The sequence below is a fragment of the Chenopodium album genome, chromosome 6, assembly GCF_948465745.1.
Source record: "Chenopodium album chromosome 6, dcCheAlbu1.1, whole genome shotgun sequence".
Lineage (NCBI taxonomy): Eukaryota > Viridiplantae > Streptophyta > Magnoliopsida > Caryophyllales > Amaranthaceae > Chenopodium > Chenopodium album.
The window spans coordinates 30095848-30240026 of record NC_137839.1 but is presented as its reverse complement, the minus strand read 5'-3'; the positions used below and the strand labels follow the sequence as shown (position 1 = coordinate 30240026).

General features: G+C 37.6%; 2 protein-coding genes, 4 long non-coding RNA genes and 2 other non-coding genes across 9 annotated transcripts; 3 read left to right on the top strand and 5 right to left on the bottom strand.

Moving 5' to 3' along the window:
• Nucleotides 1–5531: 5531 nt before the first annotated feature.
• LOC145636850 (uncharacterized) lies at nucleotides 5532–6826 on the bottom strand. Its single transcript, XM_081688391.1, has 3 exons — nucleotides 6657–6826; nucleotides 6505–6563; nucleotides 5532–6385 (listed from the first exon to the last, which is right to left on the bottom strand). The coding sequence occupies exons 1-3, from the start codon at nucleotides 6824–6826 to the stop codon at nucleotides 5532–5534; spliced, it is 1083 nt and encodes a 360-aa protein (XP_081544517.1).
• A 49555-nt stretch (nucleotides 6827–56381) lies between these two features.
• Nucleotides 56382–56488, bottom strand: LOC145637392 (small nucleolar RNA R71). The gene has a single exon (XR_014114183.1). It is a non-coding gene; the product is annotated as a small nucleolar RNA R71 (small nucleolar RNA).
• Nucleotides 56489–64955: 8467 nt separating this feature from the next.
• On the bottom strand, nucleotides 64956–65062 carry LOC145637391 (small nucleolar RNA R71). The gene has a single exon (XR_014114182.1). It is a non-coding gene; the product is annotated as a small nucleolar RNA R71 (small nucleolar RNA).
• A 24797-nt stretch (nucleotides 65063–89859) lies between these two features.
• LOC145634799 (uncharacterized) lies at nucleotides 89860–92178 on the top strand. 2 transcript variants are annotated; one of them, XR_014113571.1, is made up of 4 exons: nucleotides 89860–89975; nucleotides 90323–90396; nucleotides 91082–91338; nucleotides 91426–92178. It is a non-coding gene; the product is annotated as an uncharacterized LOC145634799 (long non-coding RNA). The 2 variants fall into 2 exon arrangements; XR_014113570.1 differs by having other exon boundaries at nucleotides 89936–90188; nucleotides 91426–92177.
• A 731-nt stretch (nucleotides 92179–92909) lies between these two features.
• LOC145634798 (uncharacterized) lies at nucleotides 92910–97269 on the bottom strand. The gene is made up of 2 exons (XR_014113569.1): nucleotides 97122–97269; nucleotides 92910–95088 (listed from the first exon to the last, which is right to left on the bottom strand). It is a non-coding gene; the product is annotated as an uncharacterized LOC145634798 (long non-coding RNA).
• Nucleotides 97270–98595: 1326 nt separating this feature from the next.
• On the top strand, nucleotides 98596–101192 carry LOC145635996 (uncharacterized). Its single transcript, XR_014113982.1, has 4 exons — nucleotides 98596–98795; nucleotides 99195–99307; nucleotides 99414–99499; nucleotides 100966–101192. It is a non-coding gene; the product is annotated as an uncharacterized LOC145635996 (long non-coding RNA).
• A 6041-nt stretch (nucleotides 101193–107233) lies between these two features.
• LOC145634797 (uncharacterized) lies at nucleotides 107234–110023 on the bottom strand. Its single transcript, XR_014113568.1, has 4 exons — nucleotides 109481–110023; nucleotides 109185–109291; nucleotides 107554–107663; nucleotides 107234–107445 (listed from the first exon to the last, which is right to left on the bottom strand). It is a non-coding gene; the product is annotated as an uncharacterized LOC145634797 (long non-coding RNA).
• LOC145636011 (remorin-like) lies at nucleotides 108145–108658 on the top strand. The gene is made up of 2 exons (XM_081687448.1): nucleotides 108145–108398; nucleotides 108488–108658. Exons 1-2 carry the CDS (start codon nucleotides 108273–108275, stop codon nucleotides 108656–108658), a joined length of 297 nt encoding a protein of 98 aa, XP_081543574.1. The 5' UTR covers nucleotides 108145–108272.
• Nucleotides 110024–144179: the final 34156 nt, after the last annotated feature.

The window sequence follows — 144179 nt, the reverse complement described above, 5'->3', positions numbered from 1 at the left end:
TGTGATGAGACTGAAGTCGGTAGGAGTGACCATCATCTCACCCTAAGGAAAGTGGAAAGTGTTGGTGGTGTCCCAAAAGAACTCCACCAGAGCATGAACTACATGGTGACCCTCGCTGGAGGCAACCATTGCCTCGGAGGTCTCGTACAGCGCAGCAAGACCGCAGGACTCCCATAGGAGTCTCGTCTCGACATCTCTGGCGATGTACATCTTGTACAAATCGCCCAAACCGTCACAGCCGGAGCCATGACAGCGCATCCTCCCAACGGTGATACCCCGTCTCACCCTCTCAAAAATGTGGTGGATGGGGGAAAAGAACAAGGTCCGCTCATCCCACTCAGGGAGTCGACCAAGCGAAGTGGACGACTCGGCATCGTCCTCCAAGGGCTCGTACTCCCGTCGAATGTCTCGGGACCGTGAACCAGAACCTCGTTGTCTAGCCATGCTACATTGTGCAGAATTATCATAAATTAAGGTTCTATAGTATCTAAGGTTCGCCTAACCGCATGATACTATGTTCGCAAAAAACAGAGTACGTAGTACTAAAACAGAGCACAAATTCAAATTGAGCGTAACGACATTTTTCAAGCAATCAAACAATTTCTTGCAATACTATAGTAATTATTGTGACAAATTGGACAAGAATTGCTGGCAAAAACATCAAGAACGGGCCACATTGTATTCCCGACCTCAAGAGGTCCAACAATGACAATTCGTTCATTTCTTCACCAAATTGAGTCAAACAAGTCTCAAATTACTCCCAAGGCAATATATAAATATAATCAAGCAATTTCATGTCATAAAATTTGACAAACAAAGAGAATTGAGCATTCTAAGTTTTGAATTTTCGTGAAATTCGAAAATAAACACATGCAAAATTCATAAAAACCGGTGTGAGTTCGAAGAAAACTTACATAGATCGGGAAAGTGGATGAAATAATCTTTGCTTTGCAACAAATTTGAGCGAATTTGGTTGAGAAACGAGCAAGAACGAAGCAAATGAATTTCTGGAAGTTTTCGAGCAAAAACGCGACGAGCAGCAGCGAAAATGAAGAAGAAAGGGGTATTTAAGGAATACCCTATTCTGGCGCCAAGCGCTAGACCTTGGCGTCAACAGATAGGTTTGGCGCCTAGCGCTAATCCCAGCGTCTAGCGCTACGGCCAGTTGTGTGGCGCTGACGTTATTTCAGCGGTGCCAGAATATTCAGCCACTCAATGAGGTTGTTCTATTTTTTTGCAATATATTTTGGGTTCCTTGGTACGCCAGTTAGCCCCTCTAAGCAATTTGACACGATTTTTAATCGGCTTGATTGCATAAAGTGATCGACCTGATGAAAGATCGTCTCACTTAACTTAAAGCGCCTAAGCATTGGCTCATTAACAAAAGGCACCGACATGCTGGTTCATTCGCAAAAGGCACCAACATACAGGTTCAAAAGCAACAAAAGCGCCGACGTACAGGCATAGTGGAAGCAAAGTTCAAGCGAGCTTTTAAAGATCGACAAACGGAGATCTTCGGTAATTTCTTTGGAAAATTATCGCAACAAATGAGGATAGCTTCAAGCGAGGATATCTTCGACGACATTCCCTAGATTGTGGAGAGTTTTCACAAACAACTAAAGGTGATTTCAAGTGAAGTCGTCTTCGATAGTATTCCCTAGGACGTGGAATATTATCAAAGTAGAAGAGGATTGTTTCAAGCGAAGCAATCTTTGATAGTATTCCCTTGGACGTGGAATATTATCAAAGCGGGAGAGGATCGTTTCAAGCAAAGCAATCTTCTATATTGGAAGCAGTTACAAGCGTAGCGGTTTTCAAGCGGGATGGCATTCTCTTGATAGGAGGTCATCAAAACAACAGCAATGCGGCAACGAATCGGTTACCTTCAGAGACGTGTGCTCAACGGTGCAAGATACGCGTCTCTTAACTCTTTTATCTATTTAACTAACGCTAGTTTTGCAGGTATCGGCGTTACAAGAGTGGTTTAGAATCGCAGAACGTTCTGAATCATTCTCCGTCCCTATCGATACTTTGACTTTTGTTTTCGAAACTTGCGTTTCTCCAAACTCAGTCAAAGTGGGGGCTTCTGTAGACACCCATTTGTGTCTCCCCAAAACCAAACCCAGTGATGAGTACCTTTCGCGTCAAATCATAATCGAATGAAGTGAAAGTGTGGAAAGTTTAGTGTTGCGGATAGTTTTAATTTCTTTTCTCTTCTCTCTGTTTTTGAAAAATTATTTTAAGAAAACATTCAATCCAGTTTGGTTGGTTTATTATATGGGTCCAATAGTAGTGTAGTTGGATGGGGCTTGACAAGAGCTTTCCAACGATATATTATAAGCCCAATTCCGATGAATATTGAGGAAGTTATGGCCAATTTACTGAACTGGGCCCAGTTTGAGCCTTATATGCGGCCCAATGATCTAGGGGAGGGCCTAATATAGATTTATCATTCCTAATGCAATTAGGAATGGTTTTAGTCTTCTAGATTCTTCTAGAAGGTTCTTTTCATTTCTAATTCAATTAGCATTGATAAATTGACTTTTGTTGACTTTTCAGAGTTTTAATTAAAATCAAAGAACATATTTTGAGAAAGATACAATTTTATCCTCCTGTACGGAAATTTCTATCTGATTTTAAGAAAACGCGTGAATTTCTAAATCAGCGCCAAACGCTAGCTGTAGCGCCTAGCGCTACGTTTGGCGCCTGGCGCTAGCATTGGCGCCTGGCGCTAATGGCGTCTGACGCCAATAGCCAGCGTTGGCGCTAATCAGATTTTATTTGCGTCAGAACTCTGTTTTGATATTTTTTCTTTTTGGCTGATTTTTCTTTATAAATAACGTCGTAAAACTCCGTTTTCATTCATCAAAATCATCAATTCTCTCTCATTCTCTTCAATAATCATACACCAACTCTCATCAAGATTCTCTTGATTACTCTCTCTCTCTCTCTCTTTTATAAACTAGCCTTCTCTCAAATACAAAATTCCGCATTCATTAGATCTAGAAACACCTAGCTATATTCGAAGTTGCCTTCGCCCTAGACGTGAAAGGTTTAATTTCTGAGGGTTTGGTCCCAAATCTCTCTTTCCATTATTTAATTTTATTGTTTTGCTTATTATTTTCCTTGAAGTTACTAACGTGTGTATTTTGTTGTTTTTTTTTTTTTTTGGCAAATAAAGATTTTATTACCAAAGAAAGAGAGTTACAACTTACAAAAGCTAAGTTATAACTACCAAAACAACACCACAAGCCCAAACAGGACAAAAACACACCCCAAACACCAGTTCTAGGACCCACCCTAGCCACCTTCTAGGAAGGGTTCTAGGGAGGACCTAAAACAAACTGGACTCAAGCTTCCAGGTACCTTCTATGAAGGGCTCTGGAAACAAGGACCAGACAACAAAAAAAGTCAACCACTATGTAAAAACAGCAGCTAGCAGACTAGCCTACCAACTGAACCACCAAACAGCAAAGCCTAAACATACAAATATTTTCTATCAGCATCAATGCATCTACAAGAAACAGAAAAAATAACATCCCTAAAAGCAATATCTGCAGGCTTGTAGTCTCCAGTGAACATCAAAGTATTTCTCTGTATCCAGATGCAATGAATAGTCTCTGCAAAACACATAAGCAGCAACCTTCCTTTATCAGTAGCTCTTCTACCTTATTGCAGCGCCCAAAGGACTTCAGAGTCAAATCTCTGCCCAATTCTACAGAACCCAAGAAGTTGCAAAATTCTGTTCCAAATACTAGCAGAATATGAACATTCAAAAAACAAATGAGAAACATTTTCTGCAGTACTAGCACAAAAGAAGCACAAAGGATCACGGGTTATATTCCAAGTAGTAAGTCTATCTTTAGTGACTAATCTGTTCCAAATAGCCAACCAAGTGATAAACACACTCTTAGCAGAAGCTGTGTTATTGTAGATTATTCTCTTCCAAGTCACTTTCTCAACTTGTGGTCTGATCTGAAAGTAGAGCTGTCTAATGCTCATTTTACCATTAACTGTAATGCCAGGCCATCCACCCACATTATCAACCAAAATTCTGCAATTCATGATCTTCCTTAAGACCCAAGAACATTTGTTAGGAACAGGAGAAGACCAGAAATCTTTGTTGCTGAAATAATATGTATGAATCCATTTTACCCATAGATTATCAGATTTATGAGCAATGTCCCAAAGAACTTTGGTGATTGCTGCTTTATTCCAATCTTAAGAGAGGTAAGGTTCCACCCTCCACAAGTCTTAGGCAAGCATAAAAACTTCCAAGAGACCAGAGCTTTCTTACTAGGATTAGATTTCCCAGTCCAAAGAAAACATCTAAATCTTGACTCCATTTCTCTCAAAATCTTTTTTGGTAAAATAAAAATCTGAGACCAATAAGCTTGGATACCAAAAAGAACACTCTTTATCAGCTGAATCCTACCAGCATAAGACAAATGCCTAGCTGCCCACCCTTCAATCCTAGCAGTTACTCTCTCAACTAAAGGCTTGCACTGAGAAATAGTAAGCTTTTTAGAAGAAAGAGGAACACCCAGGTACCTAAAAGGCAAGGAACCTCTAGCAACCCCCAAAACAGACTGAAGCTCAACTTGATCTTGCTCACTTATCCCTCCAAAATAAACATCACTCTTATCCAGATTAGCAACCAAACCAGAAGCACCAGAGAATTTCTGAAAAGCTTGAAAAATCAACCGAATAGAGACAAGGTCAGCCTTGGAGAAAAGAAGTAAATCATCTGCAAACATCAAATGAGTAATCCCCAACTTTGCACATCTTGGGTGAAAATTGAAATCAGGGTTCACAGTCATCACTTTTAAGCACCTTGAAAGATATTCCATACAAACAGCAAAGAGAAAAGGGGACATAGGATCTCCTTGCCTCAAACCCTTTTTAGCAGAAAAGGGAAGAGAAGAGTATCCATTGATCAAAATAGAATAAGAGACAGTTGTAACACACCCCATAATCCAAGAGATGAATTTGTTAGGAAAACCCAACTAAGCAAGAATAGTTCTAAAAAAACTCCATTCAACATAATCATAAGCTTTCCTAAGATCAACCTTAAGTAAACATCTAGGAGTGATGAACTTATGAGAATAACCCTTGATAAGCTCAGTAGCAAGAAGGATATGATCACCAATATGCTTACCAGGAATGAAGCCAGCCTGAGCATCATTAATGACATCTCTAATAACCTGTGAAAGCCTGGCTGTAATAATTTTAGAAATAAGCTTATAGACTAAAGTACAGCAAGCAATAGGTCTATACTCCTTTACATAAGAGGGATTAGAAACTTTAGGAACAAGAGTAATGGTAGTGCAATTCCATTGTCTAGCCATTTGACCATTAGAAAAGAAATCCAGAACAGCAGCATACACATCAGCTTTAACAATATCCCAAGACTTTTTGAAAAAGACAGCATTGAAGCCATCAATTCCAGGAGCTTTATCATTATCAATACCCTTAAGAGCAAGATCAATCTCACTGAAAGTAACTTCAGCCATAAGAAAATTCTTAGCATTTTAATCAAGCTGAGGGCCAGTTCTCATAATAGCTAAATCAACCCCAGGGAGAGAAGAAGCAGCAGAACCTAAAAGATTCTTATAGAAGTCCAAGATTTCCACAGCAATGAGATCAGGATCCCTGAGCAAAACCCCTTCATTATTATAGATAGAATCAATTCTGTTCCTATTTTGCCTCTGCTTCATTACAGAGAAAAAGAAATGAGAGTTAGCATCTCCAAGCTTAATCCATTCAATTCTAGATTTTTGCCTGTAGATACTACTTTGAATATGCATCCAATGTTTCACTTTATCAATAGCAATATTCTCAAGAGCCTGAAACTGGATATTGGTCCAATCATCAGCCAACTTCATTTGGATATCACTAAGATCCTTGTGAGCTTGCTCCAAATTTTCAGTGACATTAGCAAAATGTTTAACATTCAGAGCCTTCAATCCAAGTTTAACGACCTTTAGTTTATTCCAGACAGACAGCATTGGGGAATCATGCTGCCCACAGGACTCCCAAGAATCCTTAACAATCTGCTGGAAATCTTTATGATCAGAAAGACAATTAAGAAATCTGAAAGGTCTACCCTTCCCTAGACCAGCAGTGCTAATATCAAACAAAAGAGGACAGTGATCAGAGAGAGAAGGAGGGAGATAAATGACTTCAGTTTGACCATAATCATTACTCCAAGCTTCATTGACAATGCCCCTATCAATTCTAGTAACAATTCTACTAGCACCTTCACCCTTGTTAGACCAAGAATAAAAAGAGCCTTTACTCTTAATCTCAGTGAAGTCCATTGATTCCATACAATCCTTAAAATCTCTAACTTCAGCATCAGTCACAGGATTGCCATTAAACCTATCTTCAGAGCAAAGGACAGAATTAAAGTCTCCCAAACAAATCCAAGGGACATGAGAACTCCCAAGTGACTACAATCCAAGCCACAAAGGTTTTCTATCATGAATTGAATGAAGACCATACACAAAAGTACACAGAAAAAGATGTTGTGAATCTTTAGAGCTAATCTGAGTATGAACAAACTGTTCATGATCAGATAAACATCAACAATTACTTTATCAGTTTTCCAACCAACCTAAATTCTTCCTTTAAAAGCATGATTATAGTTACAGTACCAGGACCATAATCTACCAAACTTCTTCTGAATAGAATTTTGATTATGAATTTTGACTTTAGTTTCAAGAATAGCAATCACATCCACACTATGATCTTTTAGAAGCTGCTTAACAGCAGCTACCTTATCAGGGTCATTAAGACCTCTGATATTCCAAGAGACTACAATCATTTAACCAAAGAGGGATTACCATCACCCTCGATAGGATTTGCTTCAGCAATTTCATCTTCTAGCAAAGCAGAATAAGCATTTTTAGTTCTAGGAATATTCTGATTAACCCCAACAGTATGAGATCTAGCCCTTTTGCTTACCACCCTCCAATCAGCATCAGAATAAGTAGCAAAAGAAGCATCAGCAGGGGTAATCAAGGGTTGCAAATCAGAACTTTGATCCTTCCCCTGGTCTTGTTCAGAAACAACAGCTACAGGATCTAAAATAGGCTTTATCTGAACCCAAACTTTCTTTGGATTTGTGTGGGGATTAACTTGCTTATCCTTTGGCTTAGGAGCATTACAATCATGCCCTACTCTATCACACTTCTTGCAAAAGGGAGGAGACCATTCAAATATGATTCTTAATTCAATCATGTCTCCCATAGGACTCTCAACAAGCACAGTAGTAGGAAGGGGCCTAGTTATATCAACTTCAATAAGTAGCCTAGCAAAGGAGACTCTCAGTTGTCTAGTTGTACATTCATCAGCAAATAGAGGCACCCCAATTATGCTACCAACTCTACTTAAGGTATCTGAGCTCCAGCAATTCAAAGGCAAATTTGGTATTCTTACCCACAGAGGAACAATTCTAAGAATTTCAGCTTGAAAATTAAACTTATCACTCCATGGTTTAACAATAGCAGGCTTATTATTGAACATATGAGGTCCAGAACTTAAAACAGTATCCTTCTCAACAGATGAATTCAAATTAATTATGAAATAACCATCATCATGCCAAAAAATCTTAGGTTTAGCAAAGTTACTCCAAGTTTGAGCAATGTATTTGTGAACAGCTGAAATTGTAGGGTAAAAACCAACAACATAAAAGATAATCGCATTACACCATTTAGAGTTACCTGCCTCAATATCTTTTGCCTGAATCTGAGCAACAGGTTTCCCATCCTTGAGCACAGGAGCCACAAAAGAAAGAGCAGCACCTTTAGCAGTCAATTTGCCTCGAAATAGATTAACCCACTTCTCAGAATTTGGTGCCTGTTTCAATGATTCAACTGGTTCAGGAAGATCCTCAGCCCCCGAAACAACCGGAACAGAAGCATTTGGGTCACTATCCAACGCTTTATCAAATGGAACAGTAACCGGAGAAACCCTAGTTACTGTTTCATTGATTTTCTGTATCTGAGAGGCAGCAAACGATTCCTCTAAGATCTTTAACTCGGCTCTAGTAATCCTACCTCCTGAAGGGTGAACAAGGTGAGCTGGAGGAGACACTAGCTCAGTCTCATCTTCAACCTCTGGAATATTCATATTCAAATTCTTCAATCGACTGAGATCAGTAGGAGTGAGAGATCCAAAAGCAGGGGAACGAGGAAGTGGAGTAGCTTGTTTCTTATTCTTAGCCATGACGGTCAGATGTGAGTGAGAAAAACCAGCATCACCTCAAACCACCATGAAAATCACAGAAAACCAGAGCTTCTCTCTCTAACTTTCTCTCACTAACCAAAATAATAATGATCACCTCTTGTATTTTGTTGTTAGAAAGAGGTACGAGGCATCAAAGTAAGTATTTTAATGATTTTTATTAATGTTATGATGTAGAAATCATGTTTAGGTTGTTATTTTGATTACTAGTATCATGTCTAGGGTAACTTTAATACTAAGTATGATCTTCATGATGCCTTTTATGTTCTTTCCTAATATTCATGTTAGTATCATGTTAGGATTAAAGCTTTGATTTTTATTTCTTAGTGACATGCTAGGGTTTGTTATTAATCCTGTTAGTATTATGCCTAGGATCTTGCTATTTTTATGCTTTAACATGATTATTTTAATTTTTATTATTATGATTATAATTTTATGATTTATGATTATTATTATTATTATTATTGATTATTATTATGTTGCTTGTTATTCATTGTTATTGCTTGATCACACCTTTTTATGCATGTTTAAAGGGAATTGGTACTTGTAATCACGCTTAATAAGATAATTAATAATCTTGTTTAGGGTTAATTTGATTATAATTCAAGTGATCGCCAATAATAGTTTTATTTATGCATTATATTCAACCAACATAGATAAACAGGCTTAGGGTTAATCCTATTGATTGCATGTTAGTCCGAAAGCGCACATGAATACGATCAGAATAAAGTAGAGGCCTATTATTAGGGCAGGTTCAATCTCTTTTAGGTTGGATTTGTACCTTCATCCCTGAACCCTATTTGGTTCAAGACCTTATGGAGTTGACGATCTCTTGGATCGTTAAGGGGTGTAACCTTCACCTCGTGAACGGTTTACAAGTTCCTAAAAAAAACTTGTTGGCGACTCTTTTGCTCTATCTTCTTTCCCTTTGGACGCCACCGTACTTTAGTGTATAATCACAGTGGGGTTCAAGCTAGGGGATTAACGCTTAAAATATTCCCTATAACAATCAATCAACACATTCCCCAAATTAAGCATATTCAATCAATCATACAAGTTTCACCCTATCCCTAGCAAAACAACTACTCTAACATCATGATCTAATCAACAAACAACTAAATAAATCAAGAATCAACAATCTATGAAGAATAATTACTCTAATCAAGCATCAAAGATCAAAATCAAATCAAATCAAACAAACATGAATCAACTAATCAAAACAATAAATGAGATAGAGTTAGAAATTCCCATTGATAATAGAGAAGATCTCCAACACAATTTTCACCCTTGCATCTTCAATCTCTCAATCACCATTGAAATTCCTCACTTTCTCTCTCTAAAATCTACTCCTAAACTAACCCTAAAACTAGAGAGAGAAACTCTCAACTAAGCTAAAATTATGATCAAAAACTAAAATGAAGCTTGCTTACAAAAATTGGGTTCAAAAAGGTATTTATAGAGGCGCAAAACGAAGAAGAGAAAAGCCGGAAACCCGGAGAAGAGCACCCGCGCTCTTCTGGGTTTCTTCGGATATTCTCGCGGCTTCGTGCGTTTTCTAAGGTCTTCGAGTGGGCGCACAATATGATGATGATGAACACTAATAGTGGCAGCTTCTAAGGCACTTGACAGTGGGTTCAACACCACTTCTTCATGATAGCATGGCTTGAGAGTGGAAGAGCTAGGACTTGGAAAATCCACTTCCTTGCATCTTGAGCTTTCCTATTGCCATGAGCTTGATCCAAAAGCTTCCTCCACCTTATTAAATCACCAATATCAAGACCCAAACCTCATACAATACCTACAACCACGAAAATAGAGCAAATAAAGGAGAAAAGACTAGAAGAACCAACGAAATGCACAAAAGCTACAAAATAAGAGAGGAAAGGTAAAACTAAGTCCAAATGCATAAAACTAAGCATTTATTAAGCATGAAAGCCATAAAAAGAAGGAGAAAACAACCTAAATACTCAAAAAAATGGGTGCCATTTATGACACCCATCAAATACCCCCAAGCTTATCTTTTGCTCGTCCTCGAGCAAAACATAACCAAGGGATGGAAAATGATGAGCTTATTCAAACAAACAAAAGAAGATAGGAGACAAGAATATACACTAACTCACTTTCGTAGGAATCACGGTCGATTTTAGCAACTAAAGACAAGCCATTTAAACCCCTATATCGCCCTAGAGGACGAGTGATGCTCTCGTAAAGGTTTCTTAAGAGCTTAACCCAAAACTCTCATAATAATAAAAACAAGGCAAAGCATGAAAAAGAAACCAAAAGAAAAGCAAAACAAACAAATGTTCGTGGAAGGACTTTTCCAAATGTAAAAGCACAAGTGAATGCAAATCTTTCTAAACAAGTAAGGGAGTGCACGTTCTAAGATATCCGAGGCTGATTGAAACATAAATATGCTAAGCATAGGAAATAGTTTTCGCAATCCACTTTAATCCCAAAAGATCTTACCACGTTCTCCCTGCTAGTCTCATATCTTCCCCTAGTGAGAATCTCAAAAGTTCCACGAAGGAACCGGAAAAAGATATTATTTTGGGCTACATGACGTCTCGACTATGAATCCCCTCTCCTTAGGCTATAGCTAAGTCCAAATGCATAAAACTAAGCATTTATTAAGCATGAAGCCATAAAAAGAAGGAGAAAACAACCTAAATACTCAACAAATGGGTGCCATTTATGACACCCATCAAAATATTTAAAAAGGAACAGTACCCGACAACCCTCAATAACTCCGACATCGGCTGCTTCCGAAGCCCCCAACCACCACCGCTGACCCTTCCTCACGCCGGTGCTGGCTCCCAGGCAATCTCTCCCTCACGCAGGTGTTGGCGCCTCCCTCCTCCTTCCCCCTAAATCAAGTAACCTTCACCGCAAAGAAAATAGAAAAAAAAAACGAAACCCTTTTAAAAAAAAAAAAAAACCAGCCCACTGCACAAACCCCCAAATCGATGTTTGTGGAGCGGGCTAGTATTTTTTTAAAATGGTTTTGGGGGTTTTTTTTACGGTGGTTTAACAAAGGGGGTTTAAGGGAAAGAGCATCGGGAAAGGCTGGGCCGCGGTTGGGGAGGGAGGCTGGGCTGTCGGTAAGGGGGGGGGGGGGGGGGCTGGGCTCGGCCGGTGTGAGGAAGGACACCGAAGTGCTGAACGTGGGTGGTGATGGGGTTTTCATGGGTTGGGTCTGGGTGTTTTTTTAGTTATTTTTTAATTTATTTTCAACCATTCATGTGGTGACACGACTCACTTAAGCCTAAAAAAAATATTTACCTCTTTAAGGTAACCGGTCATATGGGATTATACTGAGTGAATAACCCTAAAGTTTGGATTATTTAAAAATAATCCAAAGTTGAGATTTATTTTTAGCGAACCAACAAAAGTTGGGATTATTTTTACCAATTTTTCCTTTCTCCTAAACTTCATGCATGGAGAAATGTGGAAATATTTAAAAACGAAGGGAGTATATAGTATTGTTTATTAATTTTATTAATAAAATTCGTTCATTGATAGAGTTGATCACTATCTTCTCATAGAAGTGAAGAACTATATGACTGTGCGCATAAGATATTTCACCTAAATGTAAAAAGAAAATTGAATCTTGATATGCAAGTCTGTTGGAATTCTAGTATAAAATGCTTGACACTTTGCTTTACTTCAAAGATGTTTTCTTCACTTGTGATCTAGCCATGCTTCATTTCAATCATATATTCGATCCTTTTGAAGTAGTGGGAAAAATAAGTAAGCGTGATTCACAATTTTTTGAGTTGTTTTATGAGGTTAATTGTATGTTTTCAGTGGTGAATTATCCTACTTTTAATGTGTATTTCAAGGGTGCATCGCCATTTGTTTGAGACGGATAAAGTTCCTTATGATTAATTAAATGAAATGGTGCAACCAATGGTTGTAAAATTTGACAAGTATTGGTCGGGTTACAATTTGTAGTAGTTATGTGCCGACATTCTTGCTCTGAGGTATAAGGTAAAAATTTTGAAATATTTTTTTAGTAAGTTATATGTAACTGTAGATGCTTCGAGAAGAATTAATTTGGTGTTGGCAACTATATATTTTCTTGTTCTACTTAAAATGGAATATTTTATCTCCCATTTTCATTCACTGTGTACATATATAATATATAAAAGGAAAATTTAACATAAATAATCAAACCTTTCGCCACTTCTACCAAAATAATCCAACCTTTGGATTAACACTGAATAATCCCACCTTTGATATATAAATTCTCCCATATTGAGCTTAAGTGACTGGTTACCTGAGATAAGATAATTTTTTTCCCTTTGTTTTAAAAGACCGCCAGTTTCTCTCTCTTCCTCCATGACAACCTCTCTTCCCCCTCCATGAATCGCATTCTTCCTCCTTCCTCCATAAACAAACCTTCATCCTAACCTCCAATCTTCCATGACCACATCCTTCATCCTTCCTCCATCACCACGAACCATAATAACCACCACAAAATCGGAGGGTTTGTGGGTTGGTTTATGGTGGTGCAGAGGTGGGTCAGTGGGGTAGAGTTTGTGGGTTGGTTGATGGCGGTGCTGAGGTGGGTTGGTTGATGGTGGTGCGGAGGTGAAATGGTGGGGTGTTGCCATGAATTTTGGTGATGGTGGAGGGAAGCGGGTGGGATTTTTATTTTATTTTTTTTTCGTTATTTGGGATTTTTGTTTTTTATTTTTGGGATTTTTTTTTTTAGAAATATTAATTTTAAAATTTCTCATATATAAATGTATATCGAATTTTTGGGTGATGTTTAAGATGAATACGAAGACTTAATTTCATTAAAGTTGTATGGCACAAAAATGACGTACAAGATCTTTTTTTTTTTTTTTATTTTTTTTATGTATGATGTATCTTGTTTATTTTTGTGATTATTGGTGAGAAAATTTTAAGCATGTTTTGTAAAATGTTTTAAACTGTTTATCTATTAAATCTTATTATATTGTCATAAAATTATAAATTTTGCTTAAAAATATCAAAGATCTAAATGAAATGAAATAAATAAATTTCAATATCTTCGAAAAAGTAAAAAAAATTTATTTATGGATTGGATTCGGTTTCAGTATTGAAAATTCAGTTCGGTTTGGATTTAAATTGAATAAACTTAAACAAAATTATTTCGCTTTGGTTTCAGATTGGGACATAATCCAAAACAAAAATCAAACTTTTACTCTTAATTTGTATTATAAGGCCTTAAGTGGGAAAGTCACAACTCGAGATGTACGTAGATGGTAATGCTTTAGATCTCAATTCACAATTAGATATTTTGAAATTGTGAACTCAAAGTTGTATGAGGTATCCTATGGTATCCAAGATGACTGAAATTTGTTAACTATTCCCGTGAGTTCCCGTAAATACCGCGACATTAGAGATCGCTTTTAATTTTAAAGAATAAACTGTTACAATTTCACATAGTTAATTAAAGTCAAAAACATTTCGAGATTTAGTATGTTTAATTTGCAAGATTTTTTCTTAAATAATATTTAAATTATTCAATTATATATGTATTTACAAATTACATTAAATTTTTTATAAATTAAAAAATTATTTCTAATTACGTGTATGATATATTATACACAATTAACATATAGAATTATATGTGTTGATTGAGTACTCAATAATTGCATATTAAAATTTTCATATTAAATAATTCAATGTTGAAGGATGAGATGAGATTTTTTTAAAAGTTAATAAAGTTAAGAAAAAAATAAATGGATGATAAGGCTCTTCAAAAAGAATAGTTATCTATGAGTTTTCTAATAAAGTTATTACGAGCCCGGTTACATCTAGCATAGTGTTGTAGTAGTTTAACACGTCAAATGGGTAGGGTGTTAATTTCAAATCCGTTTCAACTTCTCCAAATCCCTCCCTTTCCCGCTTGAAGTTCATCGTTCCTCCTTGTATTCGTCGCTGAAAAGCTTCTGCTGTCAGTCCACCATCCCATTCAGTTGAAGTGGAGCTTTGTTCATATGAAGTGAAGAGGTTAGTTTACTTGTAAATGTACTCCGGCAATCGTAAGTAATTGGGTTCTACGTTTTTAGTGAAAGTGATAATGAATGCCAGAAGGAGTTGTTAAAGTTTAGGTTTTATACTATGGATTACCCTTAGGCGCGCTTTAGCAGATGTTGTGTGTGACAATTTAGGGTTAATAGCTTAGTTAGGGAAATTGAATTTGGGGGTGTTGCGTTTTACTTAATTGGATTTTAGGCTTAATGATTGTTGATAATTTTTTTTAATGCATGTACTGAAATTACATTGAACATGATCTATTGTGTAGTTATCAATTATCGTATGGATTACTTGTAGTAGTAGTCGTGTTGAATTAGAATTTTGGTGCTGCGTTTTGTGCATGAAATGTTACTGAATTTGCATTTCAATTCTTGTTTTCTGTTGAATTTATGTGGTTGAGTATTGTGATTTTAATGTCTTTATGATTAATGGAATAGAATACTGTTCATCAACTGTCTTCACATGCTATATAGAATAATTTCGGGCTACTTTGATATTTCGGACATTCTAGTTATGATTAATGGCTAGTTAATTATTTTGTGGACTGTTTTTTATGGCTAGTTAAGTGCCTAGTTAAGTATTCAGTGGTATTTGACATTATGATATGCCCTTATCTATCCTTTAAGTGCCTAGTTAAGTATTTTGTGGTAAGTGACATTAGGATATGCCCTTTTTACTAAAATATGTCGTCAACTTTAACTTTTGCTCAATGTTGGATGGTTTGGCTATATAAAGCAGTATGTTTGCTCTAATCCAAAGTCTAAAATCGGTTATAGGTATTAAAATTCATAATGATTCTTGTAGTTGAAACGTGTTTTCTTTTATTATTATAGGTTTAATTCTTGTTGAATTAAATTGATTGTTTGATTATTGTAGGTTATAGTCATTTGGGACTTATAATTGTTTTCATGGACTAAGAGTTGCGGCAGGGATAAAGCGAAGAAGAATAAGGCAAAATCACATGTTCCAACTGAGAGTAGCTATGAGTCAAGATCAATGTCTGAAATTCAATGTCTGAATCAGATTTTGATTATTCAATGTCTGGATCATATTTTGATTATTCAATGTCTGAATCAAATTTTGATTATTCAATGTCTGAATCAGATTTTGATTATGTACCTGAATTCGAATGTGAAGTGAAGTGTACACTATAATGAATAGTGAGGAAGTTAGTGTTCATTACGACGCTAATGAGGTAATGATTTGTGAACATTTGCCAGTGCACCCAAGCTTTGTTTACTTTTAGACAAGATATTTGTTGCAGTTGGAATAAATTTTTGTTGTTAGAGGTTGTACAGAAGGAGCTTCGGAAACGGAGGAAACAAAAAGTTGATCCAAAGGTGTATGTGGTCAGTAGTATGGTAGTTGTAGGGAATAAATTCAAGCCTTAAAAATCCCACTAGCCTGAACCCCACTGTGATCATACACTACAGTACGGTGGCATCCAAAAGGGAAAAAGATAGAGCAAAAGAGTCGCCAACAAATTTTTAAGGAACTTGTAAACCGTTCATAGGATGAAGGTTACACCCCTTAACGATCCAAGAGATCGTCAACTGCATAAGGTCTAGAACCAAATAGAGTTTGGGGATGAAGGTACAAATCCAACCTAAAAGAGATTGAACCTGCCCTAATAATAGACCTCTACTTTATTCTGATCGTATTCATGTGCGCTTTTCAACTAACATACAATCAATAGGATTACCCTAAACCTGTTTATCTATGTTGGTTGAATATTAATGCACAAATAAACTATTATTGGCGATCACTTGAAATTATAATCACATTAACCCTAACAAGATTATTAATTATCTTATTAAGCGTGATTGCAAGTACAAATTCCCTTTAAGCATGCATAAAGGTGATCAAGCAATAACAAATAAAAAATGTATCAAGCAACATAATAAATAATCAATATCATGAATAATAGTTATAATAATCATAATAATAATAATATTCATGTTAAAGCATAAAAGCAAGATCCTAGGCATGATACTAACAAGATTAATAACAAACCCTAGCATGTCACTAAGCAATAAAAATCAAATCTTTAGCCCTAACATGATACTAGCAATCATAAATATTAGGAAGAACATAAGAAGCATCGCAACAATCATATTTAATATTAAAAATACCCTAGACATGATACTAGGAATATCACAATAACAATATAAACATAATATCTACATCATAATATCAATTAAAACCATTAAAGTACTTACTTTGATGCTTCGTACCTCTTTCTAATAACAAAATACACACGTTAGTAACTTCAAGGAAAATAATAATCAAAACAATTAAATTAAATAATTGAAAGAGAGATTTGGGACCAAACCCTCAGAAATTAAACCTTTCACGTCTAGGGCGAAAGCAACTTCGAATATGGCTAGGTGTATCTAGATCTTGTGAATGCGGAATTTTGTATGAAAAACAAGGTGAGAAAGAGATGAATGAAAGAATGCTAAAGAATTAATGATTGTTGATGAAAGCTAATTAAAACTAATTGTTGATGAGAATTCGTCCCTGAAAACGGAGTTTTTGATACGATATTTATAGAGAAAATCAGCCAAAAAAGATAATTTAACAAAACAGAGTCTGACGCTCAAGAAACAAGGTTGGCGCCAACCCTGGCTAGCTGGCGCCAGGCACCAGTGGCTAGCGCCTGGCGCCAAGCCTGGTTCCAGGCGCCAAGGCCTGGGGTTGGACACTAGTCTTGATTTTAACGCGTTTTCGAAAATACGATAAGTTTACCGTACTGGAGGATAAAATAATATAATTTCTCTGAAAATGCTATTTGATTTCGATTAAAACTCTAAAAAGTCAACAAAGTCAACTTATCAATGCTAATTGAATTAGGAATGAAAAGAACCTTCTAGAAGAATCTAGAAGACTAAAACCATTCCTAATTGCATTAGGAATGATAAATCATATTAGGCCCTCCCCTAGATCATTGGGCCGCACATAAAGCTCAAAACGGGCCCAGTTTAGTAAATTGGCCATAACTTCCTCAATATTCATCGGAATTGGGCTTATAATATATCGTTGGAAAGGTCTTTGCAAGCCCCATCCAACTACACTATTATTGGACCCATATCATGGACCAACCAAACTGGATTGACTGTTTTCTTAAAATAAAGTTTTCCAAAACAGAGAGAAGAGAAAAGAAATAAAAACTTTCCGCAACACTAGACCTTTCCACACTTTCGTTTCATTCGATTATGATTCGACGTGAAAGGCACTCATCACTGGGTTTGGTTTTGGGGAGACACAAATGGGTGTCTACAGTAGCCCCCACTTTGACTGAGTTTGGAGAAACGCGAGTTTCGAAAACAAAGTCAAAGTATCGATAGGGACGGAGAATGATTCAGAACGTTCTGCGATCCTAAATCAATCTTATAACGCCGATACCTGCAAAACTAGCATTAGTTAAACAGATAAAAGAGTTAAGGAACGCGTATCTTGCACCGTCTAGCACACGTCTGTGAAAGTAACCGATTTGCTGCTGCTTTGTTGTTTTGATGACCTTCTGCAAGCTAGAGAATGCCATCCCGTTTGAAAACCGCTATGCCTGTAACTGCTTCCAAATTAGAAGATTGCTTCGCCTGAAACGATCCTCCTCCGCTATGATGATATTCCGCGTCCAAGGGAACATTATCGAAGATTATTTCTCTTGAAACAATCCTCATCCGCATTGATAATATTCCACATCCTAGGGAATATTATCGAAGATTATTTCTCTTGAAATAAACCTCAGTTGCTCGTGACAACTTTCCGCAAGCCAGGGAACGTTGTCGAAGATATCTTCTCTTGAAGTCATCCTCATTTTATGCGATAATTTTCCAAAGGAAATTACCGAAGATCCACGCCTGTCGATCTTTAAAAGTTCGCCTGAACTTTGTCTCCGCTATGCCTGTACGTCGGCGCTCTTTTGCTTTGAACCTGTATGTCGGTGCCTTTTGCTCTTGAACCTATATGTCAGTGCCCTTTTGCTCTTGAACCTATATGTCGGTGCCCTTTGCTAATGAGCCAATGCTTAGGCGCTTTAAGCTAAGTGAAACGATCTCTTATCAGGTCGATCACTTTATGTAATCAAGCCGATTACTTAATCATGTCAAATTTTTTAGAGGGGCTAACTGGCGTACCAAGGAACCCAAAACATGTTGCATTAGGCTAGCACAACATCAGCAGGTGGCTGAGTACTTTGGCGTCGCTGAAAAACCATCAGCGCCAGAAATTTTGCGTTAGCGCCAGGCGCTGATGTTGGCGCCAGACGCCAATGCCTAGGGACTGGCGCCAACACGGGATTTTCTTTTAAATGCCCGTTTCTTCTTCATTTGCTGCTCTGTTCGTCGCGAAATTGCTCGAAAGAAGTCCAAAACTTCAATTGCTCATTGCTTGCTCGTTTCTCAACCGAATTCGCTCAAATTTGTTGCAAATCAAAGCTCTTCTCATCTATTTCCCGATCTATGTAAGTTCTCTTCAAACTCACATCAGTTTTTATGAATTCTTAGCATGAATATTCACGAATTTCATGAAAATTCGAATTCTATGATGCTCAATTTGCTTTGTTTGTCAAGTTTTATGCCATGAAATTGCTTGTTTATGTTTATATATTGCTTTGGGAGTAATTTGAGACTTGTTTGACTCAATTCAGTGAAGAAATGAGCAATCTTCCATTGTTGGACCTCTCAAGGTCGTGAAGAACAATGTGGCTTGTTCTTGACATTTTTGCTAGCAATTCTTGTTCAATTTGTCACAATAATCACTATAGTGTTGCAAGAAACTGTTTGATTGCTTGAAAAAATGTTGTCATGCACAATTTGAATTCTACTCTGTTTTAGTACTACGCACTCTGTTTTTGCGAACATAGTATCATGCGGCTAGGCAAACCTTAGATACTATAGAATCTTAATTTAGGATGATTATGCACAATGTAGCATGGCTAGACAACGAGGCTCGGGTTCACGGTCCCGAAACACTAGACGGGAGCATGAGCCCGTGGAGGACGACGCCACGCCGTCCACTTCGCTTGGTCGGCTTCCGAAGTGGGACGAGTAGACTCTGTTCTTTGCCCCTGTCCACCACATTTCTGAGAGGGTGAGACGGGGAACCGAGCCCGGGAGGACACGGCATCACGGCTCTGGCTGTGACGGTCTAGGCGATTTGTACAGGATGCACATCGCTAGGGACCTCGAGACGAGACTCCTATGGGAGTCCTGCGGGCTAGTTACTCTGTTTGAGACCTCCGAGGCCATGGTCGCCTCCAGCGGGGGTCATCACGTAGTGCGCGCTTTGGTGGAGTTCTTCTGGGACACCACCAACACCTTCCATTTTCCCTGGGGCGAGATGATGGTCACCTCTACAGACTTCAGTCTCATCACAGGACTGGAGTTCACTACTGTGCCACTGCCGTTCGACGGCGGGATCGACGTCTTTTCTTCAGAGGTCGAGGAGTTGTTGGGGCCGATTGCTACTCGAGCCCGAGCTGAGGTCGAGACGACTCAGTTTAGTGCTAGAGGGATTCGCCGCTCGACGTTGGCAGCGACTCTTGATGACGATGCAACCACCCGAGAGCACCGGGTGCGCATCTTTGTACTGATGTTGTTGTCAGGGACCTTCTCCCCTGACAAGGGTAGTAGGGCATTGCTTTACTACCTCCCTGCTGTCCGTGATCTTCAACGGATCGGGACTTATGACTGGGCCAGCTTGGCCTATGCAGATTTCGTTCGTGCTCTGAGGGACTCGTGTCGTCATCGGTCCTTTAGGACGAACGTTGCTTTATCTGCTTTTTGGAAGGTCGTAGAGGTAAACATTATTCCCTATAAAGTTTAGCCCTACATATTAGTTAGCATTTATTCACACTTCTTACTCTTTGTAGATCTGGTTCTACGAGCACTTTCCTTCAGTTGCGCCGGCGAGACCATCGCCGAGGGGATTTTCGGTGAGCGCCTCTTGGGGCGGCCAACACGTGGACATGTCTACTGCACGTGTCCGGAGCTGGATCATCTCGGTATGACTTTTAATGTTTATCATGCTCTTCCACGGTGCTTTAGATATATTCTTGCCTAATTGGTGCTTTTTATAGGGACCTGAGGTGGTATACCGACCGTGGGGCGGTTGGACAGTCCCTGGATTACCCGGACAGTACTCTGCTGAGCGTCACTATTTTCTGGGGACCTATGGAGCGGTCGCGTACTTAGGAGAGAGGGTCGCTAGACAGCACTCTTCTAATGTCTTTGTCGTTCCTGCTCCCCCGTCACGTCACATGTTCAACGAGGCACGGTTATCGAGCATGGCTGAGGGAGCTGGTTCCCTCTGGCGGTCCCATGTGATCCTCGGGCGGTGTTACGCTGAGGAGCTACTGCCTTTATTAGCTCCAGCCCCTGTACCGGCTGAGGATGTGAGGGTAAGATTCTTAGCTTTTTATTTTTCGCTAAGTAGCCCCCAAATAATACTTTAATTTTTTTTATATATAATGATGGTCCTGCTGAGTTTGTACCGCCCCGTATGTCCATTCACTACCAGGGGATATACGGGCCTATCGAGGAGATTATTTCTCCGGCTCCCGAGGGCGAGCGCTTCGTGGAGCGGTCGATTCCTCGCCACCAGACTAGTGTAAGCCTAGTTTAAATTCAGAACTTTTTTGTGTTTGTTTATCATGTATTTGCACTGACTTATTTTTCTAACAGTTTTCATGCGAGGTGGTTTCGGTTATGGCACGATGCATAGATGCCTTCCGGAGCCAGATCGTCCGGATGAGGAACGCGGCCACCTGTCGTCGGGATGGCGTTGTCCGAGAGGTAACCTTTCTTCACTCATTATTTCTGCATTATGGCTTCAATTTTACCTTGTTTCTGATTTAATTCTTTTTGCAGGGCCAGCCTATCGCTTCTCACACCCGTACGAGACCTAAGGGGCGGAGAGATCCGGCGAGGTCTAGCTCAAGACGTCGTCGTACTTCGTCAGGGGGTAGAGGCGGTCGTTCTGAGGCTGCTCGAGCCGATGTTGCTTAGGGCTCGGGATCTTCCTCTGAGGGTGCTCTTGCTGCACCGGTAGGAGAGGCTACCTCGGCTTTCAGAGGTGGTGGGATGTACGAGGTCGGCTCGTCATCGCAGCAGCCTCCGCGACCTCATCCTCAGGTTGATCCTGGCTGGAGTGGTCCCATCTTGAGTCTTCTTCCTCCTACGGAGACTGGAGCTGGTGTTGAGGCTGGAGCTGGTGGAGAGGTGACTCCTCGTACGGCGCAGTTTTATGGCATGATGGGCCTACGTCCTCTAGCGTCGTAGTCTGTTTCTGTATATATATATATTTTATTTTGACTTTTTATAGAACTTTGCCTTTGACTCATTATTTAGACGCATTTTGTATTTTTATGTTATCGTAAATTTATTTGATTGCTTATTATTATGTTAGTGTATGTTAGTGTGTGCAAAAGAAGTGTGATAACAATTTTTTGCACAGAAATTCCGTCATTTTTATTATTGATGGAGGATATTATCCGACTCTCTCCCCCAAAAAGAAAAAATAAAAAGGAAAAGAAAACGGAAAATGCCGGTTTTTTGAAAATTAAAATAAAATTCAAAAAAAGAATGAGATAAATTAAAAATAATTGCTATATTTAATTAACTTAAGAAAAAGAAAAAGATAGAAAAGATATTTAAGAAAATTAAACGGGGTCATAAAGTCATTAACCGACTCAAGTTTAATATCAAAAACGCAAACTGAGCACGCGCGGCTGTCATGGTGACTTAGCGCCAACTGGCGCCACATTATGGCGCGTAGCGCCAGGCGCTACACTTAGCGTGGGGCGCCAAGCTCTGGCGGTTGGCGCCAATCACGGGTGTTTGACGCCAATTGACGCTGACTCCGTATTTCATTCAGATTAAAATTCCTTGCAATTTGTGCATAAATAGCCCCCTGCTCAGCCGATTCTTCTCATAATTCCAGCGAAAAAATTTATTCTCTTCTTTAGAAAAAATAATAATCATGTCTTTAGCCACTAAAACCTTCACCCAATACACTCATGAATGGTGTCGATCCCTTAATGCTAGAGACAAAAAAGAATTAGATTTATTTCACTTGGGGGGAATTTATGGCATCAAAGGGGTAGATCTAGACCTAGATTTCATACATACCGCTATAGAATTTTGGAATATTGATACGCATTGTTTCAGAATAGGGTATGATGAAATTATCCCTTTGCCAGAGGAATTTGGTGCTATCTTAGGCTTCCCTGCAATAGACCTGGTAGTAATCCCTAGAGTAGATGCATATTTTTTTTTTTTTTTTTGGAAAATAAGATTTTATTACCAAAGAGAGAAAGTTACAACTTACAAAAGCTAAGTTATAACTACCACCAGAACACCACAAGACCTGAAAAAACAGGCCAACCCCAAAACCGGTTCTAGATCCAAACCTAGCCACCTTCTAGGAAGGGTTCTAGGAAGGGCCTAGAACAGCTGGACTCAGATTTCCAGCCACCTTCTAGGAAGGGTTCTGGAAACCAAGACCAGACAACAACACAAGCAATAAACAACAAAGCCATACACCCAAAAATCACCAAAAACAACAATCAGAAGCAGACATGCCTGCAAACTGACCAGTAAAACCAACAAAAACAAAAACGAGCAGCATCAAAAGCACCAGGGTGAGGCCAACAACAACCAGCAGCAGACCAAACCCTTGTCTGCTAAACAGCAGCACAAAACAGCAACTTAGCACCATCAGAACAGCAGTGCAGCAAACCCCAACAGCAAGCAGTAGATAGCAGTGCATACAGCAGTGCAGACACACAGCCAGCATGCAGACCAGCAGGGCAGAAAGGCAGCAATGCAGACAGCAACAAGCAGCAGACAGCAGAGCTAAAGCAGGCAGACAGTCAGCAGACAAACAGTCAGCAGCACAGCAGTGCACAGTAACAGTGCATAACAGTCAGCATACAGCAGTGCAGTAAGCAACAGACAGCAATGCACAGCAGTGCACAGTAACACAGACAGCAGAGCAAACAGACAGCAGTGCACAACAAAACAGACAGCAGTGCACATCAAGTAGACAGCAGTATGCAGCAAACAGCAGGGCAGATAGCAGGCAGGCAGAAACAGCAAGGACAGCAGAAGCAACTGGGATTCATAACAGCAAGAAAAAAAACCCCAAGAAAAGAAACCAGAACGCAAACACTAGAAGCCAGAAACAAGCTCCTAAACGATCAAATATTTGCTTCCCGCCGGGATTCTACAAACTGAATGAAAGACAATATCCCTAACTAGAGCATCAACAGATTTGCAACAACCAGTAAAGAGAACTGCATTCCTTTGTATCCAAATACCATAAACTGTTTCACTGAAGGCCACCTGGATCACTTTGTTTTTCAACCTGGAACTTCTGCAGATTTTCTTCATCCAATCAACCTCATCACTAAACTGCTGAACAGGCTTGGAAACCCGTAAGATACCCAACACCTTGCTCCAAACCTTCCTAGAGAAATCACAATCAAAAAATAAATGCTGAACACTTTCATTGCTATTCAGACACAAGAAACACTTTGGATCACAAGAAATGTGCCATTGAAGCAACCTATCCTTAGTGACAAGCCTATCCCACAAAGCTAGCCACAAGATGAACACACTCTTAGGAGTTGCTAAGTTTTGGCAAATAACTCTCTTCCAAGGAACTTTAGGCACTTGAGGCCTAATAGCAGCATAAAGCTTCTTGATTTTCAACTTGTTGCCTTGTATGAAACCATCCCATCCCCCTTGATCATTCACAACATCTTTACAACTCAAAATCTTCTTCAAGAACCAAGAGCATCTAGCAGGGGTAGGGGTGGTCCAACAATCTTTATGCTTGAAGTAGTAGATATGGACCCACTTAACCCAAAGATTATCAGCCTTGTGAGCAATATCCCAAAGTAACTTAGTGACAGCTGCTTTATTCCACTCAGAAAGAGAAAGCAAGTTCCAGCCACCACAGACTTTAGGAAGACAGACATTATTCCAAGAAACCAAAGATTTCTTAGCAGGGGCAGAGGATCCAGTCCAAAGAAAACACCTGAACCTAGCCTCAATCTCTTTCAGAATTTTCTTCGGTAGAATAAAAATTTGAGCCCAATAAGTCTGAATACCAAACAACACACTCTTTATCAATTGAAGCCTCCCAGCATAGGACAAGTGTTTAGCCATCCACCCTTGGATTCTAGCAGTGACCTTCTCCACCAAAGGCCTACATTGAGCAATAGTAAGCTTCTTGGAAGAGAGAGGGACCCCAAGATACCTAAAAGGAATGGTACCTTGAGAAACACCAAGAAGCTCCCTCAACTCTTTCTGAATATCAGCAGAGACCCCTCCAAAATAAACCTCACTTTTATCAAGATTGGCAGAAAGCCCAGAAGCACCCGAAAATTTCGAGAAGGCTTGGAAGAGAAGCTTAACAGAAACACTATCAGCTCTAGAAAACATCAGTAAGTCATCAGCAAACATCATGTGAGTTAGGTTTAACTTTTCACATCTAGGGTGAAAGTTAAAATCAGGAGTTAACCTAAGCTCATCAAGGCATCTGGAGAGGTATTCCATACCAATAGCAAAGAGAAAGGGAGACATAGGGTCACCTTGTCTTAACCCTTTCTTAGCTTCAAAGGGAGGGGCAAGAACACCATTAATAAGAATAGAGTAAGAGACAGAAGTAAGACAGGTCCAGATCCAACCAACAAATCTCTGAGGGAAACCAAGCTCCTGCATGACGGTGATCAAGAATCCCCATTCAACTGAATCATAAGCTTTCTTCAAATCCACCTTAACCATACACCTAGGAGAGATAAATTTGTGATCATAGCCTTTGATCAGTTCAGTTGCAAGAAGGATATTGTCACCAATGTGCTTGCCTGGAATGAACCCTGCCTGAGCATCATCAATCACCTCACCAATGACAGCAGCAAGCCTAGCAGTTATGACCTTAGAAATGAGCTTATAGACCACAGTACAACAGGCTATAGGTCTAAAATCCTTAACATGAGAAGCAGAAAGGATTTTAGGAACCAGAGTGATAGTTGTACAATTCCACTGCTTAGGCAAAGTCCCTTTATTGAAAAACTCAATAACACTAGCATAAATATCATCTTTCATAATATGCCAAGCTCTCTTAAAGAAAAAGGAGTTAAAGCCATCAATACCAGGAGCTTTAGTGTTATCAATTCCCTTAAGGGCAACATCAATTTCAGCATGAGAAATAGGCCTAATGAGGTAGCTCTGAGCAGCAAAGCTGAGCTGCTTACCCCTCCTCATAGTGACAAGATCAATAGCAGGGAGCCAAGGAGCCTGAGTCCCTAGAAGAGACTTATAGAAAGAGATAATTTCATGAGAAATAACATCTGGATCCTTAAGCAACACCTGATTAGAATCAAAGATGGAGTCAATTCTATTCCTTGCCTGTCTAGTCTTCATCACAGAGAAGAAATAGTGAGAATTGCCATCTCCAAGCTTAACCCAATTGATTCTAGATTTTTGCTTGAAGATGCTTTCCTGGATATCATTCCAATGTTTGACAACCTTAATAGCATCAGATTCTTTAGTACATAAATCCAAATCATCAGGATTCTGTGCCATTAAGGTTTGAATTCTAGAAAGCTCAACATTAGCCTAATCAATCTTTTCCTCAATGTTACCAAACTGCTTGCTATTAAGGGACTTAATACTAGACTTCACAGAATTAAGCTTCTGCCAAATAGAATTACCAGAACCCCAAGCCTGCGAAACAGTATCAAGGAAATCAGGGTGATCAGCAATACAGTTTAGAAATCTGAAAGGTCTACCTTTCCCCGCAAGGGCAGAACAAATATCCAAAAGAACAGGACTATGATCAGATAAAGAAGGAGGGAGATAGACAGTCTCCACATGCCCATGAGAGGCTAACCAAGCTCGGTTACCAAAAACTCTGTCAATTCTAGAGAGAGTTCTAGGGCCAGTATGAGCCTTATTAGACCAAGAGTAGAAGGCCCCTTTGCTTTTGATCTCAGTGAGGTCCAAATCATCAACCAGGCTTTGAAAGTCTCTAGTCTCATAATCAGTAACGTCAGTACCATGAAGCCTATCTGAGGTATGAAGAACAGAGTTATAGTCACCAACACAAATCCAAGGAGAATCCTGAATAGAGATGCTTCTAAGTCCCTCCCATAAAGGAAGCCTATCATGAATGGAGTGAAGCCCATAAACAACAGTGAGATGAATCTGAGTAGAGAGGTCCTTAGAAGAAACACTACAATGAATGAACTGTTCATGAACCTTCAAGACATTAACAGTTACTCTATCTGCATTCCAACCAAGCCAAATCCTCCCTTTGGGAGAATAGTCATAATTACACAACCAGAGCCAAGAAGAGCCAAACTTCCTCTGATAAGTGAGGACATTTTTCAATTTGATTTTTGTTTCAAGCAAACCAACAACATCAACTGAATGAGAATGAAGCAACCTCTTTACAGAGGCAACTTTGCCAGGGTCATTCAGGCCCCTGACATTCCAGACAGAGTAAATCATGACACCAGAGGGGGATTAACCTCACCCCCACTTGGATTTATAGTGAAACCACCTGCACCATCCATTTCATTTGCAAATAAAGCAACAAAAGCATTAGAGGTAGAAGCAGGCTGATGAACTCTAGATTGCTGGCTTTTTGTCTTCCTTCCTACTATTCTCCACCCCTCATATGAACTCTGAGAAGTATGAACCTGTGGAGTAATAATATATTGTCCATGAACAGAAACACCAACATCAATAGCAGTAGTAGAAGCAGGGGCATGGTTAGGCTTAGGAACCCAAACCTGCTTTTGCTTAGGAGGAACAGGAGTCGGTTGCTTAGGAGCCTGCCTAGGCATAGGAGGCTTAACAGAGCAATCATGACCAACCCTGTTACACTTAGAACAAAAAGGAGGGGCCCACTCATACACTACCTTGAGCTCTAAAAGTTCCTTCGAAGGACTTTCAACCCATACAGAATTAGGCATAGGCTTTGTAACATCAATTTCAATCAGAACTCTAGCAAAAGACACTCTAAGTTGCCTAGTAGTACATTCATCAGCACAAATTGGCACTCCAAGCAAGCTACCAAGGCGGCTAAGAGTGTCAGATCCCCAACAATTAAGTGGGAGATTAGGGAACTTAACCCAAAGAGGAACAGTTCTAAGAATTTCAGCATTAAAATCAAAATTAGGACACCAAGGCTTCACTATTGCAGGCTTTCCAAGGAACATATGAGGACCAGAACAAAGTATAGTATCTTTATCATCACTAGAACATAGATTAACAATAAAGTACCCATCATCATGCCAATAAACATCTGGTTTTTGCATATCATTCCATTGTTGAGCAATAAAACGAAGAACAGCAGCAATAGTGGGGTAAAAGCCAACTACATAGAAGACTAAAGCATTAGCCTATTTTTTATTACCTGCCTCAATTTCAGCTGCCTGTAGCTCAGCAATGAGTTTCCCTTCTTGCACTTTCGGAGCAACAAAGGATAATGCAGCCCCCTTTGCAGCCAACTTTCCAGTAAAAGGAGCAGCTCGACCTTCACTCACATTCTGCTCCAGAACAGGGGAAGAGGCAGCTCGATCCTCATTACAGTTACGCAAGTTCAGTTCCAGAACAGAGGAAGGAGTAACTCGATCCTCACTATTCTTGTGCACATTCTGCTCCAGAGGGAATAGCTCCACAAGCTGGGTGCACTAACGCCGGCGTCGGAGTAACCAATTCATCCACCTCTTGAATCGGACTAGGAATGAAAGAAGTACCTGAGTTTCTCAAATTCTGCAAAATCGAATCAAAGGCTTCATGAGTAGTCTGTTGTCGCGCTACTTGAGGTGTAGAAACAGTCTTCTTCTTCTTAGCCATTGATATCTAGATTTGATGAAGAAAACCAGTCAAAAATGAAGAACCATGGAGAAGAGAGAGAAGAGAGAAAGTCAACGAAAGTCAAACCTCAAAAAATTGTCATTAGAAGTTCGCATCACTATAAGGATTTCGAACGCTTCTTTAATTTAAAGGAAAGGGATTTATCAAAAATAGTAGATGGCAATATAGTGAATTTGAAAGAATTCGCACGCTATTATTTTGATAAACCTCTTTCTGAATCCTTTCATATATATAGAAGAAGGGCGTTTTTATTTTGCATGCTCAATCAATTTTTTCTTAGTAGTGGTAAAAATAATGAGGGTCAATCAATTATCACCACTGTACTAGAACAAATTGAATCAGGGAGGAATCCAATGCCATTAATAGTTGGAGAGACCATGATTAGTCTCGATGAATTGAAAAGGGACCCAAAAGCGCCTTTTCGCGGTTCTCCAATTTTACTACAGGTAGAAAAATAATATTTTTAATTACAGAAATCAAAAAAATATATTTTTGTATTGTAATAATAATTTTGTTTGCATTGCAATTTTTTACAGATGTGGCTAATGGAGAGGCTAGGATTAATTAGCCCTCCAGATGACATTGAAAAATATACTCCCAATTGATTCGTGAGAAGAAAGAAGCGCATCCCTAAGATTGGGCGCCATGGGTGGAGAAAAGTATTTGAATCACGTGATTTTGCTATCAAGTAGGTCATCCCATGGTGGAAAATAGAAATGATGATTGGTGTCAACAAGCAACCTTTCTGTCGTCTTCCAAGCTTATCTCGCGTAACATATTATTATCCCTGTAGGGTAAAGAGACAATTCGGCTTACTTCAAAATATTCCTTCCGGGGATCTTCGTCCTCCCTATGAGTACTCTGTATCTCAAGAAGTAGATAGATTCGACGCTTACTGGAGCGCTAGACCGTTATGGGAAGTGATTACCCAAAAGGTTCCCCCTTCTTTACCTAATGATGTAAAGAAATGGTTGCTGAAGAAATCTTCGATTGATCAGGGTAGAACCGATGTGAAGAATCGTCTAGGTGACAGGGTGACACCTGCCAAAGAACGCTTAGGTGCAAGAATTGAATTCAAAACACCAACAATGCCTAGGAAGAAAAATACTACTAGAGACAAAGGAAAAAGGAAAGCTAACACCACAGACAAAAGGGCTTGGGTGGAAAAGAAGCATGGAGTGCTAGCTGAAAGGGAGACAATCTATTCCAAAATTGAATGTAGGTCCTCTAAAGGATGCCTACTAGCTAAAGTAATGGATGAAGAGGAGGAAGCAGAAAAAAATTGGAAAAGAGTTAAAAAGGAAAAGAAAGATTAAAAGCATTGCTTAGCTTTAGATTTATTAGATTTAGATTGTTATTTAAAGTTAATTTTTTTCAGCCTTATTTAAATTCCATCAATAATGTAATTTTATTTTATTAATGAAATTTCAGCTTTCAATTAAATTGTTCACTTTAAATTTATTTTTATTAAAGCAATGAAAATCGAAAAAAAAAATTAATTTTCCAGAAGTTCTTCGAGTACGGAAGTCGAAATTTTTTCGAAAAACACCGAAATTTGCCCAGATTTTATTTCCAAATTGGCGCCAGTAATTGGGGTTTGGCGCCAGGCGCCAATACCATCGGCTGGCGCTGATGACTTCTGGCTGGCGCCAGGCTCTGTTCTGCGACGCCAATAATTTGCCGATTTTCTGTTGAATTTTTAATTCATTCTGGAATGCGGAGATGTCGAAAAATAAAGTGGCCGCACCCGTAAAGGGTTGCCTACGTATCCTTTCCTAAGGAATCAGGCCGAACGTAGCTCTCTTGAGTATCCTACTCAAGTAATTATGGGTAGTATTTCTTAAGTTGGTCAAGATTGGTCATGTTTGAGAATTCATTGCCATCCATATCAGTTAGTTTTGCTGCACCACCTGACAAGATTGCTTTGACAATGTAGGGGCCAGACCAGTTAGGTCTAAATTTTCCCCTTGGATCTAAAACATTTTTCCTTAGTGCTTTTAATACCAAATCCCCTACTTTGATATTTCTTGTCTTGACCTTCTTATTAAAATGTCTAGCCATACGAGTTTGATAGCACTGGGTGTGATGTAGAGCTTCTAGTCGTTTTTCGTCGAGTAGAATCAATTCTTCATATCTTGCCCTAGTCCATTCAACTTCATCGAGTTTACTCTCTAGCGCAATGCGTAGAGATGGTATTTCTAGTTCGACAGGTTGTACGACATCCATTCCATATACCAGGGAAAATGGTGTATTTCCTATTGATGTACGAATTGACGTGCGATAACCCCACAATGCGAAGTGGAGCTTGTCAGGCCAATCCTTATAATTTTCTGTCATTTTCTCGATGATAGTCTTTAGATTCTTATTAGCTTCCTCGACTGCTCCGTTTGCTTGAGGTCTATAAGGGGACGAATGATGATGTTGGATGCCATGTTTTTGTAGCAATTCTTCACATTCGGCCTGAAAGTGAGTTCCATTGTCACTTATCATTTCATGTGGGACTCCATATCGACAAATAATATTTCTCTCGATAAAGAGTGCTACATGTTTTGCAGTGAGTTTAGCGTATGATTGCGCTTCGACCCACTTTGTAAAGTAATCGATTGCTACTAGAATAAATTTGTGGCCTCCTGTTCCTGGGGGAGTGATTTTGCCAATGATGTCAATTCCCCATGTAGAGAATGGCCACGGCGATGTGTAGGTGTAGAGCAAAGATGGAGGGACATGTTGTAAATTGGCATAAATTTGGCACTTAGGGCATCTTTTTACGTATTGATGGCAATCCTTATTTATTGTAGTCCAATAATATCCTTCTCGCATTATTTTCTGGACTAACATCTTGCCATTTACATGAGTGCCACAGATTCCTTCGTGAACTATTCTCATTACTCTTTGTGCATCCACCTTTCCTACACATAGGAGAGCTCGACCTTTAGGTACCCTTTTATGTAGCTCGTTGTCTATGAGTACATATTGAGAAGCCAAAAGTCTCAACGCTCGCTTCGCTCTTTTGTCAACATGAGGAGGGTATTCTCCATTGGTGACATAGTTGAGTATGTCTGTGTACCATGGTTCTTCTTCTTGTTCTTCTTCTTTGTCTTGGACTAAGTCGTCGTCTTCTATAGCCTGGATATACGCTGGTTTATGCCTTTTTTCGATAGTTAGAGGCATTTGCTCGATTTCCGTGGGAATCCTAACCATTGAGGCTAATCTCGCCAAGGCATCAGCAAATTGGTTTTCTTCTCTAGGTAGATATGTGTATTCTACCTTCTCTAACTGATCGGTAATAGTTTCCAGATAGGTTTGGTAAGGGGCTAGGCTTTCACTCCTTACTTTCCACCTTTTAGATATCTGATTGATGATCAAAGAAGAGTCTCCAAATATCCTTAACTTCTTTACTCCCAATGCCAAGGCTGTTTCAAGGCCTACCACGCATGCTTCATATTCAACAGAGTTGTTGGTAACGTCGAAATCAAGCTTTATTGAGATTGGAACGTGTTCTTCTTTAGGTGATACTAGTAGCACTCCGACGCCACATCCTTTTTGGTTTGAGGCTCCGTCGAAATACAAGGTCCAAGTATCATCTTTGGTAACCATCAAATCTTCATCTGGAAATTCATTGTCCTGTATTGGTGTCGAGTCTTCTATTGGAAAGTCTGCCAGAAAGTCTGAAACCACGGATCCTTTAATAGCTTTTTGTGGCATAAACTGTACATCAAACTAGGCTAGATTGACTATCCATCTTGAAATACGTCCATTGAGTGTTGATTTCTCGAACAGATACTTGAGTGGATCCAATCGGGAGACTACGAAAATGGTATGTACCAACATGTAATGTCTCAACTTAGTTGTGGCCCATACCAAAGCGAGGCACAATTTCTCGAGCGGTGTATAGCGTGTTTCGTATTCGAGCATCTTTTTACTTAGGTAATAGATTGCGTTCTCTTTACCTTCTACCTCTTGTGCTAGCATGGCTCCCATTGTCTCTTTGGTAACTGTCAAGTATAACCTAAAAGGTATTCCGGGAAGTGCTGGCGCTAATACGGGAGGATTTGCGAGATAGGATTTGATCTTGTCAAAGGATTTTTGACACTCGTCATCCCATATTACTGGTACATTCTTCTTGAGCTTCTTGAAGATTGGTTCACATATCGTTGTCAGTTTTGACATGAACCTACTTATGTATTGCAACCGGCCAATAAATCCTCGAATCTGTTTCTCGGTCTTGGGCGGTGGCATCGACATGATTGCTTTAATCTTGGTTGGATCCACCTCTATTCCTCTAGAGCTTATGACGTATCCCAAGAGCTTGCCTGAGGTGACTCCAAAAGCACATTTTGATGGATTCAACCTCATGTTATATTTTCTTAGCCTTTCGAAAAATTTCCTCAAGGCTACTTGATTGCCTGGACGGTCCTTTGATTTCACAATCATGTCGTCGACATATACTTCGACTTCTTTATGCATCATGTCATGGAGTAAGGCAGTTGCTGCACGTTGGTAAGTAGCACCCGCGTTTTTCAACCCAAATGGCATTACTGTTTAGCAGTAAGTGCCCCATGGTGTGATGAAGGTCGTTTTCTCCATGTCTTCTTCTGCCATGAGAATCTGATTGTACCCTGCGTATCCATCCATGAATGAGAGAAGCGCGTGATTTTCCGTGTTGTCTACCAGAATATCAATGTGTGGCAAAGGGAAGTCGTCCTTTGGACTTGCCTTATTTAGATCTCGATAGTCGACACACATCCTTACCCTTCTGTCTTTCTTTTGAACTGGGACGACGTTGGCGACCCATTCGGGGTATTTGGATACCTTGATGAAACCTGCAGTTATTTGTTTTTGAACTTCTTCTTTTATTTTAAGTGCTACGTCGGGTTTCATTCGACGCAACTTTTGTTTTACAGGTTTCATTCCTGGGATTAGTGGTATAGTGTGTTGAGCTATTTCTCTATTAATGCCTGGCATATCTTCATATGACCAAGAAAATACATCGATAAATTCCTTAAGCAAGTTAATTAAATCGGTTCTTTCTTGTTTATTCAATGTTAGTCCGATTTTAACTTCTCTTTTATGAGTTGAATCATTCGAGATGTCAACTGTTTCAGTTTCTTCAATTACTGGTGTTTTCTTTTCGAGTGTTTCCATTGCTTTAATAATTTCTTTGTCTTTTTCATCGTTAGCTAAGCAATGCTCGTCATCTTGAGTTAGGGAAGAACACAAGAGGTAAGGAGAATGAGAAATATTATTATACTCTGAGATCATTACATCAAAGAGTGATATGTCCTCAGGGACTGGATCACTAACTATCCTAGGAGAAGAAATAGGAAGGGGAGGTGTTATTGTTAAAGATTTAGAAGACTCTAAAGGGAACGACTCTGACTCAGACTCTGACTCAGACGACTCTTCGAACATCGGCCCTTGCCCTGTCGTGATTGATATCTTCCTTCCACTTGGAGTAGTCACTTTGATAGTCTTGCGCCACCCTTGTAGTGATCCTTCGGCTGGAGTAATTAGCTTCGAGGGGTCGAAGTTTTCGCTTTGTAGGACTGTTTGAATGAGCGAGGAGTTATCTTCTTCATAAGCTGGCTCATTCTTTTCTCGCCCAAACAGTAATCCCATGACGTTAAAGTCAAAGCATGGGGGTGCTTTCTCCTTATGGACGGGAGTTGGGATTTCGTCAGTGAAGTAGCAATCCAAGAAAATCTCGAATCCTGGTTGTCGTATGCCATTTACAACAAATGGCTCGGGAAATTCGTGACATGGATAATCCTTTCCTTCTTTTATGAACTGACCATTAAGCGTAAGAGGGTACTGATCCATTGGAATTGCTTTCTTTTGAATGCGAGCGTCCCTACATGCTTTCAACTTGTCCTGGGCTTGCTTGAGATCTTTCCGAGTCGGTTCGAAACCAAGTCCGAAAGTATCTAACTTAGGGAGGCCAGGTGACTCCAGCGATTTTGCTATCCCCTTCTTCTTTCCTAGGGTCATCCCAGGGAAGTGTCCTTGTTTCTTCAGCATGGTGTTGACAATCATGTTGGAGTGGGGGTCATGGCAAAGAGATGTCCTTTCATCCTCCTGGATTAAGGAGACTTCTTCGTTAAAGCCCCATAGGTCTTCATCATCTTCGTCGTGCTCCACATTGATGATTGGATTTTCTATGGATTTGATCCTCATCGGCGAAGCATCAATAATGATTGGAATTCCTCCAACTATGGCTTTCACTTGTTGGTGGAGAGATGAAGGGACGGCTTTTAGATCATGAAGCCAAGGGCGTCCCAACAACAAATTGAATGAGGCTTTGATGTCTACTACTTGAAAAGTAGTGGCATGTTCTATTGCTCCTGCCGTCACATTTAGGGTTATTTTGCCAAGAGCTTGACGACGAGTATTATCGTAAGCTCTTATTCCTTGTGTGGACGGAGTTAAATCCTCGTCCCTTATGCCGAGCATCCTCGCAGTTCTAAGTGGACAGACATTGATAGCTGATCCATTGTCTACAAGAGTCATGGGAACATTCATCCTTTTGCAGACTACTGTGAGGTTTAATGCTTTGTAGTGTTTGTCACCTTCCGGGGGTAAATATTTGTCAGAGAAGGTGATTAGATTAATCGGACTAGGAAGGTCACTTATGAGGAAGTTAGCTAGTCCCTCAGGAGTAGTGTCAGAATCTATCCCGATTTTATCCAAGGCATTCATTACAGCCAACCTATGTTCTCGAGATGTTGCTAGGAGCTTCCACACATTCATCTCAACTTTTGTCTTCTTAAACTGTTTAACAATGTCATTGTCTTCGATGATAGGTATGGGAACTTGTTGTACGGTAAGCATAGGTTATGTTGAAACGGGAGGTTGCATCCTCCCGGATCTCGTGAGGACGTCTATTGATGAATCTTCTTCAGCCCAAATGTCGTCTGTGGTGTATGATACAGAAGGTGAAGGTCCTACTATGTCCTTTAGGTAGACATCTTCTTCATCACTGTCCCACACTCCATTAACGGTTATATTCTCTTCTTGTTGAACTTGGACTAATTTCTTTTCATCAATCATTTTCTGTACCAAATCCTTGAATTTGAAACAGTTTTCTATGGTGTGCCCCCCTGATTGATGGTACTGACAGTAATATCTATCTTTCCTTTTTAATGACTCAAATGGTCTCGGTTCGAGAGGTTTGACCTCGCCACTCTCGGAGAGCATTTCGAACATTTGTGCGTATGGGATCCCAATTGGAGTGTAAATTTTATTGCTCTTCTTGGATTTTTCAGTGACTTGTAAGGGAAAATATTTTGCCTCATAAGTCGTCCTCACTGGTTTGAATTCTCTTTTAGGTTCTTCTTTCGGAAGTGGAAGCTCATCATATTTCCTGTGGGGTTCGTTCATAACCTTAAGAGCTTCACGTAGTAGTTGCGATGCCTCCTTCATAGACAATGTGAGCAATTGTATGTCTTCCTTATTTGCCGGTTCTGGAAGGTTATCTCTGACATCGAAAAAGATCTCCTCTTCTTTTTCTATGACATTGATTTCTTCGATAGGCTTAATGAGAGATGAGGGGTCAACCTCGTTTTCCTCATCGGAGATGGCCAAAGTATGAGCTAGAGGTGCATTGTCAATGCTTGGCTTCTTACTGGCAGGGGGCAACGACAGTTTGTTATTGTCGATTAGGTCTTGGATAGCTTCCTTAAGCTTCCAACAGCTTTCAGTAGAATGGCCCCTACCTTGGTGATACTTGCAATGCGCGTTGGGGTTCCAGTTAACCGACCTCTTCTCAACTGGTGGGTCTCCAAATGGTCCAATGGGAGTTATAAGACCTTTTGCATTTAATTGATCAAATGCGGTGTCATAACTCATGCCAATAGGAGTGAAGTTCCTCCTAAATGGTTTCCTTTGTCCTTGGTTGTTCATGGCGAGGACTTCTCCTAGATTAAAGGTGCTAACGTTATTTGAGTGGGTGGTTTTGGAAGAAGAAGGATTTTCGTTCTTCTTTCCTTTCGAGCCACTGTTGGAGTTATTGTTGGCAGCTTTTGACTTAGCCAAGTCATCTTCAATATTGATCCCAATATCATAAACAGCCTTAAAGGTATGGAGGTTATTTTGATATTTAAGATGTTTGGAATATTTTTCTTGGAGATTCTTGATAAACAGTCTCACATACTCTTTTTCACTTGGTACCTCGATCATTTTAGCTGAGGTTTCTCTCCACTTGTTAAAGAAAGAAGTGAAGCCTTCGTTCTCTTTCTGTTTGAGGATTTCAAGTTCTCTATGGTCAATCTCGACTTGAATGTTGCATTTGTACCTATCAACGAAATCATTTGCTATAGATTCCCAGGTAGAGGTCTTTTCTTTCTCGAGAGAAAAGAACCATTGTTGGCAAACGATCTCGAGAGATAGTGAGAACAGAGAAGGGAAAACCTTCTTATCAATACCCTTGATACTCATTATTGTTTCAAATGCTCTTAAGTGGAAGTAAGGGTTGTCAATTGCTCTGAATTTTGGGATGTCGTTGGCGTTGAACTTCTGCGGAAGAAGATCTTTATCCACCGAGACCCCTTGGGATGTGAGTTCTTGAAACTTGTAGTCGCTGGACAACTTGCTTAGGCTCTCTTGCATGAGGTCCATTTGTTGTTGTTTCACGGGATCATCGATCCTAACTGCGAGAAGCTTCAGTGTCTCGGTCACAGTAGCCAGTTGGTTCTTAAGATCATTGACTTCTTCTTGAGTTTCCATTATAACTCTTGCTTTCCTTTTGCGGGCTATAGGTTTGTCGAAAAGTTGGACTTGTACGAAGAGGTTATATTTGATTAATCGTCCTTCCTTTCTTGACCAGGCGCTGTAAACTAAACCATTTTGCGTTTTAATTACTTGACTCGAGTCAACTTGACTTTATGGTTTATTTAAAAAAAAAAAAGGGTGCATATTTTTGGCAACAATTTTGGCAACAATGATGTACATATTTTTAGAGAATTAAGTATTATTATTTATATTGGAGGATTAATATCCGACTTACCCCCCTAAAAAAAATGACGGAAAAAAAAAACGCGCACACAAGACTCTCTTAATCATGGTCAAAGCATGTGTATTAGTGTGTGCATTGAGTGTAAGTGACATGCTTGGACTCTTGTGTAAGACCATGGGACTTAGTGCCTAAACTCGATTATTGATTCAATTAAGCATTATTGACAGCAAAATTAACCGAATTAAACAGAAGACTGATTAATTAGACTTTAGGTGACGACTCGACAAATAATCCGAACTGTCGGCCAAGCGACAGGACTGGCGTCTCAATATGGTGGTTGGCGCCAGACAATTTAGCTGTCGTCTGGCGCTACACACCATAGTGTGGCGCTACAGCTCAGACTTTGGCGCCAATAGTGGAGCTTCGGTCTAGGACTGTTTTCGGTATTATTAGTCAACTGGGGTATGCCTAAAGTCGTACTAGGTCAATTCCGATTAAAAAAAAAAATAGACTTTATTGACTCAAATTAATTAATTAATTAGGCAAAGTTCTTTAAGTCATTAATTTATTTATTCTCAACACAAATCAACAAACTGTTAAGAGAAACACAGAATATATATGCACAACAAATAATGCACAATTAGTCAAGTAGGCACGATATGATGCAATGAGTTTGCAACCTAACCATGGCTCTAGTTCTCTAAAGTTCGGGATATGGTTTAGTCAAAGAGGGTCCATGGTTAATTGTCCGAATGCACCGCGCGGAAGCCTAACCGTGAAGGGTTGGCGCGAGTGGATGGGACACCGCGAGTTTTAAGAAAACTCGCTTCCATGGTTTGGTGAATTCAACATCTCGGATGTACCCTTTGTTGCACGGAGCGTTCAATCGGGTAGATGGAGCATGAATTCCCAGAGGGTTATGTCCATATGTAGAACACATATGGGTTTCAGAAAAAGTGAGAAAAAATTCAATCAGGAAGTAGGATCGAGCAAACAATACGAAAAACCGGTCGAAATTAGAACGCATATTTCTGGCTCGGTATTGGGGGAAATTGGCGCCAGCAATCAGAGACTGGCGCCAGATTTTAGCTGTAGCGCCTGGCGCCAATACTGGCGTCTGGCGCTACGACTAAAATGCTGGCGCCAAGCTCTGGCTCCTGACGCTACTTCCCACATGCCTCAACAGCTTTCTGTGCTCGATAAAATCTTCCAGTTTCGCGCGGTGTTATTTCAATCCTAATTGTGAAATACATTCCTCAAATTTCCTACATGTAAAATCCTATGTTTTTGACTCATTACGAATGGTCTTTCCAATGAGATCTGATCTTTTTTATGCATATGACAATAAGGTTAATCAAAATTACGCACATGAAATACTTAGAACTTTTCGAGTCTCATCCACTCATTCTAAATCATTGCCAAAATAAATTCAGGAATTAAAATAGAAATCCTCCCCAGTGGAGTCGCCAAAAACTGTAGGGAATAAATTCAAGCCTTAAAAATCCCACTAGCCTGAACCCCACTGTGATCATACACTAAAGTACGGTGGCGTCCAAAAGGGAAGAAGATAGAGCAAAAGAGTAGCCAACAAGTTTTTAAGGAACTTGTAAACCGTTCATAGGATGAAGGTTACACCCCTTAACGATCCAAGAGATCGTCAACTCCATAAGGTCTAGAACCAAATAAGGGTTTGGGGATGAAGGTACAAATCCAACCTAAAAGAGATTGAACCTGCCCTAATAATAGGCCTCTACTTTATTCTGATCGTATTCATGTTTGCTTTTTGACTAACATACAATCAATAGGATTACCCTAAACCTGTTTATCTATGTTGGTTGAATATTAATGCACAAATAAACTATTATTGGCGATCACTTGAAATTATAATCACATTAACCCTAACAAGATTATTAATTATCTTATTAAGCGTGATTGCAAGTACAAATTCCCTTTAAGCATGCATAAAGGTTATCAAGCAATAACAAATAAAAAATGTATCAAGCAACATAATAAATAATCAATATCATGAATAATAGTTATAATAATCATAATAATAATAATAATAATAATAATAATATTCATGTTAAAGCATAAAAGCAAGATCCTAGGCATGATACTAACAAGATTAATAACAAACCCTAGCATGTCACTAAGCAATAAAAATCAAATCTTTAGCCCTAACATGATACTAGCAATCATAAATATTAGGAAGAACATAAGAAGCATCGCAACAATCATATTTAATATTAAAAATACCCTAGACATGATACTAGGAATATCACAATAACAATATAAACATAATATCTACATCATAATATCAATTAAAACCATTAAAGTACTTACTTTGATGCTTCGTACCTCTTTCTAATAACAAAATACACACGTTAGTAACTTCAAGGAAAATAATAATCAAAACAATTAAATTAAATAATTGAAAGAGAGATTTGGGACCAAACCCTCAGAAATTAAACCTTTCACGTCTAGGGCGAAGGCAACTTCGAATATGGCTAGGTGTATCTAGATCTTGTGAATGCGGAATTTTGTATGAAAAACAAGGTGAGAAAGAGATGAATGAAAGAATGCTAAAGAATTAATGATTGTTGATGAAAGCTAATTAAAACTAATTGTTGATGAGAATTCGTCCCTGAAAACGGAGTTTTTGATACGATATTTATAGATAAAATCAGCCAAAAAAGATAATTTAACAAAACAGAGTCTGACGCTCAAGAAACAAGGTTGGCGCCAACCCTGGCTAGCTGGCGCCAGGCACCAGTGGCTAGCGCCTGGCGCCAAGCCTGTTTCCAGGCGCCAAGGCCTGGGGTTGGACGCCAGTCTTGATTTTAACGCATTTTCGAAAATACGATAAGTTTACCGTACTGGAGGATAAAATAATATAATTTCTTCGAAAATGCTATTTGATTTCGATTAAAACTCTGAAAAGTCAACAAAGTCAACTTATCAATGCTAATTGAATTAGGAATGAAAAGAACCTTCTAGAAGAATCTAGAAGACTAAAACCATTCCTAATTGCATTAGGAATGATAAATCATATTAGGCCCTCCCCTAGATTATTGGGCCGCACATAAAGCTCAAACCGGGCCCAGTTTAGTAAATTGGCCATAACTTCCTCAATATTCATCGGAATTGGGCTTATAATATATCGTTGGAAAGGTCTTTGCAAGCCCCATCCAACTACACTATTATTGGACCCATATCATGGACCAACCAAACTGGATTGGCTGTTTTCTTAAAATAAAGTTTTCCAAAACAGAGAGAAGAGAAAAGAAATAAAAACTTTCCGCAACACTAGACCTTTCCACACTTTCGTTTCATTCGATTATGATTCGACGTGAAAGGCACTTATCACTGGGTTTGGTTTTGGGGAGACACAAATGGGTGTCTACAGTAGTGTTTATCAGTAGGTGTTTGTTTTTGTTATTATTTCATGTGGTGACTTAAATTTGCTGTTGTAGGATAATTCGCAAATTAGTGGTGATGGGAAAGTGAAATATAAAGGAAAAGTTTTAGCATCATTCAAGGGGAAGAAGAAGGTACAAAACTTTGGTAATTACATGGTTTAATAATTATGTTAATGAAGATTTTGGTAGGCTTATAGTTAACTTTGCTCTCATGTTTGTGAAATTTTCATAATATGAATGTCCAATGCCCTGTTGAGACATTTGGTAGGGTTATAGGTAACTTTGATGAAAAAAAAAGTAGTGGGTTGTTAGAGAAATGGGGTTTGGTGCCTTGTTTAATGTTGTTGGTAAGGGCCTACCACAAACATTAGTATTTTGATTGGTTATGTACGAGAGTCGATGTGTCTCAAAAATGTTTGTTGAGTGTATTGTTGACGGCAAAGTGTTTCCCATAGACTCTGTTCAGGAGCATTAGGTGTTGGATCGGGGTTGGTACATGAACCTAGGGTTGTTCTAATTAAGACTATGGATAAGAAATTAGAGGATAGATTGTGGGAAACCTTTAGCACATTAACAAATAGTGGGACAGTACAAAAGGCATAACTAGGAAGACCATTATGGAATATTTGGAGTCTCCATGTATTGTCGTGTTGATGAGAGTGAGTTTAGAAAGTTGTTCTTGTTGTTTAATTATATGCCATCGTTTCAAGAAGAAATTCCTGCCTAGTGTTACAGTAGCGGAGTATGCAGCATAGTATAATTAGTGTCAATTTAGTGGTGGATGTACATTGTTTTTGGCGGTAAGTGTGATTTAAATGTGGTTGAAGTACATTCATGTAAAATGATGTAAATTGATTCATATTAATCTGTTAGGTGATTACCTATTTACATGTAGCTAATATATTTGGATTGTCTTAATCGGGTTCCGGTGTAGTGGGGTGAGTTTCCTAGGTTTAAAGTTTGGTATCGAGAAGAGATGAACAAGGTTGTATGTGAGGATCGAGTCGTGTCGAGTGATTTTGGAGCCCTTGGGGTAAGTTGTATTTATATGGTTATAAGTGTATATGCATGGCTCTACATGTTGTTACTGATATTGATTGTTTTTTTTCATTTATGTTAGCGTTTGGACGTTTTATATGGCCACTTGCACCTTTTGAGAGCTCAGGACACCTTTCCTAGTCGGATAAAACATGCAACTAGTTCTGTAGGTGATGTGAGTGTGCATAAACTTTGTGTAATGAATTTTCTATTTTACAAATCAAGTTGTTTTGTAGTACATTGAGTTTACGTACGAATGGTTCAAGTGTTGAATGCGTTAAAGGATGTGTTGATGAGGGAAGGGGTAGATGAGGAAGATGGTTTGGATGTTAATGATGCTAATTTGGCCAGGATGACCCAAAATGTTTAACAAAGAAGAAAACAAACTTGAGAGCGAGCTTTAATTTTTAGTCGAAGGTTATAGAAGGGAGATTGTATTTATATTTCTATTTTGAGATGCATAAATATTAGTGGTTGTGTTAAGTAAATGCTAGTGTGTTTGATTTTTCTTGGTATGATTTTAGCATGCACAAAGTTAAATGGGGCTGTTTGTTTTTGTATAGGCAGTAACAAGTCTCAACAGGCTGAAGGAATTCATGAAGTTGTGGTGGATGATCTGGATGAACAAGTAACACAGCCTGAGGAACCTAAAGAAGAGGTTTACTCAAATTATTGTGCTAATCTTGATCATGTGGTAAGGAATGTTAATGGGTTTATTTGTAATGGTCCGCATGTTGTATTGGATACACTGTTGAATGTGAACGTAAATGGTAGTAATTATCGGTGGAGTAAGTACGCTTTGGGTAACGACAGTTTAGTTGTAACAGTGAAAAGCCTAAAGGTAAAATTGTGTTTAGTTCTAAAGTTATTGATTTATATGCGGCTCATGCACTGTTATCTTCCCTAAAAGGAGATAAACCAGCAAAAGTAGGACAGAATTAGCCAAGTGCAAGTCCTTTATCTCAATTCTGCGAGGAAACTGCGGGTAACTTTGCAAATGCAAATGGTGGTGACTTTGCATATGTGAATGAATCTGCAATTGCATCTAGTGGTCAGATTAATAACACTATGGACAATTTTGGTCAACCAAATGATGGTTTGCCAAATGTTGGTTTTGAAAATGATGATGCCCCTGAACCTATTAGGCCAATTGATGTCGCAAATCCTACTACCCCTTTTCAGGAAAATCCTGTTGGGTGTGTTATGTCTCGTGGTGAGCAAAATGTTGAGGCAGATAGTGTTGACCCATCTGTTGACATAAATCTTGTCGGTTGTCAGGCTAATGCAAATGTTGAGGCAAATGCAAATGCTGAAAATGGGGCAAACAGTGAGGCTAAAGATGTTCACCCAAATAGTAGGGGTGAAATAAATTATGGTGAGGCAAAAGGGGCTGAAAATGGGCCAGCAAATGGTGTGGTAAATGGGAATGAAATTGGGGCTGAAAATGTTGAGGCAAAAGCAAATGCTGAGCCTTCAAAAATCCCATTTTTTCTCGAATCGGAGCGGATCCAATTCATTGGCTTCGTCTTTTTTTTTCTCTCTGTAACCACCTTGCCCGATGCTCTAAAGGAAAAAAAAAGTGCTCATGTACTTTGAAGTCAAGAAGTACGTAAGCGATGAGGACATCCAATGAGTGCAGACTTTAATGTTATGTATATTGGCCTCACATGTTTACCAATTTAAATTTTATGTCTGATGGCTGTTGTTTGTGCAGGATTGAACATACCCATTTTAGGTATGGTGGATATTATGAGAAGTTGAGTCTATGTGGTTCGATTGTAAGTGCTAAAGGGAATGTTTCTGACCAGGTAATGCACACATTAGATATATTTTTGTTTAGAATGTTTGAAAATATCAAGAAGTAAATTGATGATTTAATGTTATGTTCATTTATGTGTTCATGAAGTGTACCGGGGTTACTTGTAGAATATATGAAAATGTTTGGGAGACACAATTGGCAAACAAGAGTAGACGTTTCATCCTAGAGTTGACATTTGGGGTAACTGTCCTTTCCACTTGGTTATTTCCCTTTATAGACTAATCATCACCTTTGTGACACTAAGTACAACTTCTATTGTAGATTAAAATAATGTGTGCAAATGGTTGCTTAGAGGAGTTGAAAAAGGTTGTGAAGGTGTATCCCAAGCAACTAACGACGACACTTAACCGATTGAATGTGGTGCAATTGGTATAGTAATTTGATGAATTCTGTTTCTAATTCAATGTGAAGCTCTTATCTTAACCCTCATTTGTGAATTTAGGTGTATGTACCAATTGTTAACAATGGGCAATGGTAGTGTTATGCGTTCTCAATCAACAGGGAAGAGGTCCTTGTTATTGATTCCCTTGAAACAAAAAACGCAGCTGATTGTATGTGTGTTGAGGTCACTCAACTTGTAATAAGTCATTAAGATATGTTTAATAAAATATTGTGTCTCTTGTTCAAGAATGAAAATTCATTAACCTGTCCTACATAGTCCAGTGGAAAATATAAGCATGCAATGTTGTTAATATTGGTATACAACTTTGGACTGAGCCCATTTAAGACAAACCAATTTTGAAAGGTAACCAGCCTAGTTACTTTTAAGATGCTTGCCACCAACCCTACTATTATCTACTTGCATTTTTATACACAAAATCTCTTGCTCTCTAGACAGCTGTCTTTGTGTATAAATATTAGTATAAAGATTTGGACTATGGTTCATAATGTGTACATGCAGGCTACATCAATGGATATTTTTGCAGTCCGGAATATGGTCTTTTCATGGCCAACTGAAATTGTAACTAAATGACCTCGAGTATCCCTTCAGATGGCGCGACAAGGGATATGTTAGTTGCACTCTTAACTCTTTATTGTAGTATTCTAATTACCCATTCTCATACGCATAGTACATTGACTCCAGCTTTTTTATGCAATATGAACAATGTAATGACCTACATGTATGTCTTTTCACCAACACTTTTAAATTTAATTTGTATTTGATGTTGAGTTAGTGGAATTAATCGTTCATTGCTTGTTTACCTGATTGAAGTAGGAGATTTTTTGTGTAATTCATTTTTAGAATCGCAATTGGGTGACAATTGTGATACTGAGATCTGTAAATGAGTGTTGTGCTTGTTTTGTAAATAAATGTTGTTATCCTTGCTAGCCTTGATCCCTTGTAAATTGTAGCATGTAGACACCCATTTGTGTCTCCCCAAAACCAAACCCTCAGAAATTAAAACCTTTCACGTCTAGGGCGAAGGCAACTTCGAATATGGCTAGGTGTATCTAAGTCTTGCGAATGCGGAATTTTGTATTTGAGAAAAGGCTAGTTTAGAAAAGAGAGAGAGAGAGAGTAATCAAGAATTTCTTGATGAGAGTTGGTGAATGAAAACGGAGTTTTTAGAAAGCTATTTATAGAGAAAATCAGCCAAAAAGATAGAAAATCGAAACAGAGTTCTGACGCGCAAAACCAGGTTAACGCCAAACGCTGACGTTAGCGCCATGCGCCAAGCGTAGCGCCATGCGCCAAGCGTAGCGTCAGGCGCTACTGCTGGCGTTTGGCACTGACTAAGTTTTTGACGCGTTTTCTTAAAATCAGATAGAGATTGCCGTACAGGAGGATAAAATCGTATTTTCCTCAAAAACGTTCTTTTATTCTGATTAAAACTCTAAAAAAGTCAACAAAAGTCAATTTATCAATGCTAATTAAATTAGGAATGAAAAGAATCTTCTAGAAGAATCTAGAAGACTAAAACCATTCCTAATTGCATTAGGAATGATAAATCTATATTAGGCCCTCCTCTAGATCATTGGGCCACATATAAGGCTCAAACCGGGACCAGATTAGTAATTTGGCCATAACTTCCTCAATATTCATCGGAATTGAGCTTATAATATATCGTTGGAAAGATCTTTTCAAACCCTATCCAACTACACTACTATTGGACCCATATCATGGACCAAGCAAACTGGATTGGCTGTTTTCTTAAAAATAGGTTTTAAAAAAAAAAAGAGAAGAGAAAAGAGAGAGAGAGAATAATAAAGAAAATCTTGATGAGAGTTGGTGATTGAAAAAGGGGATATATGACCTCTATTTATAGGAAAAAAGAGGGTCGAAGAATTAAGAAAAGAATCAAAATTCGAATCGAAATAAAACTCGTAGACAGCAGTTTTTGTGGATTTTGTTTTTATCATATCTTTTGATCCAGGAATCGGAATAAGATGAATAAGATGTCGTTGGAAAGATCTTGAAGTCTACTTTCTAACCCAATTGAAATCGGATTAAAATATGTTGTATAAAAAAAGATATGTACGAAATAGTGAGACGGTGTCAGTTTTGGATAGAGTTTGATATCTTATTCATATCTTTTCCGTTATAGCTCGGAATTATTATTATAATATATCATTGGAAAGATAATTTCAAGATCTATCCAACCATATAAAATTTGGATAAAAATATGAGGCACGAAAATAATATCTGACTGTCTTTGAACATGTTTAAATCCGAATAGAATTAGGACTTTAAAAAAGGAAAGTTTTATAAAAAAGGAAAGTTTATATTTAAATCAAATTCCTTAATCTTATCTTTTCAAAAAAGGATAATTAAGATATTTTAGAAACTTATAGAAGATTATAATCAATCCTAATTAGTTTAGGAATAGGATTAAACCTTTGGACCCTCCTCATGATCATTGGGTCGTAGGTAAAATCCGGTTTGGGCCTAGTTTAGTATTTTGGCCATAACTTCCTCATTATCCATCGGAATTGGGCTTATAATATATCATTGGAAAGGTATTTTCAAGCCCCATCCAACTACACCATTATTGGACCCTTATCATGGACCAAAATAAACTGGAATGCCCGTTTTCATAAAATAGAGTGGGTTTTCGAAAACAGAAAGAAAGAATTTTAACAAAAACTAAACGCAACACTAGACTTTTCACACTTTCACATCATTCGATTATGGTTTGACGTGAAAGGTATTCATCACTGGGTTTGGTTTTGGGGAGACACAAATGGGTGTCTACAGAAGCCCCCACTTTGACTGAGTTTGGAGAAACGCGAGTTTCGAAAACGAAAGTCAAAGTATCGATAGGGACGGAGAATGATTCAGAACGTTCTGCGATCCTAAATCACTCTTGTAACGCCGATACCTGCAAACTAGCGTTAGTTAAACAGATAAGAGAGTTAAGAAACGCGTATCTTGCACCGTCGAGCACACGTCTCTGAAAGTAACCGATTTGTTTTGATGACCTCCTGCAAGCTAGAGAATGCCATCCCGCTTGAAAACTGCTACGCCTGTAACTGCTTCCAAATTAGAAGATTGTTTCGCCTGAAACTATCCTCTCCGTAATGATAATATTCCACATCCTAGGGAACATCGTCGAAGATTATTTCTTTTGAAACAATCCTCATCCGCATTGATAACATTCCACATCCAAGGGAATACTATCGAAGATTGCTTCTCTTGAAACAATCCTCAGTTGTTTGTGACAACTCTCCATAATTCAGGGAACGCCACCTTGCTGTTTCGATGTTCACTCGACTGTGAACAAAGAGCTTCTTTTTGATATGTTCACGCGTCTCTGAACAAAGAGCTTCTTTTTAATATGTTCACGCGTCTCTGAACAAAGAGCTTGATAATAGGATGCCCACGCGTCTCTGAGCAAAAGAGCTTGTAGGAAATGTCCACGCGTCTCTGGAGCAAAAGAGCTTTTGAATGATATGCCCACGCGTCTCTGGAGCAAAAGAGCTTGATGGTAATGTTCACGCGTCTCTGAACAATAGAGCTTCAGTACTTGAACGTTTGTTGCGATAATGTCTTGAAGAAAAAAAATTCTGAAGACCAACGTTTGTCGATCTCTAAAGCACGCCTGAACTTTATTCCGCTAAAACCAGTATGTCGGTGTCTCCGTGATTAGGCGCTTTAAGCTAAGTGAGACGATCTTTCATCAGGTCGATCACTTATTGTAATTGTAATCAAACTGACTACTTAATCATGTCAAATTGCTTATAGGGGCTAACTGGCGTACCAAGGAACCCGAAATTGCTATATGAAGTCAAAATCACCTTTCTGAGAGGCTTCGAGCTCTGTCGTTGCTGAAATATTTCTGGCGCCAGGCGCTAGAGTAGGGTCTTCCCTGTTCTGCTGCACTTGTATTTATTTTTTACTATAGAGCTTTGCCAATTTCTTTAATTATCTTAGGGTTGACCTAAGGCTTAATGTTGCTTGACTCATCGACTTGACACGACTCAAGGTATAAACTTGACTCGATATGTTTGACTGACTCGAGGTTGACTCAACTCGAACTGTTTGACACATGTGTTAGACTCAAATCAAGGTGATGTGACACGACATGACTCAATGTGTACATGACTTGTGTGTGCGTTGTAATGTGATCGTGCGACTCGAAAAATGCAAAAAAGCAAAAAATTTCCGTCAATTTTGTGGAGGGTACCGACTTTCTCCCGAAAAAGAAAGACGTGAAAAAGAAAATCAAAAGTTTGAAGATGCATGTTGAATGAGCTTAGTCAAATGTTGTTTGATACTATCTCTCAAGGTTCAAGGATTAATTCATCCTAGGCTATCTCAACTGTTGACTCCATGATGAAAGTATTTGGGTAACTTAGGCACGGAGGCTAAGCACTTCATACTTCGTGATGCAATGACAATTATGAGTGATTTTGACGAAGCATGCTTCAGCGTTAAGATTTCATGACAAAGGGTTCCTAAGGGAAATATATTTGGTCATGTATGCGTGATGTGTGTGATAGTGACACTAAAGTTAGGCCGCAAGAGCTAAGTGTGTGAAAAGATATTATTTATTAAAAGAGTCAAATGGTGGTGACTCCTAAGCTAGATAAGCTAATGATGTAGGGATCAAGCCCCCAAGTCTAGCTCTAAATGAATAGGGATGAGCATTGGAGATCCCTTGATATGATCATGGTGTAAGTGTGTGAATGTGAATATGAATGCATGTTTATTACGGCCGCACCTCGATGTGAGGTTGCCTATGTATCCGTTAGGAATCAGGCCGAACGTAGCTCTAGCCGAACCTCGCACAAGTGTGTATACCTCAAAAAAGGTGTTTTTAAGGGTTGTAATGTGGTTAGGCTAAAGGTTTGAAGAAAAAGGGGATAAAGGCTCAAGACCCTAGATAAGCCCCCAAGGTGTGCAACCTCGCTTTTGAATCTTTGTATTTTCATGTTTGAATTTCTATTCTTTTTTAGCTCTTTTTGCTTTAGCATTTTTTTTTTTTTTTATAAGTGTGGGCAATAATCCCGATCATGCAGTCTATCACTCAATTGGCATTCATGTTTCTCAGGCACGGTACCGAGCACTCGATAAGAGACGCAATCTGAGACATGTTCTTATTGAAGATACTTTCATATCAAAGACATTGGAACACTTACCCTTTTGTACACTTGTTTTCGTTTTTTATTATTGCTTATTTTTTGCTATTGCTTTCTTTTGAAATTGCTCAAGCTTTCTTTAGAATTGCATAAGTTGCACGCCATCCCATCCCAAGGTTAGGTAGATGTAGGTTGAAAAAAGAAGGGTCTATCGTTAGACGAGGCTCAAAGTGGTTTATGAAGAAAGGATTGTATAATTGAAGGGCGAAAGGAGATATGATGTGGCTACAAGGGGTGCCTCAAATCATTAGTATACCTTGTGCTTAATTCGACATGGTTTTTTTTTTTTTTTTTTTTTTTTTTTTTTAATGCAATGTAATGAAATGATCATATGCAAGGAAATAAATGCTCATTTTATTAAAAAGGAAAAATCTACAAAATTAATCTAAAAGAAAATAAAAGGTGTCTATGCTAGACTTATTGGGGAAGGGGTAAAATGAAAAAGAAATAGAAAAAGAGGTCATAAAATCTTGTCGTTGAAGCTCGTCTCTTGTCTTGTGTTGCTTCCCTTATCATTACTCGCTCTTCTTGTTAACTGGAGGTATGGGAAGCTTGTTGTTATCAATCAAATGTTGGATGGCCTCCTTTAGCTTCCAACAGCTCTCAGTAGTATGACCCCTACCTTGGTGGTACTTGCAGTGTTCGTCTGGATTCCAACTAGGCAATCTTTTCCTAAGTGGGGGATCTTTAATAGGTCCTATGGGAGTAATGATTCCCTTGGCATGGAGTCGATTGAAAGCATCATCGTAGCTAGTTCCAATAGGGGTAAATTCCCTTTTCGGTTGCTTTCGATTACCCATGGCTAGGATCTCACTAAGGTCGAAAGTACCAACACTATTACTAGAGTAGGTGTTTTCGGAAGAAGAAGGATAATCGTTCTTCTTCCCTTTACAGCCACTGTTACCATTGTTACTATGAAGGAGATTTGAATCAATGAAGTCTTGAACACGATCCTTGAGGGCGAGACACTTTTCAGTAGTGTGACCGCGACCTTTATGGTATCGACAATAGTAATTTGGATCCCAATTGGGAAAACGTTTTTCAGATGGAGGGTCTTGACTGGGACCAATGGAGTGAATGAGACCTTGATCGTGAAGACAGTCAAAAGCTTCATTGTAAGTCATTCCTATTGGTGTGTATTCTACAATGGTCCGTTTTTCCTGTGGCTTAGGAGTATTGAGTTCTTCATTAAACTCTTGGCGAGAATTTTGTTCGATGGCCATCACCCGATTTGCTAATCCTTCTACCACATTCAAGAGCATGGCAATGAAATCTTGCAGTTTTCGAATTTCCTCTTTTAGACTTGACGAGTCTTCCTTGGTATTATCTAAGAAAAGACTTTCATCCTCCTCAATTATGGCCACTTCATCGAGAGAGGTCATATAAGTTGTCTCGATCATAGGCTCTCCTACAGGTGTGATAAGAAGTGATGGATCAAAGGATGCTTGGTCATCTTCGATGACTAGAATCTCGGAAGTTTCATTGTCATCGATCAGATCTTGAATGGCTTCTTTGAGTTTCCAACACTCCTCGGTGTCGTGACCCTTTCCTTGGTGATATTTCCAATGCTTATTAGGATCCCACTTAGGTGGCCTGGCTTCTGGAACCGGATCTTTGATGGGCCCTATGGGCATGACTAGTCCTTTGTGATGTAGCTTCTCGAAAGCCGTTTCATAACTTATACCAAGTGGAGTGAACACCCTTTTTGATCTTTGGATTCGTGGTTTAGAGGTGTTTGTAGCATGTACCTCATTAGAGGAAGAAGAAGGATGGTCGCTCTTCTTTCCTCTCGCACTATTATCTTTCAAAAGGTCATCTTCAATGTCAATGCCTATATTATAGACAGCTTTGAAAGTATTCAAGTTGTGTTGGTACTTTAAGTGCTTTAAATACTTCCCTTGGAGATTCTTGATAAACATCCTCACAGATTCTTTTTCGGTAGGAGCCTTGACCATATTAGCAGAAGTTTCCCTCCATTTATTGAAGAAAGAAGTGAACCCTTCGTTTTCCTTTTGTTTTAACATCTCAAGTTGTCTGTGGTCTGTCTCGTCTTGGATGTTGCACTTATATCTATCTATGAAAGCATTTGTTATCGACTCCCAAGAAGAGGTTTTTTCTTTCTCGAGAGAAAAGAACCATTGTTGACAAACGGTTTCGAGAGATAGTGGGAACAGAGAGGGGAAAACCTTCTTATCGATACCCTTAATGCTCATTATAGTTTCAAAAGCTCTTAGATGGAAGTAAGGGTTATCTGTTGCCTTGAATTTAGGGATGTCAGTGGCGTTGAACTTATGCGGAAGAAGTTCTTTATCCAGCGAGACCCCTTGCGAACTCATGCCCTGAAATTTATAGTCACTAGATAGCTTGCTTAGACTCTCTTGCATGAGGTTCATCTGTTGTTGCTTCACGGGGTCATCGACCCTAAGTGCGAGAAGTTTCAGTGTCTCAGTCACAGTAGCCAGTTGGTTCTTAAGATCATTGACTTCTTCTTGAGTTGCCATTATCTTCTTAGCCTTCCTCTTTTGACGAATCGGTTTATCAAAAAGCTAGACCTGAATAAAGAGGTTGTCCTTGATTAATCGCCCTTCTCTCCTCGACCAAGTACTATGGAAAAGAAAATTAAGGATATTTATTGTTAATTATTTGACTCAAAAATTATTCAACATGCAATGGACGGAGGAAGTGAATAAAAATTGGAATAGAATGTGAAAGAAGATTTAGATGGAGGGATATGAAGAATTAGGAATAGAATGTACCCCCAACTCAAATGACGGAAAAGACCGACTCATGCATGAACCTAAGACATGGCCATGGTGATTTATACTCAAAGTGTGTGCTAAGACTAGTGAGTGTAGGTGACATGTTAAGACTCATGTCATGACTATGTGGCTAGACTATGTGACTAGACTCAAGCAAAGACTAAGTTAAGACTTCACGTATATGCATTAAACTGGACAGACTGTGGTATTTTAGTCATAACTTTTTATCTGCGACTCTGATTGGGATGAAACCAACTCCGAATTAAAGATAAAACTCGGGGCTACAGATCCATAGGTTGTAAGACTCGTACTTCTTTCTAGAACTCCAGCTATGACCAAAACAAGTTGACGTTTGTGCAGTATACGGGAATAAAAATCCGGGTTGACTTAAAGGAACTATGACTCGATTTTATGTTTATTTATTAGCTCAAATTAATTAATTAATTAATTAAACAAAGTCCTTTAGTCATTAATCAGTTTATTAAGCTTTGACACAAGTCAAACAAACGGTTAGGAAAAAACCACATAGAGTATGCACAACAAATAATGCACAATTAGTCAAGTAGGCACAATATGATGCAATGAGTTTGCAACCTAACCATGGCTCTAGTTCTCTAAAGTTCGGAATATGGGTTAGTCAATAGAGGGTCCATGGTTAATTGTCCGGATGCACCGCGCGGAAGCCTAACCGTGAAGGGTTGGCGCGAGAGGATGGGACACCGCGAGTTTTAGAAAAAACTCGCTTCCATGGTTTGGTGAATTCAACATCTCGGATGTACCCTTTGTTGCACGGAGCGTTCAATCGGGTAGACGGAGCATGAATTCCTAGAGGGTTATGTCCATATGTAGAACACATATGGGTTTCAGAAAAGTGAGAAAAAATTCAATCAGGAAGTAGGATCGAGCAAACAATACGAAAAGCTGGTCGAAATTAGAACGCATATTTCTGGCTCGGTATTAGGGGAAATTGGCGCCAGCAAACAGAGACTGGCGCCAACTTTTAACTGTAGCGCCTGGCGCCAATACTGGCGTCTGGCGCTACGGCTAAAAGCGTGGCGCCAAGCTCTGGCCTCTGACGCTACTTCCCACATGCCTCAGTAGCTTTCTGTGCTCGATAAAATCTTCCAGTTTTGCGTGGTGTTATTTCAGTCCTAGTTGTGAAAGACATTTCTCAAATTTCCTACGTGTAAAATCCTATATTTTTTACTCATTACGGATGGTCTTTCCAATGAGAACCTTTTTATGCATATGACAATAATGTTAATCAAAATTACGCACATGAAATACTTAGAACTTTTCGAGTCTCATCCACTCATTCTAGATCATTGCCGAAACAAATTCAGGAATTAAAATAGAAATCCTCCCTAGTGGAGTCGCCAAAAACTGTAGGGAATAATTTCAAGCCTTTAAAATCCCACTAGCTTGAACCCCACTGTGATCATACACTAAAGTACGGTGGCGTCCAAAAGGGAAGAAGATAGAGCAAAAGAGTCGCCAACAAGTTTTTAACTTATAAACCGTTCACGAGGTGAAGGTTACACCCCTTAACGATCCAAGAGATCGTCAACTCCATAAGGTCATGAACCAAATAAGGGTTCGGGGATGAAGGTACAAATCCAACCTAAAAGAGATTGAACCTGCCCTAATAATAGGCCTCTACTTTATTCTGCTCGTATTCATGTGCGCTTTCTGACTAACATACCATCAATAGGATTAACCCTAAACCTGTTTAATCTATGTTGGTTGAATTTAATGCACAAATAAACTATTATTGGTGACCACTTGAATTATAATCATATTAACCCTAACAAGATTATTAATTATCTTATTAAGCGTGATTACAAGTACAAAATTCCCTTTAAACATGCATAAAAGGTGATCAAGCAATAAATAATAAATAATGTACCAAGCAACATAATAATAATTAATCAATCATTAGAATAAACATAAATTATAATAATTATAATAATCATCATGAAAATAATAATAATAATATTAATAATAATAATAATAATAATAATAATAATAATAATCATCATAAATCATAATCATAATCATAATAAAAATCATGCTCATATTAATATTAAAGCACAATGAACATAGCAAGATCCTAGGCATGATACTAACAAGATTAATAACAAACCCTAGCATGTCACTAAGCAATAAAAATCAAACCTTTAACCCTAACATGATACTAACATGAATAAATATTAGGAAGAGAATAAAAGGCATCATAGCAATCATATTTGATATTAAAATTAACCTAGACATGATACTAGGAATATCATAATAACAATATAAACATGATTTCTACATCATAATATCAATAAATCAATTAAAGCACTTACTTTGATGCCTCGTACCTCTTTCTAATAACAAAATACACACGTTAGTAACTTCAAGGAAAATAATAATCAAAACAATTAAGTTAAATAATTGAAAGAGGGATTTGGGACCAAACCCTCAGAAATTAAACCTTTCACGTCTAGGGCGAAGGCAACTTCGAATATGGCTAGGTGTTTCTAGATCTTGTGAATGCGGAATTATTTATTTGAGAAGAGGCTAGTTTAGAAAAGAGAGAGAGAGAGAGAGAATAATCAAGAAAATCTTGATGAGAGTTGGTGATTGAAAAAGGGGAGATATGACCTCTATTTATAGGAAAAAAGAGGGTCGAAGAATTAAGAAAAGAATCCAAATTCGAATCGAAATAAAACTCGTAGACAGCAGTTTTTGCGGATTTTGTTTTTATCATATCTTTTTATCGAATCCGGTTTGGGCCCAGTTTAGTATTTTGGCCTTAACTTCCTCATTATCCATCGGAATTGGGCTTATAATATATCGTTGGAAAGGTATTTTCAAGCCCCATCCAACTACACCATTATTGGACCCTTATCATGGACCAAACTAAACTGGAATGGACGTTTTCATAAAATAGAGTGGGTTTTCGAAAACAGAAAGAAAGAATTTTAACAAAAACTAACCGCAACACTAGACTTTTCACACTTTCACCTCATTCGATTATGGTTCGACGTGAAAGGTATTCATCACTGGGTTTGGTTTTGGGGAGACACAAATGGGTGTCTACATTTAGTCATGATGATTTGTGAGTAGTTTAATTTCTAGGGTTTATGGGGATCCATAAATAATATGAAGGGGTAAATTATTGTTGTTGATTATCAATGTTAGATTAATTTCCTATTGATTGGTTTAATGCTATGTGACTAGATTAGGCCTATCTTTTATGCATGAGTTTGACAATATTGATTCAAGATTCGAGATATGAGAATTGATGTTTAGGTCTAGTTTCAATAGGAAGGGTAATTTATAAATGGTTAAGTCGAGATTCGAGAGATGAGATTTAATACCGGTAAATTAATTGTGTGATTGTAATACGTAGCGAAAGCCCTTTACAATCTGGTTAATTGATGCATTGATGATTGACTATTATTGATTATTGGTATTGCATGATAATTTCTTATTGAATTGTTTTAACGTTTTACAATTACGGCTTGTAAAAGTATAGCAATATTGAATTGATGAATCGAGCAGATGTTAATTTGATATTAAAGGCTATTTTCAATAAGAACTTAGATCTAGTAAATTGCGAGAGCCTGTTAGATCTATGTTGATTAATAAATTGCGAGAGCCTGTTAATCATGTTATTTAAGCAATGTCAATGATTAATTACTATGTTTTACCCTGGAGTATTATTTATTGGTGAACCTATGCCCTAGATCCTTTTATATATTGTTTTCTCCCTATTCCTATTCTTTGTAGTTTGGTTTCATACTCAAATATAAATATTGGTTACTTAGATAATTTAGATTATAATAATTAATTAGGAGTAAAAAGACTTGTTTCCCTGTAGAGATCGACCCTACTTCCCTATCTACTTTAGTTAGAGGACTTAGGAATTATTTTTTATTAGGGGATACGACTTTACCCTGGCAAAATTTGGCGCCGTTGCGGGGGAAACAGTTTTATTTTTATTTCTGATTGTTTTTGTAGTCTAGATTATTTCCCTTTTTGTCTCAGAGAGCGTTAGTTCTCTGAGACAAATCTCATATTTGCTTCTAGTTTTCGTTTATGCCCAGGTGTTCCAGATCAGGTTACATCCTATTCGATCCTGAGATCGAACGTTGCTTCCATAGACAGAAAAATCTCTACAAGCAAATCCTGGAGGATTCTGGTGATAATAACAATAATCATCGCGATCCTCCAACTGATTCTAGCGATTCAGAGACATCATCAGACGCAGAATCAGAGATGACGGCTCCAAAGAAGCTTAGTGATTATTCACAACCAAAGCTTACGGATTTTCCACATCTCACCCCTACTCCGGCTCTTGATGGGGTTCAATTTGAAGTTAAACCTCAATTTATAACGATGATAGAGAGGAAGCAATTCAGTGGAGCCAAGGGTGAAGACCCGAATCTTCACATTGCCGACTATTGTTAATATTGCAACACCATCAGGCAAGCCGGGGTCACTCAAGACCAAATCAGGGAGATTCTCTTTCCCTTCTCTTTAACTGGAAAAGCTAAATTGTTGTTTAATGGCTTAAATAGAACTACACTTGGTATAACTGACTGGGAAACTCTTGTTTTGAATTTCTATCACAAGTATTATCCTACAGAGAGAACAGCAGTACTACGGAGTGCGATTCAGAACTTTGCCCAAGAAGCTGATGAGTCTTTATATGAGGCTTGGGAGAGGTTCAAGGACTTACAAAGAGAATGCCCTCACCATAATTTAGCGCAATGGCAGTTAATCCAAGCCTTTTATAACGGCATTGGAAATTCCTCTAGAATAATTTTAGACTCTGCAGCTAGTGGGAGATTTATGAATCTTAATGTTGATGATGCAAGTCAGGTTATTGAAGATATGGCGATACACAATTCCCAATATGGGAATCCCAGAGGATTTGCTAACAAGGGGAAGCATAGTGTCGACTCTGTATCCTTTTTGCAAGCTCAACTAACCTCTATTTTCCAAAAAATAGATAACCTGAGCACTGCTAATGTAGCTAATGTTTCTGCGATTAATAATAATTCTAATGAGGCTTTTTGTGAAAATTGTGGTATTGTAGGTCATTGGGAGCAGGATTGCAGGGGTTCCGTGGAGCAAGTTAATGCCTTCCAAGCTTATAGGCAGAATAACCCATATTCCAACACTTACAATCCTGGGTATCGGAATCATCCATACCTTTCCTACCGGAGCACTAACGTTCAAAACCCACCACCACAAGAACCACAGGCGCCACAGCAACAGCAGCAGAAATATTATCATCCCAATGCTAGCCAGAAGAACCAGCCACAACAACCCTCCTCATCTTCTAACCCTTCTCTGGTGGAAATTAGATCAATGTTGGTTAATATGCAAAAGCACATGAAGAGTAGAGATGCGACAATTGATCAAATTCTAGCGCATAATAAAATTGTAGATAATCAAATTGCGTAACTCTCCGCTACTGTACAAGCCCGCCAACAGGGAGCTCTGCCGGCACAGCCGACTAGGCCTATGGATCAAGCATTTGCAATTACTCTAAGGAGTGGTTCAAACTATGAAGGGCCCTCTATGCCCAAAGTTGATGAACCTGTTTCATCAAATAATGCTAATCTTGATTCCGTTAAACCAAACAATGTAATTGATAGCCCTGCACGGCTAAAGGATAATACTAACATATCGAATTCTACATTGTAGGGTAAAACTCCAGAGAAGGTGGCTACTCCAGACAAGAATAAGAATGCTCCAAACCAAATTATCAAACTTCCTTTCCTCAATCGTTAATTGAAGACAAACTTATATAAGCAGTTTGGTAAGTTCCTGGAGGTGGTAAAATATTTGAAGGTAACAGTTCCCTTTACTGAATTGATAACACAAATCCCCTCTTATGCAAAATTTATGAAAGAAATATTGACGAGAAAAAGGTCTATTAGTGAGGTAGAGACAATAGCTTTCACTGCAGAGTGTAGTGTCGTACTTCAAAATAAGTCTCCACCTAAATTAAAAGATCCGGGTAGTTTTTCTATCCCTTGTCACATTGGCAATCTCTTGATTGATAATGCATTATGTGATTTGGGTGCTAGTGTTAGCGTCATGCCATTATCTGTGTGTTCTAAGTTGAATATGGGTAAATTAAAAGCCACCAATATAACTTTACAAATGGCCGACCGTTCTTTCAAATACCCCTTAGGTGTTTTAGAGGATGTCCCCGTTAGAGTAGGTAAATTTTATATACCTGTAGACTTTGTTGTTCTTGACATGGCTGAGGATATGCAAACCCCAATTATTATGGGTAGACCATTCCTTAACACTGCAGGAGCAGTCATAGATGTACGAAGTGGTAAGTTAACACTATCAGTAGGGGATGATAAAGTTGTTTTTAATCTGAATAATGCCCCTAAAAGCTCCATGACTGAGGAGAAATGTTTCAGTGTTAATGTGGTTGTAAATTATTCTAACAAGCCCCAAGCTCTTGAAAAAGATCCCTTGGAGGCGGTATCTTGTGTTGCATCCTTTTCAGGTGAGATAGACAAATGGCAGAAGGAAGTCGATGCAATAGAAAGAGCACTCTACAATGTTGGTCTTGGTTTCGAGGATGAACAAGTGGAACCGATCGAGCAAGTTGTGCAAATCAAGCCTACGGTAAGTGTTCCGTCAGATCGAGTTTCAAGTGTTGCATGCAAGGAAAATTTGAAGCAATCTTCGATCAAAGAAGGATCTTTAGTGCGTAGCAGTGAAAATCCCCCATTCCAAGTCAAGGAGGATCCACCAGATAAGGAGATTTGGCGTCCCACAGGGTACGTCAGGAAGCCGAATCGCAGCCTAAACACCGCTAGACCGGGTGAGAAACCACCCGATCAAGCGTTAGACCAAGGGTCCTAGAAATTGTACTTGGTAAGAAGGTCGTGCGGGACCTATATAAACCAGCGCTTTGCGGGAGGCAACCCGTATTTTTAATGCTTTTTTTAGACTAGTTTTTCTTTTCTTTTTCTTATGAGAGGAGAGATGAGGGAATTTAATGAGTTTTATGAGTGTTTGTACAGGTTTGAAGGAAAAGATTTAGCCAATTTTTGGAGAAAAGAAGAAAATTAATATTTCGCCGATTTAGTCTCGGGCCCGACCGGGCGACTGGCGCCCGATCGGGCGCGAGAGCAAGGATTTAAAAATAAGAAATTTTGCCCGATCGGGCGCAAAACTTGACGTTTACGGACTTAATTGTCCGCCCGATCGGGCAAGCCTCGCCCGACCGGGCGCGAGAAGGGCAAAAATTTTGACTTAAAAATCGCCCGACCGGGCGCGAGAGCTAGAAGGAAACAGAGCTAAAGATCGCCCGACCGGGCGCGAATATAAGGCAAATCAGATCGCCCGACCGGGCGACCCACCGGACGACCCACTGCCCGACCGGGCGCGAGCGTATCCGCCCCCTTTTTCTTCCTTCTTTTCTTCTTTCTTTCTCCATTTCTTCTTTCCCCCATTACTTTCTCTCTCTAAAACTCAAATTCTCTCTACCTTCTCTCTAAGATTTCTCCTCCATTTCTTACCCAAATTCAAAACTCTTTACATATTTTTGATCCTCTCTTCATCCTCTTCACTTTCATATAAAAATTCTTCAGTTTTAATTCAATAAATTTTCAAACCCATTTCTTGAACATGGCATCAAAGAGGGCTAGGTCCATTTTTGGTAGGAGCTCCAGTTCGAGGGAGGAATACGTCCCGGACTTGTAACTCCCGTATTGGCCGACGATCCGGATTGTGAGCCGAGAACAAAAGGAACGGCTAGAGCATTTGGTCGGTCGTGAGGTAATTCCTTCTCGGTGGTTACACCGTCCTACCTTAGAATCATTTGGTTTGTACGATTTTGTTAAACGATTTTTGAATGACATTGGCATGAGAAAATTTGTTGACATGCACTATCCTACATACCGAGAACTTACCTGTGAATTCCTGTCCACTTTTCATGTTCTTAGTAGTAGGAATGGGCCAAATTTATTTTTCAGGTTAAATAATAGAAATATTAGTTTAACTTTTGTTGAATTTTGTAAAATTTTTGAATTAAATTCTGAATTATCTCACCAGTGGCATGCAGACTATAAAATGGGTGACTTATATTATGCTTTGACTGGTTTACCTGCCCCCGACCCCCAACATGCTAGTACCAAACCTATTCACCACCCTATCCCAAAAATCTGGCAAAGATTTGCGGGTTTGTGTTTTTTAGGTAGGGCCGAGCCTCATAACGCTCAAACTAACGAACTAGCTGTCATAGGACACTATGTATACGGGTACGGGAAATTGAACATAGGTAGGTTTATAGTTCACCATTTGAGTAGGCATGCCACAGCCAGCACCACTTCCAAGTCCCCTATCCGTTTAGGTGGCCTTATCACTCGAATAGCGGTGAAAAAGGCCGGTTTTGTAGTAGACGGACCCCATCAGCTGACCAACTGTGGACCAGATACCTACATGACTGCTAGGTATTTTGAGGATGTGGGGTGGGTTAGACCGGATAGCGAGCAGACACCCTTTTGGAGTATTCGGACTGGGAACGAGCAACCTTTGCCCATTTTTCCCCTACCTAGTCCAGACTTGACCGCCTTTCCCCCAGGGCAACTTTCTTACACTTACGATGCTTTAGTTGCCAACGCTAGGGGGCAGGCACCACCACCACCAGTTCCACCACCCCAGCCTCAGCCCGAGGTGGCTTTCTCTCCACCTCGTATGTCCCATTCCGTCCCTCATGTTGACTCTGACCCAGTTTGGGATCTTCAGAGTATAGGTCAGGCCCTAGGACGTATCGAGCATTCACATACTGGCCTTAGAAGGATGGTAGGCTCCATAGACCAGAGATTAGGGTACCTAGAGAGGAACCAGGGTAGAGCTCTCTACCCTATGTACGATGATTATGCTCGTCGGGGCAACATTCCCGATGACGCTATTCACCCTGACTGGTTTCAGCCTCCACCCCAGGGATACGATAGGGATCCCACTGCCCGTGGTATTTACACTGACTATTCTTCTTTTTTCGGGTACGGGCAGGACATTCCTTTCGGGGGACCGGCGGGGGGGAGTTTTCACGCTGATTATTTTGGTGGTAGCTCTTCTGGTGCAGGTGGTGCAGGTGGCAGTGGAGGTGCGGGTTTCGGCTCGATGGATGAGGATGATGAGGACTAGCTATGCTGGGCTAGTTTCCGAGCCAATGAGGAAATTGTCTGATTCTGGCTTGGGGGAGATTTTGGTTTGGTATTTTTCTTTTTCTCTTCTCTTTTATTTCTGGTGTGTTTTCTTAGGTTAGTTTTCTTGCTTTCTAGGTTAGTTTTCTTGCTTTCTAGGTTAGTTTTATTGCTTTCTTATATATAAAAATACAAAAAAAATCGAAAAATAAAAAAATCCAAAAATACGTTCCAATGAATTATAAATTATGCTTCCCTGTGCCTCTTACTTGAGAAATTGTTTTGATTCCTGGTATTTGATGATAAATATTGTGGATTAGTTGATCATGATTTAATGTTTGATTGCCCTGAAACTTTAACATGCGTCAATTTTGCCCAACTACTTGTGAATATAGTGCTTGACTAGTTGATTTGGTAAGGAATGTGTGATAGTTCCATAGTTCCTGGTATGTCAATGAATTTGAGTATTGGTTTGCAACTATTAGTAATATTTATATGATTCATTATTATGCACATTGTGGAGGACGAAGGCATTTGTTCTTTTAGGTAGCCTCCAGATGATTGTAGATACATTTGTTCCCTTCTTGCTACCTATGTTGTTGCCTTGACTTTTTTGGTTGTTTATTAGCCACATTACAAGCCTATTTTTCCTCATTGGTTACTAGTCCCAAGCTTGGCTTGGGGGAGCTATTAGTGACTGAGGTGAGGAAGTTTGCAGTGTGCTTATTATTTGCACAATTTGGATGGGATTTTGAGAAGTTGTTTGGTTTTTTATCATGTTTATTTTTGATGAGTTTGAGTGTTATATTTTCTTGGAAAATTAAAGCATGATGTTATGAAAAAAAAGAGAAGTTCAAGGAAAAGAATGTGAAAAAAATATAAGTGAATTTCAATAGAATAAAAAAGAAATTTTCAAATGATCTAGTAGGAGGTTGATCAAAAGAAAAAAATTTGAGCCTCAATGGAAAAAAATTCAAGTTTGAAAATAAGTTTGTTATTTCACTCTACTTCTTCATTATTATATCTTATGAGTGAAATTGTAAGTGTTGGGTTTATTTATTATGATTGGAGTTTATTTGGTTGATGTTAGAGTTGGTTATGTAGGAGATGTATGATCATTAGTTATTTTTTATCATGGGTTTTATTAGGATATGGCTCCTTTAAGCATAGCTTTTCTCTCACTTATTCCCAAATTTATCCTACCCTTTACCCTAGCCTTACATTACAAGCTTTAAAGACCTTCTGACCTTTGTGCATAGAATTGTATGAATGTGAAAGTGTTGTTTATCAATGCAAGTTATGATTTGGCATATTTCGAGTCGACTAGTAGGATTGAGCGTTCATTGTTTTATACACACGAGAGTGTGAGTTGGGAGGGAATTGTTCACATAAAGGGGTTGGATGGAGAGCGATCAAGTACGTCTTTTACTTGCCACATAAATGAGAGTTGAGTGTGTGAGCACTAGTCTTGAAGTCTATATGCTCTTGTGGTTTGCTCTATTTGACAATTGTTAGGGAAGAAAGGTAATTGGATGGATTTAATTGGTTGACTCTGAAGCGTGTTTATTTGATTTACCCTGGATCGTTTGTGCTTGATTTTTACTTTTGGGGTGAAGCATATTTATTGATTCATTGATGAGATCTTTTCTTAGGGACAAGCAAAGGTTTGGCTTGGGGGAGTTTGATGTGTCCATTTTATATAGTATTTTACCCCCGTCCCTTGGTCATAATTAGTAATGTTTTTAGCTCTTTAAAGCCACTTTTATTACTAATTGGTGTTTTCTAGTGTTTTCGTAGATTTGGTTGACTTTTGCAGGGATTTATGCTTTTGGAGTATTTTCCCGAAATATTTTGGAGCAATCACGAGCATTGGAGAAACACGACCAGATTTTATAGCCCAGGGCCGGTTAGAGCCATCGAACCGGTGATTAAGGGCTCGGTATAGGTGATACCGGGGCAATTGGACCGAATATTCAAGACCGGAAGAGGAAACCCAGATTGGCCCGAAGAATTGGAGCCCAATCGAAGTCCAAATAGTGGCCCAAATGAGCCGCCCGGCCAAAGAGGCTGGCGCCCGGAGGCGCGCCCGGCCGGGCGAGAGAAGCTTAGGCTGGCGCCCGGTGACGCGCCCGGCCGGGCGCGAGATTTGTACTATGAGCAAAAAGGCGCGCCCGATCGGACAGTGCCTCGCCCGATCGGGCGCGTGTATTTCTTAGTAGACGATTAACGTCGTTTTAATTTGTTTTAGTTTAGGATTTTGTACGGAGTATAAATACTCCTCCGTAATACGATTTTAGGATCTCTTCTTCTCCATTTTACTCTTTCTTTTACTCTCTTAATTATTCTCTTAGAATCCTTTCTCTCAACTTTTGTTCTTAATCCTTCCATTAATTCCAGATTACTTTTTGGTAACAATTTCTTCCCCTTTAATTTCAGTTATTTTATTTACTCCCTTGATTATGCTTTTATTTATTTATTTGATTAGTTTATCATGATGATTTGTGAGTAGTTTAATTTCTAGGGTTTATGGGGATCCATAAATAATATGAAAGGGTAAATTATTGTTGTTGATTATCAATGCTAGATTAATTTCCTATTGATTGGTTTAATGCTCTATGACTAGATTAGGCCTATCTTTTATGCATGATTTTGACAATATTGATTCAAGATTCGAGAGATGAGAATTGATGTTTAGGTCTAGTTTCAATAGGAAGGGTAATTTATAAATGGTTAAGTCGAGATTCGAGAGATGAGATTTAATACCGGTAAATTAATTGTGTGATTGTAATACGTAGCGAAAGCCCTTTACAATCTGGTTAATTGATGCATTGATGATTGACTATTATTGATTATTGGTATTGCATGATAATTTCTTATTGAATTGTTTTAACGTTTTACAATTACGGCTTGTAAAAGTATAGCAATATTGAATTGATGAATCGAGCAGATGTTAATTTGATATTAAAGGCTATTTTCAATAAGAACTTAGATCTAGTAAATTGCGAGAGCCTGTTAGATCTATGTTGATTAATAAATTGCGAGAGCCTGTTAATCATGTTATTTAAGCAATGTCAATGATTAATTACTATGTTTTACCCTGGAGTATTATTTATTGGTGAACCTATGCCCTAGATCCTTTTATATATTGTTTTCTCCCTATTCCTATTCTTTGTAGTTTGGTTTCATACTCAAATATAAATATTGGTTACTTAGATAATTTAGATTATAATAATTAATTAGGAGTAAAAAGACTTGTTTCCCTGTAGAGATCGACCCTACTTCCCTATCTACTTTAGTTAGAGGACTTAGGAATTATTTTTTATTAGGGGATACGACTTTACCCTGGCAAAATTTGGCGCCGTTGCGGGGGAAACAGTTTTATTTTTATTTCTGATTGTTTTTGTAGTCTAGATTATTTCCCTTTTTGTCTCAGAGAGCGTTAGTTCTCTGAGACAAATCTCATATTTGCTTCTAGTTTTCGTTTATGCCCAGGTGTTCCAGATCAGGTTACATCCTATTCGATCCTGAGATCGAACGTTGCTTCCATAGACAGAAAAATCTCTACAAGCAAATCCTGGAGGATTCTGGTGATAATAACAATAATCATCGCGATCCTCCAACTGATTCTAGCGATTCAGAGACATCATCAGACGCAGAATCAGAGATGACGGCTCCAAAGAAGCTTAGTGATTATTCACAACCAAAGCTTACGGATTTTCCACATCTCACCCCTACTCCGGCTCTTGATGGGGTTCAATTTGAAGTTAAACCTCAATTTATAACGATGATAGAGAGGAAGCAATTCAGTGGAGCCAAGGGTGAAGACCCGAATCTTCACATTGCCGACTATTGTTAATATTGCAACACCATCAGGCAAGCCGGGGTCACTCAAGACCAAATCAGGGAGATTCTCTTTCCCTTCTCTTTAACTGGAAAAGCTAAATTGTTGTTTAATGGCTTAAATAGAACTACACTTGGTATAACTGACTGGGAAACTCTTGTTTTGAATTTCTATCACAAGTATTATCCTACAGAGAGAACAGCAGTACTACGGAGTGCGATTCAGAACTTTGCCCAAGAAGCTGATGAGTCTTTATATGAGGCTTGGGAGAGGTTCAAGGACTTACAAAGAGAATGCCCTCACCATAATTTAGCGCAATGGCAGTTAATCCAAGCCTTTTATAACGGCATTGGAAATTCCTCTAGAATAATTTTAGACTCTGCAGCTAGTGGGAGATTTATGAATCTTAATGTTGATGATGCAAGTCAGGTTATTGAAGATATGGCGATACACAATTCCCAATATGGGAATCCCAGAGGATTTGCTAACAAGGGGAAGCATAGTGTCGACTCTGTATCCTTTTTGCAAGCTCAACTAACCTCTATTTTCCAAAAAATAGATAACCTGAGCACTGCTAATGTAGCTAATGTTTCTGCGATTAATAATAATTCTAATGAGGCTTTTTGTGAAAATTGTGGTATTGTAGGTCATTGGGAGCAGGATTGCAGGGGTTCCGTGGAGCAAGTTAATGCCTTCCAAGCTTATAGGCAGAATAACCCATATTCCAACACTTACAATCCTGGGTATCGGAATCATCCATACCTTTCCTACCGGAGCACTAACGTTCAAAACCCACCACCACAAGAACCACAGGCGCCACAGCAACAGCAGCAGAAATATTATCATCCCAATGCTAGCCAGAAGAACCAGCCACAACAACCCTCCTCATCTTCTAACCCTTCTCTGGTGGAAATTAGATCAATGTTGGTTAATATGCAAAAGCACATGAAGAGTAGAGATGCGACAATTGATCAAATTCTAGCGCATAATAAAATTGTAGATAATCAAATTGCGTAACTCTCCGCTACTGTACAAGCCCGCCAACAGGGAGCTCTGCCGGCACAGCCGACTAGGCCTATGGATCAAGCATTTGCAATTACTCTAAGGAGTGGTTCAAACTATGAAGGGCCCTCTATGCCCAAAGTTGATGAACCTGTTTCATCAAATAATGCTAATCTTGATTCCGTTAAACCAAACAATGTAATTGATAGCCCTGCACGGCTAAAGGATAATACTAACATATCGAATTCTACATTGTAGGGTAAAACTCCAGAGAAGGTGGCTACTCCAGACAAGAATAAGAATGCTCCAAACCAAATTATCAAACTTCCTTTCCTCAATCGTTAATTGAAGACAAACTTATATAAGCAGTTTGGTAAGTTCCTGGAGGTGGTAAAATATTTGAAGGTAACAGTTCCCTTTACTGAATTGATAACACAAATCCCCTCTTATGCAAAATTTATGAAAGAAATATTGACGAGAAAAAGGTCTATTAGTGAGGTAGAGACAATAGCTTTCACTGCAGAGTGTAGTGTCGTACTTCAAAATAAGTCTCCACCTAAATTAAAAGATCCGGGTAGTTTTTCTATCCCTTGTCACATTGGCAATCTCTTGATTGATAATGCATTATGTGATTTGGGTGCTAGTGTTAGCGTCATGCCATTATCTGTGTGTTCTAAGTTGAATATGGGTAAATTAAAAGCCACCAATATAACTTTACAAATGGCCGACCGTTCTTTCAAATACCCCTTAGGTGTTTTAGAGGATGTCCCCGTTAGAGTAGGTAAATTTTATATACCTGTAGACTTTGTTGTTCTTGACATGGCTGAGGATATGCAAACCCCAATTATTATGGGTAGACCATTCCTTAACACTGCAGGAGCAGTCATAGATGTACGAAGTGGTAAGTTAACACTATCAGTAGGGGATGATAAAGTTGTTTTTAATCTGAATAATGCCCCTAAAAGCTCCATGACTGAGGAGAAATGTTTCAGTGTTAATGTGGTTGTAAATTATTCTAACAAGCCCCAAGCTCTTGAAAAAGATCCCTTGGAGGCGGTATCTTGAAAATAATATGAAAGGGTAAATTATTGTTGTTTATTATCAATGCTAGATTAATTTCCTATTGATTGGTTTAATGCTCTATGACTAGATTAGGCCTATCTTTTATGCATGATTTTGACAATATTGATTCAAGATTCGAGAGATGAGAATTGATGTTTAGGTCTAGTTTCAATAGGAAGGGTAATTTATAAATGGTTAAGTCGAGATTCGAGAGATGAGATTTAATACCGGTAAATTAATTGTGTGATTGTAATACGTAGCGAAATCCCTTTACAATCTGGTTAATTGATGCATTGATGATTGACTATTATTGATTATTAGTATTGCATGATAATTTCTTATTGAATTGTTTTAACGTTTTACAATTACGGCTTGTAAAAGTATAGCAATATTGAATTGATGAATCGAGCAGATGTTAATTTGATATTAAAGGCTATTTTCAATAAGAACTTAGATCTAGTAAATTGTGAGAGCCTGTTAGATCTATGTTGATTAATAAATTGCGAGAGCCTGTTAATCATGTTATTTAAGCAATGTCAATGATTGATTACTATGTTTTACCCTGGAGTATTATTTATTGGTGAACCTATGCCCTAGATCCTTTTATATATTGTTTTCTCCCTATTCCTATTCTTTGTAGTTTGGTTTCATACTCAAATATAAATATTGGTTACTTAGATAATTTAGATTATAATAATTAATTAGGAGTAAAAAGACTTGTTTCCCTATGGAGATCGACCCTACTTCCCTATCTACTTTAGTTAGAGGACTTAGGAATTATTTTTGATTAGGGGATACGACTTTACCCTGTCACTCGGCATAAGGGACGAAGATTTAACTCCGTCCACACAAGGAATAAGAGCCTACGATAATACTTGCAGTCAAGCTCTTGGAAAAATAACCCTAAATGTGACGGCAGGAGCTATAGAACATGCTACTACTTTTCAACTAGTAGACATCAAAGCCTCATTCAACTTGTTGTTGGGACGCCCTTGGCTTCATGATCTAATGGTTGTCCCTTCATCTCTCCACCAACAAGTAAAAGCCATAGTTGGAGGAATTCCAATCACTATTGATGCTTCGCCTATGAGAATCAAATTCATAGAGAATACAATCATCAATGTGGAGCACGACGAAGATGATGAAGACCTATGGGGATTTAACGAAGAAGTCTCCTTAATCAAGGAGGATGAAAGGACATCTCTTTGCCATGACCCCCATTCCAACATGATCGTCAACACCATGCTAAAGAAACAAGGACACTTCCCTGGGATGACCCTAGGAAAGAAGAAAGGGATTGCAAAATCGCTGGAGTCACCTGGCCTCCCTAAGCTAGATACTTTCGGACTTGGTTTCGAACCAACTCAGAAAGATCTCAAGCGAGCCCAGGACAAGTTGAAAGCACGTAGGGACGCTCGCATTCAAAAGAAAGCAATTCCAATGGATCAGTACCCTCTTACGCTTAATGGTCAGTTCATAAAAGAAGGAGAGGACTATCCATGCCACGAATTTCCCGAGCCATTTGTTGTAAACGGCATACGACAACCAGGATTTGAGATTTTCTTGGATTGCTACTTCACTGATGAAATTCCAACTCCCGTCCACAAGGAGAAATCACCCCCATGCTTTGACTTTAACGTCATGGGATTACTGTTCGGGCGAGAAAAGAATGAGCCAACTTATAAAGAGGATAACTCTTCGTTCATTCAAACAGTCCTACAGAGCGAAAACTTCGACCTCTCGAAGCTAATTACTCCAGCCAAAGGATCACTACAAGGGTGGCGCAAGACTATCAAAGTGACTACTCCAAGTGGAAGGAAGATATCAATCACGACATGGCAAGGGCCGATGTTCGAAGAGCCGTCTGAGTTAGAGTCCGAGTCAGAGTCTTTCCCTTTAGAGTCTTCTAAGTCTTTAGCAGTAACACCTCCCCTTCCTATTTCTTCTCCTAGGATAGTTAGTAATCCAGTCCCTGAGGACATATCACTCTTTGATGTAATGATCTCAGAGTATAATAATATTTCTCATTCTCCTTACTTCTTGTGTTCTTCCCTAACCCAAGATGACGAGCATTGCTTAGATAACGATGAAAAAGACAAAGAAATTATTAAAGCAATGGAAACACTCAAAAAGAAAACACCGGTAATCGAAGAAACTGAAACAGTTGACATCTCGAATGATTCAACTCATAAAAGAGAAGTTAAAATCGGACTAACATTGAATAAACAAGAAAGAACCGATTTAATTAACTTACTTAAAGAATTTATCGATGTATTTGCTTGGTCATATGAAGATATGCCAGGCATTAACAGAGAAATAGCTCAACACACTATACCACTAATCCCAGGAATGAAACCTGTAAAACAAAAGTTGCGTCGAATGAAACCCGACGTAGCACTTAAAATAAAAGAAGAAGTTCAAAAACAAATAACTGCAGGTTTCATCAAGGTATCCAAATACTCCGAATGGGTCGCCAACGTCGTCCCAGTTCCAAAGAAAGACGGAAGGGTAAGGATGTGTGTCGACTATCGAGATCTAAATAAGGCAAGTCCAAAAGACGACTTCCCTTTGCCACACATCGATATTCTGGTAGACAACACGGCAAATCACGCGCTTCTCTCATTCATGGATGGATACGCAGGGTACAATCAGATTCTCATGGCAGAAGAAGACATGGAGAAAACGACCTTTATCACACCATGGGGCACTTACTGCTACACGGTAATGCCATTTGGGTTGAAAAACGCGGGTGCTACTTACCAACGTGCAGCAACTGCCTTACTCCATGACATGATGCATAAAGAAGCCGAAGTATATGTCGATGACATGATTGTGAAATCAAAGGACCGTCCAGGCCATCAAGTAGCCTTTAGGAAATTTTTCGAAAGGCTAAGAAAATATAATATGAGGTTGAATCCGTCAAAATGTGCTTTTGGAGTCACCTCGGGCAAGCTCTTGGGATAAGTCATAAGCTCTAGAGGAATAGAGGTAGATCCAACCAAGATTAAAGCAATCATGTCGATGCCACCGCCCAATATTGAGAAGCAAATTCGAGGATTTATTGGCCGGTTGCAATACATAAGTAGGTTCATATCAAAACTAACAACGATATGTGAACACATCTTCAAGAAGCTCAAGAAGAATGTACCAGTAATATGGGATGACGAGTGTCAAAAAGCCTTTGACAAGATCAAAGCCTATCTCGCAAATCCTCCCGTATTAGCGCCAGCACTCCCCGGAATACCTCTTAGGTTATACTTGACGGTTACCAAAGAAACAATGGGATCCATGCTAGCGCAAGAGGTAGAAGGCAAAGAGAACGCAATCTATTACCTAAGTAAAAAGATGCTCGAATACGAAACACGCTATACACCGCTCGAGAAATTGTGCCTCGCCTTGGTATGGGCCACAACAAAGTTGAGACATTACATGTTGGTGCATACCGTTTTCGTAGTCTCCCGATTGGATCCACTCAAGTATCTGTTCGAGAAATCTACACTCAATGGACGTATTTCAAGATGGATAGTCAATCTAGCCCAGTTTGATGTACAGTTTATGCCACAAAAAGCTATTAAAGGATCCGTGGTGTCAGACTTTCTGGCAGACTTTCCAATAGAAGACTCGACACCAATACAGGACAATGAATTTCCAGATGAAGATTTAATGGTCACTGAAGATGATACTTGGACCTTATATTTTGACGGAGCCTCAAACCAAAAGGGATGTGGCGTCGGGGTGCTACTAGTATCACCTAAAGAAGAGCACGTTCCAATCTCAATAAAGCTTGATTTTGACGTTACCAACAACGCTGCTGAATATGAAGCATGCGTGGTAGGCCTTGAAACAGCCTTGGCATTGGGAGTAAAGAAGTTAAGGATATTCGGAGACTCTTCTTTGATCATCAATCAGATATCTAAAAGGTGGAAAGTAAGGAGCGAAAGTCTAGCCCCTTACCAAACCTATCTGGAAACTCTTACCGATCAGTTAGAGAAGGTAGAATACACATATCTACCTAGAGAAGAAAACCAATTTGCTGATGCCTTGGCAAGATTAGCCTCAATGGTTAGGATTCCCACAGAAATCGAGCAAATGCCTCTAACTATCGAAAAAAAGGCACAAACCAACATATATCCAGGCTATAGAAGACGACGATTTAGTCCAAGGCGAAGAAGAAGAAGAAGAAGAAGAACCGTGGTACACAGACATACTCAACTATGTCACCAATGTAGAATACCCTCCTCATGCTGAAAAAAGAGCAAAGCGAGCATTAAGACTTTTGGCTTCTCAATATGTACTCATAGACAACTATGTCACCAATGGAGAATACCCTCCTCATGCTGAAAAAAGAGCAAAGCGAGCATTAAGACTTTTGGCTTCTCAATATGTACTCATAGACAATGAGCTACATAAAAGGGTACCTAAAGGTCGAGCTCTTCTATGTGTAGGAAAGGTGGATGCACAAAGAGTAATGAGAATATTTCACGAAGGAATCTGTGGCACTCATGTAAATGGCAAAATGTTAGTCCAGAAAATAATGCGAGAAGGATACTATTGGACTACAATGAATAGGGATTGCCATCAATATGTAAAAAGATGCCCTAAGTGTCAAATTTATGCCAATTTACAACATGTCCCTCCCTCTTTGCTCTACGCCTACACATCGCCATGGCCATTCTCTACATGGGGAATTGACATAATTGGCAAAATCACTCCCCCAGGATCAGGAGGCCACGAATTTATCCTAGTAGCAATCGATTACTTTACGAAGTGGGTCGAAGCGCAATCATACGCTAAACTCACTGCAAAACATGTAGCACTCTTTATCGAGAGAAATATCATTTGTCGATATGGAGTCCCACATGAAATGATAAGTGACAATGGAACTCACTTTCAAGCCGAATGTGAAGAATTGCTACAAAAATATGGCATCCAGCATCATCATTCTTCCCCTTATAGACCTCAAGCAAACAGAGCGGTCGAGGCAGCTAATAAAAATCTAAAGACTATCATCGAGAAAATGACAGAAAATTATAAGGATTGGCCTGACAAGCTTCACTTCGCATTGTGGGGTTATCGCACGTCAATCCGTACATCAACGGGAAATACGCCATTTTCCTTGGTATATGGAATGGATGTCGTACAACCTGTCGAACTAGAAATACCATCTCTACGCATTGCGCTAGAGAGTAAATTCGATGAAGTTGAGTGGACTAGGGCAAGATATGAAGAATTGATTCTACTCAACGAAAAACGACTAGAAGCTCTACATCACACTCAATGTTATCAAACTCGTATAGCTAGACATTTTAATAAGAAGGTCAAGATAAGAAATATCAAAGTAGGGGATTTGGTATTAAAAGCACTAAGAAAAAAATGTTTTAGATCCAAGGGGAAAATTTAGACCTAACTGGTCTGGCCCCTACATTGTCAAAACAATCCTGTCAGGAGGTGCAGCAAAACTAACTGATATGGATGGCAATGAATTCTCAAACATGACCAATCTTGACCAACTTAAGAAATACTACCCATAATTACTTGAGTAGGATACTCAAGAGAGCTACGTTCGGTCTGATTCCTTAGAAAAGGATACGTAGGCAACCCTTTACGGGTGCGACCACTTTATTTTTCGACATCTCTGCATTCCAGAATCAATTAAAAAGTCAATAGAAAATCGGCAAATTATTGGCGTCGCAGAACAGAGCCTGGCGCCAGCCAGAAGTCATCAGCGTCAGCCGATGGAATTGGCGCCTGGCGCCAGACCTCAATAGCTGGCGCCAAACCCCAATTACTGGCGCCAATTTGGGAATAAAATCTGGGCAAATTTCGGTGTTTTTCGGAAAATTTTTTACTTTCGTACTCGAAGAACTTCTGGAAAATTAATTTTTTTTCGATTTTCATTGCTTTAATAAAATAAATTTCAAGTAAACAATTTAATTGAAAGCTGAAATTTCATTAATAAAATAAAATTACAATATTGATGGAATTTAAATAAGGCTGAAATAAATTAACTTTAAATGAAAGCAACAATCTATGTCTAATAAATCTAAAGCTAAGCAATGCTTTTAATCTTTCTTTTCCTTTTTAGCTCTTTTCTGCTTCCTCCTCTTCATCCATTACTTTAGCTAGTAGGCATCCTTTAGAGGACCTACATTCAATTTTGGAATAGATTGTCTCCCCTTCAACTAGCACTCCATGCTTGTTTTCCACCCAAGCCTTGCCTTTTTGTCTGTGGTGTTAGCTTTCCTTTTTCCTTTGTCTCTAGTAGTATTTTTCTTCCTAGGCATTGTAGGTGTTTTGAATTCAATTCTTGCTCCTAAGCGTTCTTTGGCATGTGTCACCCTGTCACCTAGACGATTCTTCACATCGGTTCTACCCTGATCAATCGAAGATTTCTTCAGCAACCACTTCTTTACATCATTAGGTAAAGAAGGGGGAACCTTTTGGGTAATCACTTCCCATAAAGGTCTAGCGCTCCAGTAAGCGTCGAATCTATCTACTTCTTGAGATACAGGGTACTCATAGGGAGGACGAAGATCCCCGGAAGGAATATTTTGAAGTAAGTCGTATTGTCTCTTTACCCTGCAGGGATAATGATATGTTACACGAGACAAGCTTGGAAGACGGCAGAAAAGTTGCTTGTTAACACCAACCATCCTTTCTATTTTCCACCATGGGATGACCCACTTGATAGCAAAATCACGTGATTCAAATACTTTTCTCCACCCATGGCGCCCAATTTTAGGGATGCGCTTCTTTCTTCTCACGAAGCAATTGGGAGTATATTTTTCAATGTCATCCGGAGGGCTAATTAATCCTAGCCTCTCCATTAGCCAAATCTGTAAAAAAAAATTGCAATGCAAATAAATGTATTATTACAATACAAAAATATATTTTTAATTTCTGTAATTAAAAATATTATTTTTCTACCTGTAATAAAATTGGAGAACCGCGAAAAGGCACTTTTGGGTCCCTTTTCAATTCATCGAGACTAATCATGGTCTCTCCAACTATTAATGGCATTGGATTCCTCCCTGATTCAATTTGTTCTAGTACAGTGGTGATAATTGATTGACCCTCATTATTTTTACCACTACTAAGAAAAAATTGATTGAGCATGCAAAATAAAAATGCCCTTCTTCTATATATATGAAAGGATTCAGAAAGAGGTTTATCAAAATAATAGCGTGCGAATTCTTTCAAATTAACTATATTGCCATCTACTATTTTTGATAAATCCCTTTCCTTTAAATTAAAGAAGCGCTCGAAATCCTTATAGTAGTATGCATCTACTCTAGGGATTACTACCAGGTCTATTGCAGGGAAGCCTAAGATAGCACCAAATTCCTCTGGCAAAGGGCTAATCTCATCATACCCTATTCTGAAACAATGCGTATCAACGTTCCAAAATTCTAAAGCGGTATGTATGAAGTCTAGGTCTAGATCTACCCCTTTGATGCCATAAATTCCCCCCAAGTGAAATAAATCTAATTCCTTTTTATCTCTAGCATTAAGAGATCGACACCATTCATGAGTGTATTGGGTGAAGGTTTTAGTGGCTAAAGACATGATTATTATTTTTTTCTAAAGGAGAGAATAATTTTATTCGCTGGAATTATGAGAAGAATCGGCTGGGCAGGAGGCTATTTATACACAAATTACGAAGAATTTTAATCAGAATGAAATACGGAGTCAGCGTCAATTGGCGTCAAACCCCCGTGATTGGCGCCAACCGCCAGAGCTTGGCGCCACACGCTAAGTGTAGCGCCTGGCGCCACGCGCCATACTGTGGCGCCAGCTGGCGCCAAGTCACCAAGACAGCCGCGCGTGCTCAGTTTGCGTTTTTAATATTAAACTCGAGTCGGTTAAAGACTTTATGGCTCCGTTTAATTTTCCTAAACACCTTTTTTATCTTTTTTCTTAATTAATTAAATATAGCTATTATTTTTAATCTATATTATTCTTTTTTGGACTTTATTTTAAATTCCAAAACCCGAAATTTTTATTCGTTTCTTTTCCTTTTTTTATTTTTTCTTTTTGGGGGAGAGAGTCGAATAATATCCTCCATCAATAACAAAAATGATGGAATTTTTGCGCAAAATTGTTGTCACACTTTTCTTGCACACACAAACATACACATAAATCAAATAAACTCATAATAAATTCATAATAGCATAAAATTACAAAATGTGTCTAAATAATGAGTCAAAGGCAAAGTTCTATAAAAAGTCAAAATAAAATATATATACAGGAACAAACTACGGCGCCGGAGGACGTAGGCCCATCATGCTATAAAACTGCGTCGTACGAGGAGTCACCTCTCCACCAGCTCCAGCTTCAGCACCAGCTCCAGTCTCCGTGGGAGGAGGAAGACTCAAGATAGAACCACTCCAGCCAAGATCAACCTGAGGCTGAGGCCGCAGAGGCTGCTGCGATGACGAGCCGACCTCGTACATCCCACCACCTCTGAAAGCCGAGGTAGCCTCTCCTACCGGTGCTGCAGGAGCACCCTTAGAGGAAGATCTCGAGCCCTCAGCAACATTGGCTCGAGCAGCCTCAGAACGACCGCCTCTACCCCCTGACGAAGTGCGACGACGTCTCGAGCTAGACCTCGCCGGATCTCTCCGCCCCTCAGGTCTCGTACGGGTGTGAGAAGCGATAGGCTGGCCCTGCAAAAAGAATTAAATCAGAAACAAGGTAAAACTGAAGCAATAATGCAGAAATAATGAGTAAAGAAAGGTTACCTCTCGGACAACGTCATCCCGACGACAGGTGGTCGCGTTCCCCATCCGGACGAGCTGGCTCCAGAAGGCATCTATGCATCGTGCCATAGCCGAAACCACCTCGCGTGAAAACTGTCAGAAAAATGAGTCAGTAAAAATGCATGATAAATGAACACAAAAAAAAAATCTGAATTAAAACTAGGCTTACACTAGTCTGGTGGCGAGGAATCGACCGCTCTACGAAGCGCTCGCCCTCGGGAGCCGGAGAAATCATCTCCTCGATCGGCCGTTATATCCCCTGGTAATGAATGGAAATACGGGGCGGCACGAATTCAGCAGAACCGTCCTGATAAAACGAAAAAAAATCAGTAAAGTATTACTTGGGGGCTACTTAGCGAAAAATAAAAAGCTAAAAATCTTACCCTCACATCCTCAGCCGGTACAGGGGCTGGAGCTAACAAAGGTAGTAGATCCTCAGCATAACACCGCCCGAGGATCGCATGGGACCGCCAAAGGGTACCAGCTCCCTCAGACATGCTCGACAACCTCGTCTCGTCGAACATATGACGTGGTGGAGCGGCAGGAACGACGAAGACAGCTGAAGAGTGCTGTCTAGCGACTCTCTCTCCTAAGTACGCGACCGCTCCATAGGTCCCCAGAAAATAGCGATGCTCAGCAGAGTACTGTGCGGCTAATCCAGGGACTGTCCAACCGCCCCACGGTCGGTATACCACCTCAGGTCCCTATAAAAAGCATCAATCAGGCAAGAATATGTCTAGAGCACCGCGGAAAATCAGGATAAACACTAAAAGTCATAACGAGATGATCCAGCTCCGGACATGTGCAGTAGACCTGTCCACATGGTGGCCGCCCCAAGAGGCGCTCACCGGAAATCCCCTCGGCGATGGTCTCGCCGGCGCAACGGAAGGAAAGTACTCGTAGAACCAGATCTACAAGGACTTAAAAGTGAGAATAAATGCTAACTAATATGTAGGGCTAAACTTTATAGGGAATAATGTTTACCTCTACGACCTTCCAAAAAGCGGACAAAGCGACGTTCGTCCTAAAGGACCGGTGACGACACGAGTCCCTCAGCGCACGAACGAAGTCAGCATAGGCCAAGATGGCCAAATCATAAGTCCCGATCCGCTGAAGATCACGGACGGCAGGGAGGTAGTAAAGCAATGCCCTACTACCCTTGTCAGGGGAGAATGTCCCTGACAACAACATCAGCACAAAGATGCGCACCCGCTGCTCTCGGGTGGTCGCATCGTCATCAAGAGCCACTGCCAGCGTCGAGCGGCGAATCCCTCTAGCACTGAACTGAGTCGTCTCGACCTCAACTCGGGCCTAAATAGCAATCGGCCCCAACAACTCCTCGACCTCTGAGGAAAAGACGTCGATCCCACCGTCGAACGGTAGTGGCACAGAAGTGAACTCCAGTCCTGTGATGAGACTGAAGTCTGTAAGGGTGACCATCATCTCGCCCCAGGGAAAATGGAAGGTGTTGGTGGTGTCCCAGAAGAACTCCACCAAAGCGCGCACTACATGATGAACCCCGCTGGAGGCGACCATAGCCTCGGAGGTCTCAAACAGAGTAACTAGCCCGCAAGACTCCCATAGGAGTCTCGTCTCAAGGTCCCTGGCGATGTGCATCCTGTGCAAGTCGCCTAAACCGTCACAGCCAGAGCCGTGATGCCGTGTCCTCCCGGGCTCGGTGCCCCGTCTCACCCTCTTAAAAATGTGGTGGACAGGGGCAAAGAACAGAGTCTGCTCATCCCACTCCAAGAAGCCGACCAAGCGAAGTGACGGCGTGGCGTCGTCATCCACGGGCTCATGCTCCTGTAGACACCCAAATGTGTCTCCCCAAAACCAAACCCAGTGATGAGTGCCTTTCATGTCGAATCATAATCGAATGAAACGAAAGTGTGGAAAGGTCTAGTGTTGCGGGAAGTTTTATTTCTTTTCTTTTCTCTTCTCCCTGTTTTTGAAAACTTTATTTTAAGAAAACAGCCAATCCAGTTTGGTTGGTCCATAATATGGGTCCAATAGTGGTGTAGTTGGATGGGGTTTGCAAAGACCTTTCCAACGATATATTATAAACCCAATTCCGATGAATATTGAGGAAATTATGGCCAATTTACTAAACTGGGCCTGGTTTAAGTTTTAAGTACGGCCCAATGATCTAGGGGAGGGCCTAATATGATTTATCATTCCTAATGTAATTAGGAATGGTTTTGGTCTTCTAGAACATTCTAGAAGGTTTTATCATTCTTAATTCAATTAGGATTCTTCAGAGTTTTAATTAGATCAAATAGCATTTTTGACTGAAATTATATTATTTTATCTTCCAGTACGGGAAATTTATCAGATTTTCGAAAACGCGTTGAAAGCCGGTTTGGCGTCCAACCCCAGGCCTTGGCGCCTGGAATCAAGATTGGCGCCTGGCGCTAGCCACTGGTCCTGGCGCCAATGAGCCAGGGCTAGCGCCAAGGTGTTTTTGTGGTCTTCAGACTCTGTTTTGATAAATTATCTTTTTTGGATGATTTTCTCTATAAATATCGTATCAAAAACTCCGTTTTCAATCATCAAGGGTCACCAATTCTCTTTATTCTTAAGTTTTGATCAACTATCTTCGTCATCGATCATCAACTCTCTTCAATTCTTTTCAATAACATTCATTCATTCATGCATTCTTTCTTCTTTGCTTTTTAATACAAAATTCCGCATTCACAAGATCTAGAAACACCTAGCCATATTCGAAGTTGCCTTCGCCCTAGACGTGAAAGGTTTTAATTTCTGAGGGTTTGGTCCCAAATCTCTCTTTCAATTATTTAATTTAATTGCTTTGATTATTGTTTTCCTTGAAGTTACTAACGTGTGTATTTTGTAATTAGAAAGAGGTACGAGGCATCCAAGTAAGTACTTTATTGATTAATTGATTTATGATGTAGATATCATGTTTAGATTGTTATTATGATTCCTAGTATCATGTCTAGGGTAATATTAATATTAAGTATGATTAAAAGTACGATGCTTCCTATATTCTTCCTAATATTTAATCTTGTTAGTATCATGCCTAGGATCTTGCTATGCTTTAACATGATTATGATTATTTCAATTATAATTTATTTTTATGATGATATTATCATTATTATAATTATTATTCATGATATTGATTATTTATTATGTTGCTTAATACATATTATATTATTTATTTATTGCTTGATCACCTTTATTGCATGTTTAAAGGGAATTGGTACTTGCAACCACGCTTAATAAGATAATTAATAATCTTGTTTAGGGTTAATTGTGATTATAATTCAAGTGATCGCCAATAATAGATTTATTTGTGCATTAATATTCAACCAACATAGGTTAAACAGGTTTAGGGTTAATCCTATTGATTGTATGTTAATCAGAAAGCGCACATGAATACGAGCAGAATAAAGTAGAGGCTTATTATTAGGGCAGGTTCAATCTCTTTTAGGTTGGATTTGTACCATCATCCCCGAACCCTTATTTGGTTCATGACCTTATGGAGTTGACGATCTCTTGGATCGTTAAGGGGTGTAACCTTCACCTCGTGAACGGTTTACAAGTTCCTTAAAAACTTGTTGGCGACTCTTTTGCTCTATCTTCTTCCCTTTTGGACGCCACCGTACTTTAGTGTATGATCACAGTGGGGTTCAAGCTAGTGGGATTTTAAAGGCTTGAAACTATTCCCTACAGCTCCCGTCTAGTGTTTCGGGACCGTGAACCCGAGCCTCGTTGTCTAGCCATGCTACATTGTGTAGAATCATCATAAATTAAGGTTCTATAGTATCTAAGGTTCGCCTAGCCGCATGATACTATGTTCGCAAAAACAGAGTACGTAGTACTAAAACAGAGCAAAATTCAAAGTGAGCATGATAGCATTTTTTCAAGTAATCAAACAATTTCTTGCAACACTATAGTGATTATTGTTACAAATTGAACAAGAATTGCTAGCAAAAATGTCAAGAACGAGCCACATTGTTCTTCAAGACCTTAAGAGGTCCAACAATGGCAAATTGCTCATTTCTTCACCAAATTGAGTCAAACGAGTCTCAAATTACTCCCAAGGCAATATATAAATATAAACAAGCAATTTCATGGCATAAAACTTGACAAACAAAGCAAATTGAGCATCATGAAATTTGAATTTTCAAAAAATTTGTGAATAAACATGCCAAGAATTCATAGAAACTGATGTGAGTTTGAGGAAAACTTACATAGATCGGGAAAATAGATGAGAAGAGCTTTGATTTGCAACAAATTTGAGCGAATTCGGTTGAAAAACGAGCAAGCAATGAGCAATTGAAGATTTCGGTTTCCTCGAGCAGTTTTCGCAACGAACAGAGCAGCGAAATGAAGAGAAAACGGGCATTTAAAGAGAACCCCGTGCTGGCGCCAATCCCTAGGCATTGGCGTCACAAGTTGGGCTTGGCGCCTAGCGCTAACACTAAATAGCTGGCGTTACAAGAGTGGTTTAGGATCGCAGATTGTTATGAATCATTCTCCGTCCCTATCGATACTTTGACTTTTGTTTTCGAAACTTGCGTTTCTCCAAACTCAGTCAAAGTGGGGGATTCTGTAGACACCCATTTGTGTCTCCCCAAAACCAAACCCAGTGATGAGTACCTTTCACGTCGAATCATAATCGAATGAAACGAAAGTGTGGAAAAGTCTAGTGTTGCGGAAAGTTTTTATTTTCTTTTCTCTTCTTTCTGTTTTTGAAAACTTTATTTTAAGAAAACAGCCAATCCAGTTTGGTTGTTCCATGATATGGGTCCAATAATGGTGTAGTTGGATGGGGCTTGCAAAGACCTTTCCGATGATATATTATAAACCCAATTCCGATGAATATTGAGGAAGTTATGGCCAATTTAATAAACTGGGCCCGGTTTGAGCTTTATATGCGGCCCAATGATCTAGGGGAGGGCCTAATATGATTTATCATTCCTAATGCAATTAGGAATGGTTTTAGTCTTCTAGATTCTTCTAGAAGGTTCTTTTCATTCCTAATTCAATTAGCATTGATAAGTTGACTTTGTTGACTTTTCAGAGTTTTAATTAAAATCAAATAGCATTTTCAAAGAAATTATACGGTAAATTTATCAGATTTTCGAAAACGCGTCAAAATCAAGCTTGGCGTCCAACCCTAGGCCTTGGCGCCTGGAACCAGGCTTGGCGCCTGGCGCTAGCCATTGGTGCCTGGCGCCAGCTAGCCAGGGTGGGCGCCAGCTCTGTTTCCTGAGCGTCAGACTTTGTTTTGTTAAATTATCTTTTTTGGCTGATTTTCTCTATAAATATCGTATTAAAAACTCCGTTTTCATTCACCAATTCTCTTCATTCACAAGTTAAGCATCAACAATCAGTTTTCATTCGCAAGTTAAATCATTCATGCATTAGCTTTCTTTTGCATTCTCTTAATCGTTCATCTCTTTCATCTTTCCCAAAACTTTGTTTTCAAATACAAAATTCCGCATTCACAAGATTTAGAAACACCTAGCCATATTCGAAGTTGCCTTCGCCCTAGGCGTGAAAGGTTTAATTTCTAAGGGTTTGGTCCCAAATCTCTCTTTCAATTATTTAATTTGATTGTTTTGATTATTATTTTCCTTGAAGTTACTAACGTGTGTATTTTGTTATTAGAAAGAGGTACGAGGCATCAAAGTAAGTACTTTAATTGATTAATTGATGTTATGATGTAGAAATCATGTTTATGTTGTTATTATGATATTCCTAGTATCATGTCTAGGTTAATTTTAATATTAAATATGATTGCTATGATGCCTTTTATTCTCTTCCTAATATTTAATCTTGTTATTATCATGCCTAGGATCTTGCTATTATTATTATGCTTTAATATTAACATGAACATGATTATTATTATAATTGTTATAATTTATGATGATTATTTTATTTATGATGATATTATTATTATTCATGTTTATTATTATTATCATCATTATTATTTGGTATGTTGCTTGATGATATTTATTTTTATTGCTTGATCACACCTTTTATGAAAGCTTAAAGGGAATTTAATTTGTACTTGTAATCACGCTTAATAAGATATTAATAATCTTGTTTAGGGTTAATTATGATTATAATTCAAGTGATCGCCAATAATAGTTTATTTGTGCATTCAATTCAACCAACATAGATAAACAGGTTTAGGGTAAACCTAATGATTGCATGTTAATCGGAAAGCGCACATGAATACGATCAGAATAAAGTAGAGGCCTATTATTAGGGCAGGTTCAATCTCTTTTAGGTTGGATTTGTACCTTCATCCCCGAACCCTTATTTGGTTCATGACCTTATGGAGTTGACGATCTCTTGGATCGTTAAGGGGTGTAACCTTCACCTCGTGAACGGTTTACAAGTTCCTTAAAAACTTTTTGGCGACTCTTTTGCTCTATCTTCTTCCCTTTTGGACGCCACCGTACTTTAGTGTATGATCACAGTGGGGTTCAAGCTAGTGAGATTTAAAGGCATGAATTTATTCCCTACACAAGCCAACCCCAACCCCAGCCACGCGGCACCGGCGAGCTACGCGGCTCCGGCTAGCCACGCGGCTCTGGCCAGCGACGCTGCTCCGGTCAACCACGCGACTCTAGCCATCCACAAAAACCCAGCTCTGACGTTACCCCTTCCCCGCAACCACCCCAACCCTCTCCCTCACTCCTTCCCCCGCGAAAACCCAGGTGAGCCACCGAACTCGGCGTTCCCCGATTCCACCCCGTCGACCACCCCAACCACCATAGCCGGCTATGCCGACCTCTATAGTACCTCAAATCGGACGCGCTGACCTCCCTTGTCTCCCTGCCAGCCTCGCTAACCACCCCTGCCCTCGATTTCAGACGCCCTGACCTCCCCCATATATCCTCCGCCCCCAATTTCAGCCGCGCCGATATCTTCCGTCCTCCCCTTGGTTTTGTGGTTTTCGAATAGTCTTGGGTTAATGGGGTATTTTCGAAGGGGGTTTTTATCGAGGGTTGGTTGGCTGGCGTGGGATGGCGGTAGGCGTGGTTAGGTGGCGGCGGTTTCGGGTTTGGGTGGGATGGTGGTTATAGGTTTTGGATTTGGGTTTGGTTGGTGGTGGTGGTGGTGGTGGTGGTGGGGATGGTGGTGTGGCTGAAGTGGTGGAGCTTGTTGTTTTTTTTTAATTAATTTTCTTTTTTTAATTTTTTTTTAACAATCAAGAGGCAACAAGTGTAAATTAATTTTCCCCTAAAAAAAATTGTAAATTAATTTTTTTTTAAAAAAAAAAAACAACAACAAAAAACTTATTCAACTGGTTACAAGTCACCTGGGACCATTTAAAGACGACTGGCATTAAATGTCGGATTATTAAAAAATAATCCAAAGGTGGGATTATGTTTAGCGGACGGCCCAAAGGTGGGATTATTCCGGGCAATTTTTCCTAATAATAATCATAATAATAATTATAATCAATAATCATCATCATGTTAAAGCATAATAGCAATCCTAGACATGATACTAACAAGATTAATAACAAACCCTAGCATGTCACTAAACAATAAAAATCAAAGCTTTAATCCTAACATGATACTAATATGAATATTAGGAAAGAATATAGGAAGCATCGCAGGAATCATAATAAGTATATTTGATATTATAACCTTTTCCCTAAACATAATAATACTAGGAATCATTGTTGTTGTTCAAAACATCAAGCATCCTAACGTGATACTAGGAATCATAATAACAACCTAGACATGATTTCTATATCATAATATCAATAAAATCAATTAAAGCACTTACTTGGATGCCTTGTATCTCTTTCTAATAACATAATACACGCGTTAATAACTTCAAGAAAAATAATAAAACAACAATTAAATTAAATAATTGAAAGTGAGATTTGGGACCAAACCCTCAAAAATATTAAACCTTTCACGTTTAGGGAGAAGGAAACTTCGAACATTGCTAGGTGTGTCTAGTGCTAATGTATGAGGAATTTTGTTTGTAAAAAGCTAGGCTTAGAAAGAGAGAGAGAATCAAGAAATACTTGATGAGAGTTGGTGATAATTGATGAAAATTGATGATGAAAATTGATTATTGTTGAGAATTGATGATAATTGATGATTTCAAAAAGGGGAGATATGACCTCTATTTATAGAGAAAAAAGAGGGTCAAAGAATAAGAAGAGAATCCGAATTCGAATCAAAATAGAACTCGATGGACATCAGTTTTTGCGGATTTTGTTTTTATCATATCTTTTGATCCAGAAGTCCAAATAAGGCATATGATATGTCGTTAGAAAGCTCTTAAAGTCTACTTTATAACCCAATTAGAATCAGATTAAAATCTTTTGTAGATAAAATATATTACCAAAATAGTGGGACGGTGTCAGTTTTGGATAGAGTTTCATATCTCATTCATATCTTTTTCATTATAGCTCGGAATTAATATTATAATATATCATTGGAATGATAATTTCAAGATCTATCCAACCATATAAAATTTGTATAAAGATTATGAGTCACAAAAATAATATCTAACTGTCTTTGAACATCTTTAAATTCGAATAGAATTAGGATTTAAGAAAAGGAATGTTTTAAAAAAGGAAAGTTTTTATTTAACTCAAATTCTTTAATCTTATCTTTTCAAAAAGGATAATTAAGATCTTTTAGAAACTTATGGAAGGTTCTAATAAATCCTAATTAGTTTAGGAATAGGATTAAACCTTTGGACCCTCCACATGATCATTGGGTCGTAGGTAAAATCCGGTTTGGGCCCAATTTAGTATTTTGGCCATAACTTCCTCATTATTCATCGGAATTGGGCTTATAATATATCGTTGGAAAGATCTTTTTAAGCCCCATCCAACTACACTATTATTGGACCCATATCATGGACCAAAATAAACTGGAATGCACGTTTTTCATAAATAAGGTAAGAAAAAAGAAATATTTTCAAAAACAGAAAGAAGATATATTTTAATAAAAACATCCTCATCACTAGACTTTTCACACTTTCGTCTTGTTCGATAATAAAATGACATGAAAGGTATTCATCACTGGGTTTGGTTTTGGGGAGACACATTTGGGTGTCTACACACATCATATCACATTTCACCCTTCAAATATGCAATCCTTTGTTGGTAAACCACTTTGAGCCTTGTCTAACGATAGACCCTTCATTTTCAACCCATATCTACCTAACTTTGGGATGGGATTGTGTGCAACTTATGCAATTTTCAATTTCATAAAAGCTTGAGTGACTTCAAAAGATTAAAATAGCAAATAATAATAATAATAATAATAATAATAATAATAATAATAATAATAATAATAATAATAATAATAATAATAATAATAATAATAATAATAATAATAATAATAATAATAATAAAGTACAAAAGGGCAAGTGTTCCAATGTCTTTGATATGAAAATATCTTCGATAAGAACACGTCACGGATTGCGTTTCTTATCTAGTGCTCGGTACCGTGCCTGAGAAACATGAATGTCAAGTGAGTGATAGACCGCATGATCGGGATTTTCCACACTTATAAAAACACAATAAATAAAGCCAAAAAAAAAAAAAAACAAAAAGAGCTGAAAAAGAGTGAGAAACCTCAAGCATGAAAATACAAATATTCAAAAGCAAAGTTGCACACCTTGGGGGCTTATCTAGGGTCTTGAGCTTTTATCCCTTTCTTCTTCAAACATGTAGCCTAACCATGTTACAACCCTTAAAAAGACCCTTTTGAGGTATACACACATTTGTGCGAGGTTCAACTAGAGCTACGTTTGGCCTAATTCCTAACGGATACGTAGGCAACCTCACACCGAGGTACGGTGCGGCCGTAATAAAAATGCATTCATATTCACATTCACATTCACACAGCATGGTCACATCAAGGGATCTCCTATGCTCATCCCTATCTACTTAGAGCTAGACTTGGGGACTTGATCCCTACATCATTAGCTTACCTAGTCTAAGAGTCACCATCATTTGACTCTTTTCAATATATATATTTTCCACACACTTAGCCCTTGCGGCCTAACTTCAATGTCACTTTCACACACATCACAGATACATGACCAAATATAGTCCTTCCCTTAGGAACCTTTTGTCATGAAATCTTAACACAACGCTGAAGCATACCTTGTCACGTCACTCATTACCAATCATCATTGCATCACAAAGTATGAAGTACTTAGCCTCCGCGCCTAAGTTACCTAAATACTTTCATTATCAAGTCAACTAGGATAGTCTAAGATGATATAATCCTTGTACTATGAGAGACTACATTAACATATTAAGCTCATTTAACATGCACCCTCAAACACTTTGATTCTTTTTCGCATCAATCTATTTCGGGAGAGAGTCGGTACCCTCCACAAAAATGACGGAAAATTTTTGCTTTTTTGCATTTTCCGAGTCGCACGATCACATTACAATGCACACACTAGTCATGTACACATTGAGTCAACACTATGCACACACGAGTCACACGAAGCGAGTCATCATATAGTCAAACTTATACCTTGAGTCATGTCAAGTCAATGTGTCAAGCAACACTAAGTCTTAGGTCACCCTAAAGAAAGATAAGCAAAGTCCTATAGTCCAAAATATAAATGCAAATGCATCCCAGCAAGTAAGAACATTCTCGGATTTTTTTAAAAAAAACCGCGAATACGCCGCATGAGACTCTTCCAAGATGAAAGGAGTTTGAGCAAAATTACATAGATCAGTAAATTAGAGATGAAGAGCTTTAATTTACAAAAGATTTGAGTGGATTTAGTTGAAAGGAAACGACCAAGTTCAAAGTTCAAAGCGAAACCGAGCAACGAACAACAGCAGCAAGGGCAAAATAGGGAAGACCCGACCCCAGCGCCAGATGACAAGGCTGTCGCTTGGCGGCAACATCTGTCGCTTGGCGACAGAAGCAAAGTGCGGCGCCAGAGTCTTCCAGCAGGCGCTGGTGCGGCGACACAATGCGCGGTCCCCATATTGGATTATGCGGACCTCTTACAGCAATTTTGGGTTCCTTGGTACGCCAGTTAGACCCTATAAGCAACTCGACATGATTTAGTAATCAGCTCGGTTACAATCGCATTAAGTGATCGACCTGATAAAAGATCGTCTCACTTAGCTTAAAGCGCCTAAACATTGGCTCAATTCAAAAGCACCGACATAATGGTTCACAAAGATTTCCTAGGATGGAAGATTTTCACAAATCAAGTTGAAGCCTTTAAGAATCGCAGATATGGTTCTTGAAAAAGATTTTCCAAATATGGAAGGGTTGATTTGAAGATTTAAGATGACGAAGCTTTCAACAGGGGGGCTTTAAGTCTCTCGCTTGGATTTGAGAAGGACGATTTAAGATGAAGCGACCTTCGAAAGCTTTCACTATGATTGAGGAGGTTATTATTTGATTTGAGAAAAGAACAATTCAAGATGAAGCAATCTTTGATAGCTTCCGCTATGATTGTGGAAGTTATCACTCGATTTGAGAAGATAGCACGAGATGGGCGGTCTTCGACAACGTTCCCTAAGATTGTGGAAGTTGACACCAAAGATTTGAGAAGATAGCAAGAGATGGGCGGTCTTTGACAGCATTCGCTAAGATTGAGGAGGTTGTCACCAAGATTTGAGAAGATAGCACGAGATGGGCGGTCTTCGACAGCATTCGCTAAGATTGTGGAGGTTGTCACCAAGATTTGAGAAGATAACATGAGATGGGCGGTCTTCGACGGCATTCGCTAAGATTGTGGAGGTTGTCATCGAGATTTGAGAAGAGCGGTTCGTGATGAGGCGGTCTTCGACGACTTTTGCTATGATTGGGAAGGTTGTCACTATGATTTAAGAAAAAGGCTCGAGATGTAGCAGCATTGATCGACAGCGTTCTCTAGATTGCGGAAGGATCGACAAAACAAATAGCGGGATGGAGTTCCCTAGCTTGTGGAAGGTTGTCAACAACAGCAAATGCAGCAACAAATCGGTTACCTCCAGAGACGTATGCTCGACGGTGCAAGATACACGTTTCTTAACTCTCTTATCTGTTTAAATTAACGTTAGTTTGCAGGTATCATCGTTACAAGAATGATTTAGGATCGCATAACGTTCTGAATCATTCTCCGTCCCTTGATACTTTGACTTTTGTTTTCAAAACTTAAGTTTCTCCAAGCTCAATCAAAGTGGGGGCTTCTGTAGACTCCCAAATGTGTCTCCCCAAAACCGAACCTAGTGATGAATACCTTTCATGTCATTTGATTATCGAACAAAGTGAAAGTGTGGAAAGTCTAGTGATGAGGATGTTTTTATTAAAATATCTATTCTTTCTGTTTTTAAAAATATTTATTTTCTTACCCTATTTATGAAAAAAGTGCATTCTAATTTAGTTTGGTCCATGATAAGGGTCCAATAATGGTGGAGTTGGATGGGGCTTGATCCAACGATATATTATAAACCCAATTCCGATGAATATTGAGGAAGTTATGGCCAAAATACTAAACTGGGACCAAACCGATTTTTGTCTACGGTCCAATGATCATGTGGAGGGTCCAAAGGTCTAATCCTATTCCTAAACTAATTAGGATTAATTAGAAGTTTCTATAAGTTTCTAAAATATTTTAATTATCCTTTTGAAAAGATAAGATTAAAGAATTTTAGTTAAATAAAAACTTTCCTTTTATAAGAACTTTTTTTTTTTTAATCCTAATTCTATTCGAATTTAAAGATGTTCAAAGACAGTCAGATATTATTTTTGTCCCCCATAATCTTTATCCAAATCTTAGATTAATGTATAGATCTTGAAATTATATTTCCAATGATATATTATACTATTAAATCAAAGCTATAACGAAAAAGATATGAATAAATATAAACTCTATCCAAAACTGACATCATCCTACTATTTCGGCAATATATTTTTATCAACAAAAAATTTTAATCTGATTCTAATTGGGTTGGAAATATGACTTCAAGAGCTTTCCAACGACATATTATATGTCTTATTTGGACTTCTGGATCAAAAGATATGATAAAAACCAAATCCGCAAAAACTGCTGTCCATCGAGTTTTATTTCGATTCGTATTCGGATTCTTTTTTTATTCGTCGACCCTCTTTTTTTCTCTATAAATAGAGGACATATATCCCCCTTTTCAATCACCCATTCTCATCAAGAATTCCTTGATTGCTCTATCTCTTACTCTCTGTCTTTTCTAAACTAGCTTTTCTCAAACAAAATTCCGCATTCACAATATCTAGATACACCTAGCATAATTCGAAGTTGTCTTCGCCCTAGACGTGAAAGGTTTGTTTTCTGAGGGTTTGGTCTCAAATCTAGTCTAAACTTTCTTAATTCTCTATTTCAATTATTTAATTTAATTGTTTGTTTTATTATTTTCCTTGAAGTTACTAACGCGTGTATATTTTGTTATTAGAAAGAGATACGAGACATCCAAGTAAGTGCTTTAATTGATTTATTGATATTATGATTTAGAAATCGTATTTAGATTGTTATTATGATTCCTAGTATCATGTTAGGATGTTTTATTCGCTTCCTAGTATCATGTTTAGGGTAACAACTATAATTTCTAATATCAAATATATCAATTATGATTTTTCTGATGCTTCCTATTTCTTTCCTAATATATCATGTTAGGGCTAAAGCTTTGAGTTTTATTGTTTAGTGACATGCTAGGGTTTGTTATTAATCTTGTTAGTATCATGCCTAAGATCTTGCTATTATTATGTTTTAGTGTTGATATGATTATGATTATGATTATGATTATGATTATGATTATTTTTATTTTTATAATTGTTATAAATTATGATTATTATTATGTTGCTTGATTATATTTATTGTTATTGCTTGACCACACCTTTTATGCATGTTTAAAAGGAATTGGTATTTGTAATCATGCTTAATAAGATAATTAATAATCTTGTTTAGGGTTAATTTGATTATAATTCAAGTGATCGCCAATAATAGTTTATTTGTGCATTAATATTCAACCAACATAGGTAAACAGGTTTAGGGTAAACCTAATGATTGCATGTTAGTCGGAAAGCGCACATGAATACGATCAGAATAAAGTAGAGGTCTATTATTAGGGCAGATTCATTCTCTTTTAGGTTGGATTTGTACCTTCATCCCCGAACTTCCAGTCATGGTTCTAGACCTATTGGAGTTAACGATCTCCTGGATCGCTAAGGGGTGTAACCTTAACCTCGTGAGCGGCAAGTTCATATATATATATATATATATATATATATATATATATATATAGGATCATGTTATAATGAGAACCAATCCTATAATAGGTACTAAGAACTCATTTCAACCATCAAATTAACCTCAAATTGCCGCTTTGATGAAGACTGTGATTATTTCAAACAAACTAAGATGAATTTAACCAAAAAGAACAAGCGTACTTTTCTCTCTCTTCAACCTTACTGACCATTTCCAATCTCATAAAGCATTTCTTTCTTCTCACACCAATTTTGCTAAAAATCGCCATTGATTCTTATAAAAAATTGTCATAAATTTCTTTCTTGCATGTTAATTTCTTCTGTTGACGAAATTATTCATTGATTTTCACTCGATTTGAATGAAATTACTTGTTTAAAGGTTAAAAAACTAGGTATAATTTCAAAATTTTAATTTATGCAAAATTTATACAGTTGTGATAACCTTAGAAGATTATTGATTTTGAACTTATTTTTATTTGATTAATCGCAAAATTATAATTGCCGAAGTTTAATTTTATTTTGTCAGCTATAATTTTGGAGTTCATCCGGTTTCTCAAGTCAATTTCTTCAGCGACAATAATATATCAAACTCAAATCCAGGTATTTTTTGCATTTTATAATTTTTATATTAATTTTAGCAAAATAATTGAAGTAATTAACAATTATTTGAGAATTAATTTTGTATCATTATTTAATTATTATTGTTATTGATTTTTGTGTAAATTTTATGAATTATGAGGAGTATTTGTAAGATTTTCATGCCTGAATTTGTCGGTTTTTTTTTTTTTTTTTTTTTTTTGCTACATTTTTTTTTATTAATGAATTTTGGGTATTGATTATGTACTTTTTAGAGAGATGATTATCTATCTATGTACAATAGAGGGGTATAGCCTTATAAGAGTAGATACAAAATAAATCAAATATTTGTAAAGTAAATAGAATTGAAAATCTCCTTTTCTACTTCTGAAATCAAGAACCAAAATGTTACAACTTGATTCATCATTTAGTTCCTATTTGGTGGGAGGTGGGAGTGATACCTTTATACATTTAATTCCTACTTGATTCATCATAATGAGTCAAGGGCCACATAAGTCATCCATTCTATTAAGGTAGACTTGATTGACATCAAATTGTTGATTAAAAAAACTATGAATGAAGTTAATAAAAATATTAATTTAAAAAAGTGTCATGTTAATTATTGTGTAACCTTAGCACTATACTGAATTTTATATAATTAGGAGTTAGCTTGTTTGATATGGAACTTTCATTTGATGTCATATCATAGGTGGGGATAGAGGTGAGCCGAAAACTGGTAATGGAACAAGAAGTTGAGCGCTAGTAGAAGCTTTGCCAATAGAATTGTCAGCTGTGCCACTGGATGAATTAAAAAAATCTACCAACAACTTCAGTCAGAAAACACTGGTTGGAGAAGGTTCTTATGGAAGGGTTTTCCATGGAATGTTAAACAACGGCCTAGAGATTACAATAAAGAAATTAGACACGAGTTCTACACATGATTCAGATTCCGACTTTGCAGCTCAGGTATCTTACATTTTTCTACATACATAGTATGGTTTTATATTTTAGGAATTTTGTTCCTATTTTCTTATAAGTGGTGGCTCATTGCAGTTTTTGATTGTTTCAAGACTAAAGCATGAGCATTTTAGGGAGCTTATAGGTTATTGTTTGAAACAATTTAACAGAATATTGGTCTATCAGTATGCAACAATGGGCTCTAAACATGATGTTTTACATGGTATTCCATCTCTTAATCCAATCATCTTACTCGTCTTTTAAATTGGCAGCAGAATAGTTTGCAATTTTTGTAATCAAATCATCTTTGATGCCCTGTACAAGAAGGAAAGGAGTACAAGGTGCAGCACCAGGGCCTGCTCTAATATCGACACAAAAAGTAAAAATTGCATTTGGAGCTGCAAAAGGTCTAGAGTACCTGCATGAGAAGGTGCAGCCTTCTAATTTTCATCGAGATGTTAGATGTACAATGTCCTGTTGTAATGTTGTTCGATGACTTCTTTTCAAAAATAGCTGACTTCTACCTAACAAGTGCTTCTTCAGAGATAGCAGCTCGTTTGCACTCAACTAGAGTCCTGGGAACATTTAGTTACCATGCCCCTGAGTATGCCCCCCTTTCCCTTTCCATCATGAAAAATCAGTATATATCATGGCTTATTCCTATCATTTTACTCATCTCTTAATTGGTAGTAGTATAGTGCTTACTTTTTGGCGCAATGAAGATCACTAGGACTGGACTCCTTTCCAGGGAACTAGGATAAGCTATGTCAAAGACGATAGAGAAACTAGGATTGTGTTTAATATTAGACAGTTTTCCTTATGATGATAACTACTATATAATTAATTGGATCAATATTGACAGACAAAGCCTTAATGACATATTTTAACTCACTGGTGCTTTGAGGAATTGAACCTTTCTTGTTTGTTTCAATAAACAGGTTTGCAATGATGGGGAAAATAACTATACGGGATATAAATTGTTAAGTATGCAAGGAATCATGTCTCATATTTTATGTTTCAGATTATTGCACTAAGTATACTAAAACCTATTAGCTCAAAATGGTAGAGCATTGTGCAAATGCATAGGAGATGTAGGTTCGATTCCTACATAGGTTGTCTCTAATAATAACTAAAAACACCTCAATAGTAAACCAAATCATCTTTAAAGTAAATCATTGTAGCTCAAAAGTAATAAGTACAAAAGAGTGAATATATCAGGCTAGGAACAAAGTGATGAATTTTTGTAGAGTTAGGGATCAAACACTCTAAAGTTATACAAAATACCTCAAAAGTAAACCAAAATAACCAAAAGGTAAATCAAATTAGCTTGATGTGTACGGACAATTGATTGGCTTTTTATGAGTAATGACACTATGAAAACTTGGAAATAGCACAATATTTCTGAGTTGTTGATTTAAATATCCTCACAAAATGAATCAAGTTATGAGAAAGAAGTACATGAAGCTCAATGTAAAAGTTTAATCAAAAGTAGAGCAAAATATGTCACAAGTAAATCATAATTAATCTAAAGTAAATACTAAAAAGTTAATCAAAATATTGAAGTAAAAAAACAAGAAATGTAAATTAATATATCTCAAAAGTAAATCAAAATAACTATTAAAAGAAATCGAGCAAAATATGTCAAAACTAAATCATAATTACACTAAAATAAATAAACAATTCTAAAAAGTAAATCAAAATATCATTGAAGTTAATCAAATTAGCTCTAAAGTATACGAATAATAAACTATCTTGAAATGATAAATGACTAAGGAAACTTTGGAAAAATTTTGAGATTGATTTTGAGAAATCAGGATATTGCTATGAATGCACTAACGTAATGTGGAAACCTAATGGCTGCTCAGGGAGCTGGCTCTGCTCATGCTTCTGCTGCTCCTCACATGCTTCCATGGTGCAAAAGCTGCACCCATGCTCATAACAACTTCCCATTTTGCTAAACTTCAAGAACTCCCGACCAACATTTACAGTAGCAGCGGTAGAGCAGAAGTAGGAGGTAGAGCAGAGGTAGTATAGCAGCAGCAAGTGCATGTTAATAATCACCGCGGGGCCCTTATGCTCCAAGTGCTCAGCTTCGCTCTCCGAAGTGGAACTAACTGGAAGGTCAGTATAGGAAGCCTCTACAGCTACCTTGTAACAGGAGTGAAGAGCCATGGAAGGGCAGTAGTTACAACAGCAGCCTTGGCAAGGCAGAAGTAGGAGCTGCAGTAACAAGCCATGGCAAGGCAACAACTATGTGGAATTCAAAAGTAAATAAAATAAATTACTCAAAAGTAAATAAAATCCTACATCAAAAGTTACATGAATAAGCAATTTATAAAATGACTCCGCCTTTTTTTTACCATAATTTAGAAAATGGTACTTTAAAGTCTTCAATTGATACAAAATAGTAGATTAATACATCTCAAGAGTAAAAAGAAAAACTCGAAAGTAAAATAAAATGTATCAAAAGTAAATTAAATTATCTCAAAAGTAAATCAAAATATTTCTTTTGAGATTGTACTTTGAAAGAGTGTAAGTAATTTGTTACACATGCCTCCAATATATAAGTCGATGCAAAATACTATAAAGTAAATCAAAATAATTCAAAAGTAAATCAAAATAATTCAAACTTGGAATATCTTGTAGTGGCGGACCTAGAAATTTTACAATAATGGGGGGACAATTTCGATAATTCAACTAACATCAACCTATTTAATAAAAAAAAAAGCGGGTACACAATACAAGTAATTCGGGTTTAGTTGGAAAATAGGAATAAGGGAGTAGTCGAGTAGTTTGGTTGAAATAAAACACCCAAAAACAAAAAAGGAATGATGTTACAAGGGGATTTGAATGCCATATTATCTTATGATGTTAATTTCTTAGCAAATATTAGCCGAAAATGCTCACTGCAATCCGTGACTCGTGGCCGCGTGGGTGGTGGTTCGTGACTCGTGGTTGGGAAATATGAATAAGGGAGTATTCAAGTGGTTTGGTTAAAATAAAACACTAAAAAAAATGATGTACAAGGGGGAATCAAACCCTGATCTAAGTAAACCTGAAATTTGGCCCCTTGACATATTGATTCTAGCCCACTACCAACTTAGCTAAGACAAACTTCTTGTTTATTTCTTACACTCAATTTTATATAACTATTTTTCCAGTTTTTTTTTCCCTTAATTTTTTTTCTCTGTATTCTTTTTTTCGGAAGTGGGGGGGACAATGGTCCCCCTTTGTTCCTTCGTAGGTCCGCCCATGATCTCTTGAATAAATCAGAATAGCTCGACAAAAAATCAAAACTAGATCAAAATATCCCAGAAGTAAATAACAAACACTAAAAAGTAATTATTAAAATAATAAAAGTTAGTGTTTGTATAATCAAATGACACAAAGCAAGGAATTGTCGATCTTCATGGGTACCCTACATCATTGACCTTGAACTCTCTATAAAATGAGTCAAAACTCTACAAACATGAAGAGTGATCAGATATAAAAGAAGAATGAGGTCATAATAAAGGTTTTCATATTTAAAGTAAATAAAACGATAACAAAAGTAACTGAAAATTTAGAAATCAGATTTTCAAACATAATTTTTTTTTACGCTAAAGGAAAATAGATTATATATTACATCAAGGTGACAACATCCAACCTATACAAAATATTGTTCAATGAGATTAAAAGTACCAGCATCCTACTACTTAGGGAAGACATAAAATAAACTAAGCAACAAAAAATTAAAGCCATTATAATGCCAACAAAGACCTGCAAAGAAAGACAAGATGAGCAAAAGGTGTTGAGCAGCCGTCATCATCAGGATTAAGCCATAGGGATTGTTGGTATTTCAGCTAGTTTGTGAGTAACAAAGTTAATTGTTCTGCTAGCATGCAAAACAGTCACTAACCAGTTTCTCTGCAATAACTCAACCACACATACCTCATAATGTTCCTAGATTATGGTCTCTAAAGGAGTTAGGACAGCTCAGCATTTTCCCTATAGCCTCTGCATCTATTTTTAATTCCAAGAACTTAATTTCTCTGTCTCAGAAAGTAAAGAGACCCATCCTTATAGTAAGAAGATCAGCTAGAGCTGTAGACATAGCATTAAAATTCATAGCATAACTTATTTTCCAAATACCCTTACCACACCTTAAAATGCCACCACCTACAACTTTGAATAGATTGAGTTTAATAGCCACATTACACAAATGAACCTATGTGGGATTTGAACCCACATCTTTGTGCATTTGCATAATGCTCTACCCGTTGGCAAGTAGGATAGTGTATCTATCAAAGCAAAGAAAAATCACTCTAAGGTAAATAAAAAAAAATATATATATATATATAACAAAAGTATATATATATATACACATATATATATACACATATATATATACACACATATATATATATATATATATATATATATATATATATATATATATATAGCACAGGTGATTGGTCCTACAGTAGCAAATATTCATGTAAAGTTCTATTAATGTGGGTTCTTGTCGAATAATAATACAAGTACCCTCAAATTAGACAAAATTAAACAAAAGGAACCACAAAACTAAAGCCACCTTCTTAGCTTTTATGGACATTAGGCTTTCATTGAGTTGCTTTTCTAGCAGCTGCTATTCTTTCATGCTGATAAATATTTACACAAATAGTATAGCATAGGGTTGAATCGATGACAAGTTCAGGGAAATATACATTTGTTTCACTTGGAGCCTTGATATCTCATCTTTCATATTATTAATCTCCTTTAAATCTTTGATATGCTAATAGAAGAAAAGATAGATATCTTGTCTTATACTATGGTATGTATTAATCTTATTGGGTGCTACTCATATATTATTGCTACTATATTTGGTGAAATTTGCTAAATTGATGTATGTAACTTGTTTGAATAGTTGTTATACCATCAGATCACAACACATAGTATAATACAGAGTTCTAGCTAGGTTAAAATTATACACTACTTTGTACCAACTCAACTATTGGTTTTGAGAGGTTGATGGTGTATTTCTTTTACTGTATTTATATGTATACAAGTATTATTTTTCATATACTTATATTTCTATTTACTAATGTATGTTTGCTAAACTCACCCCTGCTCCTGGCCACAGATAGCTCACCATACAGACAACGCCCAAACAACAAATAAAACTTGCAATATCCTTTGCTGCTTCTACCAAACAAAAACCCTAAACAGCAACATTCCACACAACCATAAACATCAACTCAAAAGTAAATAAGACTAACTGAAAAGTAAAATACATCCTAGTTTTTTTCATCATTGTATTGATAATCATAGCACCCTAAGAACACAATAATTCACAAAGAAGTTACTACAATTTCACATGACAATATAGCTAATTGAATGAGTAATGTTAAAAGATCACACTAGTACATCCTTAACCATAAGCCTCAGCGAGATTAAGTGAAAGCCACATCAATTTTAATTCCCAATGACACAAAACTGAATAGAATAACTTCAATCGAAAACCTAATAAAAGCAAATAAACCATAAATTGAAATAAAATCATTAAAAATAAAGCAAAACCTAATTTTATGCTCGAATTTATCAAAAATTGAAACCTAATTTGATAATCGAATTCACTATTCATACACAAAAATAATACGGAGTAACCAATTGAATGAAATCCACAAAAATAAAGCCTAATATATCAACTAACAATTGGGAAATCCCTATTTTTCGCACTCAAAATCGCAAAAACTGATGTAAAAACGGATTAAATTGAAGAAAGTAATGATAATGAAAATAAAATAGCTTACCTGGCCACAAATTTGATTGAACAAAGAGTGAAGATAAGAAGATACAGATTTGCAAAGTTGAAGACATTCGAAGAGATCAGAGAGACCGTGAGAAGAGAAAATTTGTAGGAGGAAAGAGAAAGTAAGAAGAAGAAGAGAGAGAGTTAGAACGTAGAGAGAGAAAGTAGAAGAAGAGAGGGGGTAATCATTCAACGGTGCAAATTACAAAAGTACCCTTAATGAGGCGGGCGAAGTGTAGACCGTCAGATCTAACGCGCTGGACGGCTTGAATTAGTTCCTAGTTCCTATTATAGATATAGGTTCTCACATGATCCTAATTCTATATATATACGTAATCGGGGCATTGCCCGAGCCAAAAGCTAATTATTAATTACGTTTGGATGTTGTGTTGTCTAGTTCCTTAGATAAAATATAAAAAGTTCTTTGATGAGTCCTTGTACAAGCAAATTAGCTAAATAAAAATTAAGCATACACTCCCTCTGTTTTTTAATACTTGCTCCATTTTTCTTAGGTATGTATGTTGATGCTAATTTTTTTTATCAATAATATCTTTAATTATCAATGAGTTTCAATTCAAACAATTAAAAATTATAATCTATTCATTGAAACAATTCCAACAAGTACCCACAAAACTGTATTTTTTTTTTCTTATATATAAATCATAAACATTAGTCAAAGTAGGACACACTAATAGTGCAAAAAATAAAAATGAAACAAAAATTTAAAAATGGAAGAGTAATTATTGAACCAATCATTTTTTTTTTTTTTTTTTTTGAAGAAATTGAACCAATCATCTTAATTCACTCACATTATTCCACCACAACCAAATATAAAAAGACCATTTTTTTCCCTCCAACACTGTTTGTTTGTACCAAAAATATAGGTTTAACCCCGTGCAATACATGCAGAGTTGTTAATTAATTGTAATGACATTATATGAAAACAATGACTTGACCCAAAAAATTTTAAAAAGTATGAAATATTTTAAGAAATAACCACATATAAATATATATGGTTAAAATAAATAAAATAATATTTCAATTGGAAAGTTTAGTTTAATTTTCATCTAAAGCAAATGTTGATGGTATTTATAATTTTTTTTTAAGCAATTACTTTTGGAGGAAAATTTTTTAATGTAATGTTGCCAAGTGTCCAGTTGAATTTGCCTTTAGTAATATATTTTAATTGGCGGTGACGACTTTAATGGAGGAAGTCACTAGTGGAAAAATCTTCATTTGTAACGACTCATTTGTAACGGGCATAATAAAATCCGTTACGAAAAGACTATTCGTAACGGGCAATATGTATGACTGATACAAATAACAACTATTTGTAACGGGCAAAATAATGCCCGTTACGAATATACATTTAATTGTAACGGGCAAATAAAGTCCGTTACGAATAATCATTTAATCGTATCCGACAAAATATTGCCCGATACAAATACACTTGCGATGGGGCGGAATTGGCTGAAAGGACTAAGCCCATTATATTAGAGTATTAGGGTTTCAACACAGCCGCCAAACTTTCACTTCCTCTCTCATTTCACTTCTCTCTCTGTCTCGCTCTCTCTCTCCCCTCACTCAATCTCCTCCCTCCGTTTTTGTTCAGTTTTGCTTGATAATTTTAGATATTCGAAACAACGACGAGAAGAATCTTATCTTCTTCTCTAAGGTATGATTTTTTTTAATTATCATTTTGAACTATAATGTTTTTAGCTTACATTTGGAATTTTGTGATGTTTTTTTTGATAAATTTTGTTGGATTTTGAAGATCTGAGTTGATCTGATGAATTATGAGGACTGGATTAGTGTTGATTGGGATAATGAAGATGGTAAAAATGATTGTTCAGTTGTTGGTGTTTGATATTCGTGTTCAATTTTTCTGGGTTTTGTTTGGTTTTTCGTTTTCTGTTGATAATCTATTACATTGTTTTTTTTTTTTTTTTTGATGTCTTTCATGAGAAGTGAGAAACCCAGTATCGTGCTCTTGTTTAAACCGCCTCTCAATTTCTTCAATTTTTTTCAGATCGATCTAAAATTTAATTTCTCTAATTTTCGACGCATTTTCCAGCTTTGAAGGTCAACAATAATGGCAGGTAAATACATCGTCGTCTCACTCGATGGATCCTTTTTTATTGCTTATGCTAGCGATTAAATAATGTCTTATCAGAAGATTTTTTGGAGGTAAAATTTCTCAAAAAAATCCCAAATTTATTTCCAGTTTTTATTGAATTAATTAATTTTATTTCGATCTAGTAAAAATTGCATAAAATTCGACTACTGAATGCAGGCATGGCCTCGTACTTCTGGACCTCTGGTGGTGATGAACCCTATCAGTCGTCAGAACTTCATCATCGAGACTACTGAATCTTGAAGGTTCTTTGTTTCATGATTTGGTTTACGTTTTTTTTGTCGATTGTTATTATCTTTAATTGGAACAACAATTTTTTTTTTTTTAAAATGGAACAACAACAGGATGAAAATTGTATTGATGTTTTGATTAAATTAGTAGATTGGAACTCGTTATAAAGGATATGAAATAATAATGTTATGAAACCAAACATGTTTTTACTTAAGAGATTCTGTTGCCTTGGTTTTTGGAAGTAGATTTGTTGTTAATATGGCAATTGTTATTATTGTTATCTGTTTGGTGGTTATGCTGGAAATTTAAGTTTGTTGTTTGATTATTGTGAATAGAAATTGGGGTGAATTCAATTTGCGGTTTTTATGAACACTTTTCCGTTAGTTCATCTTCCTATTTATTTCATTTCTTTTTAATGTCCTTTTTTGTTTTTCTTCCCAATTTTATTGCTATCTTCAAGCTTAATTGTTGGGATTTTAATTGGTGATATTTATTTGGGGCATCAAATTTTTTTATTCATAATCCTTTATATTTGTCTTGAAAAATTGAAATTTTGTTCAGGTTATCATGGTTTTGATAGAATTAATCAATACTTGATTTCTTATCCTACATTGGATACGTGGAGTGATTTTAAGATTATTGCTAACTTATACCCACCCGATTGGTTTTAGGGTGGATTGTATTTTTCTGGGTTTTTGATGATTTGTATGATTGTTTATAATTTGCTGGTGTTTGTTTAACAATGTGTGGGTTTAGATGATGGTTTGGTTTTCTTATTTATATGTTGTTATTTGATTCTTTATTATTCTATTTAATTTTTGGGTATTGTCAATTTGTTTGATTGTTTGGAGATGGCAAGTAAAGTGATAATCTTGGATTTTTGATGGTTTGATTAGGTGGGTGTATATTATTGTATATATATTATTGTTGATTGAATTGTATTAAACTGTCATTTTGAGTGGCTTTCATGCGTAGCTTGCTGTTTCTTAGGGTGTTGATGTGTGTTTATGTAGGATTTGTTGACTTGTAGCTCTAAGTAAGTGAATAAGCTTAGTGGGTCTTTTCTAAATGAAATATGTAGTGGAATGAGCCATAGACTAATGGCAGTTTAATGCAAGGAAAAATAAGCTCCCAAGCATGGGTTAAGGCTGCATATAGAAAGGACTGAAGATGATGGCTAGACCTTTGATTTTGAAGCTTGTAAACCTCACAGCTATTCCATAAGCTGAAAATTATCCAGGAGCTCGGCTCTGTAGTGTCTGTATATGTGATCCTTGATATGAAGACCTTCCCAGTCCCATATCATTGAAATTACTCTTGTTTATTAATCTCTCTTTTTTGTCTTTTTTGTTTCTTTCTAGATTTTATGATTATCTTAATGTTCTGAACATATGTCCTACTAACTTTACATTGTTTTGTGTAATATGATTCTAAATAATTGAGTGTTCTTATTTGCTAATGTATGATGTGAGTGTTTCAGGTTCCTAAGGCAGCCTCGGAATTTGAGATCAAAGTTGCAACAACATGGAAAAACGGTGGAAGATGTATATTATTACTATTGAGATTTGTTTTGCTCTATTTTTATAGTTTTTATTAGGTATTATTAGGTAATAAAGAATGTAGGCATTTAATTTTTTTTTTTTTTTTTTGAAAGAAGAATGTAGGCTTTACTGATTGTAATAAAGAATGTAAACATTTATTTTATTTTATTTTATTTTTAAAGAAGAATGTAGGATTGTATATAATGTGTGTAAAATATAATTTTATAAATTTCTCTAATTAACGGATAAAGATTGTGCAAGTCCAATCCAGCATGTGCTGGATTATTATTTTTTTTTTAATTTGGGCATACATTATTTGTAACGGGCAAATGTCATGCCCGTTACAAATAACCCCTTATTTGTAACGGGCATTTTGGTGTCCGTTACGAATAACCCCGTTATCCGTAACGAGCATTTGGGTGCCCGTTACGGATAACATGTTATTCGTAACGGGCATTTAAAATGCGCGTTACGGATAACCCCATTATCCGTAACGGGCATTTTAAATGCCTGTTATGAATATGCACTTAGTTGTAACGGGCAAGTGCCCGTTACGAATAATATTTTTATCCGTAACGGGGGTATACGTAACGGCCGCTGCCCGTTACGAATAATATTTTTATCCGTAACGGGGGTATACGTAACGGCCGCTGCTCGTTACGAAAGGCCTAGTTTTGCTCGTTACGAATAGGCTTTTTTCCACTAGTGAGTGGTGGCGACCTGGCGACCTGATCTTATGATGGTGGTGGTTGTTAAAGAAGAGGGAGAAGATTGGTGGTGAGGGTGGTTTGAAAGAGAGGAGAGAGAAAATAAGGTGGTGGTGGAATGGTGGTTGTTAGAAAAAAGAGAGTGGAGGTGAGGGTGGCTTAAGAGAGAGGAGAGAGAAAATATGGTGGTGGATCTAGTTGTGAGGGAGGAGAGAAAATGTGTGTTAGTGTTGTTATTGAGGGTGAATTAAGTTAGGTTAATAAGTTAATAACATGTAGTTGGTGTGCTAATCGGAATAAAGTGAGAGTCTTTTAGTAAATTTACTGAAAAAAGTTACTATATAAGGAAACTTTTTTTTTTTGTTGCACATAACTTGTAACATCCCAAAATGGCAAATGTTGCAGATAATAAGTAACGGAGGAAGTATATGCGCAATTGTATTGTTTGTAATCAAGAGTTGGAGAGAGAGAGAGAGAGTGTGTGTGTGTGAGTGAGATAAAAGTGGGGAGGGGGGGGGGGGGGGGGTTATGACATACTTAGGCCCTTTAGAAGCCTCGCCCATATTATGATCTACTGATCACTTCTTGATATGCTGATAATTAAGACAAGACAAGGGGTAAAAAGAATATTCATTGATTTAGATCCTATTTTGAAAAACTTTTTCAAACTTTTGATTCTCTGCCAAGGTTTCACATATTAATTCTTATAAAGGAAACCATGTAAAAGAAACAGACCCGATGGTGGTGGCTACAATGCTTCGCTTCAGTCAGATGCAAAACAACAACTTGCAGTTGAATGAACCATGATTCACCGATGCCATATAATAATCTAGAAACTTAAAAGATAAAAAGCCCTTATATCTGTAAATACTGAAGTTCTATTCTAATTATATCATCTCTGTGGCCTATTTATTTTTCTCTTGTGAGCCCGCTTTTATGTGTGACCACTTAGCTTTTCAACAAAAGATAAATGACGGGTACCGTAGGGAATATTTCAAGCATCCTACACTTGATTCCCACTGTGATTATACACTTAAGCATGGTGGCGTCCAAAGAGAAGGAAGCTAAAGCAAAAGAGTCGCCAACAAGTTTTATGAACTTGTAAACCGTTCACATGGTGAAGGTTACACTCCTTGACGATCCATGAGATCGCAAACTCCATAATGATCTGGAACCATGACTGGATATTCGGGGATGAAGGTACAAATCCAACCTAAAAGAGATTGAACCTGCCCTAAAAATAGACCTCTACTTAATTCTTCTCATATTCATGTGCGCCATCTGACTAACATACAATCATTATATTAACCTTAAACTTGTTTAATCTATGTTAGTTGAATATTAATGCACAAACAAAACTATTATTGGCGATCACTTGAATTATAATCATATTAGCCTAAACAAGATTATTAATTATCTTATTAAGCGTGATTACAAGTACAAATTCCCTTTAATCCTGCAAGAGAGCGCGTGATAAAGCATTATCAATAATATTCAAGCAACATAATAACAATCATCATCAAAATAATATTCTCAATCTCAATAAAGTAACAATCATTATCAATAATATTCAAGCAACATAATAACAATCATCATCAAAACAATCATTATCAATAATAGGCATGATACTAACAAGATTAATAATAAATCCTAGCATATCACTAAACATTAAAGATCAAATCTTTATCCCTAACATGATACTAACATGACAGAAGAAATAAAAAGAATAGGAAGCAACCTAAGCATGGCACTAAAAAAAATAAACAACATCCTAACATGATATTAGGAATTAATATAATCTAAGCATGCTTTTCACATCAAAAGAATAATTAAAGTAATTACTTACTTCGATACCTCGTATCTCTTTCTAATAACAAAGTACACGTGTTAGTAACTTCAATGAAAATATTAAATCAAACAATTAATTTAAATAATTGAAATAGGGATTTCGTTCCAAACCCTCAGAAATTATCAACCTTTTACGTCTAGGGCGAAGGCAACTTCGAGCCTGTTAGATGTGTCTAGAACCCTTGAATGCGGTATTTTGTAAAGGGGAAGGTTTAGAAAGAGGGAGAAGAATAAGCTATTGCTCTTAGAAATTAAGGATGATTATCGATGATTGTGAATTGTTGCTCCCCGTCTCTATTTATAGAGAAAATCGTCCGAAAATGATAGAAAAGAGTTAAATTTTGATTTGAAATAGAATTGTCTCCTGTTGTTTGCGGCAGGAATCACGCGACAGAGTCTGTCATAGTGTGACTAGGCTGTCGTTTGGCGCTGCGACAATTTTTTACGGATTTTGTTTTTACCATATCTTTTGATCCAAAAGTCTAAATAAGGGATATAGTATTTTGTTGGAAAGAACTTGAAGTCTACTTTCCAACCCAATTAGAATCAGATTAAAATCTTTTGTAGAAGAAAAGATATGGCTGAAATAGTGGAAAGGTGTCAGTTTTGGATTAAGTTTCGTATTTCTTTCATATCGTTTTTTATTATAGCTCGGAATTAATATTATAATATATAATTGGAAATATAATTTCAAGATCTATCCGACCATATAAGATTTGGATAAATATTATGAGGCACGGAAATAATATATGACTGTCTTTTAACGACATTCATTTCGAATAGAATTAGGACTTTAAAAAAAAGGGAAAGTTTTATCCAATATCAAACTCTTTAATCTTATCTTTTTTTATAAAGGATAATTAAGATCTTTTAGAAACTTATAGAAGCTTCTTATAAATCATAATTAGTTTAGGAATGGGATTAAACCTTTGGACCCTCCACATAATCATTGGGCCGTAGGTAAAATCCGATTTGAGCCCAGTTTAGTATTTTGGTCAGAACTACCTCATTATTCATCGAAATTGGGCTTATAATATATCGTTGGAAAGGTATTTTAAAACCCCATTAAACTACCCTATTATTTGACCCTTATCATAAACCTAACTAAATTGGAATGGACATTTTCATAAATAGGGTACAAAACGAATGATTTTTTGAAAACAGAGTGAAGTATTTTTTATTAAAACGACTGCATCACAAGACTTTTCACATTTCACCTCATTCTATAATCAAATGACGTGAAAGATATTCGTCACTAGGTTTGGTTTTTGGGGAGACATAATTAGGTGTCTACAGAAGCCCCCACTTTGACTAAGTTTGGAGAAACGCAAGTTTCGAAAACAAAAGTCAAAGTAGTGATAGGGACGGAGAATGATTCAGAATGTTCCGCGATACTATATCAATCTTGTAACGCTGATACCTGTAAACTAGCGTTATTTAAACAGATAAGAGAGTTATGAAACGTGTATCTTGCAATGTCGAGCACACGTCTCTAGAGTAACCAATTTTGTTGCTGTTTTTGTTGTGACGACCTCCACAATGCCTCGTGAACGCCATCGTTGAAGACCGCTTCTTGTAGCTATCCTCGATTGTTTGTGACAACTCTCCACATCCTAGGGATCGTCGTCAAAGGTGACTGCTTGTAGTCATCTTCAGCTTTGTTATGACAGTTTTCTCATCCTATAGAAATCGTCGAAGACCACTGCTTGTAGTTGTCTTCATTTTGCCGGTGTTGTACGTGTTATGTCGTTGCTTGTAATTTTGTTGTGCGTTTGCTATTGATGTTCACTCGTCACTGAACAATGGAGCGTCGAATGATATGTCCACGCATCTCTAAATAAAAGAGCTTGATGAGAGATGTTCACTCGTCTTTGAACAAAGGAGATTAAAGGAGATGTCCACGCGTCTTTGAATAAAAGAGATATGAATGCTATGCCCACGTGTCTCCGAGCAAAAGAGCTTGAAAGGAATGTCCACGCATCTCTGAACAAAAGAGCTTTGATAGGATGCCCACGACGTGTCTCTAAGCAAAAGATTTTGAAAGGAATGTCCACGCGTCTCTGAACAAAAGAGCTTGGGTAGGATGCCCACACGTCTTTGAGCAAAAGAGCTTGAAAGGAATGTCTACGTGTCTCTAAACAAAAGAGCTTTGAATGCCTGAATGTTTTTTGTGATCGTTCAATTGGATGAAAACAGGAGCTTTGCTGAATGGTTGTATCCTGTAAAATCAAAAGATTGCTAAAAGACTTTGCTGGTGTTTTTCTTAGGGTTGAACTAAGGTTTGACTAATTACTCTGACTTGAGGTTGACTCAAGGTGCTTTGACTGACTTGACACGACATGACTCGTGTGTGCATTGTATTATGATGTGCTTGACTCAAAATGCAGATAAGTACAAATTTTCTGTCATTTTTGTGGAGGGTACCGACTTTCTCCCGAAAAAGAAAGACGCGAAAAAGAATCGAAGAAAGTGTTTCAGTGTTTGCAGTGCATGTTGAATGAGCTTACTTGAATGTATGCATTGATGTTGTATCTCATAGTGAAAAGGATTAGTTCATCCTAGGCTATCTTAATTGTTGACTTGATGATGAAAGTATTTTGGGTAACTTAGGCACGGAGGCTAAGCACTTCATACTTTGTGATGCAATGATGTTTATAGTGATGAATGATTTTGATATGACAAAGCATGCTTCAAAGTTATGTTAAAATTTCATGACAAAAGGTTCCTATGGGAAGGATTATTTATCTATGTATCTGTTATGTGTATGAAAGTTACACTAAGTCTAAGCTGCAAAGGCTAAGTGTATGGAAAAATATTTTGAAAAGAGTCAAATAGTGGTGACTCTTAGGCTAGGTAAGCTAATGATGTAGGGATCAAGCCCCCAAGTCTAGCTCTAAATGGCTATGATGATCATAAGAGATCGATCCTTTGATATAATCATGCATGAATGTGTATATGAATGAATGCATTTTATTATGGCCGCACCTCAATGCGAGGTTGCCTACATATCTGTTAGGAATCAGGCCGAACGTAGCTCTAGTCGAACCTCGCACAAGTGTGTGTATATACCTCAAGGAGGTCTTTAAAAGGTTGTAACACGCACTAGTAGAAAAAGGCTCATTTGCGTCGCTCATTTATAGTGTGTTTGTGTCGCTTCTATGAGCGACGCAACTGCTCGCGACGGAAATGACTTTTAAATCATTTGCGTCGCTCCTAGGCGCGACGCAAATAAGAGTCATTTGCGTCACTCCTTTATAAACAAGTGACACAAATAAGAGTTATTTGTGTCGCTCCTTTATAAAGGAGTGACGCAAATAACTGTTCTGAGCAACTTCTTGTTTGTTATTTGTGTCACTTGTTTATATAGGAGTGACATAAATGACTGTCTAGACAATACAAAATTGCTTTATTTGCGTCACTTGTTTGTTTAATGAGTGACGCAAATGATGTGAATTTTTTTTTTTAAATTTTAATAATTGCTTGTATATGTTTGTAGTACCTGTTTTCCTCGCTAGTGGTATAAAGTAATATGTTAACGCCAATAATTGAAATTAAAATACAATATTAATGAATGCAAATGTAAATTTCGGCTTTGTATTTTGGCCTACCCATAAAATTGGGAATGACGGCATTATATTAACAACCTGTCCAATAAAATTTACATCTCAATATCATATACATTTTACTCATCATCCCAACACCAATTAACCAAAATCATTTATGTCAAGCCTATAATCCAAAACAAGAGTCCAAAATGCGCTAAGTATAAATCTAAAGTTCAACATTACATATAAAATACTCTGCCCAAATATCTCGAATCTCATTTATCTCCTCCTCGGTATATGGTGTAGTTCTTGAAAAATCCTATCAACACAACAAATATACAAGAGGAAAGTTTTAATTCAAGATTGTAGCTAACATTATATCAAATTGTATTTATCAAACAAAAATGAAATATTTGACAACTCATACCTTAATAAGATCCTAACTGCTATGATATGTTCAAGTATTTCGTACATATAACACATGACGTAGTAGCCACACTCACGTCCACCCAATTGTTAAATTACTTTGTGATGTACCTGGACTCTTGGAGAAAATGTAAGTGGCCAAGACTCTGGATAACTAACCACTATAGGTTTAATGACAACTAGTGACACTTTTGTTTAAAAAGACACTTTTGTTTAAAAACCGATGATGCCCTACTCAAATTCTACTACATAGCTGAAATGCAAGTTGAAATGCCTCCATGTACCAGGGAAAAAAAGAAAAACACAGAAGAGAAAAAATCCCTAAAAGGACACAAGCTACTAGGCTAGAATGCAACTAAATCATTAAGCAAAAGTTAAGGATTTGTTCAGATGCTCAGCTTTCAAGAGTTCAAACCGAGAAGAGGAACTCACTGATCAAACATGGGAAGAAAGTGAGAAGTGCAAAGTCGAAAACAAGTAAGATTACTTTCAGTCATGTCATCATTCCATTGTTTTGTCTTTAAGTTGCTGAGGGACAGGATGAATTACTGAAACACAATGTTTTAAATAAAGATTTGAGTGAACCAGTCCTAGGAATGTTCTCTAGAGTTGTTCTTGGATAGATTTTACATGTGACATATCTAGTATAGTTTGAACCATATTCTAGTTTTAAGCGTTTGTCGTCTGACCGATGCATATAAATATAAACGATACTCTTTGATGGAAAACATGGGACTCATTTATATACTAATTGAATTGAGCAGGGCACAAAAGAAAATTGTTGATGTAGAGGCATGGGAGAACAGCAGGAAAGCAACTGCTGAGACTGAGTTAAAAAAGATGGAGGTATAGTATTGCCATTGATTTTGTCTCTTTGAGTATATTGTGTTGCGTGACAGAAGGATCTTTAGCTGTTGAGGATTTCATGAGTGCAGGAAAATTTGGAAAAGAAGAAGGCAGAATACGCGAAAAAAATGAAGAACAAAGTGGCAATGATTCACAAGGAAGCAGAGGAAAAGAAGGCGACAATTGAAGCCAAACGTGCTGAGGATATTGTCAAAACAGAAGAGTTGGCTGCTAAATATCGCACCACAATTGGCATGTGAGTCAAGTTCGATTGTGTAAATTATTCAGGAACGGGGGAGTAAATGATTATCCATTCTTAGCCTTGAGAGTTGCATATAGCATTACCTTAAAATTATTCTAAGCTATCGCCATAAATCATTTACAGCTTTTAATTAACGTGATACAAGTAAACCTTCCTAACCAACGAAATAAACTTACAGGTGTAATTAAGAGGCCTAATACAAAATAAGATTGAATTTCATTCGAAAAATTTTGTAGAAGTAAAATGTACATGCGTACCCTACCACATACAAAAAAAAAAAAATAAATAAATAAAAAAATAAAAATAAATAAAAAATTATGGGAATATATATGGGACAAAAGTTTAATACATAAACTTATCAAGGGACAAGTGAATCAAACAAGCAATTAGATTGTGAAAAGGGTGAAAAGGAAAGAACAAAAAGGTCTTAATTTTATTTGTACAAGTGTTCCATGGTTTTTTTTATTTAATTAGCAGGTGCATAGTTTGGGCAGATTTATGAAAATTTATTACATTTTTCATACCTCATAATTAGCAGTAGATATCATAGACATGCCGCCAACCGCCATTGGCTTGCCCTTTAGCGAAGGATTGCTCAATGTCTCAACCGCGGCATAAAAGGCATCCATATCTACATGAGGCCAAATTCTTTCAGCAATATGTACATTTGCATAAACACTGGGATAATAAATCAACAAAAACAATAGCATAACTTATGACCAAAATAGCAGTAACCAGCCTTCTGATAGTGAGCTATATCAGTATTTGAGAGCTGATAATTAACTCACCGAATTAATTATAAATGCAGTAATTCACTCACCGAATTCCTGGTGTTTTAATTCGATTTTTTTTGCTCGAAATTGCTTGAATTAATGCTCGAATTTGCTCACTTTTTTTGCTCGAATTTGCTCGTATTTGCCCATAATCAAATTTGCTCGAATTCTTGGGGTTTCTTATGGGTTTTTTTTGTTGTTTTGCTCGAAAATGGGGGGTTTGTAAACCTGAATTTTTTCCGATTATGGCTGTTGTCAACATTGCGGTTAGATTGTTGAATTTGTGGGGGTTTTTTGGGTTGAATTTATGGGGGTTTTTGGGTTGAATTTCTAGGGTTTTTGGGTCGATTTCATGGGGTTTTTGGGTCAATTTTCTGGGGGTTTTTGGGTCGAAATTCCTTGAATTTCAGGTTGATTTTTGCTCGAATTTCTTGGGGTGTATGGGTCGAATTTCTGGGGTTTTTTTTGCTCAAATTTCTGAGGTTTTTTTGCTCGAAATTCTGGGTGTTTAGCTGTAGGAAATCGCTGTTCTTGGAAGATAGGAGTAGTGTTGTTTTTTTCTTTTAGTAAAAGGGAGGCAGCTAGCAAGGGGAATCCGAAAAAAACCTAAATGCAAAAGAGTGATTTGCGTCACTCAACTAATAAAATGGGACGCAAATAACTCAAAGTGTAATGCTGCACATTACTTATTTGCGTCGCTTCTATAAATATTACTAAAGTAATAACCGCTGACGTCATCATTGTTTACGTGTCACTCTCTCATTTAATTTTTTCCCGCCAAAATGCAAGGATGATGTCATATTGTTTTTTTTTATTATTATTTTTATTCCATTTTGAGCTACCTTATTTAACTGTTTTTAAAATTAAATTCAAATTGAATTTTAAATTTTAGGTTTTCTACGCATATTATGCTATTTTATTATTTACAAGTAGTTGTTAAAAATAGCTAATAATATACTAAGTAGTTTAATTGATTCTTCCTAATTAAATATGAAAATAATGGATTTTTGAAAATTGTATTTTCATATATAATTAGAAAGTACTACAGAGAAAGTAGTTGTTTTCTCTCAACATGTGCTAATGAGTCTATAGTTCATTTCTTATTTTAAAACCGTGCATCGCACGGGACTAACCTAGTATTAATTAAAGGAGTGACACATTTGACTTCTATCACTCATTTGCGCCACTTGTCACTTAAATGAGCGACGCAAATAACATAATTATATGCGTCGTTTCACTAATTAAGAGCGACGCAAATAACAAAAAGCTAAAATGTATCTGACTTTTGCATCGCTTCTTGGTTAATGTGCGACGCAAATAAATTTTAAGGATGCTTAAAAAAAACATTTGCTTCGTTCTTTTGTATGAGTGACGCAAATAAGGCGACGTAAATGTACGGTTTTCTACTAGTGACGGTAAGGCTAAAGGTTAAAGAAGAAAGGGGATAAAGGCTCAAGACCCTAGATAAGCCCTTAAGGGGTGCAACCTTTGCTTTTGAATTTTTGTATTCGTATGCTTAAGATTTCTCACTTCTCTTTTGTTTATATTTTTTTCCTCTTTTATAGCTTCATCATTTTTGTATTTGAATCTTTTTTATAAGTGTGGCAATCCTGATCATGCAATCTATCACTCACTTGGCATTCATGTTTCTCAGGCATGAAACTGAGCACTCGATAAAAGAAGCAATCTGAGACGTGTTCATATCTAAAATATGTTTATATCAAAGACATTGGAACGCTTGCCCTTTTGCACACTTTTATTGCTATTTTTTTTGCTTTTTTGAATTTTTGAGATCTAGATAATATCAATCAAGCTTTTGTATTTCTATAAGTTTCACGCCATCCCTTCCCAAGGTTAGGTAGATGTGGGTTGAAAAACTAAAGGTCTATCGTTAGACGAGGCTCAAAGTGGTTTGTCAAGAAATGATTATATATTTGAAGGGTGAAAGGTGATATGATATGGCTACAAGGGGTGCCTCAAATCATTGGTATACTTGTGCTTAGTTCGGTATGGATATTATTTTTTTAAATGCAATGCAATGGGATGATCATATACAAGAAAAGAAATGCTCATTTATTAAAAGGAAAAAAGAAAAATCCTACAAAATAAATCTAAAGAAAATTAAAGGTGTCTATGCTAAACTTATTGGGGAAGGGTTTGAAAAAAAGAAGAAGAAAACATGAAATTTTGGTAAAAAAGCTTACCTTGTGCATTTGTTTCATCATTACCCCCCCCCCCCTTTTTTTTTTATTATCAATCACATGACTCAAACTCGATTTAATATGCATGGATGGGAAATGAGTGTAGTGAGGTGAATGATGTATGAAGGAAGCATGTAAGATGAAGGAATGTGAATGTAGAAAGTGTTTAAAAAGTAAAGTGTGAGATATGTATGAAAAGGTTAAGTAGATGGAGAGATATGGAAAAATTAGGAATAGAGTGGACCCCCAATTCAAATGACAGAAAGAACGACTCATGCACGAACCTAAGACATGGTAATGGTGTACAAAGTGTGTGAATACTTTTGAGTGTAAGTGATATGTTAAGGACTCGTGTTATGACCATGTGACTAGACTCAAACAAAGACTAAGTTAAGACTTCACGTATGTGCACTAAACTGGACAAGTTTTAGTATTTTAGTCATAACTTTTGATCTGTGTCTTTGAATTGGACGAAACCAACGCCAAATGAAAGATAAAACTCAGGGCTACAGATCCAGGAGTTGTAAAACTTGTAATTCTTTGTAGAACTCCGGATATGACTAAAACAAGTTGACATTTGTGCAGTATACGGGAATAAAAATACAGGTTGACTCAAAAAGACAATGTCTCGGTTTTAGACATATTTATTAGCTCAAATTAATTAATCAATTAATTAAGCAAAGTCATTTAGTCATTGTTTAGTATATTAAAAATACTTTACAAACACAAGTCAAAACAAACGGTTAGTTTAATCACATGTAAATATGCACAAGCAAATAATGCACAAGTAGTCAAATAGTCACAATATAATGCAATGAGTTTGCAACCTAAACACGGTTCTAGTTCTCTAAAGTTCAAGGATAAGGGTTAGTCAAAGAGGTTCCATGGTTATGAGTCCGGATTAACCGCACGGAAGCCTTACCTTTGGAACAGTTGGCGCGTGTGGATGAGACCCCGCGAGTTAAACTCGCTTCCACGGTTTGGTGAATTCAACAAACTCGGATGTACCCTTCGTTGCCATTAGCGTTCGATTGGGTAGATGGAGCGTGAATATCCAGAGGATTATGACCATATGTAGAACACATATGGGTTCAGAAAAGTGAGAAAAACTCAATCACGAAGTAGAATCGAGCGAACAGTACTAGAATCGATCGAAACAAAGAAGGTAGATTTCTGGCTCGGCATTGGAAGAACTTGGCGCGAGACAACAGGGCTTGTCGGCAAACGACATTGCTGTCGCATGGCGACAAAGCCATTGCATGGCACTGGCACTGTTATCCTGGCGCCGGTTCCTACATGCCTCAGCAGCGTTCTGTTCTTTGAATTTTCTGATTTTTCATAGCGTTTTTTTTATCCTAGTTGTGAAAGATAATTTCCATATTTTCTACGGGTGAAAAATCCTATATTTTTTACGCATTACGGATGGTCTTTCTAATGTGGACCTTTTTATGCATATGTCAATAATGTCAATCAAAACTACGTACATGAATACTTAGAACGTTTCGAGTCTCATCCACTCATTCTAAATTATTGCCAAAATAAATTTTAGAAATTAAAATAGAAATCCTCTTCAGTGGAGTTGCCAAAAAACAGTAGGGAATATTTCAAGCATCCCACACTTGAGCCCCACTGTGATCATACACTTAAGCATGGTGGCGTCCAAAAGAGTCTCCAACAAGTTTTAGAAAATTGTAAACCGTTCACAGGGTGAAGGTTACACCCCTTGACCATCCATGAGATCGCTAACTCCATAGTGGTTTGGAATCATGACTAGATATTCGGGGATGAAAGTACAAATCTAACCTAAAAGATATTGAACCTACCCTAAAAATAGACCTATACTTTATTCTTCTCATATTCATGTGCGATTTCAGACTAACATACAATCATTATATTAACCCTAAACCTGTTTAATCTATATTGGTTGAATATTAATGCACAAACAAAACTATTATTGACGATCACTTGAATTATAATCATATTAGCCTAAACAAGATTATTAATTATCTTATAAAGCGTGATTACAAGTAAAAATTCCCTTTAATCATGCAAGAGAGGACTTGATCAAACAATAAAAATAATAATCAAGCTACATAATAGCAATCATCATCAAAATAATAATATTCTCAATCTCAATAAAGCATAATATTAGCAAGATCCTTGACATAATACTAACAAGATTAATAACAAATCCTAGCATGTCACTAAACATTAAAGATAAAAGATTTATCCCTAACATGATACCAACATGATAGAAGAAATAGAAATAATAGGAAGCAACCTATGCATGATACTAGAAAGCAATAAACAACAACCAAACATGATACTAGGAATTAATATAATCTAAGCATGCTTTCTACATCAAAAGAATAATTAAATTAATTACTTATTTTGATTCCTTGTATATCTTTCTAATAACAAAATACACGAGTTAGTAACTTCAATGAAAATATTAAATCAAACAATTAATTTAAATAATTGAAATAGGGATTTGGGACCAGACCCTCAAAATTATCAACCTTTCACGTCTAGGGCTGAGACAACTTCGAGCTTGGCTAGGTGTGTCTAGAACTTGTGAATGCGGTATTTTGTAAAAGGGGAAGGTTTAGAAATAGGGAGAAGAATAAGCTATTGCTCTTTGAGAATTAAGGATGAGTATCGATGATTGTGAATTGTTGGTGAATGTTGATCGGGGAAATAAGACTCTATTTATAGAGAAAATCGTCCAAAAACGATAAAAACAGTTAGAATTCTAATCGGAATAGAATTGGCTCATGTACGGAATGATAGGACCCAGCGCGAAACAGCAGGAATCACACATGGCGACAGAGTCTGTCGTCATGAGACAAAGCTGTCGTTTTGCGCTGTGACAGTTTTTTGCGGATTTTTTTTTATCATATCTTTTGATATATAAGTCAAAATAAAGCACATTATATTTTGTTGGAAAGTTCTTGAAGTCCACTTTCAAACCCAATTAGAATCAGATTAAATTCTTTTGTATTACAAAAGATATGGTCGAAATAGTGGAAGGGTGTCAGTTTTGGATATAGTTTTGTATTTCTTTCATATCTTTTTCGTCATAGCTTGGAATTAATATTATAATATTTAATTGGAAAGATAATTTCAAAATCTATCCAACCATATAAGATTTGGATAAATATTACGAGGCCCAAAAATAATATCTTCCTTTCTTTGAACGACATTCATTTCGAATAGAATTAGGACTTTTAAAAAAGGATAGTTTTATCCAATTTCAAACTCTTTAATCTTATTTTTTTTTATAAAAAAGGATAATTATGATCTTTTAGAAAATTATAGAAGCTTCTAATAAATCATAATTAGTTTACAAATGGGATTAAACCTTGGACCCTACACATGATCATCTGGCCGTAGGTAAAATCCGGTTTGAGCCAAGTTTAGTATTTTGGTCATAACATCCTCATTATTCATCAGAATTGGGCTTATAATATATTGTTGGAAAGGTCTTTTCAAGCCCCATTCAACTACACCATTATTGGACCCTTATCATGCAACAAACTAAACTAAATAGGGTACGAAATGAATGATTTTTGAAAACAGAATAAAGTATTTTTATTAAAACGACCACATCACAAGACTTTTCACATTTCACCTTGTTCAATAATTAAATAACGTGAAATATATTCATCACTGAGTTTGGTTTTAGGGGAGACACAATTAGGTGTCTACAGGTACTAGGTTATATTTAAAAAAATCTTCAGAGTTTTTCTCTAGTTAATCCTTTCTTTGGTGCTTGAGTGTATCCAGCATTATTACAACATTTCTTTTAGCAAATTTAATCTGGAAGGTCATATTCCCTCTAAAGTTGAGAGATTTTTTGTGGACGCCAGCATTGGGAAGAAACATCACAAGCTAATTGTGAATCTTGCTCATATGTGTTCTGTAGGCGGCGTTCGAAGTGCGCCTACGTTAAAGCATGTGTGAATATGCTTGACACTCATAGGAAATGTGAATTGACATTACGATTAGGGACAACGATTAGGGACAAAGCAAAGTAGGGAGCCGCCAACAAGTTTTAAAGGAACTTGTAAACTGTTCACGGATAATAAAAGGCAACCATGATAAATTAAAGGGACAACGAAGGAAACAACGATTGACCCGTGAAGGTTACACCCCATTCATAATCCATGAGATTACTAACTCCATATGGTTCGGAACCACGAAAGGAGGATCGGGGATGATGGTACGAAGTGAGTCATGGAGTCACACTCGCCCGTATTGGCCTCTACATGATTCTTATAGTGAAAAGTGATTCCTGCGATCTCAAAGGCATGCAAACAAAGATTCAATTTGCTCCAAACTATCATTATGCTAAATTGGTTGAATATTAATGCAACACATAATTCTAAAATATTGTGATCACTTTAATTAATAACAAGATTAAAAAGGATTCTAAACCGGTTGTCCAAATTATCTTATTAGGCGTGATTTTCAATTACATATTCCCTTTAAACATGCAATATGGTGATCAATAAATATAATAGAATAAACATTAATATTGGAAGCAATTCAACAATAATAGTGTTAGTAAATTTAAATAATAATAAACCTAATCATAATATTAGCAATATTAAAATAAAAATAGGTAATTAAATTAATTACTCACATTCCGCGCGTTCCTTTAAATTGCTATATCATGAATAAATTGTTAGTAACTTCAATAAAAAATATAAAGCAAATGAAAATTAAATCAAATTAAATAAAAAGTAGAGTTGATTTGGTCCAAACCCTCAGTTATTTGTACCTTTCACGCCTTGGTTTAAGGACGGAACCTCGGGTTAAGTATAGACTCCTTGGAGTGCTTAAGCGAAGAATGATGTAATTAGGAATATAGGTTTGAGGCTTATAATATGAGAGAAAGAGAAGAGAAATTTTTTTGGTGTAAAAGACAGAAAGAGAGAAGGATTTGATGCTCCGAACTGCGGAAAGGGGGGTCCTATTTATAGGGAAAATGAGCAGAGGGAACACAAGGAACCCTAAACAGATAAAAACCCTAAAAAAATAACACCGCGACACGGTAGAGAACACTGTGACACGGTGCCAGGCACCGTTAGATGGGGGAAGGCACTGTCAGACTGGGGAAAATCCTGTGACGCGGTGGACAACTGGAGTGACGCGGGAAATATTTGACCTACGGGAAGAGAAAACGCGTGAAGGTTTTACGCGGAAAAGACACGAGAAAATTTTGTGACACGACACACGTACCGTGACACGGCAGTGTCCACCATGGCACGGTATAGTACACCATGTCACGGTATGGTAAAATGCGAAAATTACACAGAAAAAGCACCGTGAAACGGTAAGAAATACCTTGTCACGGCAGCAGGTACCGTGTCACAGTAACAAGTACCGTGCCACGGTGGAATTTGACGCAAAAAAGCTTCATAAATGGCACCGTGACACGATGTACAGTACCATGTCACGGCACCAGGCGCCGTCAGACAGGGGAAGGCACCGTTAGACGGGGCACACTCCCATGACACGGTGCTTTTGCACTGCGCGTAGTGATTCCAGTTTTTTACCCGTTTTAAAATCATCATAACTTTTGATCCGTAACTCGGAATAAGGCATATAATATATCATTGGAAATCTTATCAAGTCTAATTTCTAAACCAATTAGAATCAGGTCAAAATAATTTGTATATTTTAAGATATGGCTGTTTTAGTGGAAGGGTGTTGGTTTTGGGCCGAGTTTAGTGTTTTGCTCATATCTTTTCGTTATAGCTCGGAATTGGGCTTATGATATATGGTTAGAAAGCTTATTTCAAGGTCTATCCAACAAAATAATAATTGGATCAAAATTATATAGCGATAAAATCAGTTTCTCTCGATTTTGCGATGTGGACACGAAAAGTGGAAAATAGGTTATGGTTTAGGGAAATGAGCTAGAAATTGGATTGGTTCATGAAATATATTGGATAGAACATGGATTTAAACACTCCAAAGATTAAATACTTAACCCATCCAATAATGGCGGTGAAAGGTGTTCATCATCGGGTTCGGTTTTGGGGAGACATTTTTAGGTGTCTACATGTTCATTCACTATGAGTTGGCTTGTTACGGAGTTAAGAGGTTTGGGTTTGTCCTTTACATTTATAAGGTAAGGTTAAAAATTTGTTTTGTGTGGTTTGAAAGGGTGAAAGGTTATCAAATTGGAGAGATTCAAAGGAACTGCGCTAACTTGTAAAATATAATTAGGAAAATTTGTTCAAAAGGACCAAGAAAGGTATCTCTTTTGTTCAAAAGAACCAATTAAGTCAAAAGTTGTTTAAAAGGACCACAAAACATAGTTTGGGTTGTTGAATGGGACCGTGTCACATTTTCAGGCAAGTTAACGCCGGAGTCCGGCATTGACCATCACATGCTAGTCACGTGACTCATTAAGTTGGGTCAATTTTTTTTCCCATTACTCTTCACGTATTCCCCCCAAAAATTCACCTTTTCCCCCAATTTTTCTAATTCTTCTTCTTTCTCTCTCCTCGAATCACTTACCCTAAGTTAAATGGAATATGAAGTTGTGGCCTCTTTCTCCTAATAAATTCATCCAAAGTGCAATCGAGGACAAGGCGAAAGGTAAGCATTGTTAATTGGGTTTGAATTTGTCGAATTTTCGGAATGTGGTTGATGTTTTTCGTTTTTTGTGTTTTTTTTAGTTTGTTTTGTGTTGTGATGGTTTGAATGAAAATGAGAAAGCAATATGCTCTTTTAAACCAAGCAAGAAAGTAATTTGTATATTTTGTGTGTAATAAAGCAAATGCATTCAAGAAAAAGACGTCCATACTTAAAAAAAAATAAAAAAAATAAAAAAAAAGCAAGGACACCAAATAAAAAATTTTAAAAAAACAATAAAAATTAGAAAAGAAACAAAAACAACAAAAATATTTTAACTCTCTCTACTTTGACTTTAAGCTTTGACTTTAATATTTAAACCTACCTACTCAAAGTAAAACAGGGAACTTCCTTGGGGACGCCTTAGGAGGAGGCCTAGTACTTTCAACTTGAGCAGGGAAAGGTGAACGAAAGGCAAAGGAGCAGGCTGAGCGGGTATCACCAAGGTTCACTTAATCCCACCTAGCTCACCTCTTTTGCGAGGAGAAAGGAGATAGATCAGTAATAAGCCCTTACAAAAGATAAGTAAGGAGCACAAATAATAAGTCCCAGCCAAACAATCTAAATGACATATGAATAAGTCGCAGCCAAACAAGAAGAATGACATACAAATAAGTCGCAGCCAAATAAGCTGAATGACATGCAAATAAGTCTCTATAAAAACTAAGTAGATGACATAACGTACAAGCCTTCATCATAAAAAGACGAATGGCATAAAATTTAACAAGTTCCTATCAAGTGCAATAAAGGGTAAAGAGATAATGAAGCCTTATACAGCCAGGTTGAGGAGCAAAGTTAGAAAGCAGTAAAAACAAGCTCAGCAGGAAAGCCCAACCTACGAGGCTTTACTTAGCATAACAAAGGGGCTACTGAGTTAAGATTTAGGTACCACTATACCATGACTCGGCATCAGGCTTGAGCAAGCATATTAGCAACAAGATAAGCAATAAACGAAATAACAAAAGAGTTATCAAACGCATATACTAAAAAGCTAAACCTCTGCCCACCAGGACAGAGTAAACATTCAGCAGAAAGTTACAACATTAACAAAGCTGAACCCCCATCCACCAGGTTAAGGAAACATTCATCAAGATAGTCAGAAAAACACATAATTCAAGTTGAGTTGGCCAAACCCAGTAGAACTTCCCTTTCCACAGCACTTGGTCAAGAAGGGAAGGTCGACTAATCAGAGACAACGCTTTCGTCCAAGTCTTACTCTTTGATAAATCGATTTTACAAAAGAGAAAAACTAAGAAGAAATGGCGTCTTAAGAAGAACCAAATGATTTTAGGCAAAACCTGGCTAGTATAACTAGGATGATGAAGACTATCGCTCTTCAAGTCAACAACCCTGTTGTAGACATCTACTTTTGGTCTCCTGTCCCGACAGGAAGTGCAATGACGATAAATAAAACCATCTTCGTGTTTGATCGGCGTGAAGTATACTTATGGACTGATTGAATCACAAGAACACAAAAATGACTAGCCTAACCCAAAAACAAATGCAATAAGGTCCAATTAACTAAGACTAATCATAATTAGTCTTAAGCCCGAGGTTAAAACCTAATTATGATTGATTTAGAGGTGCCTAGGTTAAAAATCAATGTTGCCGCAGAAAAATCCGCGCGCATCTCAATGAGTTGCGCTGGTCTGGCACGCGCAACCTAATCAATTGCGCGCATCACCCAGCGTAACTGCTAGTCATGCGCTTGCGGAAGATTTAGAATTTCATTAAAATATAAATTGAATCTTACCATAATACCGCATGCAAGACCATCAGTTGTGCTGCCCAAAGCAGCGCATCTCAATAACTTGCACTGGGATGTCGCACGCAAACCATTCAGATGCGCGCGACACCTGCTGTAGTAGAATATTCAAAACCCTAAACGTACCCATTCCTTATAAATAGAGGCTTGATACAAGGCTCAAACAGACAAAAATTAACCTAAAACTCTGGCAAAAACTTTGTGAACTTATGAACTATCAAACCCTCTTGTCCAAAACACTCACCCCCCCTCAATACTTGTTACTAAGGTGGAGGTTCCCGAACAAGAAGGAGCCCATAAGTGTTCTAAACGAATATCTAGCAAAGAGAAGTGGTGAATTCCCGAGCACTTAGATCAATTACATTATTTTCTTGTTTAAAATAACTTTAATTAATTAAAAAGTGGTGTTTGATCACTTTAAATGAACTTTTAATTAATTGATTTCAAATAGCATCTTTCGTTAAATAAAGAATAGAGTTGAATAATTAATTGTTGAATTGATCACTTAAGCCAAGGTGAATCTTGTTTATTTTTGTTCTTTTTACGAATATTGATTAAACAACAATATCGACTTCCTACGTGATTGACGCGTGTAAATAAAATCAACTAACTTAGTTTTAGGTATCACGTTGCATATATTTTTTGGTGATGATATTGTGAAAAAGGAAGAGCTAGTAGAGGCCGTAACTAGGGCTAGAATAGCGATTCCTCCCTAAAAGGAACATTATTTTAGTACCCTCGCTCTCGAACTCATTTCTTGTACATGTAGACCAATTTGGGCATGGGTAAACATAGGATTCGTGCTAAATATCCCTTAAAATCTACTTGGGAGAAAGGCATGAACAAGGTTTATGAGTTTTCGTAAAAGTCATTGGCGACTCCTACGTGTTTCTTACAAAAAAGCGTGATGATAGGATCCATTCGAATTCAAGATCCCCCAAACAATCCGGAATTCAAATCCTAATACACCCTAACAAGTGTAAATTCCTAGGATTTTAAAAGGCCATGGGAATTTAAGGAGAAAGATCTCCTACGATGGGAACACCCATATTATAGTAGTGACTCCGCTGGAGACTTAGAGGTTACAAGATTAATTTTTAGTTATGGTCCAAGGTTTCCAACACTAAGTTTCCTATGGGTTGTAATGGAAATAAACTTGGATAATCTCTAGTTAGAGAGCGAGACTTAAACGCATAATATCTTCCTTTTTTCACAAAAATAAAAACTAAACAAGCAACGTTGCATCATGCATAATCATAGCACACTATAACTTTTGGGGATTGGCTTATTGACTAGGGGTTGCCAACACTAGGCTTCTATCCCGAAATTAATAACAATCATCCCACCCATATCGCCAACAAAATGTACGGAGGGATATGTCATGAGTCAACACGTTGAGTGAGTGATTTGTGCATCGTTCCTTAAGATATGGTACCTTTATTTTAACACCCAAGCTTATGACCATAGAAATGCATTGTGTGAACCTTGGCTTATTGGATAGCTCTTCTTTTTTCTTTTTAGTTTGGTTTAGGTTCCCAATTACGTAGTTGTGTCTTCATAATTTATGAAGTCATATTCGAAGGATAACATAAAAAAATCGAAAAAAAAGATAAAATACAAACAAAAAAATCACATGAGCAGGTGGCGCGCGCAGCTCATTGAGTTGTGCGACCATTACCAGCGCAAGAGCCAAGGATGCGCGCTAACCCTAGCTACTTGCGTGTGCCTGCTTCTACGAGTCTTTTTTATTCTTTAAAGAACAATTGACGAGCTCAAACAATATCTTTATTAAAGAATTGTTTAAAGGTGATGTTATCCATTCGAATGCATCTTGCGTCTTTTCTTTATTCCTTTCTTCTTCTTTTGTCCCCTAAATAAGCATATTGATTTACTTATCCTTTTGTACTTCTTTTAGGGCTGGTTTCCAATCTTGGGAATGAAGACTCACGGGCGCTCGCAATCTACGTTCACCATCAAAAAATTCACCCCTTTCAAACTACCTTCCCCTAACAACTAATTCTAGTCCAACAACGATGTCAACCATAGAGCAACTCCAAGAAGAGATTGCACGTTTGAGAGAAGAAAAGGCTCATGAGGTCGAGGATAGAAGGATTAAAAAACTTGAAAAAGCTGAAAAGAAAAGTGCCGAAGCTTTGGCCTTGCAACAAAAGATGGAGGAATTGTCCATCAAAGAGAATTCGTTGGAGAAACTTGTTCTTTGTTCAACGATGGGGAACAAGTACTTCAACACAAAAAATTTCGCTCCTCCTACAGGACTTGTTTACCAGAAAATTTTGTAGCTACGGACTTGCCAATATTCAAGGTGACCAATAATCCAAACAAACATTTAATGTGTTTTACTGGCACCATGGCATTAAAGTGAGTTGATCTTAAGCCTAATGCTTTGACTTTCCCTTTATCTCTAGACCCAGCCGCGAGATAGTGGTATTATGAGCTAGATGCAAAATTCAACACAACATGATAAGATGTAGTTTCGGCTTTCAACACCTAATATTAGAGTAACGTAGAGTTCAAATCAACTTTATGTGAACTTGTGATGCTTAAGATAGGCGACGATGAAGGTTTTCTTTCTTTCTATGATAGATGGCGAGAAAAGACTGCTCACCTTGCCCAAAGGCCACCTGAACTCGTGTTAGTACAAAAATTCATTGGCAATTGTCATGAAAAGTACAACAAACATCCACGCTACCATGGTTTAGACACTTTTCAAAAGGTCTATTCTGCGGGTACTAGGATTGAAGATGATCTTGCGAAATAGCAAATAAGCCTAATCATCATCAACCTAAGAGCAACTACAAAAAAGGGAATGATAACACTTCATCCTTTATTGATGTATTTGTAAATTCCACGCAATATAATAACACAAATCAATATCATAGTAATGACCCTCGAAAGAGATGGAAAAGAGAAAGAAAGTTTACACAATTTTCTATGAACTACAAAGAATTGCTAGAAAAATTAAATGAAAAAGGATTACTTGCACCAACAGGGCCAACACCACCCACTTCTCCAGAAAAAGAAAACGCTCAATGGGATGGAAATGCCTATTGTGCTTATCATAGAGGTGTTGGGAATGACACCGAACATTGCTTTGTCCTAAAGCACAAGATTCAAGATCTAGTAGACGATGGGAGAATTCCCACGCCTAAACCCAACAACAATGTATCCCCATTAGGGACATTTCACATTGATGAGAATCATATGGGAAGTGATATGTTCAATCCTTTGGATTATATCACTCCCATAGGGAAGCCTCTAACCATAACACTCAAGGGGCAACTAATGAAGTGTGTTGGTTATGGGGAGATGATTTCAGGACTTATATGTCTACCTTGTTTACAAAATGAGACAAGTAGAGCGCTTGATTCGGATCATTCTTGGGGAAATCACAAGAGTTATCAAATCTCTCCTTGGATGAACAATGGAATCAAGCACGACTTATGGAGCATCTTGAAATGGAGGCACACTCAAAGCCTCTAGAAGAAATTTGGTTCATGAGTCCTACAACTAACCTAAATGAGATAGATTATCTATCTCGTTCTGGGCGAGTTTATCAAGCACCACCAAATGGATCTTCGACAACTCAAAATCAAGTTCAAAATTCAATACCACCTCCACTTGAGGTAGGAGATCCATTGGTCAAACAACTTCGCAATCCAAGGCGAACGTTAGCATTTGGGAACTCCTAAGTACTTATAAAGAACATAGGAATTCTCTTATGAATGCGCTAAAGGCTTTATTTGTAAGTACAAACACAACCCCCGAGATCTCGTTATCTTACTTACTAGCGAGAAACCCGAAAAATCAATTATCTTTACTAATGATGATTTGCCTTCAAAAGACACCACCCACAACAACGCACTATACTTAACTGTGGGGTGCAAGGGATACAAAAATCCCTCTTACTTTGGTAGACAATGGGTCAGCTGTAAATGTGTGCCCATTACAAACTGCAAAATGCTTAGGCCTTAATCTTGAAAAAGATTTCCTATCAATAACACAAAGCATTAGGGCCTATGATAATTCAAGGAGATCGGTGTGTGAAACTGTAAAGCTACCAATTACCACAGGCCCTATACAAAAGATGGTTGAATTCCATGTCATGGACATTAAACCTATATTCAATCCTCTTCTTGGACGTCCTTGGATACATGAGCTTGGAGTGATACCATCCTCGCTTCATCAAATGATTAGGTTTAACTATCAAGGTCTTCCTATGACTATATATGCTTCTCCTCTCAAAATAGCAATAAATAATCAATTACTTCTAGAAATAAATCATGATAATGATGAAGAGGACTTGTGGGGATTCACCACGGAGGCAATTTGCACACTAGAAATGGAGGAAAGCCTTGAAGAACCATTCAAGATTGATCCATATCCTGCCCCAATAATAAACAACATCTTATTTAAGAGTAGTTACCTTCATGGGATGCCTTTGGGAATAGGAATAAAGAAATATCTCTTACTTCCTATCCCAAAGAAAAGCTTTTCTTTTTTATGGGACATAAACCAACCAAAGAAGAACTAGATTCTCACAATGCTAAGATCAAAGCACGTAGGTACAACAATAAAAAAAGGGATAATCACTTTACTCCCATCCTACAATCAAACCCTTAATGGACAATTCATTAGGGAGGGAGAGGATTAACCATGCTATAACTTTCCAGAACCATTAGTTCTAGAAGGTATCAAGAAGCCTATATTAGAAATATTATATTCCACAATTTGACGACTTCGAAATCGTTCAATCAAAATACCCAACTCCAGGGTGCTATGATAGGCAAGCATTCAACTTGCTATTTGGACTAGAGAAAAACCATGTTGCTACATTGACTAATTAGAACGCCATTCAAGATGAAGCTTTTGACCCAACCTTGTTGATCATTTCTTCTAATGAAACCTTCGAGCATGGATGGGGAAATTCTTTCAAATGGATTAACCATAAAGGTGATAAACTAGAAATAATCATCACTGGCAAAGGGAAGATTTTTGAAGAATCTGACGATGAGTTTACTATAGATTTTAAGGAAGCTGAAAGTTTAGGCCTTTTGGCCATTGCTGAGTCTTTTTTCTAGTTATAAGGGCGAAGATCCCAAAAGGATTCTTCTCTTGATGTACTTTCTTTTGATTTCAATAACATGAGCTATATTTCCGAGTATATGCCTTCTCTTAAATGTTTTGAATGCTATAATAATCATGAAGATGAAAATATTAATAAATTGGTTGAATTAATGAATGAACGAGAACAAAAGAATCTTGTAATTGAAGAAACTGAAACAATCAATATAGGAACTAATGAAAACAAAAGGGAAGTCAAAATTGGCTTAACTTTAAATCCATAAAAGCGATCGATCCTTATATCGACGCTCAAAGAATTCGAAGACGTGTTTGCTTCATCATACAAGGACATGCCTGGAATAGATAGGGAAATTGCGTAACGTAGCATTCCCTTGAACCCTACTTCTAAACCAGTAAAACAAAAACTTCGACGAATGAAACCTGATGTCGCTTTGAAAATAAAAGAAGAAGTACAAAAGCAATTAGACGTCGGCTTCATTCGTGTATGTAATTACAAAGAATGGGTAGTAAGCATTGTCCCAGTCCCTAAAAAGGATAAACGAGTTTGCATGTGTGTCGAATTTAGGGACCTCAACAAGGCTAGCCCTAAAGACGATTTTCCTTTACCTCATATTGACATATTGGTAGATAACACGGCTGAACATATGATGTTATCCTTTATGGATGGATACGCAGGTTACAACCAAATACTAATGACAAAAGAAGACAAAGAAAAGACATGCTTTATCACCCCTTGGGGTAAATATTGCTATACAATCATGCCATTTGGTCTAAAAAATGCAGGAGCTACGTACCAAAGAACAACTAAGACTCTCTTGCATGATATCATGCATATAGAAATAGAAGTGTATGTGGATGATATGATTGTGAAGTCCAAAGATAGAATAGGACACATAAAAGCTTTATGCAAATTCTTCAATCGTATAAAAAAAATATAAAATGCGATTGAATCCACAAAAATTCGCCTTCGGAGTAACTTCTGGAAAGTTACTCGGATACATAGTAAGTACACACAGTATTGAGATCGATCCCTCTAAAATAAAGGCAATTCTTGAAATGCCTCCTCCTCAAACAGAAAAGAAATTGGAGGGTTTCTTGGCAAACTACAGTACAATAGTCGATTTATCAAAGAGTTGACAATGACTTATGAGCCAATATTTAAAAAATTGAAAAAAGAGGAAAAACATGAATGGGACGATCAATGCTAAGAGCCCTTTGAGAAAATCAAAGATTATCTCAAAGTCCACCAGTTTTAGCACCACTAATACCCAACCCACCTCTTAGGCTATACATCACTGTCACAGACACGGCCACAGGGGCCATGTTATCACAAGAAGTAGAAAAACTTGAGCGTGAAATATTACATAAGCAAAAAATTCATCCAATATAAAACGAAATATAACACATTAGAAAAAAACAAGTTTAGCATTAGTGTGGGCAACTAAAAAACTACGACATTATATGCTACCCCACACCACTCATGTGACTTCACAACTAAATCCGATTAAGTATTTTTTTGAACAACCACCCATACTACTGGGTTTCGGTGAGTCCGACCCACCGCGGAAGGAAACCTGAACCCAAAACCAAACTCACAATAATTATAACCATAAACATAATTAACATAAACACAAGACTAAGTAAGCAATTATTACCTTTGTAGTGTGCTTCGCTCACCAAAAATGAGCTCTTACTTAAAAGCCTTCAAGACTCGCTCACACGGCGACCTCCTTCAAGGTCCACCCGGAACGCGAGCACCGAACCGGTCTAATGCCTTGGAGTTAGAAAGGCCCAACCTAAAAACCTGAGTAATTAGTGTGCAAAGGTTTTCACACTGTGATGCCTTTTTCAACACTTACCCAAGTGAAGAATTCCCAACTACCTAGGTTGGTATTTATAGGCAAAGACTTTCAAAATTCCCATCATCTTTCCATGTGGGAGATTTTGATTTTATTCATTTTATTTTAAATCTAAAATAAAATAAATAAGCAAGCTACTAATAAATCAAAAAGTGTCAAGCTCCCATAAGGGGTTAGGTGAGGACCATTTGGAGGAGTGGACCAAACTTGCTCCCCACTCTCCTTGTAAAAACCGGCCACCTCATCACTCTCACCCTCTCTTGCTATGCGCCACATGGCAGCCCCACTTGGGAGCCAAGGCACCCCAAGTGGGCTGCCATGCTTTCCCTTATGCGTGCGGCCATCCTCGACCAACAGGCATAGCACGCTTGTGCGGGCTGCTGTAGTCGTGGGCTGCTGCTAGCTCCCTCGGCCAGCAAGCTTTGCACCATATATGCGGGCTGCTGCTGGCCCTATACGCACATGGCCACAACAGCCATGCTAGCACAGGTGCGCTAGCACGCACCAGCCAGCCTTGGGCTTGGCTTGGTGCGCATGCTAGCCACCATGCCCCTAGCACTCGGTTTGCTAGGGGCATTACGATGCTAGGGGTATTTTGGAAATTTGTTGATTTATTATTTTTTCTCGTCTCGTCTTTTTATTATTTTCGACTCGACTTCCGACGCTTGGTTTCGACGCTCTAAGCGAATTTTCGACGTCTAAACGTTAATTACTCGGGCGACTCATTAATTCCTTCCGAATTAATTTGTAAATACTAACCACAACATTAGACTTTCCACACTTTAACTTCATTCAATTATGGGTTTTTTTTTGGGAGACACAAATGGGTGTCTACAACAGCGTAATTGAAAATCTATCAGGAGAAGCTGTCAGGTTAATGGTATTAGTGGCGATGAAATCCGCCAATTTATAAACATTGATCGACCTAAAAAATATTACATATGAAAATCAAAATAAACTCGTTCATTCATTAACAATGATATTGTTTAGCATTCAAATAAAGATTTTAAGTGTTATGAGCTTTACAGAATCACAAGGTAAAGCTCATAACACTTGGGGGGTAATAAAAAGAACACATAACGTCCAAAGTGTTCAGATTTTTTCGAACTTTACAAAAAACTTTTCACACTTGGGGGGTAATAATATGATTTAAAAAATTTTAAACAGTCGTAGCACAGGTGACGCGCGCTACTAAATCAGTTGTGTGCGATAGGCAAGTGTAACCTTTGTTGTTGCGTGCGACAGCTGATGATGAACTACGAACCCATAATTTTACGCTCGAATAAATTTCAATTTTTACTAGCGATGAAATAAGGGCGTTTCTCAAACATCATATATACTCGGAAAAACAAAAAAAAAATAAACTTTAATTTAAGTCATTAAAAAAAGTTTAATTAATTTTTCATTTAATTTCTACAAAAAGAATTAAAGAAAATTACAAAAATATATATAATAAATAAATAATTTTTGCAAAGAACTACGCAAAGACCTGATTTCGTAATACGAATATGTAGGCAATCTTTATGATTCGGTCATATATAAAAAAAATAATAAAATAAATAAAAAGAGCTCATTTTTTATTCCAATCAAAATTCAAGAAGACGTTATGGAACTAGATAATAAGCAATTAATTAAAAAAAACATAGTAGTGATTAAACTTTATTTAAAATTAAACTACTAATAATTGTGTAACACTCTAAGGTTTTACTATATACTCAATTGTCACAGTAGACAGAGGAGTAGTTTCCATCGCAGTGCTTTCAGCAACCTTAGAGCTTTCCCCTTCGCTCTTCTTCTTGACCCAAACATTGATCTTTAACTTAGGAATAGGAGCCTTTTCAACGCTTTTTCCTTTACCCTTATCGTTCGTTGGAGCCTTTTTGCGAGGATTTGGTGAAGTTTCCTTAATCTTCACACCTTTTTACGCGGGTTTAGGAGGAGCCTTCCTTTTTGGATCCCTTAAACGAGCCTTATGTGATGAGGAGAAGTCTAAATTTCTTCTCACTCCTTTGTTTTGGCCATTAGGAGGGGTAGTGGTGGTCGAATGCATCAAAGGCTTGAGCGGATTGCGAGCCGAGGCGGCTTGATTCTGTGATCGAGCCTTATTTAATTCTCCTTTGTCCGCCGCATTCATCCAAGCTTTGTAAAAGGAAGATTGTACCATGCTTGCCGTGGGATTTTGCACTACCCGCCTAGGAAGACTCGACCAATATTCCATCCACGGGGAATTCATTCAGGTTTAAAGTTTACATCCTTAGGGGCGTCACAATCCTGTGGGGGGGATAACTTGTTTCATCCCATATTGTCGCATCACCCTACAAAGAAAGATGTAGGTAATACTATAAAGGCGCAAAAGCCTAATGTAAGGACAAATAAAACTATTCATACTCATACTATTTATTTTCCAGCAAGGAATCATAAAGAGTATGTTAGGAACCCCATGACAGAAAAACGACGTCCATTCTTCTTCATTCTTATGTTTGTAGAGAAATCGACGTCTGGGGAATGTTCTCACTCCGTTAGCCTCAAGATTTTGTGGCAGATCAACGATTCACAAGCGCTCCATAAGCCAAATCTAAAAAAAGAAAAGAAAAAAACTTAATTTGCAACATTACATAAGTAGGTGGCGCGCGCATCATATTCGATCATGCACACCACTCGCGCGCATCCCAGAAGATTCTTGCAAAGAACAGTTTCCGGTTTGCGCAAAAACACGACGAAAAAAAAAATTTACATGTAATAGGAGTGGACTTCCTGTGAAACCGCTCTCGTTAGGGTCTCCTCTAAGGTGATTCAAGTAAAGAAATGTTTCCGCCAAAGCTAAAGGAGCGGGTGAGTGACAGCCCTCTATTCGCTCCACTATGGACACCATGGAATAATCTCCATACCTCTTTACCTGTCCTAAGCAAACATTTGACAACAAGACAAAAATATAAAGTACAAATTTTAAAAAGTTGTTTAGTCATGTTGTCATGAGGGGTGACAAAGTGTTCAATAAATTGAATTAAGTTCACGCCTTCTTCTGTCCCAATATTAGCCATATCATTGTCATTCAAACCAAAAAATCTCTGAAATACAGGTTTGGAATCTGACAAGTTAGGGGCATATGTCACGGGGAGAGTATTTGCAAGGAAACCTAGTAGAGCCTCAAACTCTCCAGGTAACGGGACAATTTCATCCCCTTTAAAGAGAAAAAGATGGTGGTTCGAGTCCCAATGATTAACAGCAGCATGAAGGAAATCAAAGTTTATAACTAGTTGAATATAACTCAATAGGGGGTCAAGGTGGTATATTTTAAAAGCTAGTTTGTCCTCGGTTGAAAGGGAAGTGACCCATTATTTGAAACGTTGTTCAAAGGTTTTCGCCATTGGAAAAAAAAAAGAGAGAATGGAGAGATTAATATTTTTTTTCTTTTATGATATTACTAACGAATGAATGCGAGATGATCAAAATCCTACAAGAAACCACGTTTAAATAGACCCAAATAGGGAAAATTTTCGGCAATTTTCACCCAAAGGAAAGTTCACCCGCAGGTGGCGCGCGCATCTCAAGAGTTGCACGCGCCGGCCGCACGCAACCAATTCACATGAGCGCGATAGCCGCGAGCAACCCATCCAGTTACGTGCCCCCCGTTTTGTCGCAACATGTTGTTTGGTCTATTTCCATATTTTGAGCTACGAAATAATGGAATATCAACGAAATCTTATGAGTAATTTATACGCTTGGCTTTGTTAAGCCTTGTTTCCTTTCTTTATTTTCTTTTTATTTATTTTCTTTTTTCTTTATTTCTAACTCTTTTTTTATTATTTTATTACTTCCTCTAGTTTTTTTAAGTGTTACACTTTAACTGGCACATAGTTTTAGGCAATTTAATTGACTTAAATAAAATAAGAGGTAAGTGGGGTAGTTGGAGTATTAAAAAATTGTAAAAGAAATATAGTGGAGTTAATAGTTTATTGAAAAATAATGAATGTGAGAGGAAAGATATAATAAAAAAGTAGTAGTGGGTTTGGGTGGGGACCATGAGAGGAGAGAGGTATAATATTTTAATGTAACTTTTTTTCAAAAAATGAAGTGTAACACTTAAAAAAAACACTGCCGGAAATGGGAAATGTAACACTTAAAAAAAACACGGAGAGAGGGAGTATTTTCTTTTTCTCATCTTACTTTTTTCCTTCCTATGTCCTTTTGTTGTCTTTTTCTTTTATGTTTTTTCCTTTCCTTTCTTTTCCAGTTTTGTTATTTTTTCGAGGGGGGTGAGTCGGGAATCCTTTTCCTCCCTTGGGAAATTTTTTTTTCGATTTAAAATAACTTATGGAAATAAAAAAAATGATATACATACAAAATATATGTGTCATATGTACAACAATAAAAAAAACATATATGTACATTTTTTCCATAAGCTAAAAAAATAAAAAAGGAAGTCAGGGTGCTCGCCGACTCCCGAAAGGTTGTTGTACATCCTTCAAAATCCAAAACAAAGATTAATACACAAAAAGTGTAGTAACTTTGGCAAAAAAAAAAAAAAAAGAGAAGAAGAAGCAAACTTACCGCGACCATCCGATGATCACGCCATGACAAAGACAGAGGGCTCTCCGATAAGCAGCTCGGAAAGCATGCATAGTCCTCACCATGTCGTTCACGGTCTCTTGCGGAACCTGTTCCAAAGAAATACAAGGACAGTTATCAAACAAGTGTATATGATATATAAAAAATTAAAATAATTATACATATACAAAATAAACATACCGACTTGACTGTCTCCAATACAAACGGTATGTCCTCATCCTCTGCTGCTGAAAGAATCTCGCGAATTACAGATCCGAAAGCATCAGTATAAATGATCTCTGCCACGGGAGGTGCCCAACCACCCAGCTCGACTCGCTGAAAATGCAAGAGTCAAAATTTAGAAAATAAGAAAAGGAATAAAAAATAAAAGAAAATAATAATAAAGAATACTAACCGGAACGAAAGTTGGAAAAGGAGTTAGCTTGGATTCAACAAATGTCGGACAAGATGCACCTGGCAGCACCAGCTGCTCCGCTGGATAGCCAAGGGTCGCCTAAGCTCGATCCTTGCTAGACAGCAGGTCTGGACGCAGCATCCAGATCGTAGGATCCACAGGAACCAAAGGCTCCTCGGACAAAGACTGTTAGAGAACACGATCGCCTAATAACCAAGCGTCTGTCCTCTAGAGCACGGAGAGTCCATGGTCAAGGGCCAGAAAATGGCAGCGAATCGCGCTTGACTGGATAGCCTCGGGGACCCCGACAATCAAACTCCAAGGACGAAGATCGATCTACAAAACACAACCATGTGAGAGAATCACTGAAAAAAATATATACATATTTGAACATGTGTGTTGTTCAAGTACTCACCGACGCATGAGTCGCTGAAAGTATCCTCTGGTGAAAGTCTCCTGCTGAAGTCGCCCGTGTCTTCCTAATCGTGACCAAACGATGGCTGATAGGAAAATAAGCCTCCCTAAGTACCCTAGGGGCTAAGAAAGGCAGGTACGAGTACCCCCAAGCCTAAAAGAAAGAAAATAATAAGATAAAAAAGGCTGAAATGGTGATTAAAATAAAAGGATTAAAACTAATACGCACCTCGAGGAAATTACCATGCCATAAAATAGAGATCCGAGGCACCTCATTAGCTGTCGCGGAATCCATCACCCGGATCCCCTTACCCATAGTTGTAAGCATACGGGCATATGACACCTCCGCCCAACTCAGGTTACCTACTTGCCCCAGATTACTAAGGCAAATAAGTAACCCATTAGCGAAACACTCCCCTCGATCACTCAAGACAGTGACAGAAAGAACGTGAGCAATGTATATCCGAGCTAGCTGCTCAGGTGTACACTACCGATCAGCCTCGTTAGCCGACATTTCTTCGGCAAGAACCGAGTACGGACAAGACTGCGCATACAGATGAAGGGTCGCCACAAGACGGTCCCCTACAAGGTCACGCAGTCTTTCATCTAACCCCTTAACAATCTCCATAGCCACAGGCTCACCTCCAAAAGGAAAGCCCGTAATCATAGAGAAATTGTAAGGGGTAACCGCCATCTCTCCCCATGGAAAGTGGAAAGTGTTGGTGGAATCCCACCAAAACTCTAGCAACCCACGGAGGAAAGCTGACAACCCAGGCTGAATCGATAGATCCCGAAGAGCCACAAGCTGGGGGCTGATCCCTGAAAGCTCCACTATATCCTTTACCGCCTCGGGTAACCTCTCAAAATGGCCACTCAAGTCGCTCGAGCCGTACAAACGCAAGCTAGGATCGCTCTAAAATATATAAAAAAAAAAACATGATTACGACTTTTAAAGGAGAAGAAACGATGCTAAAAAGAGACGGAAACGCGAAAAAGAACTCACTATGTCGTGCCAACTCCGAATCAAAATGTGATGGTCTGGGTCCTACTTAAGGACTTAAGGGTCCAAGTTGGGAGGAGCCTCCCAAACCACATCCTCCTAGCGACGTCGATTGACCCCAACGCGTCGCTCTTGAACCTCCTCACGAGGACGTGTCACCCTCTTTCGAGGGCAAACTAACTCGTCAGGCACGAATCCTAAGTCCTCTTTAGCATTAACAAGCGGAGGATAATCCATGCTATATTGATAAGGTTCCTTATTAGTTTATTTTCTCCCAAAAAAAAAGAAGAGAAAAAAAAAAACTAATACACGTGTTTCTAGACCCATTTTGGCAGCATAACGACTACCAAGAGGGAAAAACGCAAAAATCGAATGCCACCCATGCTTGGGGGCTACGATACCTACAGGTAAACTCAGTAAATGGGGCTTTTAACACCCACAAAAGCCATCCTATACCAGTTTCAAATAAAATATTCTAGAAATCCAATTCCTAAATCTCAAATAATCAAATACTTTAGGGCAAATAATCATAACGTAAGCATAATTATCTTCTGCCAAACAATCTTGAGGTTTGAACATAGCAAAAAAACAAGCTAAATGCATATTTTGCGCTACTTTTTGGATTAAAAATTTGCAAAACATGAATCATGAAAGTAAAAATAGTTCTAATGCTATAATTTACTTAAAAATTAACAAGTACAACCAAAATGAGCAAGCAAAACAACATATTCGAACTAAATTCAAAGGAAAAAAGGCAAGAAAGTACTTAAACAAAGAAATGCTCATACAAGGTTCAATACTTAACCATTTTTCATGAAATTTGTTTCCAAACAATCCTTAAACATAGCATAACCACATGAAACAAATAATTTAAAGAATAATGGACCAAATAATTTAAAGAATAATTCGAATTTTGGGGTTTTACGGTTCAAAAATCGCCCAAATTCAGCCAAAAATGAACGAAATTTAGCAAAGAACTTACATTGTATTATGGAAAATATGAATAGGGAACGAATTTAGCTTCAAAAAACAAGAAAATCCAATCTTTGTAGAGAAAGAAATAAGTGAAAATGGCGAAGGAAGGAGAGAGAGAAATGAAAATCGCGCTCAGCGATTTCTTTTGCTTACTTAAATGTCGCGCGCAACTTAATCAGTTGCCTATGACAGCCCAGCATAGCTCAGAACTATGTGTGCGCCTACCAGCACGACCAAATAAGTTGCACGCTGATATTGATCAATTAAAATAATAATGTTCAAATTTCGATCCGTTAGATTAAATTTTGTAACGATTTTTGCTCGTTGTTAGACATAATGGCGCACAAATTATCAAAATCTTTTTAATTGCTTTGCATTTTGTAGTTTATTTTCTTCTTTGATAATTTTTTGCATCATATTGCATGCACACCATGCTTTGTGCCTGCCCCAAGCATACGTTTTGGACGTTTTTCTGAGCGTGTCTTAAAACATTTTGTAGTGGTGCTTTACGTAAAAGCTCCCATAGACAGGTTTGTCATTTTACTATACTGACTTTAGAAATGTCACATTCTTTTCTTTCTTTTTGGTGTCCACGGAAAAAAGGATGGCGTTATATTACAGCGTAAATTGTAAGGCGTTCTCATACAGCGTAAAAATGTATGGCGTAGGTGTTGCTTAAAATTTCAACTCTTCCCAGCCAATGTGATCTACCTCTCATAACTAAAATGGTAGAATTTCTTTACTTAATTTCTTTCTTTAGGCCTTAGCTAAAACAAGTCGACTGGCACGCCGAACCATTCGAGAACAGACACTTCTTGATTGGAAGCAAATACTGTAATTAGTGAGCTTACTGGCTTACCGGACAGTTTGGGTGTCCGTCCACCCCCTATATAAAGAAACAAATACGGTATGTAGTTAGTGAACTTACTGGCTTATTGGACAGTTAGGGTGTCCTTCCACTCCCTGTATAAAGAGCGACGTGCGATGTCACATCTATTTAGGAACGTGCCCCTAGTCCTAAGACACGTGTTTTCATCTTGTGGAAAAAACGGCTGAGAGAGTTTCCTATTTTCTTCCCTCTCATTGGATTTGGATATATGCCTCCAGTCCCGAGACATGTGTCTCTATCTTGTGGGCACCGAATACTGCATTTTGACAAGCGAGTGTCAAGAACTTTATTCATATGTTAGGCTACAAATGCTGAAACACCCCTTTATCATCTTTTCAACTTGTTAAAATCGGGCAAAAGTTTCAATGACATATCGAAGGACTTTAGACCAACGATGCCATAATTGAGAGGATATCATTCCTTTTAAATCCTTTTTACCGATTTCTTCTCGTGACTTGACATCACCCAGAACACCTTTACTTGTAAAAGCGTTCTACACTTGCAAAGGATCAATTCAGATTCTTTAGCGCATAAAGACTAGAAAATACTTTTTCTATCCTTAATAACTACTTGTTTCAAACACTTAGTGAATCGAGGATCGTTTCGACATCCTTAACTTTACTGAAAGATTCTCTATCCTTAGAGAACTTTGCAGAATGAGTCTTGGATTTATTTCCTTGACTACTTTGATCTTCGTCTATTCTAGACTTGATAAAAGTGGGGGCTAACTGTAGGCATATACTTTTGGCCTCCTGTCTCGACAAGAAGTGCAATGACAATAATTAAAACCATCTTCGTGTTGGATCAGTGTAAAGAATACTTATGAATAACTGATTAAATCACAAGAACAATAAAATGATTAGCCTAACCAAAAAACAAATGCAATAAGGTCCAATTAACTAAATCCTATCATAATTAGGATTAACTCCGAGGTTAAAACCTAATTATGATGGATTTAGAGGCGCCTAGGTTAAAAATCAATGCTGCCGTAGAAAAATCCGCACGCATCTCAATGAGTCGCGCTGGTTTTGCATGTGCGACCTAATCAGTTGCGTGCATCACCCAACACAACTGCTAGTGATGCGCTTGCGGAAGATTTAGAATATCATAACAATATAAAATCGAATCTTACCACAATACTGCAGGCAAGACCATCAGTTGCGCTGCCCAAAGCAGCGCATCCTAATGACTTGGACTGGGATGTTGCACGCAACCCATTTAGATGCGCGAGACACCTGTTGTGGCAGAATATTCAAAACCCTAAACGTACCCATTACCTATAAATAAGGGCTTGATACGAGGCTCAAACAGACAGAAATCAACCTAAAACTCTAGTAGAAACTTTGTGAAATTATGAACTATCAAACCCTCTTGTCCTAAAAACCCACCCCCCCCCCCCCCAAATACTTGTTACTGCGGTGGAGATTCCCGAACAAGAAGGAGTCTATAAGTGTTCTAAACAAAGATCTAGCAAAGAGAAGTGGTAAATTCCCGACCACTTAGATCAATAACATTTTTTTCTTGTTTAAAATAACTTTAATTAATTAATGAAAAAATGTAAACCAATAATCCCACCTTTACTCGGTATTCCATAAACAATTTCACCTTATGATTATTCTAAAACAATCCCACCTTTGATAGGGATCTTCTTTTAGCGATCCATTTTACCTTCAACCTGTTAAATAGGTTATAATTTTTTATTTTTTATTATTATTTTTTTTAAGTTCACTCACCTCATACCTCCCCCCTTTCCATGGTTACGTCATCACCATAACCACCACCCCCTTGCACCTTAATTGTCAAGTGGGAGTTTACCGACGATGCAAACCAACTCTAACCCTTGGCACCCCAAAACCCCCTAAACACCCAATGCCCACCCCGAATCTCCATAATTTTCCTTTCTCCCCTTTTATTCAGCTATCAGTTCATCAATGTAGCGTAGGAAAATTAAGCCTTTCTAATACATACCCTCTACAAAAATCTCATTCCCATGCATCCCTAAAAAAAGAAAATTACATATTCACACTAAACACTAGAAATATGATTCCATGTATGATAATTATCCAAATTGGGGCAAAAAAAAAGTCTATTATAATTGCAAATTAGCAATATTCAAAAGAAATACCAAAAAATTTAACTATGGAATTGTAACATTGAATAGCTAAATCAGCAAGTAGAGAAGAAAAGTTGCGAATAATAGAAAAAAAATATTGCAATTAAGCTTGTTGGCGTGGCTTCTGGTGTTTTCGGAGTGATCTGTGCGTGGTGTTTTTGGGGGTGGCTATTGGGGTTTCATCGTTTCAGGAGGTGGGTAGGTTTTTTCATCAGAGTGCTCGGAGGGGTAGTGAAGGGAAGGGGGTGGGATTGTGGTTAGTTTGCTGGGGAAGAGGGTGTCCGTTCAGACTGGGACTGAAAGGAGTAGTGTCCTTCGAACAAGTGTATTATTCTGATAGTGGGTTCAGAATTATTAGAAATCTAATATATTCAGTAAGGTCAAGTGATCGGAATGCCTGGGTGGAAGTCGCTTCCGATCAGTGATATTAATGCATAATTAATATTACAACTTAATCTTAACTTAACCCTTCGCGTCACACCCAAGCAGTCAACAAACCAAAGCGACGAATTAATTTGGAAGGAATTAATGAGTCGACCGAGTAATATATTTAGACGTCAAAAATTCGAGCTTAGAGCGTCAAAACCGAGCGTTGGAGAACCTCAAATGTCGAGCCAAAATTTAGGAATTAGCGAGACGGAAATTCTTCAAGTAACAAGCAAAAATCCTAGCCACGGAAAATCAAGGGAAGCGCGCCAAATACGAGCGTGCCACATGGAAGCACGCCATGTAGTAGCACACGTGGCAGCGCACGTGGCATCCACCAAGTGGCAGCAGCCACCAAGTGGCAGGATGCCACGTTAGCAGCGCGCCATGGTGGCAGCGCATGTGGCAAGGGGGTCGTGGACTCGGGTGACGGGTCATGGACACGGGCCAAAAGAAAGTGGCAAAACAGAACCCAACTTAGGGCTCAAGGTTGGGTGACACATGGTTAGCTCACAATGCATGTGAGTTGCCTTGGGGACCAAGCGGAAAAGTGGTCCTCACCTTACCATGTGACACTTGTTACTTGTTCCTTGATTTATTTAACTAAGGGTTGAATTCATCAATCTTTCCATGTGGGATATTTTTGTGAAAAAGTCCCACATTGAAAGATGAGTAGAATTCACAAGGTAGCTTTCCTTATAAATAGCCAAAGCATGGCTTGAGGATTCTTTGCTTGAGTAAGAGTTGTAAAGGGCATCACTAGTAAGTGAAAACCCTTGAACTCAAGTGTTAGAAAAGGTATCACATTTAGTTAAAGCCTTTGAACTCAATTACTCGGGTTTTATTGGTCGAGTCTTGCTAACCCCAAGACATTGGACCTTATCGGTATTCATTGGTGCGGGTGGATCAACGTTGGAGGCTTTGTGTTTTCGGAGCTAGCTTTCAAGTAAGAGCCCATTTGGTCGGGCAAAACACGCTCCAAAAGGTAATCGTTTTATCTTAATCTTGTGATTAATTTAATTATGTTTATAGATTTATTAATTGCGAGTGCGGTCTTGTTTTTGGTTTTGTTTCCGCGGTGAGTCAGACTCACCAAACCCCAAAAGCAGTATTGGAGCCTCGCTCGTTTATTTTAAATCATAATATTTTTCAAGGTATTTTTATGGCTTAAATTTTCTGGTTATAAGTTGCTAATTAGATTAGTAGCTCGTTTTATCCATTTTAACCTTGTATTAGAGCTGACTTCAGCTCCCAAACCCATATTTCGACCCAAAAAAAGGGAATTTGGGTGGAAAAGGCGTTCTAGAAATGGTTTTCTCCTTTAAGGTCTCGGTTTTTAGCAAAAAAAACGACCCGAAATGCATTTTTTGAGGGGTTTTTTGTTTTTACGAAAAATTTTAAGTCTTTCTAACCTTGAAAATTAATTGCATATATATGGTGGTTATGTAATTGGTTTAATACATATTTTATATGCAATTTTAAACCTCTTTAGGCATGATTTCTTGGTGGTAATTTGTGTTTGAAAGCTTGGTTTTATTTTTCACATAATTGCAAATTAATTGCATTAATTGTGAAATTGTTGTTCTTTGAGGCTTCCAAGTACTAAAGATTCAATATTTAATTATGTTAAGTGATTGAAACTTTGACTTACTAAATTCCGTGAATTTTTGTTAAACATTGTTGATTAAATCATTTTTTAGTTGATTGGAATCATAAAGTTTGAAACTTGTGATAGAAATTTGTTTATCTTCATATTGGAAGATATAATTTTTCAAAGATTCACAAGTATTAAAGTTGGAATCTTTATTGAACTTATGTTCATTTTTCCAACTCCCTTTTATTTTGTCAAACACTCAAGATTAATTTAAATTAATTAAATTGATAGTGAGTAATTGCCCTCTTATTTTTATTGCACCAAGTTAAACCAATTTTATTAAAGAATGGTTCTTGGAAATAATTTTGGTTACATGCATTTGGATGATTTTTATTTATGTTAGACTTGTTTAAATTTTCAATTTAGCTCATAAAAATTAGTTCTAAAATTAATTTAGAATTAATAAATTGTCACACGAAATTTGGGATTAAAATCCCGAGGCTATGGCACGCAAATCGAGGCAAAGCCTCCCTTGGCTAGTCGGGCTGCATAATAGCCCGCATGTGGATGCCAAGGGGCTGCTCAATGCGTGCGGCCATGTGCGTGGGGTGTGCGAGCGTTTTAGTGCGTGTATGTGCTTGGTGTTTTGGTGTAAAGGGGCAAGCAGCCGTGGCCTTGTGTCTAGTACCTTGTAACCCATAGAAAACGCTACTAGGGTGTATCTAGCTAGTGTTACGTGGGGTTGTGAAGGCACGTGCACCAAGTCGTATAGTGCTGGGTTGTTAGACAACCCTGACTTTCATATTGCACGTATGTAGTGCGTGAACCACTTGAGTACGGTTGCCTTCGTGTTTGCTTATTTTGTCGTTTTAATTATTATATTAATCTAATTTGGTTTTAATTATTTTAATAAATTTTGGAGGCTAGGCCTCATTTTTTAAGAGCGGCATTTGCAAATTTTATTTTGGCAAATAATTGGGTTTTACCGGCTTAATTAATTGGATTAATTAAGATGGATGCGGAATTTAGTGGGAGCTTCAAATATTAATTGCGCTTATTTACATAATAAGTTAAAACAACCTTGACTAGTTTTAATTAGGGGTGTTAATTGGATTAACCACCTAGATTAGTTACTAGTTATCGCGTGTTTATGCATTGTTACTTGTTTATTGGTGTAAAAATGTATGGGCCATTCACAAATAGTGAATGGATGAATGGAATGTATATTCTCTCACATGTTTTATAAAAATGGCAACTAGTGGAGCCCGATTAGGATAGAAAACACGGACTGCGATCCATGATGTATTTTTGTAAATCTAAATACAGTCTGCGTACCGTTGAGTATTTTTTGTACCTTAATATTTAGATTAGTCCTAATCGTAGATACTAGTATTACATAATTACGGTAAAGTCTTGAAGATAGAGGTTCTTGGAAGACAAAGCCATGAAGTTGCAAAAGAAGACCTTTTGAAGACTTGAAGAATTCAAGGGGTCATGCTAGTTGCCAATATGCACCAAAATGCTTATGCTTTACATATTCATGATTATTTATATATGAATTATATGTTAGATGCATGTTTAGGATTTTGAATGTTGTGATGATTAATTAAGTTTACTTAAATCAACCAACATAGAAACCCTAGGTCCCTAAATATTGAGTAAAATTGCCATTCCAAAACAATACTTATCGACCTATTGAGAGTAGTGTGATGGGCTACGCCAAAGCGAGGTATCACTACTACTCCCTAGACTCATAAGGCATACCGGGTATGCAAGTTGGTTTTGGTTGTACTCAACGATATGAGTGATGGAGTCCTAAAATGTCGTGGCAAAGTGGATAAATTGTTGAGAGAGCATTAGAGTGGCTTAGAGCCATTATTAAAGAGTTGCTTACCTTAGAAGATTGAGTGCTAAGACAAGCCAAAGCATGCTTAGCCACTCTTTGTTTCCTTAGATCTTGGAATCGACTTATTCTTGCCAAATGGGGACTAATTTAATGCGTGGATAAGACGTTTAATAAGATTGAAAATTTGCATGGATACCTTTTAATTTTCAAACTTATTATGTTATTTACCTGATAAATGGTTATACTTTGCACTTATATTTGTAGAATTCCAAATCAAACTATATTGTTTTTCATGATTGGTAAAGGAAATATTTGAGAATGGTTCTCAAAGAAAAGTAAAGCATTTTTAAAATACAATTTTAATAAATGATTTTTATAACAAAGTCCAAAAGGACAGTTGGACATCATGTATTCAAAATACTAGGTAGTTTTGGTAAAACATAAAGTATTGAGTTGCAAACTCAAATTGTCAATATTGACAACCAACATATCTTTTTGCTTAATACATAGATGAGTAGGACTCATTAATGTAGTAATTCAAGCGTGAATTAAAGGAAAATATGGATCTTTGTTTTACGGCACATTAGATGCTTAATTATGCCTAAAAAAGTATAAAAATATCGGATACTGCTTGAGTGTTCCACTTTGAAAGTGACCTCAAACTATAGAAGATAAGCTAAGTTATCGACTTACACGCTTAGAATGAAGCAAGTGGTGCTACATTAGTTGTAAGGTCGTATGCTTTGTTGAAAGACCTTTAAGCTAAGGCTGGAACAAATAAATTGTTATTGTGTTCCATAATCAACAATTGATCTATTTACACACGGAAAGACTCACATTCAAAGCAATGAGTAATAGCTGCAAATTTATTTGAATGGCATGGTTGTCTAAACCATGAATCGAGAATGCTTTATTATAGACAAACATTTTCTTAACATGATAAACTGGCATGATTTGCGTTCCAAACATCTTTAGCAATGTCACATCGACAAGAACGTACTCAAGGCTCTATTAGATAGGTTCTTGATAGTTGATTGATTCAGAATCGTTCTAAGACAAGCAAGTCTTACTTGTTGAAACCGACAAAGTAAAGAGCTATTGTTTTTGGTATAGATAATTGACTCCGAAAGCTAAAGAGGATTCATTTACTTCAACATTTCACAAAGAATTTGAAAGAATATGGCTATATTCATCAAATGTGAACAAACTTGACCTTAAATAGTTCAAGAGTTCAGTGAAGTACATAATCGACTTGGCAAGATATCAAAACGTCTAGATTAGATGGAGCGATATTTGCTTGAGCCAAGCGTGACCATCACAAAGTTATGAAATTGAAATTTTCATAAATAACTCCACAAAGAACATAGTGTGACTTCATGGAGACCTCGATGCCATTTAAAAATGACTCGAACAATGATGGATCACATCCCTTCCTATAAAGTTCTTAAGATTTTGACGAAGGGCTAATGTGACACTAAACAAAATGTCACAGCTAAGAAAGGACGCCATATTCAGTTATGGATAGAATTATCTTCTAAATGTCTTTTCAAGTATATGTATAAAACTCTTAGCCACAGTGGGAGTTCACTGGCTCAGTGGGAGCTAAGTGACTCAGTGGGAGCTCACCGGCTTAGCAAGAGCTAGGTGGTTGAGTGGGAGCTTAATGGCTCATTAAAGGCTAAGATAGCTTTAGTGGGAGCTGACTGTTTGTTTTACAACGAACTTTTACCCAAAGACAATAAACATGTCTCTTTGTAAGCATTCAAGTGAGACCACGGGCATTACCTCCACAACCTAATTGAGAACATAGTGTTTGTTGCTCTAAGTGGTGTCTTTTTAGAAAGTAACACATTTCCAAAATGACAAGTGGGAGGAAAATGAACTCGATGACAATCGAGCTTAGCAACAAACTAGAATTGAGAATCTCGGAAGACCTTAAAAGGGCTTTGTGAGAATACTTGATCAATAATACTCAAAAGGACTTTACAAGTTCCTTAAAAGAGAATTCATTTCTCACAAAACTTTTGAAAAGTTGGGGTAAGATCAAGAAAATCAAAGGGCTTTGGAAGCGCCTTGAAACTTAGTGTTTGATTCAATAATGCCGTATAGGTATAGAATTCACCAAAGGCTTGGGTTGAATCCTATATATTTTCTATTAAGTTTGAAATAAACCTAAGACTTACAAGCATACTATTTACTATTAGATAGTAAAGGAATAATGCCTTGTAAGATAGCTACGAAAAATCCAAATTCTGAATGATGGTTAGAGGCCATAAAAAAACCCGAAATAGACTTCATGTTTGAAAATCATGTTTTAAAACTTGATTAATTTTCATAAAGGGTGAAAGACCCATCGATTGCAAATAAGTTTTCAAGGAGAAAACTAAAAAATGTGGAAATGTATATGCATACATAGCTAGATTGGTTGAAAAGGATACAATTAAATTCACGGAGTTGGTTTTAATAAAAACCTATTCACCAATCAGAATGCTAAAGTATTTTCGTGATTGTTTTAGCAAAATTGCTCATATGAAATATGGCAAAATAGATACCAATAGGATTTTGGAAGTGACTATGAAAATAGTCTAAGGGTTTTGAAAATCTAATAAATGCTAGATTTAAAAGCAAGATCAAGGAATCCATCATGGGATTAATGGAAAGCATTGCATATAGGAATTGGAACATGTTTTCTCATGAAGTTAATAAGAGGATTGACTTATGGAGAAACATAGACATTCTTATGAATAAGAAGTTTAGTGGGAGCAAAAGTAAATTATATAAAGGTCCAACGAAAAGTTTATGAACTCTATTGTGAAATAACTATCAAATACTAAATGCTTAGATTTAAAAGTATTGTCGACAATGGACCAAGCAAAAGACGATACTTAGTACATAATGGGTATTAAGATCTATTGTATAGACTTAATAAAATGTTTGAACGTGTAAAGGA

Excerpts from the sequence above, each read along its gene's own strand:
- LOC145636011 (XM_081687448.1), top strand. The coding sequence starts at position 108,273 with ATGGAAAACATGGGACTCATTTATATACTAATTGAATTGAGCAGGGCA. Across the intron at positions 108,399-108,487 it reads CTGAGTTAAAAAAGATGGAG|GAAAATTTGGAAAAGAAGAA; the intron begins GTATAGTATTGC and ends TCATGAGTGCAG.
- LOC145636850 (XM_081688391.1), bottom strand. The coding sequence starts at position 6,826 with ATGATTGTAGTCTCTTGGAATATCAGAGGTCTTAATGACCCTGATAAG. Across the intron at positions 6,564-6,656 it reads TTTGGTAGATTATGGTCCTG|TTTGTTCATACTCAGATTAG; the intron begins GTACTGTAACTA and ends GATCATGAACAG. Across the intron at positions 6,386-6,504 it reads CTTTTTCTGTGTACTTTTGT|ATAGGTTTAATGGCAATCCT; the intron begins GTATGGTCTTCA and ends TTTGCTCTGAAG.